Raw genomic sequence first — 144,179 nt, forward strand, 5'->3', positions numbered from 1 at the left:
AAAAGCTAAGTCCCTTTCAATTGCTTTATGGGAGACCATATAGGGTGCAGAAGGGAATGTCTGCCCAGGACGTATCACTAACCTCCTATATGATCGCTCTAAAAAACAACTTAAAGTAAATGAAAAATATGTGGCTGGAACTAGGGGTACAGGTCTCAATGCACCAGTACATGACGTACAACCTAGAGACTATGTATATGTTAAGTCTCTTACAGAGAAGGCCCTGGAACCACAATGGGAGGGACCGTATCAAGTGCTCCTTACTACCTTCACTGCAATCAAGATTGAGGAACAAAGTGCTTGGATCCACCACAGCCGGGTTAAGAAAGCTCCAGAAGCCACTTGGAGAATAACACCAAGTGATAGTGAACTGAAACTGAAACTTACCCGGACAAAGATAGACAGTGGCCCTTGTACCCTGGGACAACTTACAATAATTGCTCTCAGTGTCAAAAAAGCAATCAAAAAGAAAAATAGAAAAATAAGATCTTCCTCAGGGCATCATTATGACAGCAACTGCAATAGTGAGTTTCACCCCTGGAACTCTGTAAAATCAATTGTTACAAGCATTTTTTTGCCTCAGTTAAGTTCTGCAATTGCATTGAAACAGTTAAACAAATTAGGATGTTGGCTCAGTAAAGAAGTAAATGCCACCTCTGCCATAATTAGTGATTTGCTGACAGATGAGGAGGCAGTCAGACGTGTCACTTCACAAAATAGAGCTGCTATTGACTTTCTTTTACTAGCACATGGGCATGGTTGTGAAGATTTTGAAGGACTGTGTTGTATGAATTTGTCTGATCATTCAACTTCCATTCATAAACAGCTGCAAAACTTAAGAGATTTAGCTAACCAAATTACAACAGATGAACCATCTTGGTTAGACTGTTTGATGGTTGGAACTTTGCACCTTGGCTGAAGGAACTGTGTAAGTTAGGCTTGATTGTGTTAGTGGTGATAATTGTGATTATGGTAGTGGTACCCTGTGCACTTCAATGTGTGCAGAGAATGATGAATAAGACAGTTTCACGCATCTTTTTTGTTCATCAGAACAAAAGCCCTGTCTCCACAGATGAGTCAAATTCCTTTAGGAAATCGAATTGGAAGTTTGTTAAAACGATCTGTATGAGGTTCATCATATGTAAGGAGCTTAGTTTGATAACACCAAGAAGTCATATTACTATAAGCTGGGTGATAAGGAGTAACATTTAAATGTGGCCCATTTTTTCCTACAAAATGAAACAAATAACAAGTGTCCCTAGTTAATGAGCCTAAAATTTCTGATTCTTGAAAGTCAGATTTATCAACTTTAAAATTATCAATATAAGTTTGATGTCTCGGGCTGAGAGTTGGGGAAATGTGATGATCATCATATGGCCAATATTTCTCAAAAGTAACATTATCAAAACCTTCTGGGAAAGGAACTCCAACTAAACAAGTTGAAAAAGGTTTATCAGGGCTAGTGTTAGATAAGCAAATGATGTCAGAGCCTGCGGACTTGGCTAAAGAAACCCAAACATTTGGTTTTGGTTGAGTTACAGGTAAAGCTTCACTGCAAAGATAAAACCAAAAAGTTAAAAGTAGCATGCGCCTGCGCAAATAATAATACAATTCCATTATTTTCTTGATCCATTTCTGGCAGACAATTTTCTCTGGGTGATTCTGCGTAGTTCACGTTTGGGTGCCCGTCTCTTAGCTTCCACTCACAGGGTCACTGGCTGGTGCAGAAGCATCCACGGGCTTTGATGGGTGGTATGGTTTCACATTTTTTGCTGGAATCCACTTGAGTCCTGTATCTGTAGAAACACATGCAGACCCCTTGCCCCATGTAATAAGCTCAAATGGTCCCTCTATTTGTCCTGATTCTAGATTTTTAACTAAAACTCGGGAGTGTTCCTTCAGTTTTGCTTTTTTGTTGTTCTTGAAATGTCTGTAAATGGGGGGATCAGGCTCTTCTGCAGAGCTATTCAAAAAGTTATAAACATACAAAGCCTTATTCAACCTCCTCTGAGGTGTATCCTGCCCCCACCCCCCTTCTGGTTGATCTAAAATGCGTTTTAGAGTTTGACGTGTTCTTTACACCATTCCCTGACCTGTGGGAAAGTAGGGAATGCCAAATGTATGGTGAACACCCCAATCATTTAAAAATGTGGCCAATTCTTGTGAAGCATATGAAGGACCATTGTCAGTTTTAATTTCTTGAGGGACACCCAGTGAGTAAAATGCTTGTGAAAAATGCTGGCAAATTGGCTTAGCTGTTTCTCCTGTATGTACAGATGCAAAAACTGCTTTTGAAAATGTATCAATAGAGACAGATATTTTTAAATTTCCCAAAAGAAGGGTACTTTGTGGCATCTGTTTGACACTTCTGTAAACTTTCCAACCCCCTTGGGTTGGTTGCTCCTGTAGAAGGGATAGGTTGAACTAGCTGGCAAGCCCGTATAATGGCTTGTGCTTGCTCTAGGGAGATGTGAAAATCTCGTCTGAGTGCCTGTGCATTTTGGTGAAAAAAGGCATGACTCAATTTAGCTTGTTCAACAATGTTAGGCAAGGTAGCTGCAGGAAGCACCAAAGTGCAATCTTTGCTGTCTCCTGCAGCTCCCTCATCACATGCTGCTGATGCCAATGCATCAGCTAGTGCATTCCCTTTTGCCATAAATCCTGGGAGACCAGAGTGAGCTCTAATGTGAGCAACAAAGTAAGGATTAGTTCTGTGTAACAAAATTTGATAAAGACAGGTAAGCCAAAGACCCAATTTGTCATTGCTAACATCTTTTAAAACAGACTCTTCAGTTCTCTTAACAACATTAGCAACATATGCAGAATCAGTGACTAAGGTAAAAGGTTCTGGGAAGAGCTGAAATGCTCTTACAGTTGCAGCCAATTCAACAATCTGAGGAGAACCTTTGACCTTTTGAACATCTTGTTCCCAGTGATGCCGAATTTTGCCCCAAAAGGCGATAATAAGCTGCCCAGAGACTAGATTTGAGGTCTATAGGCAGGAGGTATTTATTGACAACGCGTTGGAGAAATCACCAAGTGGATTTCTAAATCAGGTACAGCAAAAGCAGGTTTTTATACAATTTTGAACAAGGATTACATCATTTATTATATGCATATTAATAAGCAGGCAGGAGTATAGGTGGGGTTTTCCAGGAACTCTTGGTCTTCCTTAGTTAAATTTTAAGCTTCTCCTAATTTGGGCATTTTCCTGTCATCCTTGGCATGTTTTTCCATGACTTGGCAGAAATCACTGTTGCACTTGGCTTGATTCTGACGGCTTGGCAGGTCACCTTAACTTTTTGGCTTCTACTTTCGCTTCTTCAAATATTCTTCCAAAGTTTCTTTTGTGAGTGTATTTTAGATTATTTATTAACTTATCTAATCAAAGTTTTCCCAAACAATGTATTTTAGGTTATTTATTAACTTCTGTGTTTCCCTTGATAGAGTGTCTTTTAATTCTTTTATTCCTCAGATCTTTTAATTCTTTTCTTTCTCGGAAACTACTGTTCATTGTAATGAATGGCTTCATTCCCCCCTTTTCTTATAACTTACGAATTCTTTCGTCAAATTCTAATCCTATAGGGCGCTGGTACGCTCGTACCATAGCCCAAAACATTTGGGTCCTTTTCATTATGATTCTTAGTAGTTGAAGACCTGTGTAGCTGTTGAGTAGTATACAGCATTGAGCAGTATAATAGGAACAAGCTTTATTTTTCTTTCTGCCTTCTCTGTTTTTCCTTTCTTTGTTGTCTTTTCCCTGGTTTGTTAGAATGTCTATTATAAGGCTGTGTCAATTTTTGAATGCACTGGTCTAATTCCAAATCTGCATCTTTGCTTACAGGTATAGCGTGAAGTAAGTTTAAAGGCAAATCAGCTTTACAGCGAGCTGCTATAGTGCGTGAGGATGTAGTAATTTCAAGCTCTCTAAGTACTTGCTGTAATTTCCACCTCATATATGCTATGGCCACTTGTTCTGTACTCTCATAAAGTTGTAATCCTGACCTTCCTGGTAGACCAGTACTGTGCTCAAGAGCTCTATACCAGGAAGAATATCGAATCCATCTTCCAAAACAAGGTCTACACCATAAAAATCCTATTGATCTTTGTGAGTACCAGTAAATCTGATTACAATCAGCACAATGCAGAGCTATCCAAGCATAGCACTTATCAACATCCCTTTTACAAACATAACAAGGAAGTGAATGTAAGTAAGGGCCAGTATAAAAGTCTGGTTCTTCAATCCAATATAACCAATTCAATGGTGGTGACTGTAAAGCCTCTTCGGCTTTCTTACTATATGCGGCTACCAATTCAAGCTCCTTCTTTAAGGCAACATGTATCTTACTTCGTAATCGTTGTTCTTGTTCTTCAACACCTATAGCATGCCACGAAGCAGGGTCCCATGGAGCAACAGCGTCCCACAAGGCAGGGTCCCTTAGACGTGAAATTGTCCTAATCATAGGGAACTAATTAACAATTACTAATAACCTTATTTAGATGAAGTCGTTCCTTTTCTTGCCTTCTTTTTCTGATCTATTTTCAGTTTTGCTGCTCCTAACTTTACTGGTCCCGTCACTTGCAAACTCAATTTTTGCAATTTTCCAATACAATGATCTAATGCCTTTTCAGGATTTCCCCTGAAGGGCCCTACAATTGAACGCTGTGTTAAAGGTACTAATTTTCTACACCTTACAGAAACTATACGCGATTTACTTTGAACCTTAATTCTATTCACAACACATTGTACTTTCCAACGACAATAAGCAAGAATTTTCTGTTCGGGAGACTCATAAAGATTTAAAGCTGCATATGCATTTTGCCCCGTCTGTCTCCTTAATTCATTTTCCCAGCTTCTACCCCACGTGTGCTCGTGCTCACAAGTATGACACCATAAATCCCATAATAATGATTGTTCTATCCAAAAAGTGTTATCACAACCTCCACAATGTTAAGCTATCCAAGCAGCACAATGTGGATCATAACAATCAAGGCAAGGTGCCTTTGCCGGACTTGTTAAACGAAAAGTTGATAATGAGTCAATAAAATCATTCAAATCCTGGGCCGTTTGATAGTGACGTATCAGAGCTCTGTCTAACCCTCTCGAGTGTCCCTTCAGCTGTAGCGGCAGTGGTCGTAGGACTAGGGGCAGTTTCTTCTTCAGTCGCTCCCTGTCCTCTTCCGTAGGGTGCCAAGGCTGCATCAAAAACGGGTTTCGCCCACAAGGCCACCCACTGGCCTGTGGACGGTAAGGTGTGTGTAATTGCCATTTGATTTGTAATGCTTTGCTTATTGCTCTCACCACTTTTGCACAGAAATGTGCGCCCCTATCCGAAGATATGCTCTTCGGTACTCCAAACCGTGGAATAATTTCATTCAACAATACTTTAGTCACCTCTCTTTCCTTATTTGTCCTGCAAGGGAATGCTTCAGGCCACCCAGAAAATGTATCAGTTAATACCAACAAGTACCGAAACCCCCCTTTTCTTGGGAGTTCAGAAAAATTAATTTGCCATACCTCGCCTGGAAATTTACCTCGATTTATTGCTCCCTGGTGTATCTTAGTCCCTGTATTTGGGTTGTTCTTCAAGCATCGCTCACACTGGGATGTGACACGTTTTATGGTGATAAATAATTTCGGTCCTGCTATCCTGGCTTGCAAATATTGGTAAAGCGGATCTAGACCCCAATGGGCCTTTTCATGCTCCGTCTTTACAATCTGCCACATTAGGTTCCCTGGTATTACCAACTGTCCTGTCTCTAATTGTCCCCATCCACTGTCTAACACTTTAGCTTTATTCCTTTGAATCCATCTATGATCTTGATTCCTGATAGTTTGGTTGGAGGTTTACATCCAGCTCTCCTGGTATCAGAGCTGTTATATTTACCTTTCCGGTCCTTGCAGCAGCTAATTTAGCTTCTGCATCTGCCTTTCTATTCTCAACTTCTGGAATAGTGTTACCTTTTAGATGTCCTTTACAATGCATTATGGCCACTTGTGCTGGGAGTTGGACTGCTTCTAGCAATCGTAGAATCTCCTCTGCATATTTGACTGTTTTCCTTTGAGTAGTCAACAGTCCTCTTTCTTTCCAGATGGCTCCATGAGCGTGAACAACGGAGAAGGCATACTTAGAGTCTATCCAAATATTTATTCGCATGTTCTCTGCCAATTCTAGGGCTCGAGTCAGAGCTATCAATTCTGTCTTCTGGGCTGAGGTCCCTGCAGGCAAAGGGTTTGACTCGATTACCTTTTCTGTGGTAGTTACTGCATAACCAGCCATTCTTATTCCTTGTTTTACGAAGCTGCTACCATCCGAGAACCAATCGTCTGCATCTTCGAATGGCTCTTCTTTGAGATCCGGGCGACTGGAGTAAACGGCTTCGATCGTTTCCAGGCAATCGTGCTCGATGGATTCTGCTGAGGTTTTCCCTTCTAGGAATGAAGCTGGGTTCACAACGTTAGTTACCTGAATAGTAACATCATCTGACTCAGCCAAAATAGCTTGATACTTTAGGAATCTGGAAGGTGACAGCCAGTGATTCCCTTTCTGCTCTAACACAGCAGACACAGTGTGCCACTAACACAGTCATTTTCTGGCCTAGCGTGAGCTTTCTGGCCTCTTCAATGTTGATTATCACTGCGGCCACTACACTCAGGCAGCCAGGCCATCCTTTACTCACTTCATCCAATTGTTTGGAGAAGTAGGCCACAGCCCTTTTATGTGGTCCTAACTGTTGTTCTAGGACTCCTAGGGCCATTCCTTGTCGCTCATGAGAAAACAGCCAGAATGGTTTTGTCACGTCTGGAAGACCCAAGGCTGGTGCTCTCATGAGTTCCTGTTTCAGTCTCTTATAGGCTCCCTTTGCCTCGGGAGTCCAAACTAGAACACCCTTACTTTCCTTCAGTAAGTCATAGAGTGGTTTGGCGAGTATTCCATATTGATAGATCCATAGCCGACACCAACCAGTCATCCCTAGGAAGGCGCGCAAATCTCTCACCATCTCTGGTTTAGGCATTTGGCAGATGGCTTCTTTCCTGGCTGCTCCCAGGGATCGCTGTCCTCTGGAAACTTCATATCCCAGATACACCACTTCTTCTTGCACCAGCTGTGCTTTCTGTTGAGAAACTCGATATCCACTTAAACCCAGAAAGTTTAACAGGGAAATAGTCCATTCAATGCACTCTTCTTCTGTTTCTGTTGCTATTAGGAGGTCGTCTACATATTGCAAAAGAGTACCATCTCCCAGCGGCCTTTCCCACTGTTCTAATTCTTTGGCTAACTGCAGATTCCCATTCAAACGCAAAGAACTTTTAGCTCTCCGGAGCTAAAGGAAGGCAGAAGAATGCGTCTTTTAAATCTAACACTGTGAACCATGTCAAATTACCTTTTAATTTAGTTAAGCGTGTGTAAGGGTTAGCAACTACCGGATGTAGCGTCTTGGTTATCTCATTTACTGCCCTCAGGTCTCGGACTAATCTATAAGCTCCATTAGGTTTCTTTACTGGCAGAATTGGGGTGTTAAAATCTGATTCACATTCTATCAATAAACCTAATTCTAAAAACCTTTTGATTATGGGCTCAATTCCCTTTCTATCTTCTAACCTCAGTGGGTATTGTTTCCTAACTACCGGCCTCGCTCCAGGTATAAGTTCAATAATGATAGGTGTTGCTTGTTTTGATCTCCCAGGTATATCGGTAGCCCATACTAATGGATATGTTTCACTCAGGATACACTCAATATTGTGGCCTTCAGGCTTCGATTCTATACAACTGATTGTTAGGCTTAAGGCTGTAATCAGTTGCTCTTCACTTACTTGAAATTCCAATTTGTCTTTGTTGAATTTTATTCTGGCTCTCAGGTTCTCCAGTAAGTCTCTTCCTAATAGAGGCTTTGGTGAATTTGGCAAATACAGAAACTGGTGAATTCCCATTTGTTTCCCAATTTTGTATTTAATGGGTTTCAAAAAGTAAGCTTTTTCTGGTTGGCCTGTTGCTCCCACAACTTGTACAAATTCATCACTCTTAGGTACCAATTCCTGATTTAAAACCGAAAATGTTGCTCCTGTATCAATCAAAAAATCCAATTCCTTTTTACCTTCCCCTAGCTCCATTTTAACCAGTGGGTCTGCTAGGGTACGGCCCACCGGTCCCCCTCATTCACTGCCCTGATGTGCGATAGTAGTAGTGTCCATTGATCTTTCTCTTAATTGAGGGCACTCGTGTTTCCAGTGTCCCGTTTGGAAGCAATAGGCACACTGGTTTGGCCCTATTCTAACTGGGTGGGGTTGGAACCTCCCTCCCCCTCTCACTGGGTAGCCTCTACCTCTACCCCTGGTGTTAGGTCCCAAATGGTTTGTATTTTGAGCTCCTACTGCTACAGCCACTATTCGAGCTAGCCTCTTATCTTCCTTTTCCTTTTCCTCGATTTCCCTATTATTATACACCTTCCATGCCTCATTCAGCAATGCCTCCCGGTTTATATTTGCTGGATGTTCGAGCTTTTGTAATTTCTTCCTGATGTCTGGATTACTCTGTCCCATCATTAATCCTAACAGGTGTTGTTTCCCTTCTTCCGTTGCTGGGTCCAGGGGTGTGTACTGTCTCATGGCTGCTCTAAGTTTATCCAAAAACTCTGATGGGGTCTCATCCTTTCCCTGCCTGATGTCATATAGCATCGACCAATTGATAGCCTTAGGGATCGCATTATGCAAGCCCATCGCTATCAGTTTTCTATACTGCACCAGCCGCCGATAGTGCTCTTCGTTGCCCGGGTCCCATTCTGGTTTACTGCTGGGGAAATTATCTTCTAGTCTCCCTGATAATACTTGAGCATGTCGTTTTCCTGTTTCCAATACGAGTTCCCTTTCGGTATCTGTCAATTCTGAAAGCATCACCTCTATATCTTCCCAATCAATATCTAAATTCTTCGCCATTAATTCAAACCTCTTCGCTACTCCCTCTGGGTTCCTCCTGAAGTTCCTTGCCTCATTTCTCCAATTGTTCAGATCACTCGTGGAGAACGGCACCTTTACCCTAGTCCTTTCCCCTACCATTGGCATAAATTGTCGGAGAGGAGCTATCGTATGGTTACCTTCCTCTCTTTGCTTTGCTTCCCTCCGTGCCACAGATCTGGTATAATACGAGTGACTGATTGCCTCCCCGGGATCTTCTTCCTGTGCCTCAGTGTCTTCCCTATTCTTTCTCTTCTCTTTTCTCTTTCCCTTTCCCTGTTCTTCATCTTCACTTTCAATTTCTGTCAACTCTTTTCCTACTACTCCCCTAGCATGGTTTACACAGTCCAACCGCCTCTCGCTCTGCATCTGTCGCCTTTCTTCCCGCATCTGCCGGCGCCTGTCCTGTTCCGGGCTACTGTCCTCCTCATCTTCCGTTCCCCTTCCGTCTCTCTTATCCTCTATCTGGATTACTATATTCAGCTTCTGTGAGTTGTTCTCTGCCTCTCTTTCGCATGCCTCATTGTCATTCCTCTCACTATATTTCAACTCAGAGACATCGCCTCCCAGTGAGCTACTTTTGTCTTTAGTCCTCTGTGTGCTAGTTTCCATTCTACAAGTACCTGATTTCCTTAAACTTCCATTCTTAGGTGTGCTACTATCCCTACATGGACTTAGTTCGGGCAGGCTGCGTGTCTCCCCTCGGCTCTCAGCTCCATGTGGACTGGCTTCTTCCCTCTCAACTTCTAGTCTAGGTGGGCTGTCAGCATCCCTGTAGTTCCCCGACCCCTGTGGACTATCTGGTCCCTGCGGGCTGCTTTCCCTCTTTTCAATCCCCGATTTTGATGGGCTACCTTCTCCCCAACTGTTGTCTAGCTTCTGAGGGCTGTGCCCAAACTTAGATTTCCACCATCGTTCCAGTTCCTTTAATGGGCTAGGATCCCCTTGTTCCTCTTTTGGCCTGGGAAAGGGGCCCTTCCCGTCCTGGGGCGAATGGATGGTATTCCCACAGGCTTATTTCACTCTCCTTTCCACTATCCCTTCTTGTTAACTTAAGACATTGTTCCCCAATGCTACATGCATCACAGCAACGTTCTTTAGGCTTTGAACCTTTCTTATCTTTTTCTAGAGCTAGTACTAGGGGGTCCTGAGGTGCTACATAAAGAACATGTCAGCATACATCACTTCATCCCATTTATTAAGTCAACGGAGGAAAAGCATCAGTTGTAAAATAGTGTTATAATTAGTTGTTCCCTCCGGTGGCCATTTCTCATTGTCATCTAACTTATACAATGGCCACCACTGTGTGCAATATTTAAGGAGTGTCTTTTTACTTATGTTTCCCCCCGGAATCCCTCCCAAGTCCTTCCAGTGCTTTAGGATACATCCTAAGGGGGTTTTCATATTTACGTCCTTACTCTGTTGACCTCCCATTGCTATTTCCTGTGTCTGTGTTTTCTGTTTAACCGGAACAGTCTCTTTCTCGCAAATACTGTATGCCAATTGATTTTAACGCTTCATACACACAATTTCCAATCGCTTTGTCCGTTTCCGACCTGGCTTCTCGCGAAGAACAGGAAATGCGGAGTGGGACTCCCTCTCGCTTCGCAGCGATGCTGCGTCTCATTCACTCTCACCCACACACCTTTATGAAATAGTTCCTACCTTATGGTCTATATCAGAACAGATTGTTTACCAGGTAGGGTCACGAGAGGTCGCCTACAGACCGTGAGATACCGGTTTGCCAGATTCATGCAATCGCAAAGCACCGTAACAATTGCAGGGGGTGACAAATTTCTTCCCGGGATTGAGACGTGTGTCTATTACATGAAGAGTGACAAGACGCCTCCTGTAAGATTTTGCAACAGACACATAGAGCAGACACAAAAATACCACGAACTGACCGACCTCTCTTCCGGTCTCAGAGAACAATTTCAGTTCTTGACCCTTAATTCACAGTATTATAACATTAAACACAATGTTAAAACGGTTTCCCACATAATAAGAACAAACCAAAGATACCAAGATAAACGAAAAACAAATATTCTTTCCAAAGATACCAAGATAAACGAAAAACAAATACTCCTTTCAGCAGGACTCTAACCTGCGTTACTATTACCGTACCTCTAACACAACTGGGATTCTTTACCAGGGCGTCCCCCGGCTTCCCTTCGAGCGGTCACGTCTGACCCTCGTTTCCCAATAAAGCGCTTTACCATAAAACCCTTAAGCAAAGATAAATACCTCTTAATTTGGAGCAGGAGATGCAGAAAGTTCTTGTCCACCGTTGCGCGTTGGCTGGGGGATGGGGATCCCTTCTGACAGAATTCCGTCAAGGGCCCCGAAGAGATCCCGGTCCCCCGAGCCAAGGCTCGGGAGGACCCTTTCCGTCCTGCCGCGGTCGCCAAGAAATGATGCCGAATTTTGCCCCAAAAGGCGATAATAAGCTGCCCAGAGACTAGATTTGAGGTCTATAGGCAGGAGGTATTTATTGACAACGCGTTGGAGAAATCACCAAGTGGATTTCTAAATCAGGTACAGCAAAAGCAGGTTTTTATACAATTTTGAACAAGGATTACATCATTTATTATATGCATATTAATAAGCAGGCAGGAGTATAGGCGGGGTTTTCCAGGAACTCTTGGTCTTCCTTAGTTAAATTTTAAGCTTCTCCTAATTTGGGCATTTTCCTGTCATCCTTGGCATGTTTTTCCATGACTTGGCAGAAATCACTGTTGCACTTGGCTTGATTCTGACGGCTTGGCAGGTCACCTTAACTTTTTGGCTTCTACTTTCGCTTCTTCAAATATTCTTCCAAAGTTTCTTTTGTGAGTGTATTTTAGATTATTTATTAACTTATCTAATCAAAGTTTTCCCAAACAATGTATTTTAGGTTATTTATTAACTTCTGTGTTTCCCTTGATAGAGTGTCTTTTAATTCTTTTATTCCTCAGATCTTTTAATTCTTTTCTTTCTCGGAAACTACTGTTCATTGTAATGAATGGCTTCACCAGGATTTAGTGTTTTTATTTTGCCATGTAACTACCGCCTTGTGTGTTTGTCCTGACCCATCAGTGAAAAGTGTAACTGCATCTAAAGGCTCTTCATTGATACGGGGTTTCTCTTTGTAGCATAATTTAGCTTTGATCAGTTCGTGTGCTGGATGATAAATAGAGCAAACACCTGGAAAATCTAACAAGGTATACAGTAAATCTTCTGACTTTTGCATGGCCCAATCAAAATAGGATTTAATCATAGGTAAATAGATGATTTTAAATTTGCAACCTGCTATAGAAAGAAGACTTGCTCTGCCCTTAATGACAATTTGAGAAATCATCTCTAAAGGTGTGAAGATTGTCTTTGGTGACCTGTAAGAAAGAAAAACCCATTCAATTATTAACAAAGGATCATTTTGAGAAGAGTCCCACTGGAAGATGAGGCCATACAGTCTCAGCGTTTCTCTTAGAACTGCAAGGAAAAAAGGTTTATCTGGGACATAACGATGTGCTTGTCTATTTTGTAGAGCATCAGTGATTTTTTCTAAAGCCTTGCTAGCTTCAGGAGTAAGAGATTTCGGGGATTTAATGTCGTTGTTTCCTTTTAACAAATCAAAAAGTGGAGCGAGTTCATCAGCAGTGATTCCTAGAACAGGCCTAATCCAATTAATTTCACCTAAAAGCTGTTGCAAGTCCCACAGAGTGTGCACACTGGTTCTGAGTTGTATCTCCTGAGGCTTGATAGATTGTTCTGTCAGCTTCCAGCCTAAATATTTCCAGGAAGCAGTCTCCTGTATTTTTGACTCAGAAATAACCAATCCAGCTTTCTTTATTTCAGTGACAACACTGTCATGAGTTTTTTTCCATTTGTTTTTGTGTTGGTGCTGCAACGAACAGATCATCCATGTAATGAAGAATAATCGATTGTGGAAACTGCTCTCGGACTGGAGACAAAGCGCGGGCTACAAAGTATTGACAAATACTGGGTGAGTTAATCATTCCCTGAGGAAGTACAAGCCAATGATACCTCTGAAGCGGTTCCTGAAGGCTTGTACTTGTAACAGAAAAGGCAAAATGAGGAGCATCATCTGTGTGGAGAGGAATATTGAAAAAACAGTCTTTTAGATCAATAATAACAAGTGGTCAGTCTCTTGGAATCATGGAAAGGTTAGGTAGACCAGGTTGGAGTGGGTCCATTTTTTCAATTACAGCATTAATTTTTCTAAGATCAAATAGCAACGGCCAGGTGTTAGATGTTTTCTTGCGGATCACAAACACGGGTGAATTCCAGGGACTGGTAGTGGGTTTAATGTGGCCTTTTTGTAACTGCTCAGCCACTAGATTTTGAGGGCACACAGTTTTTCATCTTGTAGGGACCACTGGTCCACCCAGACAGGGGTGTTAGTTTTCCAAGTCAGCTTCAGTGTGATGAGTGCCTCAGTGACCCCTATTAAAAACCCACTTCAAGTTTTGCCCCCCACTGAGAAAGCAAATCCCTTCCCCACACCATGATGGGTTTCTGCACTACATAGGGATAAATCAATGCTTTTTTCCCTTCTGGTCCTTTAACACTAACCATAGAATGACTTTGCAAACACAGAGTGGCACCTCCAATGCCTGTGAGAGCGCCTGAGGGAGTTATTAACTTCCAATCTCTTGGCCACAGAGAATGAGTTATTACAGTAACATCGGCTCCAGTATCAACCATGCCTGAGATATCAACCTGAGCTCCACCCTTTGATAATTCACAAGTCAGCAGTGGCAGTTGATGATTAATTTTTTGAACCCAAAAGACATCCGGATTTTTAGGAGCAACCGAGAAACAGTGTGATGGCAGTTGATCTGCAGTCCCCAAAGGCAGTGCTATAGCAATAGCTATAGGGGTTCTAGGAGGCATATGCAGTGGGGGACCATAGGCTTTAGCTAAAACCAATAACTCTTCATTGCAATCAACAGACATTACACAAGGCAAGACAAGCAGTCCAAGAATGCTGTTCTTCTCTTTACCAACAACTAGAAAGTCTTGTCTTTTTTGTGAGGTTGCAGTAACTCCTGTTGAAACATAATCATATCCATTATCTTTTAAAAAGGTTGTTGGTTTGAAGGTTGCCAAAATGCACCAGGACCTGGCGGGTAGTAGGTCTGGGTCTCTCCCTGGAATTTGGCTGGCAATGAAGAGTAGTGATTCAGAGTCAGGGTACTCATAAATTCCCCCCCCACCCCCCGGATGAGTCCTCGGGTACTTGTGGTGCCACTTGTGTCATCACGCAGTGATGCTGCATGTTCATTTTGGAGTTTTTTGGAATTGGGTTTCCTTCAGCATCATATTTAGAGCAGCACTGTCTAGCATAATGCCTTCCTCTTCTACATTTAGGACAAAGGTCCGGTGCCTGTGCATCTCTTTTCACCTCTGGGCAATTTCTTATTATGTGGTCAGGTTTTTTACAAAAATAGCATGGTCCTGAAGCCACCACAGTTTGCATAACAGCCACAGTCTTCTTTGGTTGTGGAGAGTTTAAATGAAGAGCAGCCAAGATTTCAGTAAGTTTTTGGTTGCGTTGTCGCAGACATTTTTCCACAGAAATCCTTTCTTTCAGATTTCTGCATTTTCTGGGAAGCTGAGGGCCCCAGAAAGAGAACGTAAACAATTATTATCAGATGCTGTGGAATGCAACAGGGGCACCTTGATTGGCTCATGTTTGTATGTTTATAGTTAAAGGCCAATCACAGCTGCAAGCTGGGGACAGAGTCCCTGGACACAACTTTGTTATAGATTCTTTGTTTTCTATTCTTAGCTTGAGCAGCATCTGCAAACTTCTCTCTTTATTCTATTTAGTATAGTAATAATGTATTATATATCATATATCAATAAATCCAGCCTTCTGATCAAGAAACAAGATTCACCATCTTTCTCTCACCACCAGCGACCCACACAGGGTGCTGTAATATTGCGTGCTTCTGCTTGCACTTCCTGAGCAGCCACCTGAGCCATCTGAGCTGTAAGAGCTTTTTCAATTTGTTCTCCCAGAGTTTTTCCGAGCTTATTTGCCTGTATAGTAGCCACCTGCTGGGGACTCCCAATTTTATTACAGGCATCTATCATTTCAGGTATTGTAGGTTTATCTTTTCCAAAGGCTTTGATAGCTCATTTGCACTCTTCAATGGCATTATTTTCAATAATATCACGCACCATAATTGGATGAGCAATATCATCACTGCACTGCCTTTCGGCTGCCTGTAGTACCCGATCAACAAATGTGGTAAATGGCTCAGATGGCTGTTGTTTAATAAGATTATAGGCTTTTTCAAAATTTCCAGCAGGCTGAATTTGAAAAAAGGCTCTGTGAGCCATTTTTTAAATATCATCAAATACCACTCTGGGTAAAGTCAATTGATCTTCGTTCCTGTCATCGGGATGTTGTCCTGTAAGCTTGGATATAGTAAGGGTAGAAAGATCTGCATCAGTGTTATGCCTGTAAGTTGACAATACTTCTGCAAGCATTCTTTTCCATTTGAGCTCCCATAGAATATACTGTGAATCTGTGAGAATCATGCTAGCAAAATTTTGACAGTCATTTGGTGTAAGAGTATGCCCTGCCAGGGTGCTTTTCAGCAATTGTTTAAAGTACAGGGAGCATATCCCACTCTCACGGCTCTTCTGATTTCTTTTATTTTGTGAGGGGGGATGGGAGCTTGCATTCTAGGGTTGCCAGGCTGCTGTCCAAAGATTACAGGCATAGCTAAAAGATCAAGACTCTCCTCTTTGCAGATCTGGTGCCTTATCTCTTGCCAGTCTGTCAATTGAAAATTATCTGACCCCCTCGAGGAATTTTAATTTTCTGAGCTAGGAAGCAGTGCTGGAGGATGTCTGGGGCTTGGCTTCTCTTTCAGGGTCGAAAGATCTCCATTCCCGGGGCAAGCCCTGGGGTTATTTGGAAACCATTCTAGTTGGTTTTCGGGGTTTCCTAGCTTTGCAGTAATGGTATTCCCCTTTCTCTCCAAGATATTGTTAGTTTCGCCTGCCTCTCCTACTGCCGCGGCAGTTGCTGTAATCTTCTCCCCCTCCCCCCCTTTTCTCGTGGTGTGAGAGGCTGGCCAGGACTGCTTGGAGGGATGCAGCTGCGAGGGTTCAGGTGGAATGGGGACGGGGGAAGGGCATGGCTGCCGGGGATTCAGGGCAAAGATTTCCACAAGGACTAGGCAAGCGGGGAGAAGTTCCACTGCTGTTTTCTCATGCCGAGAAATAGCATTGTACCATTTAATCCCTACAGAGTCCCAAAAGTCTCTGGTATAGACGGCTTCAGAGTCAGCATTTGGGATATGAGTTATAGTCCATTTTAAAAGCTCTTTGAGCTCTTGCTTAGGCAAGGTTTTTGGACTTGATGCAATTTAAGATGTTAAATGCTGATACACATCTCCCTGCAGAACAGACTTATTCTGCCCCATTATTCCCGGTGCTCACCTGCTGTCCAGCTATGCAGCAGGTGCTGTACGTAGAGGCTCTGATCCAGATACTGTCCAGTAGCAACTCCTGTCCAGGACACGGTCACCCTCCTTCCAGGTGCCTGATCCTTGCGGCTGCTTCCTACTGAGTTCACTGGGAGGTCTCTTACTGCCAGTAAGTCCGAGTTTGCCAACTAAAATGTGGACGCCACTGTAAGAGCCTAAATGAGAGATGCAAGACTCCAGACAATTCTTCAAAATGCAGTTTATTCCATCCAAGAAGTTACAGTAGTCCAGGGTAGTGAGCGACAGAGCCTGTGCCTACAGATGTAAGCTCCAGCTGCAGGCAGGCCTGGAGACCCTTTGGTTTTGGTTACATTGCATTATATACTTTTCTTTGCTTAGCATCTTAATACAGTAGAACCAATCTACACCTTAACTTTTATCTACAGCCTATCATCCTATCATAACTACTATAGTTACCATATTCATGTTACTGTTCTCCAATCACTAAAATTTAGTACATTACAGTTCAAGCTAGAAGTTGTTTTCAGTTTTCTTGCAGTGGAAAATTCTGAGACCTTTTTTCTACTTGCCACATTTGCTGACATGTTTACCTGTGCTATCTTTCTGCTTGGTAAAAACATCTTCTTGTTTGAGGTGGGTTTATACTTTGCTCTAAGTCATAAAAATCCCTTCTAACTAACATACACTTTGCCTTCTTGGTTATCCAAAGAGACTGGCTCAGCAATACTTTTCTTCTATATCAAAACTTGCTTCCATCACTATCCCTTCATCAGACTCTATATTTAAAAAGCTTTCTGCCAAGCATACATATCTGTGAGACTTTCTTGTCAAACTTTAATCCTTCCAAACACTCAAGGGATAGGGTTTAACCCTGACAGGTTGCTTTCCCTCTTTTAGCCTGATCTGAATAGGGGGAGCATTTTTTGCTCTCCCTGGTACATCAGAGGCCCATACCTCAGGGAATACCTGATTCATTATCTCTTCATCAATTTCAGTTTGCCTCGTGACTTCGCTAGTAGTTAATATCAAACTCAATATTTCTACATACTTTTGATCATTTACCTCCAGAGTCATGTCCCCATTTTTAAATGCAATAGTTGCCTGAAATTTTCCCAGGATATCTCTGCCCAAAAGTGGCTATGGGGAGTTGGGCATATATAGAAATTTGTGGATCCCCCACTGCTTTCCCAGTTTGTATTTTAGCGGCCTAAAGAAAAATGCCTTTTCAGTTTGGTCAGTCGCTCCCGTAACCATAGCATAATCATCCCCTATGGGCATTAAGGCTGTATTTAGAACCGAGTGTCTTGCCCCTGTGTCAACTAGAAATTTTACTTCTTTTTCCATTTCCCCCAGCTTCAGATTTACAACTAGAGGGCCTGCTGGGGTAGTCTACTCCTGTCCCCCCTAATCTTCTTGCACATGGGCAACAACCCCTCTTCTTTGACTCCCTTGAGCATTCTGTTTCCATTCTGGACAGTCCTCCTTCCAATGGCCTTGTTTCTTACAGTTTGCACATTGATTTCTGCCTAATCGAGGAGGGCCTTGCCTGGGCGGTCCTTGCCCGCTTTAATGTTTTTTTTTCCGTTCCTCCTGCACTGTTGCTATTAAGTTTTTCATCCCTCGTTCATACCCCTCTTCTCTGTTGCTAAACACTCTCCAAGCCTCCCCCAATAAAGTTTCTAAGTTCCATGCATCTTCTTCTCGAATTCTTTGGAGTTTGCGCCTAATATCCCCCGTGGACTGTCCTAAAAATAGATTAACTAGTTGTTGTATCCCCACATCAGATGCAGGGTCCAGTGATGTATAGTGTTGCATTGTGTTCCTCAGGAGGTCTAGGAACTCTGTTGGGGTTTCCGAGGTTCTCTGTTTAATAGCATATAAAGCTGACCAATTTATAATTTTAGGCATTGCTCTTTCCACTGCCAGTATAATTCAATCCTGATAATTCTTTAGCCTCTCTCTTTCTGCTGGTTGGTTTGGGTTCCAGCCTGGATCCTGAAGTGGAAAATGTTCCTTTAGATCCACTTGTTGTTGTCTAAAGTGGTCTGCTACCAGGTCCCCTGCTGTTTTGAAAACCAACTGTTTTTCTGTTTCAGTGAATGCGTCTAATAACAATTGAATATCATCCCAGTCTGGATTGTGCTGCTTCATAATGCATCGTAGATGTTTAGTAGTGTTTACTGGGTCATTTTGGTAATCTCCCGCAACCCTTTTCCAAGCTTCCAAATCAAGGGTGGAGACGGGCACCTTAAGCAATATCTTTCCTCCGCCTGGTATCACTGTCTCCTGTAAAGGGGCCTGCAGTATTTGTCCTCTGGTTCGGGATGCAATTGGGCTGCCTGGAGGGGTTGGAACTGGTTTCTTCTCCAAAGGAGGAGAAGGAGAAGGAGTAGGAGAAGGAGTAGGAGTAATAGGATGAATGGGTGGAATAGGTGGAGTAGTAGGAATAGGTGGGATAGGTGGAGTAGGTGGTGTAGGTGGAGTAGATGGTGCTGATGTCCCTCCCAAGTCTCTAACCCTTCCCCCCTGCCCTCCCAAGTGAGGGCTAAAAAGGTTGCCCAGATCTTGTTCTTGTTCCTCTAGTGCTGCCTGATAAACTTTATCTGTCCTGGTGCATCTCTGTCTTATGCTACAGGCTGAGCAGCACAGTTTAAATTCTCCCATTTTTCTTCTGTTTCCTCTTTCAAGAGCCAGAACGAGGGGGTCAGAGGGGGCCCTGATGCCACAGTCCCTTTGCCAATCAAGGTTATTTCAGAGGGAGAAGAACATACCACAATAAGAAACTTCCTCCCATTTCCCTTCCTTCGGTCTAAACAACATTAGCTGTAACAGGGTAGTACATTTCAATGTACCTGTAGGAGGCCATCTTGACCCTTCTTCTAGGTGATATAAGGGCCACCAATGGGAGCAATATTTAATTACGCTTTCTTTATTTTCCGTGCCTTCTTTGCCTGCTATTTCTTTCCAATGTGCTAAGACGCACCCCAATCGGCTGTCCTTTGGTACTTCCTTACTCTGCCTTGTTCTCATTATGTCTTTTAGGGCAAGCTTAGCTTATTCAGTTCTGAATGTTTAAATATGAGTCAAAAATCAAAACCTTTTTTTTCAAGTTAAAAAAAAATTAATCAAATACCCAAACTTAAATATTAATTAAAAATTTAAAATTTATTCAAATACCAAATAAATATTTATAAAAATTTAATATTTAGCCACATAACAAAATTAAGATTTTAATAGCTAAATTAACAACCAAGAATGCTTTAATTAAGTACTTTTAATAATATTAAAATATCAGTAATTAATTTATTATTTAATAGATCACAATCAACCATTAACTTTTATTCGGTTGTTGTTTACCCAGTCCCACACAAATTTATGAACTCCAGAGGGTTCAATCCAAACCACTGGGGAGGAAAGAAAAGGAAAATTCTTTAGTTCTTCCTTTTGCTACAAAGGCTGTGCCACTCCTTTATCCTTTCCCAATCTTCCTCTAAAATGCCACAGGTTTCAGGCACTAGGTGGTGTGACGGTGTTCACAGGGGTCTCAGGTTGAGGGAAGAGACAAAGATTTGACTCCATGTTTCAGAAGGCTTGATTTATTATTTCATGATATATATTACATTAAAACTATACTAAAAGAATAGAAGAAAGGATTTCCTCTGAAGGCTAGCTAAGAACAGAAAAGAAAGAATGCTAACAAAGGTTTGTGTCTCGGGCTCTGTCCAAGCCAGCTGGGCTGTGATTGGCCATTAATTACAAAAATCCAACATGGGCCAAATCAAAGATCCACCTGTTGCATTCCACAGCAGCAGATAATCAACGTTTACATTCTGTTCCTGAGGCCTCTCAGCTTCTCAGGAGGAAAAATCCTAAGGAAAGGATTTTCCATAAAAGATGCCTGTGACAAGGTGGCTTTTTCCACAGATTGAATTCACTATTTCTCACCTTGCTTGTTCAACCCCTGGGTTATAGTATTTTGGTAATCAGGGGTGCATGCACGACACGTGGATCTCTGTCTATATGAAATACAATACCACCTCCTCTGACACTTTAAACATCGGAGGATAACCCAAGCTGTCTGCCAGTCGGGCTCCCAGCAAAAAGCTGTCAATCTGCACACAAAACAGGGAATCACCCTTTTCAGACCCCACCTCAAGGGGCTTCTACGTGTCAGTTCAACTGGCGGTTGTTCCCAGTCAAAGGCTAGATAGCAACTTATTGAACTCCCAAGAACACTCTGTCTCCCCCTCCATCCTCCTGTTCTATGACTACCCAGTCCCCTGCTGGATGAAGAGACTGACTTGGCTCAAGCTGAAACCACCTGTGTAGAGCCTGTCTGGGAGGCTGGGCTCTCTTGGCCTGGGCTTGAACTTCCGCAACCACCGTGGGCAAATCACCTCTCGCTTGTAGCAAAAATCAAGCAGGAAACCCCTTAATGCAAAGGATCTCCCAGTGACAGTTTTTAACACTGAAGGGCAGTGTTATCGCACAACAAACACTGAACTCTTAGCCCAGCCAGGCTTGCTGGCTACCTTTAGCTGGTTCCTGCCCCTTACCAACTAGCAATACGGCACTTGCAAATCCCAACTTGTACCACGGTCCGGCTAGCTGCGCTATCTGCTAGCAGTGTTCAAAGCAATGTCTCAAACAGCGGCTTGTGCCCGCACCCACTTAACCGCTCTATCAGCTAGGTACGCCTAGAGCAGTTTTGCAAGCCCCGGCTTAAGCCCTCTGCGCCCCGCTGCCGCCTGGCGCTGCCGCCCATGGCACAGGGCCGCACTCTAGCTGTTTGCTAGTGCCGCTTCCTAGCAACACCACACCGCGCAGCAAGCCCCTGTTTTTTAGCGGGGACTTGCACGGCACCTCAATTGCCTTTCACCTTTTAGAAGCAATCTCTGAGCAGTAATCAGCATGCTTCACCATTTCACTCACACCCGCACACACACGCAAGCATGCACGTCCGGACATAACAAGTGAGAAAGTTCACTACAAGAATGTCAACATCAGAAGGCTTAGAAAATCTTAAAAAACCTTGGTGACATCTCACCCTTTTCCGTTTAAAAAAGAATAAGAGAAAAGAAAATGAACAATGCGAAAAAGAAAACATGAACAATGTTCAGTGTGCATTTGCAGAGGAATCATCGGCGTGATCGCTCTCATCATCTGCATCCAAGTCATCACTCAATGATTCACCCACTTGATGCCTTTCAGGTTGGTCACGGTTTCCATCTTGCTCATCGGCTGGATTCTGCCTCTGCGGTCGCAGGTCAGGACGAGCACATTTCAAAGGTACCCAGCGTGCCCCAGTATCTGTGGATACACAAGCATACCCGCGCCCCAAAGCGATAAGGTCATAGGGACCTTCGCACTGTTTGGTGACTAAATTCCGCACCCGAACCTTTGCTCGAGGCTGATGTGCCTAGTCCACAGCCTGCAATGAGAGATGGTGATTCAAAATGATAGGATTATTTGAGTTCTGCGGCACAGTGAGATGACTGATTGTGCACAAAGCTTTTGCCAACCAACTGTGTGGGGTTTCACCCTACATTCCCCCTTTATGTTTTTGAAGAACCCGCTTCAGAGTACCATGAGTGTGTTCTACAACAGCTTGACCAGTCGGAGAATGAGGGATACCAAACTTGTGTGATACACCCCACAACTGCAGGAACTGCCGCACCTTTTGCAATGCGTAAGCAGGACCATTGTCGGTTTTCACAGCAGAAGGTATGCCCAGAACAGCAAAGGCCTGCCTCCAGTGGGCGAGGACATCACGGGCCTTCTCCCCAGTGTGAACCAAAGCCCACATTGCAGAGGACAACGTGTCCATGACATGCACATACTTGAGCCGGGAAAACTCAGCAATCTGGGTGACATCAGTCTGCCAAAGCTCCCAGGCCCTAAGGCCTCTGGGGTTTACCCCTGCCAGCAAAGGCAGAGCAAGTGCATGGCAGTCATCACATGACTCAACAATGTCACGAGCCTCAGTTGGCGTCAGCTGAAACTGCTTCTGCAGGGTATGTGCATTCTGGTGGAAAAACCCATGCGATGCCTCGGCCTGCGTGAGTGTATCAGGGTGAGGTGCTACCCACGCTGGGTTAGCCAAATTGTCAGCCCTCATATTACCTTCCACTATAAAGCCCAGCAAATTGGTTTGACTCCTTACATGCAGAACACAGAATGGATGAACCCGGGCCTGAATGGCACATCACAAGGTCTTCAGTAAATGAAAAAAGGCAGGATTACTGACCTCCTTCAAAATCCAATGACCCAACCGCTGTGCGATATCAGCCACATAGGCAGAATCTGTGACCAAGTTGAAAGGTTCCTGGGAAAATTTCTCAAATGCCATGACAGCAGCCCTCAGTTCAACCAATTGGGCTGACCCATCCTCATGGCCTTCCAGAACCTGCCCCTCAGATCTGTCCCTCCAAGTAACAATGGCCTTTCCTGTTTTCCCTGAACCATCAGTGAAGACAGTGGGTCTTTGCACGGGTGCCTGGCTTTTTTTGGGCCGCAAAGAGATTTGTGTGAATTTTGCCATATGCAGTAGCCTATGACTGGGCAGATGATAAATGATCTGCTCTGAAAAATTTTCCAGAGCACTCTGTAGGGACACACTGCTTGCAAAGCTCCAGTCCAAATCCTCCTGTTGCACTGGGAGTATGATCTTCACAGGATCTGCACCCATCAATTGCAAACACCGTTGCCGGCATTTGATTATCAAGCGAGCAATCAGCTCAAATAATGCAGTTGCCATCTTCTGCGGCTGATGGGGCAGGAAAATCTATTCCAAAACATGCAAGGAATCAGACCATTTGTCACTCCATTGGCCAATGATGTCCGTGGGATGCAAATATGGAGTGGTGATGAACACAGTGACATCAACGGAGGGATCAATGCGATAAACCTGACAAGCCGAAACAGCTTGCTGAACCACGTCCAATGCCTTATGCGCCTCAGCGGTCAGCGTGCGAGGTGACTTTAGATCAGAGTCTCCTTTCAAAAAATTATACAGAGGAGACAGCTGTGCGTCGGTTAGTCCCAAGTACGGACGTAACCAAGTGATGACACCTACCAATTTCTGAGCATCATTCAGTGTCTTCACAGAATGCACAAATTGCACCTCCTGGTGATGGATCGTCTGTTCCAGAATTTTGACCCTCAAGTACTTCCAAGGTGGCTTTTGTTGAACCTTTTCTGGAGCCACCTGCAGTCCATGAGCATGCAAAGCATCGAGCAACTGAGGCTGAATCCTCAGCAGCTCATCCTCAGTGGACGCGGCCACCAAAATGTCGTCCATATAATGATACAGACACACATCAGGAAACTGCTTGCAAACTCCAGACAAGGCACAGGCCACATACCACTGGCATATGGCAGGAGAATTGCGCATGCCCTGAGGCAACATCCTCCATTGATATCTCTGTGTGGGCTCAGCCTCGTTAATCGCTGGCACTGAGAAGGCAAATTTCGGTCTGTCATCGGGATGCAAAGGAATCGTAAAGAAACAATCCTTCAGATTGACAATGAGGACCGCCAGTCTGCGGGAAGCATGGTAGGGGATGACATGCCCCCCTGCAATGTTCCCATGCTTTCCATCATGGCATTGACCTTTCGGAGGTCTTGCAACAACCTCCATTTCCCAAATTTCTTTTTGATGCAGAAGAAAGGAGTGTTCCGGGGACTGGTAGAAGGCTCCAGATGACCCTGGTCCAACTGTCCCTTCACCAGATTCCGAAGGGTGACCAATTTATCTTTAGGGAGGGGCCACTATTTCTCCCAGACAGGTTTTTCCACCAGCCACCGTATAGGAAGCATAGGACACTCTGCGCCCTTCACTGCAGTGGCCCCCATCAAAAATCCGTCCCAATGCGCACCCCCCAGACAGACAGAACATCCCTCCCCCAGAGGTTGGCAGGAGTAGAAGTAACATGAGGCCTAACCCAGGCCATCTGTCCCTCCGGGTTCGCAACCAGCACAGGCCGCTGGCTCACGTAGCATTGTGCCGTCCCTCCCAGGCCCATGACAGATGTCCCCACCAGATCCAAGGGCCATTCTGGGAGCCAGGAGGCAAGGGAGAGAACCGTGATGTCAGCACCACTGTCGAGAAGCCCGCGGAGGTGGATTTCCGATGGCATCGCACCAGGAACGGACAGGGTACACAGCATCTCGGGACAGTCCTTGGTCAGGACAGCAGTCCAGTGAACTTGAGGCGGCCCAGTGGATCCAAAGCCACCAGCTCCACGTGACTGGTCAGCTGCCCTGCAAACAGAGGACTTAAAAGGCACAAGTTGAGCAAATCACATCCCTTTCTGGATCGTGACAGGGGTGGTGGGTGTGGAGACCATGGCACAAATCTGGCCTGTGAAATCTGCGTCAATGAGCCAGAGGGGCACAATGATGCCCTGAAGGGTGGCACTAGACCTCCTCATAAGGAGATGCCCCCACCCAAGGGACCAAAGGCATCCAGGGGAACCTTGTGTATTTCACAACATTCTAAGACAACTGTTGCTGCGGTGCAGACATCCACACCTGCTGATCCGCGGGTGCTGGCTGCAAGGTGGCAAAGGAGACCTCCATTGGCTCCTGGGTCTGGAGAGAAGCTTGTGTCTGGGCGCGTCCCTCCTGCACGCTTCACTTCACGTTTCCCGAGCCTGGTAAAGCCTGGCCATTAGCATGAACAGTTGCCTTGCAAACATTGGACATGTGATTCGGCCTACCACATTGACCACACAAGAACATGGGGAATTTGACCTTCTGCGCCTTCTTCCCCCGCTTCTTGCCAGCCTGCGCAGTCCCCTGCTGTGGCTGCCTGCCCTGCGGTGCCACCCAAACTGGCTGCACAGCGGCAGCCAACTTCCGACCCCAGGGAACAATGTCCACACAGGCCTCTGCCATCTGGGAGACAGTAGGAAAACCAGGCAGAGCCACTATGACCCTCCTACAAGCGGCATTGCAATTACATCTCACAAGGTTTGCAATCATAACTGTCCTTGCCAGAGGATCAGCCACCTACCTCTCCACGGACGCAATCAGCCTTGCTGCAAATGCCATGAAAGGCTCATCATCCCCCTGGACAATGGTTGAAAACGGCTGTTTTGGAGCAACCATTTCCAGGGTCTGAACAATCGCTGCCATGCCCAGCGTGTGGCACTGGTCAAACACAAGTGGATCAAATCCAATCTGCCCCTGAACATTTTCATAAATCCCTGTTCCCAACAGCATGTCAGTGACAACCCCATGCCTGGGGTCCTGAGGCGCCAGCGCAGCATTCTGCACCACCGTGTGGGCCGCCAAACGAGCCCACTTGGTCTCAAAAACATCAAACTGCACAGGGGCAAAAAGAGAGCGTGCCACATGACGGAGATCGCCAGGTGTCAGCATGTCCATAGCAATCCTCTGGAGTCTGCATAACCTCAGCAGCCCCCAAACCATGCTGAACAACTGCTTCACAAACCTCCCTCTCCAGCTTATATGAATGGGGTTCGTGGGTGTTATGAGCAACACCCCTGAGCACAGGGAAAGCCTGGGAACCCCCTTACAGAGCCACCGCACCTGCTGTGTCCCTGTCCTTGGGCCCCACAGGGACAAGAGGGGATGATTGACTGGGAGCCAGGTCAACACCACTCGTCCCTGCGCCCCCTGCAGCACCGGCAGAGCCAGAGCAGCCCACTCCACAACCCTCCAGATGCCACGAGGAGACAGGCTCAGTCATCTCGTCGGTCTTGGTTTTGGCTTCCTGCCAGAAACGCTCAGGATTCCTTGGACGCACGGTCACCTGGCACCAGGGAAGCGTCCACAAATTTGACGAGGAAGCGCCATGGCCCCGGGCACCCACTGGCCTCCCCCCAGCCGTGTCAGTAGTCGCGCTAAAGGTAAATACCTCAGCGGCCTGTTGCGCTGCAGCCCCGGCAGGGGGCGCCTCCGCAGGCACAGGTGCCTGCACGGCCCGCAAATCTGGTGCGGGCTGGGACGAGACCGGCGCGGGGCCCCCGCCCCCTACACGGGGGAGGGGAGGGACACCGAGAGAGCCACGTCACTGCGGGGCGGCACAAGGGAGCTGGGCAGACCCCCTATGAGCATCCGTCCTGAGCTGCAAGACTCCACAGCGGGCACCGCCCCCACCGAGCAGAGAGGGGCAGGCTGCCCACCCACCGGAGCGGGGCTGGACAGAATACTGACTGATGCCCCGCCCCCGGCTGCTTCCACCTACTGCGCATGCCCAGCAGGCTGCGCATGCCCAGAGACGGGCAAAGTGCCCCCCCCCGCTGAGGACCCCGACTCGGAGGCGGGCGAACCTGCCCCCGCCGCTCTCTGGGGGAACGTCGTGGAAACACCGCAATTCGGACAAGGAGTCGTCACCGAATCAGACTCAAGCCGAGGCGGAGGCTGACCCTCAAAGGCTGGGAAGGCACAAAGAGAGGGCAACACGTCCCCCACCCCGCGGCCCGGGACCAGTTGGCCAGGAGCCCAATCCACCCCAGGGGAACAATCGCCACCCCCCACCACACCGTCTTGGGGCGGGAGGGAGGACTCCACATCGCACAGAAAGTCAAATTCCCCCTCGTCCATGTCCAAGACAGAAGGGCTCCCCTGGGAACTCCAAGGGGTACAAGAAACAGACCCCTGCCAAAGCTCCTCACATCTTTTCCACTGCACCAGCAGCGATTCCATGTCTACAGTGCAATCATCAAAGAGGGCCTCCATGAGGCGGACCTCCACGAGAGACCACTCCTCCCTGGAGTACGCCTTCTCAGGGACCGAAAAGAGGCCTCGCTCCCGGGCCCACAGAAACAATCTCTCAAAATCACTCCAGGAAACAGAAACCTGTTTCCACTCCAGGACCCCCCTCCAGAGGTCCAAAATGAAGGAACCCTCCTCGAAACCCGCAGAGGTTTCCATCACCACAAGAACAGCAGGCAAAGCACCAAAAAGAGAGGGACAATACAACCTCACCGGTAATCCGGACTCTGTGCCTCAGCCTAGGCTGCAGTATACTTCGGCGTCACCAGATGTCACTATAGGAGACGAAAGAACACAAGCTCACACCTCTGTTCTCAAAGTTAATAAAAAAGGGAAGTTTATTTTCTGACTCCAACATTTATAGTTTTCCAAAAGTGACAGCGGATTGGAGGGTGACAATGCCACCTCTCCAATGACACTAGTCAAACCAACAGTCCATCAACTTTCTCATCCTCCATAAAGGAATGCAAAACAATGAGTTATTTACAGAAAGTGTGTGAGAAAGTTCAGTACAAGAATGTCAACATCAGAAAGCTTAGAAAATCTTAAAAAAACAGGGTGACACTACTGTGCTAAGATGCACCCTAATGGGCTGGTCATTTGGTACTTCCTTACTCTGTCTTGCTCCCATTATGTCTTTTAGAGCAAACTTCGCTTATTCAGTTCTGAGTGTTCAAATTTGAGGTGCGGATCAAAAAACTCCCCTTTTTGTGTTTAAAAAATATAATAATTAATCAAATATTCAAATTAAAATAATAATAAAAATTTATAGCTAATCAAATAACCAAAAGATTTAATAGTCAATCAAATAACCAAATCAAAATATTAATAGCCAAATTAATAACCAATAATACTTTAATTATTTAATTTTATTATTATATTTTAATGTAATAATTAATAGATCATAATTAATAATTAACTTTTATTTGTTTGCCCAGTCCCACACAAATTTATGAACTTCTAAGGGTTCAATCCAAACCACTGGGGAGGAAAGAAAAGAAAAAAATTCTTTAGTTCTTCTTTTTGATACTAGGCTGTGCCACTCCTTTATTCTTTCCCAATCTTCTTCAAAAACGTCCCAGGTTTCAGGGACTAGGTGGCTTTTTCCACAGATTGAATTCACTATTTCTCACCTTGCTTGTTCAACCCCTGGGTTATAGTATCTCGGTAATCAGGGGTGCATGCACGATACGTGGATCTTCATCTATATGAAATACAATACCACCTCCTCTGACACTTTAAACATCGGAGGATAACCCAAGCTGTCTGCCAGTCTGGCTTCCAGCCAAAGGTTGTCAATCTGCACATGAAAGAGGGAATCACACTTTCCAGACCCCACCTCAAGGGGCTCCCAAGTGCCCGTTCAACTGGTGGTTGTTCCCAGTCAAAGGCTAGATAGCAACTTATTGAACTTTGGTGTATCCTTCTCAAGAACACTGTATCTCCCTCCATCCTCCTGTTCTATGACTACCCAGTCCCCTGCTGGATGAAGAGACTGACTTGGTTCAAGCTGAAACCACCTGTGTAGAGCCTGTCTGGGAGGCTGGGCTCTCTTGGCCTGGGCTTGAAGTTCCACAACCACCGTGGGCAAATCACCTCTCGCTTGTAGCAAAAATCAAGCAGGAAACCCCTTAATGCAAAGGATCTCCCAGTGACAGTTTTTAACACTGAAGGGCAGTGTTATCGCACAACAAACACTGAACTCTTAGCCCAGCCAGGCTTGCTGGCTACCTTTAGCTGGTTCCTGCCCCTTACCAACCAGCAATGCGGTGCTTGCAGATCTCAACTTCTACTATGCTTCTGCTAGCTGTGCTATCCGCTAGTGGTGTTCAAAGCAATCTCGCAAACCATGGCTTGTGCCTGCTCCCACCAGTCTCTTTAAGCCCTGGTTTAAGGCCCCCCCACACTGCATTGACGCCGCTGCCCAGGACTGCAATCTGGGGCCGCCTGGGGCCGTGCTCGCCTGCTCACTAGCATTGCTGCCGCGCCTCCGCTTTCCAGCATCGCCGCACCATGTCTGTACTTCTTAGCAACGCCGCTCCGCATCTACGTTTCTTAGCAATGCAGCTGCTGTGCCTGTGCCTCCCAGCAGCACCGCTGCCGCACTTCTACTGCCTTCCTCTTTAAAGCAGCGATCTCTGAGCAGTGATCAGCGCACTTCACTTTTTTACTCACACTCACATCCACACATGCACACAAGCATGCACGTCCAGATGTAACAGACACACCAAAACAAAATCAGGATTTCTCCCTCCCTGAGCTGCGCTATCAGCTGGAGACCCCTCCTCACCACCAGTCTCACCCCCGGCAGGCAGTTTCCTTACAAGCCCCCTGGGCAAAACTGCGTGCGAAGGCGTCTCAATGCGACTGACCAGATGCCAACCTTAAAAAAGGAATATAATACATACCACTTCCGTCCGCAGTCGCAATGGACTGTGGTCTTCTCCCCACAGTGTACAGCCGAGGTACAGAGTCCCCCTTGAGGAAGACCTCGCAGCGCCTGAGTGCATCTGCCCCCAACTGGATCAGCAAGTGAGCAGAGTTGTCCCTTCATGGTCGCCAAATGAAGCGATATACTGAATAAATAGACTCCACAACCTGATGTAGTTATGAAGTGGGTATGTATGTCAGCGCCCAGCACAAGTGAGACATCTCTTGTGAAAACTTGTGCGCCGAGCCTCGGTCTGACCCACATCTTTATTTCCAAAGGTGTTCCATATGCAATACATTACACAACCTTTCCATGCATATTCAACCCCAGGCCCCACCTGGCCTCGCCTCGCATGCTAAATAGGTCCACGTCCTTCTGGGCATGCGTTTTTTGCTGTGGTGGTCGCACGGGGGTCTTTTGGTGGTCTTTGAAGTTGAAGATTGTGGTCTTCCTTATGATTGAACTTTTGAACTTTTCTCCTTTGCGAGTGGACTTTTGGTCCTTTGGTGCTTATCTGAGTACGTCTTGTCAGTCTTGATGAGCTTGGAGACAGAGGACCCCCTTTAACTGGCTTCCTTGCATCACTTGGTCTCCTCCGGTATTGTTCTTCATGCAAGAAGCTTCAGAAATTTGCATTTTCCTATGCCCTTTGTACGATGGCAGAGGTTTCTTAAGTAAAAGGTTAAAATTCAACACATAATTCTACAAGCTAAAATTTAAATGCTTAATTAATCTTGTTAACTCAAGTGAGCTCCAAAAATCTCTATTTCAATACTAAATATCTGTACTGAAAAATTCACAATAAAAGACATTGTTAAAAAGGCAAGCAACCGATAATGTAAATGGTTTGACTAATGTGAAGTGTCTCTCAGGGCATTTGATCTGTGTCAAGTGTCTGCTTTTAATAGCTGGTCTTTGCCTTCCAATGTTTGAAAATGCCTGGGGCACTTCTGCAAGGGACCATTGTGGGGATGCCGAGCATCCCAACTACTATACAAAATTTGAATGCATAAAAATTCCCCACTGTGTCAACACATCCCTTCCCCACAAAACTAGGGGGACTGACAGCACAAAAGCTTTGATCTTGGCAATTTGCCCCTCAGGTCCTGTAATTTGCACCAAGTATTAGCTTTGCAGGCTTTGACTACAGCCACCCATGCCTGAGAGCACCTGAGGCACAGCCGTTAATGGCCAATCTCTGGGCCATTGGCTTTTTGAAGTAACAGTCACGTCTGCACCAGGAGGATTGAAGCACTGTGAAGGTCCGCCCGAAATGAACGGGTGACGAATGATTTTTGGGTGCAAAAATAACCAACAAAGGCACAGGGGTTTTGCAGTAACAAATCAACAAGGTGCAATTTTATTGATTACTACCACAGCTAAGTATGCGTTTGGTTAAGGGATCCGGGGAAGAGAAGGGTAAGACAAGGAAAAAAGGGAGGAAAGAAGGTCAGGGAATGGGGTATAGCTACCAAAACGTGATGTCTTCGGGGTCCCGCCGCCGAAACTCGGTGGTACACGTCTTGGGGAGTACTCGAAGGACAGTCGGACCGAACCCCAATATATATACTGTTCTTGGTTGGGGGAAGGGTAGCTGAAATTAGGTTTCTATGGAGGGGAGAAGTCCATTGTTTTCATGGCCGAATGCTCACAGGTACGTTGGGTTTTTCTCCCTCCCTGAGTTGGGACGGAGTACAGTCCCAGTCTTGCCAGGGGGGTGCCATGGGGGTGCCATGGGGGTGTCAATAGGGTGCCAGAGGGGTTCTTGGGTCCTTGATGAGGGGATTCGCATCTCTGTAGGTCCATCACGGTGGTTGAAGACAGGCAAGAGGGGTCTTCTCATGGAGTGGGGGGGGAGCCACCCCAGGGCTCAGTCCAGCCAAGTCAGGAATTTGGAAGAAAGTCCAGTTCAATTGTCCAGAAAAGGGCAGCATGCCCCCCTCGAGTACAGCATGGCGTGTTCTTCAAACATCACTTGTGAACACACTAGATAAGCAGGAGACTTTCTTTCCCAACCGGCTCAGCAGCTTTAACCCTTCGGTAGTTCTCATGACAATTGTGAGGCAAAAAATGAAGGATTTTCGGATGGACTTCTACAAGCACTGAAAGGGTTAACATCCTGCCTAGGGCCTACCTGAATGTGGTGGTTTGACTGGAAATGGGATTTCTGGGATGCTGTAGTCAAACCAGTGGGTGCTCAGATTTTAATATTGGCACCTGATGTGGCCATTGGGACATTTGGATCCGCCTCTGAGAACATGAGTAAAAGCAGGGCTCCCCCCTGGAAGGTTCTCTTTGGATTTCCAGCGGGAGAGAGTTCGATTCCTCTCCGGCCCAGCTGCTGGCTGGGCGGGGGGAGGGAAAAGCCACGTGGCCTGAGAGAGGTGAGCCTGACCCTGAGGGGCCCAAGGGTGGAAGCATCGAAAAACTACTGAGAGGTGTTCTTCTCCCCCCCCTCTGGGAGACAGAGAGAGAAACAGAGCCGTGCCTGGGAGTTACCTTGAAACTGCATAAACATGTGCTGCAGCAGGCAGCACGGCTGAGAAGGAGGAAAGGGAGGGGAGGAGCCAGTGATGTGTCCAGCCGCTTGTGGGAGCTTTTAACCCCTTTGTGGACAATTAAAACTTTACAGAACGTTAACCCTTCCTAGAAGAGTGATGAAGGTCTGGGCAGAGAGAGAGATGTTGGAAGAATTGAGAAGATGGTGGCATTTTTTGCTGGACTCTTTTTTGTATAGCCATGGACTGTTTCCTTGTGATACAGAGACTGCTTCCAGGGGGGACAATGCCTCAGAACCAGGAGGGTTCAGTGTGGGTACCCCTCGGCCCCAGGGGGTGCAAAAAACATGGGGGGGGGGGGACAGATGTCCCAAAGTTGAGACTGTGCCTTTTTGGAAGGAGACAAGGCATCCTTAAAAGTAACCCTAGAAGCAGCCCTGGTCCGTTCCCAGTGGTGAGAGCACTGGGCATGGAAGGAAGATGTCACGATGGCAAATGATCTCCGGGCGGTGCTACGTGTGACAAGAAGCCCGTGGCACAAAGGACTCCTTGTCCTCTTGATGAACTGAGGATTGAGTATTCTAAAGGGTGGTGCCGGACCAAGAGTTGGTGATTTGGGAGATGTATTGTATTGGAATTTGGTGGGGGGCGGAGGAAAATGCTTTTGTGTAAGGTTTTCATTTTCCTTGTGTGTTTTTTTCTTTCCTTGTAGTTTAGTTATTTTCTTGTAGTTTAGTTAATAAAGCTTTCTTTATTTCTAAGTAGGAGCCTGCTTTGCTTATTCCTGGTCACATCTCACAGCAGACACCAGGGAGAGGGTATTCTCATGTGGGCACTGGCATTGTGCCAGTGTCAAACCATGACACTGACCTGCCGGTAACTTGTGGCAGGAGCTGCGGCTGGGGCTGTGTCAGGATCGGCCTCATGGTTGGTCTTTGGTTTTCTCTGTGTTCAATTTCAGCTGCAAGCCCACTCTGTATGGGTTGCAGGCTGCAAGGGTCTCTGGTCTCAGCCTCGCTGGGGGGAAGAGACCTGACGGCCAGATCTTAACAGTCGCGGCCAGTCCTGCTCTGGCCAGGGCTCTGCAGCCTCCCCCATCTTCCTGCCTGGCAGCTGCTGGAGCCTGGCCCAGCCAGAACGGGGCAGATAGGAGGGGGGGAGTGAAACATGAAGTCAGAAACTAGAGGATATATATTAATCACAGAAATTACAAAGTATTGATTAAGAATAGGCACATTAATGATGGACGTTGCTTAATATTTGCTGCATCCTTGGTTGTGTGAGAAAGGAAAGGACTGCGTGCAAAACAGCAAGAAAGAATGCGAGGATTCCTGATAAGGCGAAGGATGTTTATCAAGAACAGAATACAGTATGCAAGGATACTGAGATAAGGAGGCTCCTTGGGGCCCTGAAACCAGATGAATCTGGACACCTGGCTTGGACAGTGGCCAAAAGATCAGTAAGCATGCACAAGGCAGCAAGGTCAGAAAGTTAACCCTAAGGAAGACAACTTTACTTTATCCCATATGACCGCTGAGACCCCCCGAGATGACCACCAGAGACAACTGCTCAGACGAAAAGGACTGATAGGATGATTAGTACATGAAGCAGAGAGGGAAGAGATCCAGGAAATGATCTATTGTGAAACCTGTATGCATATGTAAGATTCTAGGGGATAAAAGAAAGCATGAGTGAAGAGGGGGCACACATGACTCGTGGAGATATCCTGCATGCGTCCAGCCGAATAAAATCATACCTAGTTTAAAACTCATTTTCTCTTTGAGTTTTAGAGTCTCTCTACATGTCAGGGGGGGCTGGCGGGCTGCCTGGGGAGAGGGGAAAGGGGCTCAGTCAGTGGCCAGGCCTCCCAGCTCAGCCTGGCCAAGACAGGGGCTGGGGCCTGCCACCTCCTCACTGACTGGAAAAGATAAAATTCCCAGGTTTTTCCATCTTTAACACGTGTCTTTCACAGAGACATGTCCAGTTTCTCAGTGGTTCAACAGACTGTTAATTACACAAAAAGCTTTGTATCATTTCCCCAAATTCCTCCCATGTCAAACTACAACAGTTGGGATAACATGCAATAAACATATGATGAAGACCTCTACCAAACTATCAGCACCTATCATCTGGACCAAACTGTTAAAAATAGGTTAGAAACTGTTGTAAAATAGTTTATAATTGTTAAGCATGTACTGTTAGTTTAGTTGTTATATTGTAAAAGGGGTTAAATGGGTAGTTATGAGAAATATGGTACTCAACATACCATAATACACCTAAGTAAAGTGCACCACTCCCCAAAGCAAAATGAGCCAACCTGGACAGAACTGTAATGGGCCAATCAAGCGCCTGAAACCTTCATGTAAATGAAGGATCCAAACAGAAACCAATCCAAAGGGACAAAAAACAGGATAAAAAGGGGCATCTGACCCAGTGAATCTGCTGCTCCATCTGGAATATCAGGGACATTGCTGCTGAAGAAGACACAGTTCCAGCACTGCAGCATCCTCAACAGGAACGCTCCTGCTCGGCCTGCAAGCCCCCATGCTGTCGGAACTCAGTACATCCCTCTGGGTGTCCAGAGTTGCCAAGGACCCCGTCAGGGGCCTCGGAGACCCTGGCATGCTGCCCAGAACACCTGGGGATTTGATTTTGACCCTTGGAACAAGTTGCCAGCTTTGTATGAGGACGTGAAAGTCGCAGAGGTTTGAATAGTGTAATAACAAAATGATCAGAGAGTGAAAATGTAGATTTTAGGATTTTTGGTATGGGGGTTATGGGAACAAGATGAAGGAATCAGGGCGTGTCTAGCCTTTCTTTCTTCTTCTTCTTGTTCTCAACTTTCTGCTGTGATGTTGGCACTTTGGGATTGGTTTAGAGTAGAAGTCCACTGTCTAACATAGGTGATAGGTATTGGGAATTAAGTGTAAATATGATATACATAGTTTGTAGTATAAAAGGACAACACCGCCTTCAGGGGCAGTCAGAGTGTCTGTGACTGCCTTGCTGAGCAGATCTCAGCTGGGCAGAAAGAAAATTTTATAGATAAGAATTAATAAACAACCTCAAGACTGAAAAGTGAAGAGTCCAGACGCGTTCTTCAGTCATGCGGGCCGAAGCAGAGACATTCTACACATCTCAGGGCAGCAATTATCAACAGCAACCCGAGATTTGGCATCTGTTGGCTGGGCATGTTCCAGGAGGGCACCGATAAGCCTCTTGGGAAGCAGCCAGAACAGCCCGAGAAGCAGCAGCCATTTTCAAGTCCATCGCACTCTCAAGATCATCCAGAGAGCTTCTGCCAAAGAGACTTGTAGCAGACCAGTCCGGAGCGGACCCAGAAAGCGCTCCTGGATCCACTCTCCTGTGAACTGCTGGCCGGTGACAAGGACCTTCGGACGGGCCTGACGACTTGGATTTGGTAAGAAGGTCAAAATTAAGAACATGGGGGGAACATGTTACCAGGAACAGTTAAGGATTTTGTCAGCCTTACAAGGCATGGCAGAGGCACATCCGATGGAAATTTCAAAGAAAGAACTTAGAGATCTTTTGTTATGGGTACGCTGTAATTATCCGTACTCAGAGACACATCTTTTGTTTGAAGTGGGATTCTGGCAAGAAATCAACAGACATCTTTATCATTCATCCACAAGAAAAGATGAAACGGCCATGAAACTTTTATCACCTGCATGAGTGATGCTGGAAGCAACCTCAGCAAAATCTGTGAAGGTTGCCAAACAGCAGGTTGTTAGAACTCCCACAGGGGCAGAGGGAGGGGAGCAAAGCCAGAGGCAGAGGGCGGCTCTAGTTCCAATTGTCCCAGGGGAAACAGAAATAGCTCCCATAGAAGGGGAGCAGGAGGGAACTTCATCACCTCTGATTCCCCCATCACCCCAAAAGTCCACGGGACCTCCAAAGCGTCCGAAAACCCCAGATACTTCAGGGTCAGGCTCAGACTCAGACACCCTCTCACTCCCAGGAGAGCTCAGGGTTGAAATTTCCCCAAGCGAATTTGAGGAAAGATGTCTGCGACAGGGAAGAGACCTATTAGCACAACGGGGCACGAAGCTGGAGGTGGATTTTTAGTGGAGGTCACTGCGGCACTCACCACACTGAAGTTAACCTGGGAGACAGATGATCCAGTTTGTGTGGATCAGTGGCCCCTTGAGCGAAAAAAGTTGAGTGCGTTGAAAAACCTGGTCCAAGAACAACTGCAAAAGGGACACATCAAGCCAACAAACAGTCCATGGAACTCTCCAGTGTTCGTCATCCGAAAGAAAGCATCAGGCACATGGAGACAGTTGCACAACCTCAGGAAGATCAACTAAGTCCTTGAAGACATGGGACCACTTCAACTGGGACTTCCTTCCGTCTCAATGATTCCCAGAGATTGGCCACTTGTGGTCATTGACCTCAAGGACTGTTTCTTCAGCATTCCGCTTCATCCAGATGATGCTCCAAGACTTGCCTTCTCCGTTCCAAGCATCAACAAGGAAACACCTCTGCAGCGGTACCATTGGGTGGTTCTTCCATGAGGACTCAAAAACTGGCCAACTATCTGCCAATGGTGTCGCAGACATCTTTTCATGACAAATCCTTTCCTTAGGATTTTTCCTCCTGAGAAGCTGAGAGGCCTCAGGAACAAAATGTAAACAATGGTTATCTGCTGCTGTGGAATGCAACAGGTGGATCTTTGATTGGCCCATGTTGGTTTGTTTGTAATTAATGGACAGTCACAGTCAGCTGGCTTAGACTCTCTGTCTGAGACAGAAGCTTTGTTATCATTCCTTTCTGTTCTTAGCTAGCCTTCTGATGAAACCTTTTCTTCTATTCTTTCAGTATAGTTTTAATATAACATATATCATAAAATAATAAATCAAGCCTTCTGAAACATGGAATCAGATCCTTCGTCTCTTCCCTCATCCAAGAACCCCTGTTTACACCATCACAAATGGTACATGGCGCAAGCCTTGTCACCAGTGCGGAAGACATTTCCGAAGGCAAAAATCATTTATTACATGGATGATTTGCTCATTGCTGGCGAGGCAACCACCCAAGTAGAAAAAGAGACCCACCCACACCTGCAGTAGGGTCTTATACCCGAGAGGATGAGGGCGGGGAAAGAGGACCATGGCCAATGGGATACCATTGGGGAGGGGCGAGAGGAGGGGCCACCTGTGGGACAGACCACCAGGGGATATGAAAAGGGATGCATGGGGGAGAGACCATGTGATGAGAGAGAGGGAATAATCTACATGATATACCATACTCAGTACAAACTTCCCATCACCCAGTGCAAACAACAACTAAATAAACTATTTAGTGCAATACAACACCTCCACCTTTTCTTTTAACTAAAATTAGAGGGAAATGCGTCGGACTATTTCTGCTGCAGATTATGAATTTGTTCACCACTCATGGTTTGCAGGCCTGCCAATTTGCTTTAGTTCCACAAACTCTGAGTGGTTGACTTCAGCAGTACTGGAGAGTAAACCGTTAATAGCCTTTAAAAGTATGCGACGTAGAATCCCAAATGCTAACATGACTAGGAAAATAACAACAAAAAACAACAAAATTGTCCTAATTATAGAAGTCCACCATCCTGAGAGTCCCCAGTCCTTGAACAGTCCACTGAACCAGTCCTCGGATTCCTGCTTGCCTTGTCCGATCAGGCTTTTCACTTATCGGAGAGCCGCATGGACGTTGGGTGCTTTTGATGTCAGGTTCATGCAGCACAGTGCTTCAAATTCCTGGCACTCGTGTCCATGCAGCAGCAGGAGGAAATCTATGGCCATACGATTTTGGAGTGTGGCCTGCCTGGTAATTTCCTTGTCCTCTAGGAGGGAGCTGACGGCCGTGGATGTCAAGTTTGCCTGTTTGACTACCCAGCACTCCAGGTGGCCCAATTCACCTAGTGCTTTGGCTGCTGCAACCCATGGAAGGAACAGGGCTACAGCAACTCTTTTTGACTTGGCCCAATGACAGATTTCTGCATCACAAATTGGGTCCAAATTGTCTACGCTTCTCTTATGAATTTTGCTGACCGAATTGTTCTTTTGAGTCCATTCACCAATCATGGTTTGGTTGGGTGCCAACAGGGACAGCCGCCCAATGGTACATGGCCCTCCTACAAGCCGAGAAGAGATTCCTGCCCATGCCCAGTCCCCACAAATTAAAAACAAACCTTTAGGGAGGCTTTTGGGATGTGAATGGTACGGATTGTCTGCTGCAACATGGCTTAAAACCTTACACCACCTTTTGGCAGTGAATTCCTCTCAATACTGTTTAATGTGGTTAAAAGGTTTGGTGTTGGAAAGTGGGATAAAGAAGAAGTGCATGCAGTATGGTGCAGGGGAGGAGCCCAACAGCTCTAACTCTTGAGACTCCTGAGCAGCTCTGGGTAACTTTGGAAGCCACTCCTCTATGGGGTTTTTGATCATTACAGCTCGCTGGTGACGGATATTGTGTGGTTGTGTGTGATTTGGTTTGGGACTTGGGTGAGGTATAGGCGTATCTAATTTGTCTGTGAACTCTCCAGCTTGCAATGGAATCCCTACCAGGCAGGTAGACATTGGGTCTTTCGCTGCTGCTGGGGACAGGCATATATTTTCCTGTTGGAGCATCTGTGCCAGGGTCACCCAGAGGTTTTGGCGTAGCTGTGTAACGATCCATGCAGCTGTCAGACTGCTCAGCGCGAACAGGATGACAACTCGGACAGGGCTCATCGTGAGGTTAAGTGGGAGGTAGATTTTCTTTTCTACAAAAGAAAACAAACTTTTTTTTAAAAATACGTACAAGTTCATGGGCCTGCCAGAATGCAGCTAACCCTTTTAGGAAGATTCTTCCTCCTTTTGCCCATGGCATCTTCCCTTGGAGGCAACAGCTGCTTGCTTCTTATCCCTGTCTGCTGGAGTTGGATTTTTGAGGATGAAAGGTTTTACCCACTTTTGGGGTATCCATCGAGGGCCTGAGGGGATGGATACACTGGCATAACCACGCCCCCAGGTGACAAGCTCATAAGGACCCTTGGTTTTCCAAGTTTCTGGGTCCTTAATGAGAACTGGTGGACGCTGTGACATCTTAAATCGCTTGTTATTGTTGAAATGACGTATTACTGGAGGATTCATGTTTTCAAATGAACAATTCAGAAAATTAATGGTAAACAAGGCTTTGCAGAGCTTTTGTTGTGGAGTCATCCACGCTGCAGAGTTGCCCTGCCTAGCCAGGACTTCTTTGAGTGTATGATAGGCACGCTCGATCACAGCTTGACCTGTGGGGGAGTGGGGAATGCCTGTCTTATGCTCCACTCCCCACTGCTGGACAAACTCTAGGAACTCCTTGGAGGCATACGCTGGGCCATTGTTGGTCTTAACCTCCCTAGGGACCCCCAATACTGAAAAGGCTTGCAGCAAGTGTTGTTCAGCATGTGCAGCCCTTTCTCCTGCGTGGGCAGAGGCATAAACCGCACCTAAGTATGTGTCTATGCTGACGTGTACGTATTTCATGCGACCAAGACTGGGAATATGTGTGATGTCTGTCTGCCACACCTCGCAGCTCCCAAGGCCTCCGGGGTTAACCCCAACACCCAGGGATGGCACTGCCTGAAGCTGGCAATTGGGACAGGTGGCCACAATGGCTTGAGCCTGACTGTATGTTAACTGGAACTGATGGATCAGACCTGGAACATTTTGATGGTATTGCTGGTGACTTAGCTTTGCCTGTTGAAAGATGTCTGGAAGGCATGCCATTTCTGCTGGGGTGACAAGGAACTCTGCTTTGCGATTACCTTCTGCAATCTTGCCTGGCAAATCGGTGTGTGACCTCACGTGCATCACATAGAAAGGGTGCTCCCACTGCGAAACCAAATGAATTAGTTTTGAGAGCAACCTGTGGAGATGTCCATCCTCGATGTCTTTGGGAACTGCCTGCTCCGCCCTGGACACTACTCCCACCACATAGGCTGAATTGGTGACCAAATTAATTGGCTCTGAAAACTTCTCAAAGACTCTTACGACTGTGGCTAGTTCAGCAATCTGGGGCGACTCCTCCACAAACTCAACATCAGCTGCCCAATGCTGAGTCTGGGGATTTCTCCAACTCATCACCAACTTGTGGGATGCTCTGGATGCATCAGTGAACACTGTAAGCACCTTGAGTGGCCTACGACTCATTTTCTCAGGAGCAATGAGGTGGAATTCCTCACTGAAAAGCTTGTGTGACGGGGCTTGGACTGATACCTGTCCACTGTAGCTGTCCAGGGATAGCTGGAGACTGGCATTGCTCTGGAGCAAGTCATCGAACCTTTGTTTGGTCAACCTCTCGGGAGAGCTCTTTCCCTCCTTAGCAAGGTGGACTGGAAGGTGAATACACTGAAAGTCACAACTGGCCAGCTCACGCAATCTTAACTTGGCCTTCCAGATCAGCTGAGCTATCAGCTCCTGTGGCTGTGTGATGGTTTTGGATCACTGATAGGGGAGGGAAACCCACTCTATGATTAGAAGTGGATCTTTTTGTACTTCAAACCACTGGAATATCAACGCGTGTATGTGTGGTAACTTGCCCAAAACAATGAATTCGAAAGGCAGCTCGGGCTTATAACGATGAGCCTGCCTCTTGGCCAAAGCCTCCTGCACTTTTTGGAGGGCGGTTGTTTCCTCTGGGGTCAGTTCCCTGGGAGAGGCTAGCTCTCTCCCTTCAGTAAATTGAGAAGGGGAGCTAGGTCCCTGTTGGTGAGACACGGCTGTACTGGTTTAGGGCAAATTTGTTAAAGAATCTGAAAAGGAGGGCCCCTCCAGAAAGCAAAACCCACACGGCCCCTCCCCTCGACTGGTTTGGGAAAAAATTCCTTGGAGAGAGGTGGAAAGAACCTGTTTATTACAGGCACAGCGCCCCCCAGCACACAAAATGAACAATACCTGATGACACCGCTCTGAGAAAGGTGACAAAATCAGAAAGTCTCTTTCGGGGGTGGTTGCTCTGTTCTCAGTCCCTCTGGCGCTGGGGCAGATGCTGCAGCCGAACAGTGTTCCCGGGTCCCAGTCCGGAGCAGGTTCGAGATGGTCACAGAAACAGGAGAGGAGAAACAGTCCAGGAAGGAATGTGGACTGTTTAGCTAGAACTAGCTAATAAGCAGAGGCCAAAGCAGAGCAGAAGCAAGAGCAGAAAAAAGAGAGCAAGCAAAGCAGCAAGCTGAAAGCAAGAAGTGAAAAAACAGCCCTATGTACTGCTCGTCTCTGTGTCCCTGATAAGAGAAACCCAAACAAAACTTCCACTCTTCAGAGCCGGTCTTAAAGGCACAGAACAGATGAATGGGGATACAAGCATCATAACGTCACCCCAGGACAACGGCCAAGGCCTGACCCAGTTCAAAGACCCACACAAGGAATGGAGATCTGCTAGGGTTTTGGGATCACTCTTAATTTCCAATTTTTGCGGAACAATGGTCTGCGCAGTGATTTGCAAGCCCAGGTAATTCCAAGGTGGCATTCTCTGAACCTTGTCTTCCTGCAGTTGGAATCCAGCAGAGGTTAAAACTTTAACCATTAGATCAAGTGTGTCTTGGAGTATTATGTCATCGGGGGCACACACAAGCACATCATCCATGTAGTGTAGGATGATTGCCTCTTTTTTCTGGGCGCGCACTGGGGACAGCAATGAAGCCACGTACCACTGGCAGATGGATGGACTGCATTTCATCCCCTGTGGCAGTACTTTCATTGAGGCTTTCCAATGGGTGGTAGGAACCGAGAAGGCAAACCATGGTGCATCCTCCGGGTGTAGGGGAATATGGAAGAAACAGTCCTTGATGTCTAGGACAGCCAATTGCCAATTTTGGGGGAGCATCATTGGGGAGGGCATCCCTGGCTGGAGAGACCCCATGTCCACAATTCTCTTGTTTATTTCTCTTAAATCATGGAGGACCTGCCACTTATCCTTCCCTGGCTTATTTATTACGAAGACAGGGGAATTCCAGCAGCTAGTTGTCTCTTCAATATGTCCTTTAGCCAATTGTTCTTCCACAAGCTACTCGAGCGCCTCTATCTTTTCATTACTGAGTGGCCACTGTTTTACCCAGACTGGATCATTTTTCAGCCATGTTAACTTGTGGACGAGGCGCTCAACAGTGGCGGCTTCTAGAAATCCTGGGGTGTCTTAGGAATGACCAATTTGACCCCCCCACTGTGACATGGTGTCTCTACCCCACAAGGGAGCTTTGTAATTAGTAACAAATGGACGGACACTGGCCAATTTTCCATCTGGTCCCTCAATTAGCACGATACCCTTTGATATCTTTGCCAATGTGAATCCTCCTACACCTTGGATTTGACCAGCCACAGGCTGAAAATCCCAATGCGACGGCCACAACCTTTCAGGTATGATTGTCACATCTTCCCCTGTGTCAAGTAACCCTTCCACTTGGAGATGTTCTGTTCCACGCATTAGGTTGCATCCCATAATGGGTTTGTCCTCGCCAACCACTTCTGCCCAGTATACACCTGGTGCCTTGTCGTCTATTGAAATTTCTGCTGGAACAGGAATGGCCTGGGCAAGGCTTCTCCCCTTGGCAAAATAGAAGGGTGGCTGTGGACAGCGCGCCAGGAGAATGAGGTTAGGTATGTCCCCTTTCATGGTCATGGGAGCCACCTCAATCTCCATGGGTGTGTGTGCAGTGTCCCCAATAACAAAGTACTCACTGTCCAATCTTGTGCAAACTTTTGTGAAGTTCTGCAAGTCATCTGGCAGGTCCACTCCAATGACCGTCCACTGGGTAGACCTGAAAGCAAAAGCTTTGGTGGTCACAAGCTTGAAACGCTTGTGAGACTACCAGATTTTATCCTGTAAATGGTTATTTTGTGTTCCCGCATGCCTCTTCCCTTCCTCCCCCTTTTTAGTTTTGAGGGAGGTTTTCCCCTCAGGGAAGCCCGCTGCATTTATTTTGTGGCGCGGGGCGGGTTTGCACTGGCATCGGCGTTTTTTTGGTGTGAAGGGTATCTTTTGTTGCTGGCTTTGGGGGCAGCCCTGGGCAAAGTGCACTGGTTTATTGCATATGAAGCAAATGACATGTTGAAGTTGTTCTGGTTACATCTGTTGCCTCCTGACTCCTGGAGATACAGCTGCCACTGTGTCACAGACATCTTTTGTGAAAAATCCTTTCTTTAGGATTTTTCTCCCTTCTGAGAAGCTGTGGCCTCAGCAACAAAATGCAAACAATGGTTATCTGCTGCTGTGGAATGCAACAGGTGGATCCGTGATTGGTCTCCTGTGGATGTTTGGATTTACTGACCACTCACGGCAGAGCTGGGTCTCGCTCTCTGCTGAGACACAGACCTTTGTTATTCATTCCTTTTCTATTCTTAGCTTAGCTAGTCTTCTGAGAACTTTCCTTCTATTTCTTTTTAGTATAGTCATAATGTAATATATATCATAAAATAATAAATCAAGCCTTCTGAACATGAGGTCAACGTTCTCGTGTCTCTCTTCACCCTGAAAACCCTTGTGACCACTGTCACACCACCGTCTCTGGGTTTGTCGGCCTTGACCACGTCTCCCGTGTGGCAAACAGTTCCATCTTCCTAGCACAGGCTTCCATCATCTCTGCCAGTGTAGGTGGAGGGTTGAGAGGCAGTCGCAGGAGCACCCTGATGCACACTTCATTGGCATTCCTCTGTGCCATCTCTTTCACTATCTCCATTTGTGTCTTGGGGTCCCATACTTGTCTCTCAACCTGGGCACGGAGTCGGTCAACAAACTGCAAGAAATTTTCTGAAGGAGACTGTTTAATGTCAAGGAAACTACCACTAGCTTCAGCAGTTGGTAGCTGATCAAAAGCCTTCTCTGCAGCCTTTGAAATCTTATCTAGAATGAATTTTGACAACACCCGAGCTTGGTCCTCAGGCTTAGCCCACTCCCCCTTGCCGCACAGATGTTCATAAGTAATGGTATTATTTTCTAAATCTTTGGTACCCTGAGGGGTTTGTTTAAGTTCCTCCACAAGATCCCTGAGAGATCTCTTCCAGGAGCTTTCCCATAGATCGAACTCTGACTGGGTAAGCAGGCACTGGAAAAGATCTACGATGTCAGCAGGAACAAATTCAAGGGATGCTAATGTAGCTCTCATCATGCTTCTAAAAGTTTCGCTATTTCTCCCAAATTCTAATTGACTTTTACATAACTCATGCTTTGAGTTATATGAGAAAGGCTGGTAGGTTCTAGGACCAGTCCTACCACCCATGTATTGAACAAGGGCTACCTAGGGGATGACTTCTTCCTCTCGGTTTTGGACCCCAGGGTTTCCCCCTTCAGCCCCACCCCCGTGGGACCTGGCAGGGGGACCACCCCGTCCTTCAGACCCAGTTCCTTGGGAACGGGCAAGAGGACCACCCCCTCCCCCAGCCCCACTGCCTTGGGAAGCAGGAGGGGAAACACCCTTCACCCCACCCCCATGGAGACTGGGAGGGGGTACACCCCCTGCCTCTGCCCCCCCCACCCCAGCACCTTGGTAACTGGGAGAGGGGACATCCCCTCCCCCTGCCCCACTCCCGTGGGAACCGGGCAGGGGCCTAGCCCCCCAGCCCTCAGCCCCACCCTCTTGGGACCCAGGCAAGGGGACGTGGGGAACAGGCAGGGGGGAGGGGCAACCGTGGGAACCATGGGTGGGGGGGGGGGTCACAGAATGACGTAGCAGGGGGTGGGGACACGAAGAAAGGGGGAGGAGCGTCCAAGGGAAGGAAGGGGTTGTGAGACTGGAAGGGGTTGGGGGAGGGGACAGGTGGGCGAAAGGGATTGTGGGGAGAAGAAGGGTAAGTGGAGGGCTGAAACACGTGGATGCCACCATTTTGGGTTCCAGCAATGCAGTCAGCAGTATCCTGAATGCCAACCATGTGGTCGCAGCCACTTTGGGAATAGGGGGGTTCAGGACACAGAATCGGGGTAACAGGAACTAGGTTAGAGGAGTGCAGGGAAGGTGATCCGTCATCCTGCACACAACTGCCAAAGCCAGGGTACTGGGAGAGAGGTGGGAGGCCAGGGAAGCAGTGGCAGTGCCAGGTACCCTGTATTTGCCGGGAAGCTTCGCCCCTTTCTCTCAGTTCAGGGGCAGAGGGTTTGGGAGGGGGGGTAGGGGAAGCTGCAGGAGGGGAGATTTGCTCTGACTGTCCTTTCAAATCCCTCTTTAGGACTTCTTTCCGAATCACCAGGAACACAGGAAAAAATTGAGACACTGTCCCATCTCCTTGTTTCACTTTTGCTGTTAACTAGGCTCCAATTTTGTCCCAGGCAGAGACAGAATTAACATTCTGCTGGGTAAACTGAGGGAAATGAAAAGATATCCAGTGAACAAACCGTTTCAAAACTGCTTTGGAAACCGTAACGTTTCCACTACTTAGAGTTTCTAAAATTAGGATATAAATGCTTCTCTGTGCCGCAGAAAACTTAGCACCCATATTTGCTTTCTGCAGCACTTAAATCTACCTTTTTTACAGCCAGCACAAACAAAAACTGAACGCACTGAGTCCACAGCCAATCCTGGAAAGAATCTGGGCAGCCTCCCTCCCCCCTCTCCAGGGGAGACGAAACTGCTTGCGTACAAACCACGCGGCTTTTTTTAAAATGGCGGGCAGCAGCTCCCGGTGCTCCCAGATCACATGGGCACTGGGCGGGTGCTCGGAGCCGCTCGCCGGGTCCCGCCGCTGCCTAGGCACGACCTCTCCTGGCAAAAACACAAGTTGCAGACACTCTGCCACCGCCCGCGCGCTGTTCCGGGTTTGCAGCGAAACCCGCCTGCACCGCCGCAAAATCACACCGCGCGCAACAGTGCCACCGCTCCTGGGAGCTGTGCGCCGCGGGAACACGCAACAGTGCCGAGCCTTGCGCCGAGGGAAGCCGACTGATGAAACCACGCAACCCCCAGAGCCATGCACAGGCGCCGCCGGAGCCGCTCCGCCTGCATGGACTGCACGGGAAGCGCAACCCTCCTCAGGACCAGATTTTTCCTTGCACCGGGAGCTAACCCCCACCCTCTGAGGGCCGCCCCCCCGGGGTCGGACTAACAGTCTCGGGGAATACTCACCCCGCTTGGGGACTTGACTGGCTGGGACAGCTGTAAAGAAGACCTCTTCTGGAATGGGTCTGCCGGGTGCGCGGCGGGGTCCCGACCCCACCCTCTAGCCTCCTTGCCAACAAAAACGCGGCGAAGAAGTCAGAGGAAGGTGAAAGACCCAAAAGCTAACGTAATCCACTCATGGAATTACCAGCTCCTTCGTGACCATCGTGGGGGACGAACACGTGGGGCGTCACCTGCAGTAATCCGTGGGTCTCTGAGGTTTGTACGGGTCCAATCCGGTCAGTTCGAACCCTTGCCCACATGGACTTGCATGGACTGAAAGTAAGAGACGAGAAGTGCTCTTCTTCCACATGGGGACGAGTGTCCAGTTTATTGGCTTGGCGTAGGACACTGTTGGCGAGGCAACCACCCAGGTAGAAAAAGAGACCCACCCACACCTGCAGTAGGGTCTTATACCCGAGGGGATGGGGGCGGGGAAAGAGGACCACGGCCAATGGGATACCATTGGGGAGGGGCGAGAGGAGGGGCCGCCTGTGGGACAGACCACCAGGGGATATGAAAAGGGATGCATGGGGGAGAGACCATGTGATGAGAAAGGGGGAATAATCTACATGACATGCCATACTCAGTTGTTGCCTTCTGATATAAGGCAAGGCGACCTGGTTCTGAGGAACAGCACGGCGACCCACTCTCCAGGGTCGCTCGGGCCAATGAGCACGCAAACACCAATGTGGTGGACGGTCAAAAGGCGTTTATTAACTCTTCCCGTGGGGTTTTATAGTCTAGGGGGTTCTCTATGTCACAGGGGGTCTGCCTCTACTATCTATGGTTAGTAAGGAGTGGAAAGTTACCAGGGGTGGAAAGTTACTGGCTGTGGAATGGAAAGTTACTGACTCTACTGTTAGGGGGCTACTTTCTAGGGTAATCTCTTATCTTAGGGGAACAGGGGGTCCTGCCTTTCTGTTACATCGCGTAATCTTCCGAACGCCTGTCCCTATCTACCACACTCAGTACAAACTTCCCATCACCCAGTGCAAACAACAACTAAATAAACTATTTAGTGCAATACAACAATGATTAACCCCATCATTGTAGTAAAAAAAATTACTAGCCTTCCTAGAATAGTATATTAGCATATGTAGTCCACAATAAAATTGGATCCTGACCACCACCGCTCAGTCTCCCTGCCTCTCTCCATCACCAATAGGGATTAAGTCTTCCATCAGTAAATTTACAGATGACACCAATCTGGGAAGGAGTGTCGATCTGTTGGAAGGTAGGAGAGCTCTGCAAAGGGACCTGCACAGGCTGGATAGAAGGTCTGACTCTAATAATATGAGATTTAACAAGTCCAAGTTCCCGGTCCTACATTTTGGCCATAACAACCCCCTGTAGAGCTACAGGCTGGGGAGAGTGGCTAGATAGTGGCCAGGCAGAAAGGGAACTGGGGTGCTGGTCAACAACAGGTTGAACATGAGCCAGCAGTGTGCTCATGTGGCCAAGAAGGCCAATGGCATCCTGGCCTGTATCAGGAATAATGTGGCCCTGCACGCCAGGGATCAACTCCTTCACGGCTGGCAGGACCTGCAGCTGCTGACTCAAGACTCCCCCCCACATTGTGGATGAGGGCGGAGTCATCTCCACAACACTGACCACTTTGTCAGCTTCCTTGTCGTCAGCCATGGAGCCTGCACGTTTGTGCCAGCCACGCCCATCGGCAACTCCGTCTGGCGAGTGTCTGTTCCAGCCAATGTCATGCCCTCTGTCCCACTTCCCCCTCCTTTTCCATGACACCTGCACAGACAACAGTGACCGCGAAGGCTGCTTCAGCACCATCTCACCAACTGGTAAATCACACAGCAAGGGCTGTGTCTTCTGTTGTGGAGAACCTGCCTCCTCCCCCTTCTGGTGTGATGGCTGACTTGGTTGACTTTATGTCTTTTGCACCTTTGCCACTGCATCCTGCGGCGGCTGCAGTAGTGCCACTGGCTGCGGCTGTGCTGCCCACCACCACGTCTCCAGCCACACCATCCCCGGCTGGGCCCCTGGCCATGGCACGGCCGATGGCCAGACCCCTCGCACCTGGGCTTGCAACCAGCCCTTCAGCCTTGCAGTCTGCAGTCAGCCTCTCAACTCCGGAGTGTTTGGCCAACTCACCACTCCCTGTCACCCACAGGCTGCCCTCCCCATCCCTGGATGGGGACAGTGACAGCAATGAATGCCAACAGCCAGTCCCCTGGCAGGGACATGCCCTAGTGGCAGAACGCTGACACCAACAGGCGGAATCAATGTCTGTGCATAACCTCTAGACTTTGCCTCCCTGTCAGATGATTGTGCGCCCCAAGAATCCTCGCAGCTTTTGGGACGCAGTTAAGATGTGAGATTCAGAAGCTGGGGATCTGTTGGACAGGGCAGGAAGGCCACGGTGTACACGGTGTATAGCTGAAACCACACTTGCTCCAGGAGAAGGGGCCACAGATGTTGGTCAGACAGCTTATCTGGCATCTATGGGGGGGACACAGGCAGTTTGGGAAGACCATGTTCTGACACAAGGCCAGGTGCAAGACCTTCCCATGTATAAACCTGTCCCAAATTCAGCACATGCCAACAGACATGATGTGATTGCCTGGCGGGTGATCCAGGATTTACAAGAGAAGGTTGCAAAATATGGCCTTGGCTCCGTACAAGTTATGCAGACTCTAAGAGTGATAAACTCAGACCTGCTTGCTCCATTTGATATTAAACATATTGCTCAGGCACTGTTCCAGCTTGTGCAATATGAGGGTTTTTTGGACAGCTGAAGGCAGGCTGCTGAAAAGGTTGCAGCAAGCAACAAGCTTCTGCCTCGGGGGGAACCTAGGTATGGCATGGGGGTGGATGCTCTCCTCGTAAAGCAGGCCTTTTCTAATGCATATTTTCAGGCTACCTAGGACTCTGCTGTTCTTGAGCAGTGTTAAAGTATAGGATTTAATGCGTTGTTGAAAACTATTGAGATGGCATCCCTCAGGCCACAGTTTACAACGATAATTCAGGGATCAGGTGAGCCTTTTTTGCCATTTGTCAAGAAGCTTGCAGCTGCCCTGGAGAAACAGGTTGAGTATGATGCCTTAAGGCAGATTTTATGCAAGCAGTTAGCTCGGGTCAACTCAAACAGTGAGTGCCGGAAGATTGTAGATGCTCTTCCGGGCTCCCCAATGCTAACAGACATGATCAACGCATGTGTCAAGATAGTTGCTGTACACTACAGGATGTCTGCTCTGGTGGTTGGTTGCTTTACAGCCAGGCCATATACCCTTAAGGGACATGTTGCATTGTACTAAGTAGTTTCTTGAGTTATAATTTTGCACTGGGTGATTAGAATTTTGCACTAAGTAGTTTTTATATTACACAAAGTGGTTTGTATCACATGGTTTGTTCCATTCTCCCCTCTCTCCTAAAGTCCATGGTGGTGATCTCTCCCCGGGTCACTTCCCTTGCCCCTCCCATCACATTGGCTGTAACCTCTCTCCTCCGCCCCCCTTTCCTCGGGTTTAAAATCTCCCACCACAATACAGACGATCTCTTTCTTTTCCCGGACATCCCTGGAGTGGTTCCACAATAAAACTGTGGGACTTTCTGGTCCTAAGAAGAAAGACCATCTTTTGCCTTTTGCTTTTGTCCTTATCGGTTAGAGCAGGGGGTCCAGAGCTAGCCGAACCAGACCCCAAAAGGCCTCAATATGCCAGGGGCAGACAACAGAAGAGGAACAAAAATAAGGGCAAGAGAAAGCAAGGAACACGCAAACTGACAGGGCTGGGTGCCATCTTCTTGTGCGCTAGATGCCTAAGGGCAGGTCTTTATGCACACCAATGCAAGGCTAAATTTCATGCCAATGGCCAGCCTTTGGTAGGCCCGGGAAACGGGACAATGAGCGCACAGGGGAATTGCGCCCTGACACAAGTGATTCCTCATAGCATGGCACCAGCTCAGGTCTGCCCAGCCAGCTTGGAGGCATCATCCACGGCTCCGCCAGCATGGATGTATGTACCACCGATGAAGTCATCTTAGAATCCTGGCATGAACATAAGGTTCCTTTGGACGTGTTCAGACCTTTGGGAAAAGGACTGGGCACGCTGCTTGTGGGAAAATCTAGTGTCACCCACCAAGGAATATTTGTTCACCCAGGAGTCATTGGCTCTGACTTTTCAGGTCAGATTTGTGCCACAGTTTTCACGCCCTCTGCCCCGTCACTATTCCAGCAGGGACTCGGATTGCTCAACTTGTGCCTTTTCAGTCATGTGTCCCCAGGACTGACCAGCAGACTTGTGGGAGTGGTGGCTTCAGATTGACGGGACTGCCACAGGCCCTCTGGTCTGCAGACATTTCTGCTCAACGACCCCAGATGGTGTGTACACTGACCCTACCAGGTGTCTGCCCACTGATGATTGAGCTTCAAGGTTTGATCAACACAGGGGCGGATGTGACAGTCATCTCCCTTTCTGTGTGGCCTCCCATGTGACCTTTGGCCCCCGTGAGGTCAGCTGTTGTAAGGGTGGGAGGCGCAGCACGTACCTTGGTGAGCCAATGGTTCATGCTGATCAGTAACGCAAATGGGCACACAGCTGCAGTTCAACCCTATATCATTCCATCTCTGATCAATCTCTGGGGGCAGGATGTATTGGCTGCCTGGGGACTGTGAATTGGGAAGGATTTTTAATTGAGGCCATTTCATTGAAGGGCGAAAGATACCCTATGCTGCCTTTACAGTGGCTGGTGGACAAACCCATTTGGGTTCATCAGTGTCCCCTGACAGAAGAAATTGGTCGCCCTTCATCAACAGGGATATTGAGCCTTCTGCTAGTACCTGGAATACTCCCGTCTTTGTGATAAAGTTTGGGAAATGGAGGCTGCTACAGGACCTCTGGAAAATTGATGTGGTGATGGAAAGCATGGGGGCGTTGCAACCTGGTCTGCCCTCACCCACCATGATCCCTGCAGGATGGGACATCTTGAAGGATTGTTTTTTCACAATTCCTTTGCATCCTGATGACAAACCAACGTTTGCCTTCAAGGTGCCTGTAATGTGTGTTAAAAAAAAAAAAAAGGGGGGGAATGTCTGGAGAAACCAAATCAACCACCTCACAGCGTCACAGAATTCAGAGAATCCTGTCATTTTAAATCATTTTTCCTCTCATTGCATTCTTCAGGTGAGACGCACCTGCCTCGAGTGAAGGTCAGATACAGGACCTAATCGTTAATGAGTGGGAGGGCCCGTACCACCTTATCACTTGGGGTATGCATGCGTTTCCACAGATATTGGAGTACGATGGGTACCTGCAAGGTGTGTTCTCCCTGATTTGCAACATCAAAGACAGAATGTGTCCAACAGGCAACCTCCAAATGATGTTTAAGATAATGACCATCAATCAGATGGCCCCCCCACAAGTGGGGAGTGAAAATCCCATCCTTTCTTTGCTTCTGAAAAAGGACTGTTGACAGGTTAAGACTGTCAGTTCTTGGAACAAATTAATGATAAGTTGTTGTTGTATTATTAAACATAGTATTGAGATTGTATTAGAATAAGTAAATGATTTTAGGATTGATAGTGCATTTCTTGTAAGAGGAAATCACAATATCTGATCTCTCTGACCATTTTAAATTGGTGTCCGATTGAGGAACCTCTGGAGCTGTGTTTGTTCTCCTTTCTGCAAGGGGCCCCACAGAGGATTACAAATACTGCCTCCTTCTTAAAACAAAAAGGGAAACATGTGGGTGTGACAGCCTGGTCAGAGAGCGAGAAAACAAGATAAATTTTCTCACAGCGGACTTGTGAGACTTTTAGGGAGTTGTAGGGAAACTATAACAGCTTGTTATGATAAACAACCTGCAGGTGGTGTTTTCCTACTCTTTGTTTTCCTGTTCTTCTCAAGGATTGTTTAGAAGACAGGTGCTTTTGCTAATTAACCAATCAGGTGAAATGTACCGGAACAGTCTATAAAAGAGAGCGTTTTTTGTATTAAAGCTGATGCTGTGCAAACCAGCCTTCTTGGAGTCTGTGCCACTTTCTTACTCAACAGTGACAGCATTGCATAAGGTTTTTGCCTTCTATTTACTTCCCAAAATAATACATATGCATAACCTCAGTACCTCCCATTCCCGCTTTGTATTAAAACGAAGTTATAAGCCTTTAACGAGTGCGCAATTCTTCTCTTGGATTGAGTCGGTGTTTTCAAATTGGGTCAGTGGTCCCAGGGATGAAGTCAGAAATGTCTGTCAGGTCTCTGTGACCCTCTGGCATGATTCAAGGCCTCCTGCTTCATGATGGATTACCATAGAGTCCAGGTGCTGGGCACTGTTCTACTGGTTTCAATATATTCCTATAATGGTTCACTTGCTCTGTTTCTTTCTACATATGAGCTCATAATATAACAATTAGCTTTAGCTTAAGCATCTAATAATCATTAACCTATCATTGGTGTATCTAGCTTCAATATGAATTGGTTCTAAACCTCAGCTAAAATCTTAACCCTTTAAAACCATGATTCATTTCCCACTCCTTCTTTAATATTAGTAAATTCTTTTACTAATATATAGATTCTTCTTCATCTAGCAAAGCTGCGCAGTAGGTGCCTCTTAAAACTGTACTACATGTTCTTGATATTGAAGTTAAAGATGCTACTCGCAGCAACAGTCTGTAGTTCCAAATATGTACTATAATGGATAAAATCAAATTTATACCAACTAAGATAAGCAAAACAATAATTGGACGAATGAAGGTATTGAGCTAGCCAGTTGCCGTTGGAGACCACTCAAAAAGCACATCCCACCAATGATGGGATGGGCCTTCTTCCAATCTTTTAAATACTCTCCATATAGTCTCTGTGTCATGGTGTATTGTAATCAAAGTTTTCTTTCCTTCATCTTTAATTTCTTTAAGAATTCTCTTTAATTCATGATGTTTCAATGATTGGGTAACCAAATCTAAGTTCATCCCTATAGGCACAGGCAATATTTCTTGGACACTAATCAAATTCACTTTTATATGTTGGTATGATACAACAGGTGCCTGACAGGAAAAATCACATCCTTCGATTTTGACAAAGTTACAAACGCAGAAGTTAAATTGAGTTTCATTCACAATGATCTCATCTACTATTATCGTGGGGCATGCTGTTCTGAGGCAGACACAACCTTGTCCTATATACATAGCAAGGTTGTCTGATTAATGGGATGCATTTCAAAGTGACAAATACTTTGCTCTGTATCTAGAGTCTAAACTCAGAGCAGTTGGTTAAGCATTTGTCACAGATTTTAAGATTCTTGATGAGATTCATTAAATCCATCCTGGACAAACACATATTCACATCCTCAAACATTTCTTCTTTCTCACACAGTTGCATTTGTAATTTTTAGCATTTGACTCAGAGACTTACAGGAGTCAAAATCATAGGCTTTCCCTTGGCACTTATATATACTAGTCACATTATATGAAAGTGGTGCTGTATTAGCTGTGGCTATAGCAATAATCATAAATGCCACAGCTGTCTTAGCTATACCTACTCGATTATTCATTACAACTACAAGCCTTTCTATTCTTTGGGGGATTATTACACTATGCTTATCATTTCACCCACACTCTATTTTCCTGAGAAAGTTTTAATTTCAGTTTGTTGTCACCCAGTATAACTTTCCAAAGTCCCTTGGGAGCCTTCTTCACTTGGGAATGATGGATCCAGGCACTTTGTTCCTTAATCTTGATTGCAGTAAAGGTAGTGAGGAGCACTTGGAATGGTCCTTCCCACTGCAGTTCCAGCGTCTTCTCTGCAAAAGACTTGACATATACATAATCGCCAGGCTGTACATCATGCACTGGTCCATCTAATTCTCTGCTCCGAGCCCTAGCCACATGTTTCTCAATTTCTCTAAGTTGTTTGTTTAGGGCCACCACATATCTGTGTAGGGTTTCTTCCCCTATTTGAGTGGGTGTTGTCCCTTCTTGAATTCTGTATGGCCTTCCATACAATATTTCAAAGGTACTCAGTTTTTCCTTTCCTCTTGGTTTGATCCAGATTCATAATAATGCTAATGGAAAAGCCTGAGGCCAGGGTAACTTCACCTCTTGTCCCAGTTTTAATTTTTGCTGCTTAATCAAGTGATTTATTTTCTCCACTTGACCCCTTGACTGAGGATTATATGGAGTATAAAGTTCCCAGTCTATGCCTAAATGGTGGCTAATTTGCCGCACAATTTTTGAAATAAAATGTGGCCCTCTTTCTGAAGACATTGGGGCTGGGACTCCAAAGTGTGGTATTATTTCTTGCAACAATGCTTTGGTTACCTCCCATGCTTTAGCAGTGCTCATAGGGAAAGCTTCTGGCCACCCTGAAAAGGTATCTGTTAACACAAATAGGTATCGGTACCCCCCTTTCTTGGGTAGTTCTGAAAAATCAAGTTGCCATTGCTGCCCAGGTCCAGATCCTTTTCCAATTTGCCCAAGTTTTGGTTTGGAAATATTTTTGGGATTAGTTTGGAGGCAAAGGGTACATGGACGAGTCACCTGAATCACTGCACTTTGCAAGTTTCTAGCTAGGATTCTGTATTTTAATTAATTATACAAGGCATCTATTATGTTTTCTCATGTTCATCTTTCACTAATGACCATAGCATGTAAGAGGGGATCACAAGCCTTCCTTTCCCTTTATCTGTAACAGCCCATCCTTCTTGATTATCACTTCCATTTTCTTTCTTAGTAAGGCTTTTTTCTTTTTTACTATACCTTGGCTTACCTTCAATAGAAATTTGTCCATCTGGGATTAAGGCTGCCTCAACTGTCTCAACAACCTCACCTTTAGCTACTTCTTCTGCCTTTCTGTCCGCCAGCTTATTTCCTTCCTCCAGTTCAGAGCTCACTTTTTGATGTGCCTTGATGTGCATGATGGCTACCTTTTCAGGTAGCTGGACTGTCTCCAACAGTTTTATTACGTCTTGTGCATGTTTAATGCTTTTTCCTTGTGAGTTAAACAGTCCTCTTTCTTTCCTGATGGCTCCATGTGCATGGACTGCCCCATATGCATACCTCGAGTCTGTGTAAATATTGATTTTCTTTCCTTTTGCCAGGTCTAAAGGCCGGGTTAAGGCAATCATTTCAGCCTTCTGTGCTGAGGTGTTGGTTGGTAATGATCCAGACTCTATTACCTCTCAACTTGTGGTAACCACATACCCAACACGCCTTTTTTCACTGATGAAGTAGCTGCTTCCATCAGTAAACCAGGTCTCAGTTTCCTCAAGAGGGGTGTCCCTCAGATCCGGGCGACTGGAGTAGGTAGCTTCAATAGTCTCCAGGCAATCGTGGATCACCGGTTCTCCCATACTACCACTGAGGAAAGAAGCTGGGTTCACAATGTTAGTTACCACAATTTCTACATCATCTTGTTCCACCATTATGGCTTGGTATTTCAGGAATCTCTGTGGGGAGAGCCAATGTGCCCCCTTTACTTCCAGCACTGCAGACACTGTGTGGGACACCAGCACAGTCATCTTCTGGCCCAGGGTGAACTTGCGTGCTTCCTGGATGTTCACTGTCACTGCCTCAACTGCTCTGAGGCATCCTGGCCATCCCTTAGCCACTGCATCCAGCTGCTTAGAGAGGTAGGCCACTGCCCTGCGGTACGGACTCAGATCTTGTGCTAGTATTCCCAGGGCAATTCCCTGCTTTTCATGAGAAAATAGAAACAATGGTTTACTCACATCTGGAAGTTCCAGGGCTGGAGCTGACATGAGGGCCTTCTTCAGTTGGCCGAAGGCTTGTGTTGCTTCTTTCGTCCATTGGAGATCTCTGTTTCCTTCCTTAATCAAGGCATATAGGGGTTTGACTAACAGTCTGTAATTATAAACCCACAGCCTCCACTACCCAGTCATACCTAAAAAGGTTGTCAGTTCTTTTACTGTCTGGAGCTTTGGGGACTGGCATGTTGCTTCTTTGCGATCCCATCCTAAAGTTCTTTGTCCGGCACTAACTTCATAGCCCAAATAAACAACTGTTTGATTCACCATTTGGGCTTTCTTCTGGGATACTCAATACCCCTGTAGGCCCAAGAAGTTTAAGAGGCTTGCCATCCACTCCATAGATGCCTCTTGGGTTTTGGTAGCTACCAGAAGGTCTTCCACGTACTGTAACAGCTATCCTTCTTCTGATGGAGCCTCCCAAGATTCTACATATTTTGCTAGTTGTTCTCCAAATATCGTGAGGGAGTTCTTGAACCCTTGAGGCAGAACTAACCATGTGAGCTGGGTTTTGCATCCAGTTTTGGGGTTTTCCCATTCAAATGCAAAAATTTTCTGGCTAGCCTCATGGAGAGGAAGGCAAAAGAAATCATCCTTCAAATGTAAAAGAGCAAGCCATGTTAGTTCAGATGTTAAACGAGTTAACAGAGTGTAGGGGTTGGCAATCAATGGGTATAAATCCTCAGTTATCTTATTAACAGCTCTTAAATCTTATACTATTTGGTATGATCCATCAGACTTTTTAACAGGTAAAGTAGGAGTATTGATCTCAGACTGACACTCTTTTAATAGCCCGATCTGTAAAAAGTGTTCGATTACTGGGCTAATCCCTTCCCTATCTTCCTTTCTCAGAGGGTACTGCTTGACCCTAACTGGTTGTTTTCCTTCTTTAAGCCTAATTTGCACTGGGGGTGCATTCTTTGCTCTCCCTGGTATGTTAGAAGCCCATACCCCAGGAAATACCTGATCCAGTATCTTCCTGTGAATCTCATCTTCACTTTCAATTTTAGCCTCATTGGTTATTAGCATCAGGCTTAACAATTCCACATATTGTTGGTCCTTAACCTCCAAGGTAATCTCTCTATTTTTGAATATTATTTTTACTTCTATTTGTTCCAATAAGTCTCTACCCAAAAGTGCTGATGAGGCATTGGGCATTTATAAGAACTTGTGAATTCCCCATTGTTTCCCAAGTTTATATTTCAATGGCTTACAAAAATAAGCTCTTTCAGATTGGCCAGTTGCCTCCTTTACCATGACATAATAATCTGTTATTTGTATTAAATCTTTATTTAACACCGAATATGTTGCCCCTGTGTCTATCAGAAGTTCCATTTCCTTTTCCTTGTTCCCGAGTTTCATTGTAACTAGGTGTCCTAGGATAAGATCCTCCAGTCCATATCAGTCTTCTTTAACATGGGCAACCACTGCCTCTCCTTTTTGATTTCCTCTTCTTTGTTCATCGCCTTTTCTTCGTTCCGGGCAGTGGTTCTTCCAGTGTCCAACTCTGTTGAAGAATGCACATTGATCTCTCCTTAGCTGAGGTAATCCCTGCCTTAGTGGCCCTTGTCCACATTTCCCTTATTCTTCTTCCCTTACTATTGCTAATAATTTTTTCATCCCTGCTTTGCACTTTTCTTCCCGGTTACTAAATACTCTCCATGCGTCTTCTAGCAAAGTCTCTAAATGTCATGCTGTTGGACCCTGTATCTTCTGAAGTTTGCATCTAATGTCCCCTGTAGATTGTCCTAAGAATAAACCCACTAAATGTTGTATCCCTTCATCAGATTCAGGATCTAAAGTTGTATAATGACGCATTGCATCCCACAAATGTTCTAGAAATTCAGAAGGTGCTTCAGAGGCACCTTGCTTAATTGTCTAAAGGGCTGACCAGTTTATTGTTTTAGGGATTGCCCTTTAAAACCCCCTTACTATGAAGTCCTGATAATCCTCTAGCCTTTCCTTATCACTAACATCATTAGCATTCCAATGTGGATCCCGAGGAGGAAAGACATCTCTTATATCACTCTGTTACTGTACAAGCATCTTCTGCTAAGCCCCCTGCTACCTTTAAAACCAATTGTTTTTCTGTTTCAGTTAAGGCATCCAATAAAAACTGGAGATCTGACCAATCAGGTCAATGCTGCTTAATCATAAACTTTAATTTCTTTACAACACCTATTAGGTCACTCTGATAACATTTAGCAAGCTTTTCCCAAACCTCTAAATCCGTTGTAGAAAAAGGAATTTTAACTAACATTGTCTTCCCTTCAGGACTTACTGCCTCCTTCAAAGGTGCTTGTATAATTTTCTTAGTTCATTTCAGAATCCAGGATGTTATAGGGCCCTCTGGAGGGGGATCTACTTGTTCGCTGTCACTGCTGGGTAGTTGGAAAAATTTAGGAGTAGTTGTAGTGGGGGATAGAATAGAAGCTGGAGTTAAACTTGAGATAGAAACTGGAGTGGATTCAGCTGAGCTTAAAACCGGAGCTGGAGTTGAAATAGAAATAGCTTTGTTTAAAGCTGGAGTTGGGGATGAAATAGTAGTGGATTTAATTGGAGTGGGAGATGGAATATAAGCTGGAGTTTGGACAGAGGTGTTAGGGGGTGGAGCAACAGCTGGAGTTGGAATTGAGGGTGAAGTCTTGGGAGATAGAATAAGAGTTGGAGCTGGAGTTGAGGTTCTTCCCATATTTGCTGCCCCTCTCTGCCCCCCTTACCTTCCAGGGTGTGATTCAAACAGATCCCCCAACTCTTGCTCCAGTGAGTCATCTGGGTATACCTTGTCTGGGTGTGTATAGCGTTGGTTTATGGAGCATGCACTACAACACCATTTCAGTCTTCCCTTACTAGCCTCATTATCTTTTTCCAGGGCCAACACAAAGAGGTCAGACAGAGCCCTGAGTCCACAATCCCTCTGCCACTCAGGGTGATTCCAGAGGGAGGAAAACATGTCAGCATACGTCACCTCTTCCCATTTTTGCTCCTGTCTCAAAAACAACATAAGCAGAAACAGAGTCTCATAATGTAGGGTTCCAGCTGGGGGCCACCTGACCCCCTCTTAATGCCTATAGATTGGCCATTACTGTATGGAAAATTTCACAAGGGGCCTTTTATTTTCTATCCCCCCATACCCTACTAGTTCCTTCCAGTGTGCTAAAATACACCCTAAAGGACTACTTTTAGGGATCTCTTTACTCTGGTTGCTTCCTATCGCTCCCCTTATCCTTAACAAAACCAGCACTCTGCTCAAATCCTTATTACCTCATCCTTTGCTTCTTGTCTTGCTTCCACCAAAACCTGACTTCACAGATTTGTACAGTCCTTTCCCAGTCTTCTTCTCACACAGCCCACCACTCAGGTACTAAATGCGACTTTCCACACACCAGCTTTAAAATCCTTTATTCTAAATCAGCTCTATCAGAGAGCTGTTGACACTGGGCACACTCTGTACCAGTTAGCAGAAGAACAGTAATAATGTCCTGCACAAATCTTGCACTGCAGTAATACCCATGCACAATGCCAACCTCGAGATGTACCAAAAGCTGCAGGAAAATTCCCACAAATGCAAGCTATTCCATTCCCCCTTCTCGACTCTCTAAATTCTCCACAGTTGGTTGCTCCCAATCCAAAGCCACTAGTCTCCCAGCAGACGTCTGGTATAAACCTTCTAAACATACTTTCTCATTTCCCCTGTCTATCCACCAGTTATTCACAAACTCCCACAAGTCAAGCCCAAACTACTGAAGCAAAGGAGTTCCGCCTATCCATCTGGCCACATTGGATTCTCAGACCAAAACCACTCCTATTATAATTACGAACACAATCCCCGTACCTAAAACGGCAAGAGACCCTTTATCAAAGGCTCCAAACAAACCAGTTTTACTACTTCACACTCCACTTGTGCTACACTTTGACACAAGCTATATTTCAAATTCTACAAACATAAATACCTGAACAACAAAGCCCTGCTCCTATAATTTTTCAGAGTCCAAACACTTTTAACATAAACACCGGGTGTTCCCCTGTAATCAAAACACGCACACACACAGTCACAGCGGGGAGGGGATTTTATTAAGGACTATGCACCTCACTTACTTTGTTTTTCCCCGGCCGTTTCAGTCTCCTGAAAAGGGAACCGCAGATCCAAACTCTCATTTGTGTTGTGCTAACAGCACATCTCAACAAATACCCTCACAATTGTTCTCACAGTCAGGATACATACGCAATAGCATAACAACTTCAGACCAGAATTTGCCCTTATGACTGGTAGCCCCAATTGCTATCAGACTTAGCCCTCTACGGCAAAACAAATGGCAAAATCCCCTTCTGACAGCAGTAAAAGCCTGAGCTTGGTAAAACAGTTCAACAAATCTTTCTGCTAACAACCAAATTTCAACTACAACTTCAGCTTGCAAACACACTACAGAGGCACAAGTTGCCCATGGGACATCTCCCACCACTTACCAAACGGCCTTTCCTGACCATGCGTACACCTTACAGATTGCTACGTAAAACTGTTTTAATTTTTAAACACACCGTTTTGTCCAGAGTTTTAGTAGTCAGGGGTCCTTGTCTGCTGCTGGCTGATCAGTCCAGGCAGTGGAGCCCACTCTTCCAGGAATACCCCAGGGGCACCCCAAGGGGGTCAATGTCTCAAGCTGGTCTCACAGCCCAGCAGAGTCTCCTCCTGGCTTGGCTCACCAATTGAATTGTTAAAACGGAAAATCACAGACAAAGGCTCTCCAACTAGTCAAAGTTAGAAAGTGGTATGTTTATTACGCTGGCAGGTGGCATGGGGGGGTTATTCCCGAAATGTGTGACAGTACCGTACAAGAATTTTTGCCTTCTATTTATTTCCAAAAATAGTACATATGCACAACACCAGCACCTCCCATCCCAGATTTGTATTAAAATGAGGTTATTAGTCCTTAACGTGTGCGCAATTCTTCTCTTGGATTGGGTTGGTGGTCTTTTATTGGGTCAGTGGTCTCAGGGATGAAGTCGGGAATGTCTTCATCAGGTCTCTGTGACCCTCTGGCATGATCCAAGGCCCCTGCTTCATGATGGATTGACACAGAGTCAAGATGCTGGACACTGTTCTTCTGGTTTAAATATGTTCCTATAATGGTTCACTTGCTCTGTTTCTTTCTACATATGAGCTCATAATATAACAATTAGCTTTAGCTTAAGCATCTGAGACAGAGTAGAGATCCATTCTGAATTAGGTGAAGTGTCTAGGAGAGGTGAAAAGTATGTGAGGACAAAGCTGAAGGAAAAACTCGCATGCCGAGACAGCAAAGAGACAGAAAAAGAAAAACAGAAAAGACCACGAGATCAATTTGCCCCGACCTAGGAATTCCTTTGATAAAGAAGAACTGGAGATAAATGTCACGCGGAATGAATATGTATGAACCTATTGTGAAACTGTATGCATATGCATTTGGAAGGGGGATAAAAGGAGACCTGAGGTCTTCAGGGGCACGCATGCCTTTTGAGGAGAAATTTCTCCGCATGCATCCGGCACCCTAAATAAACATACCGAGCTTTACAACTTTTATAAAGTTGTGAGGTTTCTTCTTTCTCCGCAAAACAGTTTGGCAAGCCAGCCAGGAGATCTCTGTCCCCGCAGGGGCAGGGGGGATAGATGGACCTCCAAGGCGCGCCCTAGGATTTTTTTTCCTGGTGGGGCTCCGCTCGTCTCAACTTGCCACCTGCGAGGACAGAAAACGACCTGCTGGCTGCGGAGGAAGATACGGTATGTACTGAGGGGCCCCCGGGGGAGGGAAAGGAGAGCTAGGGAGTAAACCACCCAGAGACGTCTGGGTACAGCTGATGGAGCAGCTGTATTAGAGACGGGGTTCATTGTTTTGATAGAGCGGACCGCTACTGACCCTGAGGGTGGGTCGGGTGAATCCATGTATGTGTGTATTGGGGGTTCATTGTTCTGATACAGCAGAACTGCTGAGCCCGCGTGTGTTTTGTTTGTTTGTTTGTGTGTGTGTGTGTGTGTGTGTGATGTCTGGACACTGTGTTGCTGTATGGTTAATGCAGTGCGGGGGGGTGAGTACTACCCGTGTTTGAAGCAACCGAGTGAGGCCTGAGGCACCGGCTGCAGCAGGCTGCGGGGGCAGGGAGAGAAGTGCCCTGCGGAGAAGCGAGTGGAGGAATGTCAGTGATGGTATTTATCGTGTTTAAATGTAGTGATTTGTGTAGATTTGGTACATTTTAACCGTGAGTATGAGCTCAGAGAGTTCCTTTGCCTTGGATGTTTGGACTTGATCTCTAGACTGTGTGCTGTTATTTTGATTGTGTCCAGGAAAAACTGATGTGAGTAAATGCCGAATTATGGTATGCTTTGTTGTGTTGAGAAAAGTGAGCACGTTGAGAAATATGCCCTTTCCCAGTGATTTTGTGTGGTGATTTTTTTCCGCTGCATTGTGGTAATTTGATTCTCAGATTGTATAGTAGTGTTTGTGGAGATTTTAAGATTTTGTTGCAACAAGAGTAGCATTTTACACAGGAGAACCATAGTACGGTGATTTATGCTTAACTACGATAAAGCGAGTTAAAGGAATTCCAAGAATTCTCCCCCTCACAGCAATTCAAGCCTTGGCTCTAGTGAATTTAAGATAAAGGGGGGGGGTGCGTGTGTCTGTGGGCATATCAGAGTTTCGGCTGTGACTAGCACAGCCTTTTTGCAAAGCAGTAAAACAAGTGTAAGTAGACACAGTGCTTAATTAGATTGTGCAAGAAGAGAACTAGAAAAGACTGATTTGTTTGTTTTGTAAAACAGAGTATATATAGAAGAGATGAATGAGATTAATTAGTTAATGCGACTTATGAGATTTATGAGACTTCAGCTGGTACTGCAATAAGTCTGGACTGGAAACAATCTGCTGTAGGGATTTAAAGTTCTCTGTAACAAACAGAAGAGCCTGCCTTTGTGGGCAATTTCGGGGAGCCTTTGGTGCATCAAGAGGCTAGCATGCTGTGTGAGGTGACAGTGGCTGTCCCCTGGGCACAGGGACAGCTCTGGCTGCCCTGTCTCCCCAGGGAACACGGGAATGGCCTGTGGGCAAAAGCTGGATGTGCAGGTATTATTGCAGTGCGGTGTTTATGAGAAACACTGGTATTGCTGTTTTGCTGTTCTAATAAGCATCAGGGCACATGCCCCGAGTGTAAATCAAAGGTTTCTGGTCAAGCGGATTCAGAACCTAAGGCCTTAGAGCTTGTGTGTGGGAATCACATCTGATACCTGCCACCTGGAGCTGTGTGTTTAGGAGGAAAACTGAGAAACTACTGTGAAGGTCTGTAAAAAGTTTGAGTGGAAGCAAGATGGGGCAAGGAGAAATAAATAATGAGAACTGACCAGAGCAAAGAGGTTCCTAAATTAGCCCCTTTTGGGAGGGGCTCACTGGGAGAAGGCTACCAGTAGGAGCAGCTCAGAAAATAAAAAGATTTATAATACTTCATTGCAGTTAGTACTGTTTTATAATAGGAAGATAAATGGGAAAGTGTTTTTGTATGCTGAAATGTCTTTTTGTTTTAAGAAATCACCCAGAATGGCAAAGAGACTGCGAGATCAGACTGCACTCTGGTCTTGGCCCTTGAAAAGGAGAACAAGGCAAAGAGAAAGCAAATCAAACGTTTTGTTCAGCATACAGCATAAGATAGCAACGTATGAAATCAGGCAAGGATTATCATGCTGAAATGCAAAGCAACCACAGTTCGCAAAAGGAGTACATATGATTTGTTAAGGTCCCAAGGTAAGGGAGGGAGGATAAAAATGACCTCCCCAAAAGGGAAGAATTTTAGTCAACACAAGGGCCATATATTCAGTTTTAAATAAAGCTTTAGTACCTGTGGAGAATGTTTATGTTGTAGTGTGGGGAACAACTGAACAACTGGCCAGTCTGAGAAGGCATACTTTTGCAAACCTTTAAAGTAACATGTGTACTATGTGTACCTAAAAGCTTTTGTACAATTCGCTCAATTTGCCAAACATTCTCAAATGAGAAAGGTTACTCTGGAGGCAAATGATATAAAGAGGTTAGGCTTAACATTAACAGACACTGAAATTAAAGACATTAGTAAGGAGATATTAGAATAAGTAAATAAGTGTTTTCAAGGGTATGGGCCTCTGCTGTACCAGGGAGAATGAAAGATGCCCCCCCATGGTAATCAAGCTTAAGGAAAGAACATAACCAGTGAGAGTTGAGTAGCACCCTCAAAAGGAAGATAAGGAAGGAATCAGCCCAATAATTGATAGTACTGGATTAAGGACTGTTAATAAGATAACACAGAATTTGTACCCTGTGGTAGCAAATCCATATACTTTACTAACTTGTCTAACACCTGAGCTAACCTGGTTCACTGTTTTAGGCCTAAGAGATGCCTTCTTTTGCCTCCCTATCCACAAAGCCAGCCAGAAAATTGTTGCATTCAAACTCAAGCTCACATAGTCCATGTGCCTGAAGGCTTCAAAATTCCCCACTCCGACTGGAGAACAGCTTGCAAAGACCCAGAGTCCCGGGACGCTCCACAAAAGGAAAGGAGGCTGTTGCAGTACGTGGATGATCTTCTAGTAGCCACTCGGACGATGGAAGCAAGAGAAGCCTGGACAGTAAGCCTTTTGAATTTCCTAGGACTCCAAGGACGCAGAGTCTCAGAGAAGAAGGCACAGGTAGTGAAACAGAAGGTAATCTACCTGGGGTAAGAAGTGAGTGCTGAGCAGCAGACTTTAAGGCAGGGAAGCCCTATGCCAGACCCTGAAACCCCAGACAATGAAAGAAGTCTGAACCTTCTTAGGCATGGCAGGGTAGTGCCAGCTGTGGGTTTATAATTATGGACTGTTCGCCAGACCCCTCTATGCTCTTATTGCCAATGGAAACTGAGATCTCCAGTGGACAAGAGATGCCACATGGGCCTTTCACCAGCTAGAGAGTGCCCTCATGTCGGCTCCAGCTTTGAAACTTCCAGATGTAAGTAAACCATTCTTTCTATTTTTCCACGCAAGGAATTGCCCTGGGAATATTGGCTCAAGACTTGGGTCCATACCAGAGGGTAGTTGCTTACTTCTCTAAGCAACTAGATGCAACAGCCAAAGGATGGCCAGGTTGCCTCAGAGCTGTAGCAGCAGTTGTGCTGAATATTCAAGAGGCACGCAAGTTTACCCTGGGACAAAAATGACTGTGCTAGTGTCCCACACAGTGTCCGCAGTACTGAAAGTAAAGGGTGGCCACTGGCTCTCACCGCAGAGGTTTCTGAAATACCAGGCCATCATGGTAGAGCAAGATGATGTAGAGATAGTGGTGACTAATATTGTCAACCCAGCTTCCTTTCTCAGCGGGAATCAAGGAGAAGCAGTACACCACGGTTGCTTAGAGACCATTGAAGCTACCTACTCCAGCCTCCCAGACTTAAAGGACACTCCTTTGGACGATGCAGAGACCTGTTTCACTGACAGGAGTAGCTACATTGCCAGTGGAAAGCAACATTGCAAAGTACACAGTGACTACCTGCAGAGAGGTAATAGAGTCTGGACCCTTACCAACAGGTACCTCTGCACAGAAGGCTGAGATAAATGCATTGACCCGTGCTCTGGAAAGGGCAAAAGGCATTCAGAGTTGAGCATGCACATGGAGCCATCTGGAAGGAGAGGGGACTGCTGACCTCACAGGGAAAGAAGAGACAATCCAGCTGCTGGAAGCAGTTCAGCTACCTGAAAAAGCATATTAAGGCACACCAGAGAGTGAGCTTAAAATTGGAGGAAAGAAATGAGCTGGCGGATGGAGAGGCAAAGAAAGCAGCAAAGGGTGAGGTACAGATTTTCCTCGAAGGTAAGCCATAATACAGTAATACTAATCAAAAGAGACATACAACTGCAAGGGGTGGGCTACCATTGAAAGAGAGCTAGTAATCCCTTCCCATTTTCGTGGTTACTAGTGAAGGAAGGGCACCAGAAAACACACTAGGGCCTAACTACTTAAATGCCTTTTATAGAGTGTGGCTCCTTTCTCAAAATGACCAAGGCTGCGAGTGATACAGAGTGCATTGAAATGAAGTGTTGACTTTGAAGCAGTAATTTCCACAGGCTTTCTAGAACACACATCTGATTGAAACAATCGTTGTATCGTTGTCAGGAATTTATATGCCACTATCACTCAGGTAAGCTGACAATGTGATCCTTGCCTCCAGACTAACCCCAAAATACCCCCTGGCCGAAACTCGGTCAGACTGGGAGAGGCCATGAGCCTGTACAGCAGTGGCAAATGAACTTTTCAGAACTTCCAAGGAAAGGAGGGTATCAGTATTTACTGGTATTAATAGATACATTTTCAGGGTGGCCAGAAACATTCCCCACCAGAACTGTCAAAGCTCAAGAGGTGACCAGATTATTTTTACAAGAAATAATACCACGCTTCAGAGTTCCAGCCACGATATCCTCAGATAAAGAATCACATTTCATTTCCAAAATAGTGCAACAGATTAGTAGCCATCTGGGCATAGATTAGGAACTTCACACCCCATACCGCCCCCAATCAAGCGGCCAGGTGGAGAGAATGAATCATTTGATTAAGCAGCAAATCATAAGACTGGGGCAAGAAGTTAATCTACCCTAGCCCAAGCTCTTCCACTAGCACTATTGCAAATTCGAACTAAACCTTGAGCTAAAGGAATGCTGAATCCTTTTGGAATGCCTTATAGAAGACCATATAGAATACAAGGGGAATGTCCAGAATGTCCATCTACATGGTGGCATTAAGCAAACAGCTCAGAGTAATTGAGAAACATGTGGCTGTAACTCGGAGCAGGGAGTTAGATAGCCTGGGGATGATGTATATGTTAAGTCTCTTACAGAGAAGACTTCGGAACCACAGTGGGAGACACCACTGCAAGTACTTCTCACCACCTTCACTGCAATCAAAATCAAGGAGCAGAATGCCTGGATCCATCACTCTCGGGTGAAGAAGGCCCAGAAGCCCCTTCAGGAGTGACACCAGGAGACAATGAACTGAGACTAAAACTTACTCGGGCAAAATGAGTATATTGCGGTCGGGAGTAGCTCATACTTTGGTGTACAGAATTGTTTTGTATGTAATTATAACTGAAGTTTTAGAACTAGAGAGTACCTCTATCCAAAGCAATGCTGAATGGCCTTGGTCCCTGGTATTTAATCAGTATACTGGATCCATGGGAAAACCTTCTGAGATAAAAGATTTAAACATATCTACTGTAGTAATCCACGAGAATCAGCTATGTGAGGAGCAAGAATGGCAGGAACAGGAACTGTGGACACTTCAAGGAATCAGAGGAGAAGAAATCAAAGTAGGGTTCCAGGTCATCAATAGGACGGCTTATGAGAGACCAGATGTAATTAGTGTCTGAACCTCCCCTGGTGTATATGAACACCAGGAAGTCTGTGATAACCTAAGTGAATCAGACTGTTGGTGTAATTTCACCTTGATACAGCCTGTAGAAGTGACCTGCCTTTGAGCTCGAGTTGCTGTCAGACTTTCATTTGAATTCAAAGTGGACACTGAACTTTTTACCACAGCAGGGCCTTATACACCCCATACTAGTTCAGACTCTACCCAAACTTGAACCTAACGTAGTAAAGAATGTGACTGAACAACAGCTATTATTCAATCCAGAATGGTCTCTCAAACGTGTGGAGTTGATAATGCAAATCCACATCTCAAAAATCCAACCAGCCTGCTCCTCCTTCCTATAAACTTCCTTTGAGGTCTGGACAACATGGTTACAAAAACAGGCATATCTCAGGAGCAGAACAAGAAAGGAAGGAGCCAGCTCTCCTGGTGCCTAAAACCAGGAACACCAAGAAATCAGTTTCCTTAGGTCATTTTCCAAGCTGGTTGGCTGAACACCCAGGCAATGGCTGGTAAAGGGTGCTGAACTGCAGGTGGTGAATTAACCCAAGCAAGGAAGGTGATTTTCTTTATTTATAGCTATCCCTTTTCCTACTGAGATTTGGATCAATGATTGTCCCAGTCTGAGGCAGTTGGATTCTGCTTAAAAGAGGTAGAGAGAGACCCCCCGCCTCAGAGCTCAGCAGCAGGCTGTAGGATTTTGAGCATCACTTTTGTGCTGAGTGTTTCAAGTAGCAGAAACCTGATCCCAGTTTCTTCTGAGGCACTGCAATGAATTTAGGCTCTTCTCTCAGATTTCCCCTTCATTATTTACTTGAGGTTTGGACCTGCCCTGAACACAGTCCACAGCTTGATCTTAGCTAGGGGCAAGGTGAGTGAAGTTTTGTAGACCAGGAGAGACATTCCTGCTTGCCACACATCTGGGAAATCAGGTGCTTTGGAGGGGGAAGGAGAGGTTAGATTCCCTGGGGTTTCTGCATTTCAGAACAAACATCTGCTTCAAGTATGACCTAAACCTCTGTCAGATACACTTGTGAAGTGTGTCTGAATTTGCAGTGTGAGCCCAGCACATCCCTCTGGCAGGGAGGGATGGTCATGGACAGAAAGCAGTTCCTGTTCCCCATAACAAACATCTAACTGGCATATTAGGGACAGGATTAGGAGTTTTAAATGGAGTTGATTCAGACCTAGGAATTCCTTTGATAAAGAAGAACTGGAGATAAATGTCATGTGGAATGAATATGTATGAACCTATTGTGAAACTGTATGCATATGCATTTGGAAGGGGGATAAAAGGAGACCTGAGGTCTTCAGGGGCACGCATGCCTTTTGAGGAGAATTTACTCCGCATGCGTCCGGCGCCATAAATAAACATACCGAGCTTTACAACTTTTATAAAGTTGTGAAGTTTCTTCTTTTCTCCGCAAAACACATCTAATAATCATTAACCTATCATTGTTGTATCTAACTTCAATATGAATTGGTTCTAACCCTCAGCTAAAATCTTAACCCTTTAAAATCATGATTCAGAAGGACTCTCCATTTATATCTTTCATTGGACTCAGCATAATTGAAAGAGGGCACAGTAAAACTAAATTTTTCCTTATCTTGTTCAGCCAATGGAATGGTAAAAAAGCAATATTTTAAATCAATGATAATTATCTCCCATCACTGTGGAATTATTGTAGGTGTTGAAAGACCTGGTTTTAAAGGTCCCATTGTGGCCATTACAGCATTTATCTCCTGTAGATCATGCAAAAGTCTCCATTTTCCTGATTTCTTTTTTATCACAAAAACATGGGTATTCCATGGGCTAAATGACTTCAATATGTCCAACTTGCAGCTGTTCTGCTACTTATGCTTGCAGGGCAGTAAGCTTTTCAATACGAAGGGGCCACTGGTCAATCGAGATAGGTTTATCTGTCAGCCATGCGAGGGTTATAACTGGATGCTTAAGGCCCCACATCACAGTGGCCCCTACTAAAAATCCGTAGTAATTCTAACACCCCATTGGGATAAACAATCTCATCCCCATAAATTATATGGGCCATTGGCAACATAAGGCCTGATGTTAGCTTGTTGGCCAACAGCATTTTTTATATTTATCACAATATCAGACAGACCACCTGTAGTCGAGCCACCCAGCCCAATGATTCCAAAATCTGCTTGAGTCAGAGGTCATGACTGAGGCCAAGAAAGTTCTGAAATTATAGTTACATCTGCTTCTGTGTTAATCAAACATTTTGTTGATGTGGTCTCTGGATGATGTCCCTTGGCTGTAATGGCGCATTCCTTTTCCGGGCGTTGATCTGTCACTTTTTGAGTCCAAAATACTTGAGGTGGTTCTGTAGATCCAAAACCTCCTGTGGCATGACTTCGCTTCACTGCACTTGGAATACAACTCCCAAAGGGTACAAGTTGTGCAATGCAAGTTCCTTTCTGAACAATAACAGGGGATTCACTAACTGATACCATAGTATGAATTTACCCCAAATAATCAGCATCAATAATCCCTAAAGGTACATGAATACCTTTAGTAGTTATTACTAGATCTCCCCACTAAAAAAGCACGCAGTGCCCATCCTATGGGACCATAGACAACAAGAGGTACTTTACGTATTTGCCTTGTAAAGATAATTACTGTGTCAGCTGTGGGTATATCAATCCCTGCAGTGCCATTTGTGGCCTCTGAGTATTGTTCACAAATGCATAGCTTTGCAGTGCCAGGAGCGCTTGTGGTTGTCATTGAGGTGTTTGTGTCCCCATACACTCCTTCGCATTCTTCTTCATGTTTCCCTGCAATTGCTGTCCATTTGCATGATATTTTGATCTGCATTGTTGTCCTGGATTGCAAGATAAGTGTGTATTCTATTTGCCATAGCTTAAAGGTGCGGCAGTTATCTTCTGTTAATTGGGCAGTTTTTGTTATCTCTTCCACAAACCAATCCTCCCTCCGGGAAATATCTTCTGTTAAATGGCCATTGGGTCCGACTGCATGACTGATAAAAATTGCATCATCTCATTGTGAGATGCTTCCCCCAGGAGGAGGAGTCATACATTCCTTCCTGGATATAATCTGAGAATTTGTGACACCAGGGCAGCCTTCTCCATTGGATTTCCAGAGGAGCAGCCCTTTCCCACTGGATGCCCAGAGGAAGACCAGGCCCATCTACACCACCAGTGGACCTTCAGAGGAAGACTACACCCTTCAACAGGATCACTGCTTCAACAGAACCCCATCTGTCACTCCAGGAGGACTGCAGCCACCATTTCAATTGGACTACTACCAACACCCTGACCAACAGGGTGTCAGGTCGTATTCTGACTCTGTCAGTGTTGTTTTGTATTACTGCAGTTTATTTATTTTTTATTTTCTTCCCTAATAAATAACTGTCATTCCTGCACCCATATCTTTGCCTGAGAGCCCCTGAATTTCAAAATTATAAGAATTCGGAGGGAGGGGGTTTACATTTTACATTTCAGGGGAGGGTCCTGCCTTCCTTAGCAGACACCTGTCTTTCCAAACCAAGACAATTGTTTTGCATAATATCCAAAATTACCACAACAATTGCAATTCACTTTATTGCCTGGATTTATCTTAGATTTTACTTTTGGTTCATAATTTTGTGGGCATTGTGCCTTTCAATGCCCTTGTTGTCCAAAATTAAAGCATTTTGGTGGAAGCTTTAGGATCACTGCCAAAGTGGCCATTTTGTGTTCAGCTGTCCCGACCTTGGAACAAGCAGTTAGAATGTCATCTAGTGAGGGATCCCCAGGCAAAGTTTCAATAATTTTTCTGCAATCTTCATTTGTGTTATCTTTTTCTAATTGCTTGCATAAAATTTGCTGTACATTTTCATCATCCACTTGCTTTACAATAGCTGCAGCAACGTTTTCCACAAATTGCAAAAAAGGTTCCTTTGTCCCTTGTTGTATAGTAACATATCTTTGGTTTGGAGCTGACATTTCCATTGTTTTAGTTAAAGCACTCATACCTAGTTGTTAAGCCTGTGCCAAAACTAGAGGGGGCCACCTTGCCTGTAAATCTGGGTTAGAAAAAAGTCCATTGCCTAACCAGGCGTCAACTCCTACAGCATGACAAGGGTCCTGCTGAATTAATTGCAAGTTATTCAAAGCTGTTCGTTCAGCTAATTGTATTCAGGTATTTTGAAATACACTATATTGTACTGGCTGAAACAAAATTGTAGCAAGATGCATGATATCATAAGGAGCAAGCACATCAGCATTAATAACATGAATTAATTGATTACTTCTGGAGAATTAATCCTATATTTAGCCACCTTTGCTTGGAGGTCTTGCACGACCTTCCATGGAAAAACTCGATTATTATAATTTTTTCCTGAATTATGAACCGCTTTGAAAATAGGAAAACCCATAGGCTCATTACAAGAAACATTCATATCAACACTCTGCATATCCAACATTTTTGGTGGATCTATTTTTTCTAATAAATCCCAATCTCTCACTTCAGCTACTTTCTTTTTAACATGCTCCCAAAATTGTAAAGGTTTTCGGGTGGTTACAGTCACTTGACAGGTGGGTAAAGTCAAAGGGGGTAGCAGGCTTAGATCTGTTACAGGGTTTGCAACAGACAGATACATGCACCAGTTCAGGTTTCCTTGTCACTGGCATTTCATCATCCTCACTATCACTGTCAGGTAAGGGAGGATACAGCATTGATGGTATCATTTGTTCATGCAGGTCAGAGGGGAGTGGAGGAGCAGATGGCTCAGTTTGCTCTTCTTTTAAAGTAATTTCAGCTAACTGCTGTGCAGGAGAGGGATACACTGGCTTAACATCGATTTTTCACTCTCTTTCTCCACCCCTTGCTCTCTCCCATCCTGTTCCATTCTCCACTCTTTCAAAGTCTCATAAAGCAGTCGCCAGGTGGTAGCCAACTCAGCAGCTGTCCTGTCCTACTTCGATAGCACATCCCACAGTCTCTCCCCAACTTCTTTCCACACTCTCACACTAAAAGCTGTACTTATATCGGTTTCAAAATCTTGAAACCTGGCCCACAATCGCACACTACAAAGAGCATAATCAGTAGTCTTAATATCTTTTCAACAAAGCCTTCCAAGTAGACAAAACAATCTGTTTTTCTCTTGATAAGTTATTCCCATAATGTCCCCAGCAGCTCACCTGTACTCCAGGTGTCAAAATCAGTCTGGTCTGGACCAGGCAGTGTCCCCCTGCTGCACTGAATGCTACACTGGGCCCCATCTCCGGCTGTACCTCGCCCCACAGCCCAATGCTAATCACATTTGGCACCACCAGATGTCGCTGTTGAGATGAGCACGACACACAGAACACTATACAATTTCAGAAGGCTTCTATGTTTATTATAACAGCATGCTGTCTTTTATAGATTCCAAACAAAGTTTATACTTATTCATTGGTTACAATAAGTCAACACAGTGTTCATTGGTACAGCTCAGTCTCCACCACTGTGTTTTGCGGAGAAGGTGAAAAGAACTCCACAACTTTGTGAAAGTTGTAAAGCCGGTATGTTTTATTGCAGCGCTGGACGCATGCGGAGATTTCTCTCCTAAAAAGGCATGCGTACCTCTGAGAACTTCAGATCTCTTTTTATCTTCTCTTCCAAATACATATGCATACAGTTTCACAATAGGCTCATACATATTCATTTTATAGATTTCGCGTGACATTTGCTGCTAGTTCTTCTTTATCAGAAAGAATTTCCGGGTCAGGTTGGCTTGCCCTTGCAGTAGTTTCTGTTTTTCTTTATCTGTCTCCCCCTGTCTCCTCCTTATCTCTGTCCTTCAGTTTTCCCTTTACATCCTTTCTAGACATTTCACCCAATTCAAAATAGATTTCTACTCTGGGAGATTTTACTCTGTCTCAACTGTTTTCAACTGACATCCAACTGCAGGTTTCTTTTGTTTATCTTTTTCTTCTTTTCGGTCTCCATGTCGATGACCTTGGCAGAATTCCTTTCAGGGGTAAACACAACTCTTATCAGCTGCTTCTTCAACTAACTCTTCCTAGCTCACAAACCAGCTGTCAGTGCCTTCTACACATGATTTTTTTTTCTGTGCTCTTTGGCCGTTCGTCAAAAGCACCCCAGCGCTGGAAATATTTTCCTTCTTTTATCCTATTATTATTAAACTTTAAAAAATTCTAAGGAGTGAACTTAGTTTTTCACAGGGTCATATCTTCCATTCCAAGAAGGTTCCCACCTTCTGTGGCAGACACCTGTCTTTTAAACCAGGACACCCACAAAGCCCTCTCCTCCAGGATCCTCCTTCAAAAAGCACCACACAGTAGCGGGACAGTAACAAGCCCAACAGAGTTCGCTGAAGCTAGCCCTGTGACAAGGACCTCTTCAGTCCAATGCATCACTGAAGCACAATAAATCATGTCTACTCATCTCTCCTGACATCATAGTTATTCTCCCAGTCTGGGGAATGCTGCCACCAACCTCACATTCCTCCTCTCAGGTACATTTGCAAAGCAAAGGGAGTACTGAGGAACATTTCTTGGCAACAAATAGCTGAGAAGCAGCTGCCAGATGCAAAGCTGGCTTTATTTTCCAAGTCAGGTTTGATACCTATGTGGGATTTCTATATTTAACAGCACTATGCCAGATAACGCACTAATGATGCTGGGTGAGCCCGGTGTTCTGCACTTTACCCCACTCATTCCATAACACATAGGAGTCCCAAACTGGAAGCCTGCATTTCCTGGGGACCAAACATCTTTCCCTCATCCTACAAGATAGGAGCTGCTTCCCAGGCATCATCCAGGAAAACCCAAGTGCCACTCCATCTTGGTTTGGAATGAGAGGAAATTCAGGAAAGTGATGCAAAGTTTTTTTGTGTAACTGACAGTTTGTTGAACTACTGAGAAGCCGGACACGCTTCTGTGAAACACACGTTAGAGACAAAAAAAACTTGAGAACTGTCTCTTTCCTTTCCAGTTGGTGAGGAGGTGGCAGGCCCTGCCCCCAGGTCCCCGTCTCAGCCAGACCAGGCTGGGCAGTTCTGCCCCAAGCCGTGCCCCTTTCCCCCTCTCTGGGTTGCCTGCTGCCCCCTCCCCCCATTGGCTCTGGTCTGGCCGGGACAGGGTCCAGCAGCTGCCGGGCAGAAAGGCAGGAAAGGCTATGGAGCCCTGGCCACAGCAGGACTGGCTGCGGCTGTGAAGATCTTTTCATCAAATCCCCTCCCCTCAGTGTGGCTGAGACCAGAGACCCCAGCAGCCTGTGCAGAAAACCAAAGACCAACCATGAGGCCAATACTGACACATCCCAGCTGTAGCTCCCTGCCACAAGTTACCAGCGGGTCAGGTAGGCCTCAAGCGTGATGTTAAACCTTTCAGTGCTTCAATCCTCCCTCAAGTGAGAGAAAAGAACATGACGCAAGCATGTAAAGGAACAGCATGAAGACATCAAAGTCAGTGAAGAAGAAGTTATGTCTCAGATGGGAGGGAAGAAGAGAGGCCTTGTTTTTAGAGCTGAAATCCTCTTGAAAGCTATGGAGAAAAGACTCTTTTTACTTATAATGCATGAAACTATGGGGAGATGAGTGTTCAAATTGATATCAAGCAAAAGCCTCCATGCTAAGATAATCAGATGTTGAAATAGTTGTGATCCCATGAGAAGTTTGAACAGAAGAAGAGAGAAGAGTAGTCCCGTGCTTCCAAGAGAAGATGATCTCTGTTCCCAGAGATGAAGATGATTTTAGAAATAGATAATGAGAATTTTTACCTTTGACCAGCTCATCTTTAAAACAATACCCCATAAGTCAACATAGCCCATCAACAAGCTGTGAGAAAGCTTGTAGAAATGGGAAGAATTTCACGATAGCAGGGTTCCCCAAGCAGCTGCTACTTGGGACGAAATTGAGAACCACGAGAGAACTGTTTTTTCCTCTTGTAGAGAAGTCTTCATAACTTTAACAAGAGAGACTTCTGTCCCTCAGTGAACTGAAGAAAGACTATTTTAGAGGTAGTTAACTAACTAGAAATCTTAGTTGTAGTTTCTTTACATTGTCAGTGGAAAATAAAAGGTTCTGGGGGGAGAAGTGTTCTGGAGGGTTTGTTTTGAGTCTTACTACTTTTTTTCCTTCTAGTTACTTTTAATAAAATTGTCTTTATATCCTTTTGAAGTTTTGAGCCTACTTTGCCTTTCTTCTAATCCTATCTCACCGCAAGAAGTGAGTATATTAGTGATTAGCCAGCACTGAACCCGCCACATTCTTTGGTGTGTTAGCCAGAGAAATCTCAAAATTGAGGAAATCTTAAATTGGCTAACCAAGCCTACTACACATTCACAGATGGGGATTTTCAGCCCCAAAAGACAATTTATTTAATGGTTGTCAGTACCTGAAATGAAGGCTCGCACACCAAGAGGAACTGAGCAGCCACAGCAACGATGCTCTGCAGCAGATATGTGGCTTTTCAGTATGTCTTCATTCCCAAAAGCCCAATTCATATTCAAAAGAATAAATTGTGGCTTTCCCCAAACTCTGGCTTCTTCTCTGCAGCTTGGCAGCTGGCAGCAGCATAGCAAGGGACTTGATCCTGTCACCAAATTGCCAAAAAACAGAAGTAAGACTCCTTAACATCAATTTAGTGTTTAGAAAGGCATCATTTATTCAGGCCTGAGGTGGCATGGGGTATAACTCCTAACCTTGCATGCACACATCGTATTATGAGTGTGTTGCTTATATACAGTAACTACATGCATGTTACAATTTGTTCATTACCGTAAAACTCTCCCAGGTTCACAGATTCAGTCCTTGTTTTGGCTGTGCCTGTATTCCTGAACCAGATGTCCCCCCTTATCTGCCCACTCTCCTTGCTGGGAAAGCAGATTTTTCATGCCGTGTTGTCACATTCATATTTTCTGAAAAATCCCTTCACCCAGGATTTTTCTCCTGGGAAGCTGAGAAGCCTCAGAGAAAAATGAAAACAATAATTATCTCATTTGCTTCTTCTCTGTTTTGCTCCTTTGGAATGTGTTTGGAGATTGTTTATCCAACAGGTGATTGTTTGATTGGTTTCTGCTGTGAGTTGTTTTGACTCAATGGCCAATTGGGGCCAAGCTGTGTCGAGACTCTGGAAAGAGTCACGAATTTTCATTATTATCTTTTTAGCCTTCTGTAAGTATTCTTTCTGTATTCTTTAGTATTGTTTAGTTTAGTATTCTTTTATATAATATAATATCATACAATAATAAATTAGCCTTCTGAAAACATGGAGTCAGATTCATCATTCCTTCCTTCATCGGGGCACCCCGCAAATACAATACCTTGTTTCTCTGCTAAAAGTTCACAGGCACCGTAGAAATTGAATTAAACTTTTTGGTTTTAATTCCCCCCTTTAAACTTCTCAAATTCTTTAAGGCAATTTGATAAGTTTCAACTTGATTTCTATCTGTAGTTGCATGCATTCTCGTAAGATCGCAATTGATCATTTTGTGAACAGCCAATAGCAAGACCGACAATTACTACAATAATTACTACAATTACAATTATGATGGTTTTCAGTATTTCATCCAACCATCCTCTCAGGGACCATTCCCCTATTCCTTGAAGAATTTTATTAAACCAATTCGTTTCGGAGGCTTTTTGGATAGCATTGCTATCTTCAGCAACTTGCTGCATTGTCAAATTGTTTTGGTGACCTTCTATTACATTTGGGATGTGCACACAACAGTGTTCTCTATTCAATTTTAAATACTCACAAAGCCCTTGTTCTTAGGCCAGCAATAGATCTAAGGCCAGTCAGTTTTGCAATGTCAGTTTAGGTATTTGTCTGTATTTTATCGCAGTGACTTGTGGGGGTCTTCAGGGTGAGAGAGATGGACGAGAATCCGAGTTCATGATCAGAAGGGTGGATTTATTAATATATGATATATAATGCATTATGACTATACTAAAAGGAATAGAGAGCGAAGTTGCAGAAGCTGCTAAGCTAAGAATAGAATAGGAATCCAAAAACAAGAGAGCTCTCTGTGAATCTGTTCCAGAGCTTGGTCCTGTGATTGGCCCTTAATTGTAAAGATGGAACATGAGCCAATCACAGGTGCACCTATTGCATTCCACAGCAGCAGATAATTATTGTGTTCATTTTTCTTCTGGGGCCTCAGCTTCCCAGAAAGGACAAATCCTAAAATAAAGGATTTTTTGAAAAAATGTCTGCGACAGAATTGTTCTTTTTCTAATTTGAAATCCCCTTTCTGAAACTTTGGATAGTTTCCTTACTTGCCAAGTTAGATTGTCAAACAAAATTCTGTTCTCTAGAGCCATGGCTTCCAGTAAAAGAAAATTCTGTGGGCCCCATTCAAACTGTGTAGAAGCTGAAGGCTCTGTCCCTTCCTCCTCAGCGTCTCATTTTACTTTACTCCAATACTGGGCTTTTATGGGGCTGCTTCTCCAAGATGGCCATAAGGTTAATAACCCTGAAGTAATGTGCCAGGTGATCAGTTTGAGCAGGAGTCAGGTGATCCAATGTCTGAAGTAGCCCAGAGAGTGTAAATTGGGGAATGAAATTCCAGAGATTTAACACAATTTATATGTTGGTTACTGCAATTTAGAACCAATTTGTCCATCTAGCTTATGGTGCTGGACTGACTTTCATTTTTTTGTTTTTCTCCACACTTCCAATGACTTACTTAAAATACATATACGTGTGTTTTTTAGTAACACATAAATCTAACAACCTGGCTGCTCCACCTCCTGAAACTGCTAAGGCAAAATCCAGAAAATATTGGTTGAGACTATGGGACCATGTTGAAAATTCCTTACCTTTTTCCTTCCCAAAAATAATTCTATTATCCCCCGGCCTCCAAGGTATTGTATCCTCAAGAAAACCATCTCCTCGTCACCTACCTCTCTCCTTCTCATCCAAATAGTGGGTGATATTTGCTATTTGCTATGGTCTGCTTATTAAAATTATTAGAAATGTCTCTGCCCAAATTCAGGTGCAAACAAGATAATCTACCAAAGTCATTAGTATGGATTTTATTTGATAGTAAATGAGAGAGAGAGAGAGAGAGAGAAAAGGAAGAGAAATAAATAGAAAAGAGGTGGGAGGACAGAAAGATTAAAGAAACTATCTCCACTCTCTGGGTCCTGATGACGTCCTGTTGATCCTCTTGAGATGGTCTTCTTGGTGGTGAAGATTATTTTTTTCCCCAAAAAACATAAAATCCAGTGGATTAATATACACTCAGGCCAGGTGGGAATGCCCAGGTACCTCCCTTTGGAGATGTTACAGTCCAATCTTCAAAGTTATTAGGAATGCCTCTGCCCAAATTAAAGTGAAAACAAGACCATTTGCCAAAGTCAATTGTATGGGTTTTATTTAATAGTAAATATGGGAGACACAGAGAAAGAGAGAGAGAGAAAGGAAGAGAAATAAATAGAAAGGAAATAGAGGGACAAAAAGAAAGAGAGACAGAATAAAGAAAATATAACCACTCCATGGATCCCAGCAGCATCCTGATAATCCTCTCCAGCTGGTCTTCTTGGTGGTGAAGGTCCCCCCAAAAGCATAGAATCCGATGGATTAATATATGCTCAGGCCAGGTGGGAATGGCCCAGTACCTCCCCTGAGGAAGGAGCCAGTCTCTTGCAGCAGACTCTGGACTGGTTGAATCATGTCACATCATACACAGTCCTGTGGTGCAAGGCCTCTGGGGAGCTCTCTGGGGGAGGGCTGATGGATTATGACACCCCCCAGCTGCCTCTCACATAAATGTCCCATGGATGTGGCCTTTCCAGGGTTGGGGGTTGCATAGCTGGTCCAATTTGTGTTAAGGGAGAATGAGTGTTCAGTGCCTCTGACCAGATGTTGTGCCACACACCCAAAATCTTGTCCTTCGCCCCCTAGTTTCAGGGAGAGTCTGTGTAAACCTGGCTTCTGTGGGCTATGGTCTCCCCTGTAGGAATGTGTCCCCTGTTGACAGAGTGACCAAATTACCCTTTGTCTCCTTAAATAGGAAAAAAAGCCCAGAAGTTTCTCTCCTCAATTTGGTAAAAAGACACATCGTAGGACTTGGGGCACTTTGCCTCAAACTTAAGGATAGCCAATTGGACAGAAGTCAAAAAGTCCTGCCTAAGCAATTTACTAGAAAAAGAAGAGAACAAAGGAGCTAATTGCTTTTGTGGGGCGTTTTACCAGGAGCAAGTGTCTCTTGCCCCTGGCTCGGCTTTTCTCTGTAAAGAGCTTTGTTATTTTGCCTTTTATTAAAACCTTTCTGTTTCCAACACTACCACAGAAGCGATCTTGCTGATTTTATACCATGTGAGGTAGCAGAGCTATCTCGGGTGTGATACATTTCTCCAAGAGCTCATAAGACCTGGCTCGAGGAGATAATTTGTATCATTCCCCCACCCCAAACCCAGCCAGGGATGATTTTCTGCTGTGTTCGGCTTTCTTGTGGATGCATTCCTTTCCCTCAGCCTTGTTTACTTCTCCCTAGACCTGAGATAATCGAACAATAGTGTCCCTTTTATCTTATCTAGGCGGCTTAACTCACAGTCCAAAGTTGCAGCCAGGCATCTTCAAGGAGGGGTGGGGTCCTGTGGTTGTAGCTTATTTTTACAGTTTTTGCTATAATGGGCAAAACTCCTTCATAACAATGTTTAAGGCATGAACCATTTCAGTCTCTGAAACCTTTGCTATCACATTAGTCAGATTATTGTATTGAATCCCCATTTGCACATCTATAGGGATAATTCCCCAAGGAATAGGTTCCCCTGCTGAACCAGGGATAGGGAGGCAGGCTGTAATGCTGGACAGATTGCACATCTTACCAAAACCTTGGATTACAGCCAATATCAAATTCTCTTCAAGACCTCCACCCAAAGATAAAAAGATTCTGAAATAAACAGGGCCAGGAGACTTCTTCTCCTTTTTAATGCCTTTATTAAAAGTGATCAGCTCAGGATTGGGCGGCTCAACGGGTCTGCAGCATCCGTCGTCTCTCCCAAGGCGACTCAGAGGAGGAGGATATGCACAGCTCTGTCCACTAGGGGCAGGGCTGGGGGAATCCAGTCCTCGTGGGAGCCTTTTGGGCGTGGTATTCCCCGCCAGGTGTTTCTCCTCCCACTCAGTCGGCCTGGTCTCACCGCCGGGGTCGTCTCTCATGGTCAGGGCGAGAGGGTCCGAAGGTGTTCCGCATCTCTGCAGGCTCAGCACTCGGCTCCTCACGTCCAGACATCATTCCAGTCTCTCAACTCTTAGGTGGCTCGTTGTTTTTTGGGTTTCTCCGTACAGCGGGGGACCCATGCTGCATTGTGGTCTTGGAGTCACTTTGCATAACCCCCCCCACCTTCTCAGGTCTCTTCTACTGTTCGGGAAGGTTCCCACTGTTCGGGAAGGTTCCCACCCTTCACTGTGTCAGAGAAGGGCCATTACCTCGCCCCAGCCAGGGCTTTTACTAATACAAAAACAACCATTAACGACAACGACCCGTAATTACCATAACACAGGCAGCAGCCCAGCAGTAGTGGTGACTTTTCTCACAGAAAAAAATCAACTGAATTTTTGTTCATAACAGTCCCCCCTCTTTTTCTTTGATCGAGCTTAAATTCTAAGCTCGCATCAACTCACAATTTTTGTTTTAAATCTACTATAAATCTCTTGTGCACTTTGGTAATCATGGTTACTTAACCTTGTTACTTTCTTTAGTTTCTTCAGGTTGGTCTGCACGGCAAGTACTATTCTACTAAAACAGATAAATAAGCATAGTAAAAAAAGCAATCTTCTAAGTACACACACAGTGAGAAAAACTACCTTTTCCCATACATCCTTTTTGAAAATCTCCAGGTTCTCCCACCCACTGGGATCAAGTGTAGGAGTTTGTTCTTCATTATTTACACATGCTAATCTTTTTATTTCGTTTGAAATGTTTCTAATAATTGAATTCTTTATTCTTAATACTGCCTGGAGGCGGATTACTTTATTTAACATAGAAATTGGGATTCGAATTTGGCTTTTACAATTTTGGATTTTTTTAATTTCTATTTCACTTTCCCGGTTCTGTTTATTTTCTCTCAAATCATTATATATAGGAACTCCCAAACTTGATCCAGTTTCTTTGGGTAATAAGAAGATTGGTTTTATCACTCTAGCAATGCAGCTGCCAGACAAGATCAAACCTAGGGGTTTAGAGCTCCCCTGAAATGTGTTCCAAAAGGGGTTCATCTCTTTTCCAGTACACTCATATAAATACTTGTAACAAACAATTTTTCTTACTATTTTCACCATTTCTTTGCTTTTTACTAGATCTGCTGAGCAGCACATTCAAAGCACAACCAGGCTTCCCCTATAGTACACTCTCCTAGGAGTGGCTGCCTAAAAGTGGCAGTATTGTATGCTCTCCAATACACTCTCTTATTTTTCTGATAAAGGACCAATTGGGAGAGGTTAACACAATCAGGGTCAGAACTGATGTGGACTCTAGACAAGGAGCTCACTTCCTCCTCATAGAGGGATTGGTAGCATTCACTGTGCTCCTCAGCTGGGCTCCCCTGAGCACCACCAGCAATCAGAGCCATCAGTACTACCCTTCCCAAGAGTCCGGTATGGGTCATCTTGCACAGCCTGCCCACCCGGCCTTGCCTCTTGGGGAATTTTACTGAGGAAAAGCTTCCAAGCTCTTTAGTCCCTTCTACCCGCTTCTCTGGTTAAACCTCTCTTGGTCTGTTCCCTACCAATTTTGGTTTCCCCTCCCAGAGGAGTACTCTGTAGAGGATTAACCTGGAGTCTTTAGAATTAAATTAAGGAACTTAACCAGAATTACTTATTTACAGTCTTAAACTTTTTCCCAACATAGTTTACACTTAACAGTTTTGAAACATTTTAAACAATATTAGAACTCTTGATACCAATTTTTTTTCTCACACAGTTCAGTCTTTTTGACTCTTCCTTCTGAGAGTCAACTTTAAATCACAGTATACTCAGGTGAATTAACTTGTGAAGCTGATGAATCTTTATCCAGTGCCCGGAGGTGAGAGTGGTGTGGACTCTGGCCCAATGCCAGAGGGAGAATGGGGTGCAGTCCGGTCCAATGCCAGAATGCCAGAGGGAAAAAAACTTGATGTTGAATCTTGGTCCAATGCCAGGGGGTGAGAGTGATGTGAGTCCAACCTTTTTCTTTTGGTCTGCACAGTCGAATTAGTAATGAAGAGTACCTGAAACGGGCTTTCAAACACAGGCATTAATGATCTGCTATTTAATGATTTTATCAAAACTCAGTTTCTCCTTCTCATGTTATTGCTTAACTTCTCTTTTTCCATAGCTTGAATGTTTCTCTCATCAACTTCTATATACTCTGTATTTTGCAAGGAGTTGTATTTCTGTTTGCTAACTTAACTCCCAAAGTACTTTTATTCTCTTATATCTGTGTATTTAATTCACTGGTTTTCTATTCTATTTTCAAGATCTTATTTATCTCTTGCTTCTGTTTCTTACTTTCACTTAGAGCCTAAATATTTCTTTCAACCTCTTACACTTAAATTTTTGGGGGTTTTTTTCTTACACTATTCTTCTACACAATACACTTCCCTCTAAGGAGATGTGGTAAAACTTATAATGCACAATCTACATTACTTCTGTTCTAATTTGTTTATATTCACTCTCACACATTCCTTCACACTCTCAAGACACAAACTGGATCATTATTGCTAGAAAATCACGGGTCCCTGTAGCCCCCCCTTCACCCTGGGGTTGGCCCACAGGTCTCAGTATCCCTGGGCCTCTTGGAAGGGCCCTGACTCTGGTTGCCTCCGGTGCACATTCACCTGTGAGGCTGTCTGCATGTCACTCACGCTCTTACAGCTACGGCTCCCTCACAAACCTGAGGAGCACTAGTCTGGTTTGCAGGTCACACACACACACTTCCACTGCCCCCTTCTCACCTGCCCGGGAAGTTGAGGCAGATTTTGCTTGTGACTCACTCTCACACACACAACAAGACAACAAAAAGGTACCTTTTACTTTCACATAATTTATTACAAGTAAAGTATTACTGGCCAGTTTTGGTGCTATTGGATATCCTTTCTACCTAGCTGTTTTTTACCAGAATTTCTTAGTACTTTGTTGAGACAGGACTTATCTGCTCCTGTATCTATTCAAAAATTCAAATTCTTCATTTAGGGGTCCCACCTCAAAGTTTACCAAGGGGCTCTTCTAAATGTTGCATTGGGTCCCCTATAGTGTAAAGCCCCTGACCTTCTAATCGTCACCTCTAAGGATCTTCCCTAAATTATCTTGTTCCCTGGCTATTGCCGCATCGAGACTGAGCTTTCTACAAAACCTCCTGACGTGTCCTGGCTCTCCACAGTAATAGCAATGTCGTTCTCTCAAAGGGCCTTGAGGTGTCTCCATCCCTCTTGCACCTGACAGTACTGACCTATCCTTGCCTCCTCCTGGTGGTGGACCCGCCCAGCCTGCACTTTCTCTAGCTACAGCAACCATGACCTTAGCCTTGGCCTTTGCTTTTTCTTCCTCCCTCCTTAAATACACCTTCAATGCCTCTCTTAATAACTCATTAATGTCCTTCTCTTGCCAATCTTCCATCTTTTCCAGTTTTCTCCTTATATCAGGCCAAGATTTGGTAACAAATTGGACTTTTAGTAGCATTTGACCTTCTGGGGTGTCTGAGTCTATTCTAGAGTACAACTGGAAGTTCCGCCTTAGGCTATTAAGCTAGGCAGCAGGAGCTTCATCCTTCTCTTGTGCACCCTCAAATGCCAATTGGGTGTTAGTTCCTTTGGGAACTGACTCTTTGATCCCCCAAATTATCAAAGACCTATATTCCCTCATGGCCTTCCTCCCCTCCTCCTGGTTAGGGTTCCAGCTGGGCTCCGTTAGTGGCAATTTCTGTTCACCTGTTGGCACCTGGGGTCCTGGACTGTTATCTTTCTCCCATATTCTTAAGCCAGCCGCCCTTATCATCTGGACCTCTTCTGGGGAAAGTAATATACTCAGGATGGAATTCATCTCTCCCCAAGTGTAGATATTTGGACCTAGAAATTGATCTACTTGGTTGGCTATGCCCACTGGGTCCTCCACTAAATGCCCCAACTCTTTCTTGAATCCTCTCACCTCAGAAGCAGTTAGGGGAGCATTCACAAAGCCAACACCTCCCACTACTCCTCCCATAGGAACCTCTCTGAGGGGAAACAGTCTCTCTGCCTTGGAGGTCTTGGATCTGGTGCTACAGTATGGCCCATCTTCAAATGCCAAACTACTTTGAGGAATATCTGGGTTACTCTGAACTTTCTGCCCATCAGCAGGTGTATTTGCTGATAGCTGTTTACTGGATGAGGAGACATTTGTGCCCCAACTAGGGGGAGGTAAAGGGGCAGCAATAGGAGGGGGAGAAGAGCCTGAGTGAATATTAAGCGGAGCTGGAGAAGGGGTGGAGAATGCAGCAGGTGGAGTAGGCGCTTGTGGTGATGCAGAAGGAACTGGAGGAGATACTGGGTTTATCATAGCGGAAGTTGAAGAGGTAGAAGGAGGAGTTTGAGCAGGTGGTAATGAGATGGCAGCCGGGGGAGGAACTGGACCTGCCCTTTGAGGTGCTTGAAGAAGAGGATTATAAGGTGGAGGGGCAGAAGGAGGCAAATAATCCAGGGGGTCCCATCTTTTACTAGTTCTATCATCCCCTCCTTCATTCCCTTCTTTCTTCCTCTGTACCTTAGAAATTCGCACCCCTTCATCCCCAACAGCGCTCTGTAACCAGCACGATACATACAGTAATTGCTCAGGATCAGTATCGCCTCGAGCTGTCAGATAATTATTTAATTGTTGGCACATCCACTTATCCTTTGTCCCACACCAAGGCCATCCTCCTTGCAACTCTAATTCTGGCCACACTTCCATACAATAATGGATCATTTTCACTTTATCTAATCCCTCTGTGGCCTCTATAGAATCCCATTTTACTAACAGTTCTCCTAAGGGACTATTGGGATGTATATACCTCAGTCTCTTGCCGGTCTTTTTACTACTACAACCTCCCATTTTTCAGGTCTCAATAAAAAAGTCTCAAAGGTGCCTCAACTGACCGGTAATTCCAAAAAAAACTTTGTTTGAGGAGCTTCAGCCTCCTCCACTGAACTTTAAATTTCTGCCTGATGCTCAGGACTTTATACGGAAACAACTGCCCAATCTCTTGATTGCCCAACTTCCCAACGTCAGGTCTTACATCTATCGGGACTTGAACACACGAAGCCTTGGCCGAAGAGTCCGGGTCGTGCCCGACTCCCTCAGTCAGGAAAAACAACTGCCTGATTTTTAGTTTGCCTAACTCGCCAATTTTTAGGCTTCACCGTATCAGGACTTAAAAGTAAACCACAGCCTCCTTCGCTGGGGTTTGTGCCTGACTCCCTTTGTCAGGACTTACTTTGCCTGCAGGGCTTGTGAAAACACCCGAATCCTTCTTGGGACTGACAAATCTTACTCGAATCCTTCTCGAGACTTACAAAAGTGCCTGACCTCCCTTTGTCAGGACTTACTTTGGGTGCGTGCCACTCATACACAGTAATTCACTCCGCACGCCCGGAGTGGGGGGGCCCTTTATTCCCCCTTGGGAGACGACTTCACTCACGCTAATTTCACTCGCTTTCCCCTGTTTCCGGCCTGCCCCTTCGCAGGAGTCAGGAAACGCAGTACTGAGGGGTCCCTCTCGCTTCGAAGGTCCGGCTGCCGGCCCTCGTCTCACTCACACACACATGCGCACGTCTCCCACTCCCGCCACCGGGTTTCTCACCAGTCCGGTGCTCCGGTGCTCCTCTGCGTCGCTGTTCCTGAGCCGATCTCTCTGGTCTTGGTAGCCAGCTGTCCTGTGAAGATCCAAGATGGCCAGTCCTGAGTCCTCTTGGGGCGTGGCTATCCCGGACGAGCCCCCAGCTGAAATAAACAGGGCCAGGAGACTTCTCCTTTTTAATGCCTTTATTAAAAGTGATCAGCTCAGGATTGGGCGGCTCAACGGGTCTGCAGCATCCGTCGTCTCTCCCAAGGCGACTCAGAGGAGGAGGATATGCACAGCTCTGTCCACTAGGGGCAGGGCTGGGGGAATCCAGTCCTTGTGGGAGCCTTTTGGGCGTGGTATTCCCCGCCAGGTGTTTCTCCTCCCACTCAGTTGGCCTGGTCTCACCTCCGGGGTCGTCTCTCATGGTCAGGGCGAGAGGGTCCGAAGGTGTTCCGCATCTCTGCAGGCTCAGCACTCGGCTCCTCACGTCCAGACATCATTCCAGTCTCTCAACTCTTAGGTGGCTCGTTGTTTTTTGGGTTTCTCCGTACAGCGGGGGACCCATGCTGCATTGTGGTCTTGGAGTCACTTTGCATAACCCCCCCCACCTTCTCAGGTCTCTTCTACTGTTCGAGAAGGTTCCCACCCTTCACTGTGTCAGAGAAGGGCCATTACCTCGCCCCAGCCAGGGCTTTTACTAATACAAAAACAACCATTAACGACAACGACCCGTAATTACCATAACACAGACAGCAGCCCAGCAGTAGTGGTAACTTTTTTCTCACAGAAAAAAATCAACTGAATTTTTGTTCATAACAGATTCTCCTAAACATTAGTCTGTATATTTCAATTTTTGCCTACAGATATCTTTGACATTTTCAGCTGCAAAGGTCTTGTTTTTTCTCTGTTCATTCAAGAGCCTTCTTAATTCAGGTGCAACGAATCCCGCAGTTAAGTCCTTTTACCTTCACTGCCATGTTATGAACAAAAATTCGGTTAATATTTTTTTTGTGAGAAAAAGTTACAAAAAGGCAGCCAGATCACTGGCCCTGCCCAAGTTCTGCGTGTTTTGTTATTGTAATCACGGGTCGTTGTGGCTAATTGCTCCTTTTGTATCAGCAGAGCCTTGCCCGAGGCTAAGTTGTACCTTTCTCATAGTGAAGACACCTGAGAAGGTGGGGGGGGGGTTATGCAAAGTGACTCCAAGACCACAATGCAGCATGGGTCCCCCGCTGTACTGAGAAGACCCCTAAAACAACGAGCCAAATAAGAGTTGAGAGACTGGAGTGATGTCTGGATGTGAGGAGCGGAGTGCTAGGCCTGCAGAGATGCTGGAAACCTTCATCGTTCCTCACCCTGTCTTCGAGACCCCCCGGGCCAGGTCTGGGAGGGAGCGAGACTCGGACCGAACTAACATCTGGCAGGGACACCACGCCCTAAAGGCTCCCACGAGGACTGGATCCCCCAGCTCTGCCCCTAGTGGACAGAGCTGTGCATATCCTCCTCCTCTGAGTCGCCCGGGGAGACGACGGGACGCTGCAGACCCGTTGAGCCGCCCAATCCTGAGCTGATCACTTTTAATAAAGGCATTAAAAAGGAGAAGAAGCCTCCTGGCCCTGTTTATTTCAGCCATTCTTGTAGTCAAGAGAACTAGTTAAGGTCCTTTCCACTGCTCCTGAAGGGGCTCAGATTGTCAGGTCTGGATGTATATGTGATCCTCATGCTGAAATAAATGAACTGTAGTGTCTAGGGTAAGAGGTTCTGAAAGGATGAAAAACCTTTTTAATTCATTCAAGGATTTCCCCAATGAAGCTAAATATTGTTTTATTTCTTGATTCCCAATTTGTTCCTCAGATCCAGGGAAAGTTGCAATAGAATATATTCTCCTAAACATCATCAACTCATACAGGCTCACCTTCGGGTTAGTTGGGGTTGTACTCTAATTTGTAACAAAGCTAATGTTAATACCTGTGGAGATTTCAAGGAAGTTTCCTGACACATTTTGCTAATTTGTCTCTTTACAGTTTGATTCATTTACTCAACCCTTCTGCTAGATTGCAGTCTCCAAGGAGTATGTAGATCCCAACCAATATCTAGCTGCTTACTAAATTGCTTTAACAATTCAGATGTAAAATGGGGTCCCCTATCAGATGACATCCCTATAGGCACCCCTAAACCTGGGTATGATCTCTTTGAGGAGTACCTTGGTGGCTTCCCTAGCCTTGTTAGTGCAGCAGGGAAAAGCTTCTGGCCATCTGGAAAAGGTAACTACCAATACCAGGAAATAACTATATCATTGTTGGCATGGTAGCTCAGAAAAATGAATTTGCCAGTAATCTCCAGAAGTGTTTCCTCTTTTAGTGATCCCTGGAGGTGATGCCTTAGAGACCTAGAAATAAAACAACACACTTTTGAGACAATATTATTATAGGAGGTAATACAAAGGCTGGTCTTTATTTGAGGACTCCAAGGGCAGATATGGAAAAAATACCCACCCACGGGATGAATACAGTTTTATGTTTAGCAAATTAGCACAATTGACAAAAATTCCCAACAAGAGACATAAGTGGTAAGCTATTTCCCCCCTTCCTTAGATAGGAACTAAACTTGGTTTATGAAAATGTGTCTCAAAGAGCTGGTTTCATTTTCAGCCTTGGCTCCCAGGAAGAACCAAGATAGGATAGGGGCTTTGGACCCCCTGGGGTTTGGAGCCTGTTTTGACATTGGCCAAACGCCAGGCACCCACAAAAGCCATTTGTTTATTCTCTCCTGCTACAGTTGAGCAGAGAAGGAAAAATATTAATGAAGGGCTCATGAGTTAAAGATTGGGAGAAAAAAACACTCTAAGGGCAAAACAGGTTCAAATTTAAAGGTATAAAGTAAATTTATTATTAACAGAGTCAGAGGAGGATAATGAGAAGTAAAATAAGCTTTTAAAACACTTTTTTCCCCCAGCCCCTCCCTCCTTCCCACTGAGCTCAGGGGGACAGGGTGTGGAGGTTTTGGTCAGTTTATCACTCAAGACCTTTTTCTGTTCACTCATGGAGAGAAGTCATCTTTGTTTTCTCCTGTGTCGTGAGGTCCCTTCCCACAGACAAACAGTCATCCCAAAACTGTTGTGGAGTGGGTCACTCATGCATGTGGTGGTTTTTTTAAGGATAGGCTGCTCTAGTTTGGAAGTAAGGGCTCTCACTCTCTTTCTCTGGAAGCAGGGTTCCTCTCTTTATTCGGATCTCTCACTAGACCACAGTTTTCTCTAACATCCACTTGCTCTGGTGTGAGCACTTTTCCCACAGGCTGTGAGCATCCCCCATGGACTTCATGCATTACAAGGAGACAGTATGTTTTACTATAGCCCTCACCATGGCTTGCAGGGGAATCTTGGCTCCGACGCTTGAAGCACCTCCTCCCCCTCTTTCTTTTCCACTGACCTTGCTGTTGCCATGTTGTTTTCCCTCACGTGTCCTTGATGCCTTGAGAGGCTACCTGGAACAGAGGCTAGACAGTGTTAAAGGAATAAAGTACTTATTTATTAAAAGGCTTTCACAGGATACACCTTGGGCAGTACAAGAGCCTGGCTGTGGCTCCACCCAAGATGGACTCCTGGTCACAAGTTTTCACACTTTTATAAGTTTTGGTCTATTTACATATTGGGGTTCATTGTCCAATTACAGCTTCAGGTTATGAAGTCCCATCCTCCCAGATTGCTCTCTTCAATTTGCTGTTGTTTATACTTCTTGGGCTCGAAGCTGCAATGGTGTCCTTGGTTCTCGGGCTGGAAAAGGATTGCTTTGTCTAACTCAACTGTGAAGACAACTTGCTAACTGTCATGGTTTGACACTGGCACAATGCCAGTGCCCCCATGAAAATATATTCTCACTGGTATCTGCTGTGAGATGTGACCAGGAATAGAGCAAAGCAGGCTCCAACTTAGGAATAATGAAGAAAAACTTTATTAACCTACAACTATATATAAAAAGAAACACACACAGAACTCAGAATGAAGACCTTCCAAAAACATTCCTCCTCCCCCTACCAAATTTCCAATACATCACAGTAGTACAAAACCTTGGATTCTCAATTCAGTTACCACCCCTCAGATCACCAACTCTCAGTCCATCACCACCCTTCAGATAATCAATTCTCAGTTCATCAAGAAGAGAGGAACCCCTCTTGTACCATAGGCTTCCCCTGGAAACACAGTTGAAACCTCTTGTGTTTCCATGTCACACGTGGCGCCACCTGGAGAACATTTGCCATTGTGATATCTTCCTTCCATGTACAGTGCTCTCACTACTGTGCATGGACTTGAGCTGCTCCTAGGGTTCCCCTTTTAAGGATGCTTTGCCCAGTTCCAAAAAAGCACAGTCTCTCACTTTTAGGACACCTGTCCCCCCCAAAATTCATCTGCTGGGGCCGAGGGGCCTCGCAAACAGTGGTGTTCTTCTTCCCTGAAGACGGAGGGCACCACCACCCTCCTCATCCGTTGTCTCTGTTCACACACTCCTTCACATAACATCACTGCACTCTCTTGTCTCCAAGCCATTGACTCCCCCTAAATGCAGTCTCTGTGTCACAGGAAAAAAATGGTTCTGTCCATGGCTATTCAAGAGAAGTCCAGCCAAAGGCCACTCCATCATCTCCTCCCACCTAGGATTCTTCTCAACTTCTCTTGGACATCTTTCACTTGTACAAACTTGCATCACACTGGCCCATTTCCTCCTATTTCATCTCTATCTCTCTTCTCATTCAGCTCCAGGAGGATCAGTATTCGTACGGTTTCCATCATCCAAGAAAAGGGTTAACATCTCAGACTCTGCCTGCCCAGAACTCCCACAATGGCCCTGCTGGGCACCTTCTCTCTGCACCCCCTCCTTCTCCTTCTTGGTCGGCCGTGCTATCAAATTTCAAGGTGGCACAAGCACAGGCTCTCTCTCTCTCCTGGGGGGGGAGGGGGGAGGGGCTGCCTGATGCCTCTCAGTGCTCCTCCACCCTTCCATGCTGCAAAGGCCTTCACCTCCCTTCCCTGTCCATGGCCCCATCCTACCTCACCCTGCCGCATAGCTTCCCCTCCCCCATCCAGCCCACAGCTGGGTGGGCGAGGTCTGACCTCTTTCAGGGACAGAACCAAGAGAGCTTCCCCCTGGGAGTTCTCTGCTTTTAACCCCCTGTGTTCTCAGAGGTGTATCCATGTCTTCAGTGGCCACACCAGGTGCCAGTTTTCAAATCTCTGCACCTATTGGTTTGACCACAGCATCCCAAAAAACTCACTTCCTTTTCAAACCAGGACACGAACATTTTATAGGAAGTTCAGAGTTATATACTAATGAAGTACAGAATCTGGAAAATATGAAAGCTAAACTTAAGGTATCATCCTCACTTCTTCCTCTTCTCTGACTAGAAGAAAAACTGCTGCTTGTAGGTACCATTGTCAACAAGTTCCATTAATTCAAAGATTCTTGCAAGATCCTGCAGCACCAAGTAGTTGATCTCGTCTAGGTTCCACGTTGGGGAATCGCTCATTATGCTTCTGCCACTGGCCAGGCCATCCCTCTGCCATCGTGCAGGCAGTGGCAGCTGCCATGGTGCTAGCACTGTTTAATGATTCTCTTCATGTGAGGCACTGGGAAAGCCGCCGCCCCTTGCCCCTTCAGTGCAGTTGGCTAGGGGCATCCAGGCAGGCAAGGCTCACCACGGGCCACACCGAGATGGCAGCAGCCATGGAGACGCATTGCCATGAGCTGCTCTGGCATGGTGGCGGCTGCAGCAGCCACCCCAGGGTAAAACTGCACATGCGCTGTTTTGCTTTTCTTCTTAAATATGTCATCATAAACGTGTTACCAATCTTCTCTAATTGGGCCAGCAGCATGTCCATCTTCAGAGCCATCAGAGATTGGGTCTTTCGGACATGGTGTGAGCTTCTAGGAGCTTCTCACAGAAGTTACCCCTGTGACTCATCACCATAGACTTGATTCCACAGTGTGTTTGCTGGTGTTTCTCTATTAGAGTTTGTAACATCAGCTGTGGTGGGACTATGACCTGATTGTTGGGAGTTACTAGCCATCCACCCTCTTTATTCTGGGCTTTTAGGTAAGTAGCTAAATTTAAATCTGCTTGACTATATGCAGGGCTAACTTCTGAAAGTGAAATCACGTTCTCAGGTATGTTGCGGTGTGCTGTAATGTCCCATTTTAGGCTTCCGGGTTCCTTCCCCAGGTGTGCCTATACCTCTCTCCCTTCCCCCTTGCCCCCATGCTGAGTGAGTCCTGTCAATCAGGCTTAACATTCCAGCGAGGCGTCGTGTGGTTGGTCAAGTTCAAAAGATGCCCCTATGCCCAGGGGTCGTTGGCCTGTCTAGGTGTCATCCCCCCCTGAGACCCTGCCCCTCTCACCTGGTTGGGTGGCTCACCTGTACCTCCCCTCCCCCTGTCCCTGAGCTTAAAAGGTTAATGAGACCATGCGGCTTTGTTCTGCTGGAGCAGCTGCTCCCGTCCAGACCTCTGTAACCATGGAATAAACTTCTGGACATCAAACCCTCCAGCGGAATCCTCTCCTTTTTCTCTTCACCATCGCCAGAAGCTCTTTCTCCTGAGGTAAACGAGTTCCTGACAAGCCTGGACTTGTTCAGTGCCCTGCTGCAACCACCAGCAAGCCACAGGTATCTCTGGGGTGATTTACACCACAGTTGCTGCCTTTGGCCCAGCAGCGAGGGTCAGACTGGCCCAGGCACAATATAACTGATAATATTGGGATTCTTATTCCAATACAGGTATTAACAGTAAGATGCCTTTTGAGCAACCTCTTGTGCATCTTTATCTGCAAGTTTATTTCCTAAATGAATTTGAGAATCCCCACAGTGGTATGTTTTGCAATGTAGTACAGCCACTTCTTTGGGCAGTTGGATAGCATCGAGGAGGGAGTGTATTTTTTGTTTGTATTTAATCAGAGATCCCTGCCCTGCCTCTTTCCAAATAACTCCATGGGCATGAACAATGCTAAAAGCATGTTTCGAGTCAGCCCATATTGTAAGGAACTGAAAATAAGAAAAATGACTCAAAAATTGCTTTGTCATTGTGTCTGCTTATTATAATCTCTTTGAACACTTGACCACTACATGTGGGATGGACCATGATCAGTCACCTTGAGATCCATAAAAAGGAGGGCAAAAACTGTGAAATCAGGAGAAGGGAGAAAGAGGGACAAAAACCTCTGGCCTTCACCTCCCCTCTTCCTCACTGTGGCCTGCTAAACCTTTTACAGCTTCAAAAACAACCTGAAGCCTCCGGGAGCTGAGATGCCACTAGCCTGGGTGTCATGGTTACAGGAGAAAGAGTGTCAACATGGGTGTAACCAAACTATGTATTCCACACCCATCTACGTTATTCCTGATGAACTGTTAATAGTGGGTCATATGCAACAGCTGTCCAGTGCATACCCCACCTATGAGCTGGGTGTAGAGTTTTTTTTGTTTTCATGTGATAACTACACCCAGCCTAAGAGGGATCCTGACTGCCAATAGGCCATCAAGGACTCCCAAAAATATCCTATGACTCATAGGATTACATCATTCCATTGTGAAACTCCCCACCCTGAGGGAGGTACAGAATATTCCTGCCTGTATATAACCTGGGACTTGGGAGACCACCACCACTGGACATCTGGAGGGGGACCAGACCTTCCACAATACCACTGCTTTTGACAAGACCTCAACCATCACTTCAAAAGCACTGCAACAACTGCTTAATTGGACTGCTACCACCCCCCTCACCAGCAGGGTATCAGACTGTACTCTGACTTTGTGGTTTTAAGCCAGTTTTTCTGCATTGTTTATTGTAATATTTCTATTAAATTGTAACTCTGTGAAGGAATCTGAAAGATAGAAATCTTCACAGACACAAGAGGGTTTGATTTGTAGCCTTAGAAGAAGCCTAGATTGATGTTAGAGTGTCATCCTGGTTTTTTAAGATTTTCTAAGCCTTCTGATGTTGACATTCTTGTAGTGAACTTTCTCACACACTTTCTGTAAATAACTCATTGTTTTGCGCTCCTTTATGGAGGAGGAGAGAGTTGATGGACTGTTGATTTGACCAGTGTCATTGGAGAGGTGGCACTGTCACCCTCCAATCCGCTGTCACTTTTGGAAAACTATAAATGTTGGAGTCAGAAAATAAACTTCCCTTTTTTCTTCACCTTGAGAACAGTGGTGTGAGCTTGTGTTCTTTCATGTCCTATAGCGACATTAGAGCAAGGTACACTGACATTGAATAGAGAGGTCGTAAACTTATGCTTCTATAGTTATAAGTAAGAATATCCTTTAAGTAAGAAACTGTATTATATAAGATGATTAATGGTTTTATAGTGTAGTAATGCAGTAATATAATTGTATAGAGTAAGCTAAAAGTTTGGATGTTATAATGGAGGTATATGTGTGTATGTCTAGTGGCAGCACATTGGACAGAAGTGTCTGCATTGCAGTAGAAGAAAGTAGAGTTGATGGGTCAGAGCGGCAAAATAAACTCTGTGGCATCAGCCTATTGGGTCAGAAAGGTCAGAAAGTTATATGTTGCCTTGCAACGAAGGACCTGGGTCCATCTTAGACTATGGCCAACTGCTTGCTGTCTTATGAATCTCATGGCCTTTGAGACTGATGTTATCTAAGCAATAAATCATTCTTAGTCTGATCGTGGTCCCGTCCCTTTGATTAATGCAATGACAGCCACAACTCTGACTTGAAATCTCTCACAAGGTATTTGTGTGGAGTTAATTTCTCCCACTGGTTTACTTTCAAACCAGCACACTAGAGAAAACAGAAAACTACTGTGATACATGTGTGAGTTGTGAAACCCCCACCCTCCCATTCCTGCATCTTCTGGTGTGGGCAACAGGAGTGGATGGGAGTCAGCTGAAGGAATCATGCTGCATCTGCATTCCAGAAAACAAGTAGGACTGCATTCCAGTTAAGCTGTTAACCTCCAACACCGGAAAACAGATAAGCTACTTCAAGAAGCAGAGAAAAATAAAAGACAAAAACTACTTTGCCCCCTAAATCTGTCTTGGTTTACAAGACAGGTGTCTGCTAGGGAAGACAGAAAACAACCCCTCCCTTGGAATGGAGAATGTAAACACTTTCCCACGGAATTATGAGAATCGCGAAATCAAGGGGCTCTCGGGCAACTATATGGGAATAGGAATAACAGTTTTTTACTAGTATGTATAATAAAGCAAACAAACAATGGACTATGGCATTAACAATGAACAGGACCCAGAACCCAGTGACAGCCTTTCAGCTGCGGCACTTTCCCCTTTGGTGTAGTTACGGTCACAGCCAGCAGGGGCTCTGGCAGGCTGCCAGTGGGCAGGGCAGGTGCGGTGATCCCCACGTGGCCGCAGGGGGTGCTCCGGCACAGGCTCGGGGAGCACGTGGTAATGGTGGCTTTGTCCGAAGAGTGGAAGGGATGGAAGAGAGGCATTGCTTCACAAACCCCTGGGGCAGCTGGCTCCGGTACCCATAGCAAGACTCACGGAAAGCAGCAAGCTGGGCTGGCAAGATGTCTTGGCAGGCAGGGGGTGAGGGGCTCCCAGCAGGGCAGGGAGACCCGAGCTCAGGATCCCAGGCACCCGAGAAGATGGGTGTTGTATTGCACTAAATAGTTATTTCATTAGTTGCACTGGGTGTTTGGTAATTTGCACTGTTCACATTATTTGTATCCTATCATCACATGGTCTTCCCCTTTCCCCCCTAAGTGTCAGTGTTGGTGGTCTCTTCCTGGTTTGCCCCTCCCCTCGCCCCTCCTCACTTGTATCCCATTGGCTGTTGCCTCCTTCCTCCACCCCCCTTCCCCTCAGCTCAAAATCCCCCCCAGGAGAAGGCCACCCTCTCTTTTTCCACCTGGGGAGTCACCTGGATGACCTGGTGCCTCCTATCGAGGAAATAAAATAGGACTTTGTCCCCACATGGAGGAGAACGCCTCTCATCTTTTGCCTTTTGTCCTATGTAAGATCATGTGGGCTAGGGTCCATAGCTAGCTGGATTGGACCCCAACAGCCTGCCAGGCACGATTTCTTACAGATGGGGATAGATCTCTCTTTTAGTGAGGTGGGTGTTAATAAGGTCTCAGTTCAGTGGCTGTTCTCAAGAGCAGAGGCTCACCCTATGGCAGAAGAAACAGCTCTGGTCCGGGCTCGAGCAGCAGCAGTGGAAAACTCCCTTTCCCCAAGAGCAGCTGCTTCGGTCCGAAGAAGAAGAAGAAGAAAAAAACTGAGAGGGCCAGCAGCTGCGCCCAGCTCCTTCCCCCCCAGGGAAAACTCCCAAGAAAACAGAGTTCCCTGTTTGTCCCAAGCACCGAGCAATCAGCTCTCATCAGCAACTCAATGGGAAGAAATTACCTAGGTGATAAGAAATGAACAGAAAAGAAGACTAAACCCCCAACATCATCTCAGAGGAAAAGTAGCAGTGTGGTGATAAACCATCCCATACATTAATCTGAGCTTTTCCCAACTTTCATTTCTTTCTCTTTGCCTCTTATAAAGTTAATAAAATGAAAATATCTTTTTTTTTGGTATTGTGAAAAATGGGTATTTTATGATTGGCTTTTCGCAAATATTCAAATGAATATTATATGTGTTATGTTAGAAAGTTATGCTGTATTAATTTTCTTAAGTAGTGCGTTAAATATAGGTTTAGGGTATAACATAATGTTAAAATAGAAACTATGCAATGTAGGATATTTTTTTTAAAAAGAGGAATGAGGTATTCACACCAAGATGGCAGCCACAGGACACCTAAATCTTTCAGAGAAAAATAATTTATTGCACTCTTTTCAGAAGAAACTAACTTCTTCCTGCCTTGCTCAGCCCTGAAGATGCCGTTAGGATTAAGATGAAGAAGTTGACACTGACCAAACAGACTCCTGTGTTTGAATGGAAGTTATGCATCATGTCTGAAATGTTTGAATATGCAACAAGCTACTGCTTTTAAGGGTGAATCCTCTGTTAACAGCGTGTGCTTTTTCAGGCTTATTTTGCCCAGAAAAAGGTACCTGGACCACTGTCCGTAACTCTTTGTTTTTATTGTCTCGTATTGTCCTAAATCCTAATTGTCCAAATTTTTATTACTCTAATTTTATTACTATTTTTATAACCATTTTATTATTATTAAACTTTTAAAATTTTAAAAACAAGTGATTGGTGTTTTTCGCAATATCAACATATAACTCTGTTTGAGTTCTGATCTAATTTCAGGGAATATTTGAACCTGAAGTTCTTTTCGCAGTTTACAAAGACCTCTCTTTACTCCACCGTAGTTAAGCGGATTGTGACACATATGTGACACTCTTTTTCCTGCTGCTAATTCCATGGCATTTTGAAGCTCTCTGAGCTCTGCCCTTTGTGCTGAGGTGTCTGCGGGTAGCAATGCAGCTTCTATTAGCATGATCATAGTGACTATGGCATAGCTGGCTCTTTGTTTTCCATCTTGCATTAAGCTACTTCTGTCTATAAAGAACTCTATCTCTGGATCTTCAGTGGGTGCATCATGTAGGTGTTGGTCAGCTTGCATAAACTTGATCAATCATCTGTAAGCAATCATGAGTTAACTGCTCTTCTTGCATCAGGGTATTCAGAAACTGGGCCGGACTTACTGCTGTGGTTACTTTCAACTCTACATCTTCTTGTTCCATTAGAACAGTCTGAAATTTCAGCATACAGCTCAGGGAAAGCCAATGCCTCCCCTTTTTGGCGCAATACAGTGGTTACAGTGTGTGGAGTGTACACTATTATCTTTTTTCCCAATGTAAATTTCCTGGCCTCTTGGATGAGAACAGTTCTTGCTACAGCTCGCAGACACCCAGGCTATCCAGGCTGTCCCTGGCTAACACTGTCAAGTTGTTTTGGAAAGTGCCCCACAGGACTCTCAAAGTCTCCTACCTTCTGAGCTAGAACTCCAAGAGCAAGGTACTGTTGGTCGTGCACAAAAAGTTCAAAGAGTTTTGTTAAATCTGGAAGCCCTATGGCAGGGGCAGACATCAGGACTATAAGTCCATAATTCAAGACCCACAATCTACACTATCCCTCACAAGAATGCTCTTAAATTTCCAGCAGTCGCAGCTTGGGAAACCTGGCAGATGGTCTCTTTTCTGTCCATTCCCAATTTCTGCTCTCCTGGAATTATTTCAAACCCTAGGTAGGTAAGCTGCTGCTTCATGATTTGAGCTTTTTCCCGAGATACTTTGTAGCCTCCTTGGCCTGGGACATCTAGAAGGCTGATAGTCGATTCCATGCACTTTTCATTGGCTTCAGTTGCTAGTAAGAGGTCATCAACACACTGCAGGACCAGCTCTTCGGGATTGTCCCTCTTCCAATTCTCTAATTATTTTGCCAATTGATTCCCAAAATTGTTGGACTTTGAAAAAAATCCTTGTGGTGATACAGCACAGGTAAGCTGAGTCTTCCAGCCAGCTAGGGCATTTTCCCATTCAAAGGCAAAAATGTTCTGACTGTGATTGTTGAGAAGTATGTGTCAGAGACTGAAATGTTATACTTTATGGCTTAAACATCTTCATTAGAGACTTTTGCCTATTATAGTAAAACTGTATAACAAAAACTGCATGGAAGACCACCACACCCTGCATGAGCCTCCTGACTGAGGGCCTGGACTGCAAGTTGATAGAGATAAGATAAAGTGACTCAGGTTTGGGCTGGGGGAGAAGAATATAGTCACAGGAGGATCAAGTCTAGCACTTCAGGGTGGAGACCACAGCCCCAGGCTTACCTTCTGTCAGGTTTGAACAGACCCCTACACCAAAGGGGGGAGGAGGAAGAGAGGTTTTGGGTGTGTGGTAAAAAAAGCCTCTGGTCTGAGGCAGTTAATTGCCCATCTTCCGCTGTGAAGACCACCTCAGCTGTGGCCCCCCCACCCTGGGAAAGCCACATCTACGGAACATCCATGTAAAGGACAGCAGAAGGGGTGTCATGGTCCATCAAAACTCCCCCTGCTCCAAAGGGATCACCAGACCCTGCACCAGAGCACTGCATGTGATGCAAAATGATGCATCAGATCCACAGTGTTGCAAGGGACAGTGTCAAACCTGTCCTCCCGAGGGGAGGCACCCGGGCATTCTCACCTGGCACAAATGTATAATAATTCACTGGATTCTATACTTTTAGGAGTGGGAGACCCTCATCACCAAGAACACCAGATGGAGGGAAACAATGAGACGATGTTGTGATCCACAGAAGTGTGATATATTTCTACCTAATCCATGTCACTCTCCCAGTCCACTCTTCCTTCCTTCCTTCCTTCCTTCCTTCCTTCCTTCCTTCCTTCCTTCCTTCCTTCCTTCCTTCCTTCCTTCCTTTCCTTTCCTTTCCTTTCCTTTCCTATAAAAATAAATATATCACTATCTTTTGGTATCAACATCTAACATCATTTAGTTTTAATCAAGTTTTAGGGTATATTTCAAACATTTCTGAGTTCAATCTGTTTTATTCACAGACCGTTTCCTTTGCTCTTCTGTATTTAAACCAGTTCATAACAGTATGCAAAAGAAGGCATCCTTCAAATCTATCATTGCAAAGCATTGGTAATATTCTGTAAGGGCTGTTAACAAGGTATAAGGATTTGCTGCAACAGGGAGAATATTCTGAATTCTTTGATCAATTGCTTGTAGTTCCTGTACTAACCTGTACTTGTTCATCCCAGGCTTTTTAACTAGCAAAAAGGGAGTGTTATATTCTGATTCACATTATATCAATGTCTTAGGTTGGAAATGGGTGTGTATATTCTATTCCTATCTGATGGAACAGTTCTCTTTTGATAATAGGGCAGTTTTCTTTATCTCTTCCACAACCCATCCTCCCTCTGGGGAGATATCTTCTGTTAATGGGCTCTTGAGTCCCACTGCATGACTGATAAAACAACATCATCCCATTGTGAGAAGCTCCACCCAGAGGGAGGAGCCAAGCATTCCTACTGGGATATAATCTGAGAATTTGGAAGACCACAGCAGCCTTTTCCACTGGATGTCCAGAGGAGCAGCCCTTTCCCACTGGATTCCAAGGAACACCAGGTCCATCTACACCACCACTGGATCTTCAGAGAAAGACTACACCCTTCAACAGGATCACTGCTTCAACAGAACAACATCTGTCACTCCAGGAGGACTGCAGCCACCATTTTAATCGGCCTGCTGCCAACACCCTGACCAACAGGGTGTCAAGTTGTATTCTGACTCTGACAGTGTTGTTTTGTATTACTGCATTGTTTAATTTTTTTATTTATTTTATTTTTTTTCCTAATAAATAACTGATATTCCTGCTCCCATATCTTTGCCTGAGATCTCCCTTAATTTCAAAATTATAAGAATTCGGAGGGAAGGGGTTTACATTTTCCAGTTCAGGGGAGACTCCTGCCTTCTTTAGCAGACACCTGTCTTTTCAAACCTAGACAATCAACAATCCAAATTCCCTGAAATTTTCTATTAGACTCTCGATTCCTCTTCTAGCACGAAGTTTTAAAGGATATTGTTTCTGCCTTACCAGTTTTGATCCAGGTTTTAGGGTAATGCTTACAGGCTGAGCTCGTCCAGAATGACCTGGAGTTCCTCTGGCCCAAACCAAAGGTGTTATTGCATTTTCTACGGCTTCCGGTATTCCTTTAGAATTGTCTGGTTCTGGTATTCCTGGCAATATAAAAGTTCTGCTCTTGATGACTTTAGTCTCAGGTACTAATAATTGTATTTCTCCATCTTAAAATATAATCTGAGCCTCCAATGTTGGAAAAGAAATGAAATTTAGCAAAATGTGTAATTATAGTTTAGTTATGAGTTGTGTGTGAATTGGTTTGTTAAAAGCAGTTTTGCAGTTTTGTAGTCGTTGATAGTGTGTGTGTTGGGTTTGTGTGTAACCTAGCAGGTAGTCTTAGGAATTTAGTAAATAGTTAAACTAGTGCAGGAGAGTAAGAATGCTAACCTGTCTGAAGGCAGCATACAATGCTCTTAGAATAAGATAAGCAGAAGATTTATGATCTTGCCTGTGAACTAAGGAATGTATCACAAGGGAACTGTTTCTTGGAGACTTTGTTGTGAATCGCATGTATAAGAGGGAAGCACCCATATGTGAAATCGGGGGGCTTGGGTTTTTGGGACGTGAGTCCCCCAGTTCCCCCGGGCCCGTAATAAAGCACCCACAAAACTTATCCGAGTTTTGTGTCATTTATCAATCAGGCAACACCAATTTCCTTAACAGGTCTCTTCCCAAAAGAAGAATTGGACACTCTGACAAATACAAAAATTGGTGTGTTATCCATCGTTTGCCAAACTTAAAATAAATGGGATTAAAGAATAGTCTTTTTTCTGTTTTCCCTAATGCATCAATAACATTTACCATTTCTTGCCTTAATTTTCCTTGGTTTGTATTTAATGCTAAATAAGTAGCTCCAGTATCTATTAAAAAGTCAATTTTCAGTTTGCCCACTGTTTTACAATTGTTATAGATGGGTAATGCGTTGGTTGGCTCTCACAATTAAGGGGTAAATATTATGTATACGTTAAGAGAAGTTTTGTAGATATGTCACCGACATCTTTTCATGAAAATCCTTTCTTTGGGATTCTTCCTTCTGGTTGGCTGGGGCCCCAGAGGAGGAGTGTAGACAATGATTGTCTGCTGCTGTGGAGTGCAGCAGGTGTGCCTGTGATTGGCCCATGTTGGACGTGTGCAATTGGGGGCCAGTCGGGGGTCGAGCTCTCTCTGAGACAGAATCAGAGAGAGCTCCTCTCTTGATTCATTCATTTTCTATTCTTAGCTTAGCAAGCTTCTGAGAATTCTTCTCTCTATTCTTTTTAGTATAGTCTTAATGTAATATATGTCATAAAATAATAAATCAAGCCTTCTGAACACGAGGTCAAGATTCTCGCCTCTCTCTTCACCCCTGAAAAACCCTTGCAAGCCCGGTAACAGTAGATATATAGTTATGTTACTGTAATATGTCCTCCCATAGTCCTCTTTCCCTCCCCCTTGTATTGTTGTCACGGTATGGCCTTGGTAGTTGGGGCATTTGAGGAGGGTCAGCTTGTTACTATGGTAACATGCAACATCCAATCAAGATGTAAGAAATTGATCTCCACCACTGGACGGCAAAGAAGGAGTTGACAGACAAGACTTTGGGAGGGGCTAGAGGTATAAAAGGCAGAGCATCCATTTAGTAGACTATCACATGGCGGTTTAGTTCCATGCTCCCAGTGTCGCTGTTGAGTAAGAAACGACAGATTCACCAGAAGGCTGGTTTGCACAGCACAGCAGTTTTACTTCAGATTCTCCTTTTTATACATTGTTCCAATACAGATAGACCTGATTGGTCAGTTAATCAATACATTTCACCTGATTGGCTAATTAACAAAACACTTTTCTTTTAAAAAATCTTTGAGAAAAACAAGAAAACAGAGAGTAGGAAAACACCACCTGCAGGTGGTTTAGAATAATAAGCTATCACTGTTTATCTTCAACTCCCTAAAGTCTCACAAGCCGATTCTGGGAAAACTTATCTAGTTTTCTCGCTCTCTGACCAGGCTGTCACATTCACGCTCCCAGCACTGTAATTATTCCTTATTCAGTCTTCTGTTGTATTTTTGTTAAGGTTTAATAAACCTTTGAAATTTTAAAAGTGAGCCTTGTTTCTCACACAATCAAATTGCATCCCTTTCTGGGCTGTTATTAGCACTGCCTCCCTAACAGACATACAGTGTCCACACAGACAATAGACACACATACACAGAGACACAGTACACAGAGAGACACACAGCACAGACACAATGAACCCAGAACCTACACTGGACCATCCTGGACCCAAGTCTCTTTCCATCCTTTTTCCAGTGGTTCAATATATATTTCAATGGAGAATTTGGAATATAATCTCCCACTTTAGTTTTAGAAGAAACTGCCCCCATATTCAGTATTATAAGTATACAAGCAAATACAATTGCCTCAGAGATGTGCAGTGGTTTCCAGGATGTAATGGGGAAAAGAGAAGGGGGACTGCCAAGCCTGCAATCACTGAAACTGACACAAGAGGGCACTTCGAGTCTACAAACATGACTTCAACCACACATGCAAAAAAAAGGCAACTCTCAATAACACTCCAAAACTCCAGCACTCAATCACTCTTCAACACTCTCTCAGCAAAGGAATATTACACCACAGGTGTCCCTGTGTTAATATGCCAGAAAATTCAAATCAACACACACCACTCTCATACACAAACACCCCCTATCAGAATTCAAGAATGCAAAGAATGCAAAACAGTTGAAAAAATACCATAAAAGCAGCTCCAGCCAAGGCCAGGGCCAGGCTCCAGTATTTTAAACTGAGCCTTGTTTTTTTTCCTTCTTTCTTCCTTCTTCCTTCCAGTCGAGCCAAGGTGGTAGCAGCCGCACACCGCTGAACTGCATGACTGGGGAAAGGACGCATAGTGCTCATGGTGGCATGAAATGACAATTTTTCTCTCTCTCTTTTTCTCTCTTTCACGAAACTACAAGCTCAGACAGATATAAAACTGCTTTAAGTTTCCTGATCCTGATGCCTTGAGAGGCTACCTGGAACAGAGGCTAGACAGTGTTAAAGGAATAAAGTAGGTATTTATTAAAAGGCCTTCAAAAGACACACCTTGGGCAATAGAAGAGCTCGGCCGTGGCTGCACCCAAGATGGACGGCGTGTCACAAGTTTTCACACTTTTATAAGTTTTGGTCCATTTACATATTGGGGTTCATTGTCCAATTACAGCTTCAGGTTATGAAGTCCCATCCTCCCAGATTGCTCTCTTCAATTTGCTGTTGTTTATACTTCTTGGGCCTGAAGCTGCAATGGCATCCTTGGTTCTCAGGCTGGAAAAGGATTGCTTTGTCTAACTCAACTGTGAAGAGAACTTGCTAGCACTTTATATGAAGTTCAGAGTCACACACTAAGGCAGTAAAGAATTTGAAAAATATGAAAGCTAAAATTTAAGGTAACAATCCAGAGGGGACTTGAACTTCCTAATTCTTCCCTTCCCAGGGACATGAATCCCCAGCATTTCTTGAGGACTCAAACCCCAGACGGGGGAACTCTAACCCCTTTATTTTATAAGATTTATGTTGTTAAAATGACACCTTTACTTACCCCAGGGATCTTGACTTGAGCCTCTTGATGGTCCATAGTGGAAGGTCTCTCCCAAGAATTCCTTGGTGCTGGCTGGAGGCCGGTCTACCACAGATCCACTAAGGATCAAAGGTCGATCTCCTGGCTGGCTTGGCAATAACTGTAACCAAATCTCAAAACCACCCAAATAAGACTTCTTACACCAATTTAGTGTTAAGAAGGGCATAATTTATTACAGGCCGGAGGTGACAAGGGGGATGACTCCTAACCTTGTGTGCACACATGATTTTACAAGTGTGTTGCTTATATACAGTAACTACGTGATATTAGAATTTGTCCATGTGAAAAATGATACTTTCAAAGAATTTTAAAGGTTTATTAAGACCTTAACAAACATACAACAGAAGACTGAATAAAGAAAATATTACAGCACCAGGAGCAAAGGATTTTTCCCACCATGTACTCATCCACACAATGGAGGTTTTGCCTTTGAACTGTTTAGCCCCTTCCAAAGTTCTGTCCATCGACTTCTTCTTCACTGTCCAGGGGTAGAGTTTACTTCCTTAAATCTTGATTGGAGGTCAGCTGTTGCCATAGTAACAAGCCGACCCTCCCAAGTGTCCCAAACCCAGGCCATCTCCTGATAACAACGCAAGGGGGGTAAAACATAGCTATAAATCTATAAAACTTCTCTTAATATAGATACATGATATTTGCCTTTTAATGGTGAGAGTCAATGTTATAAATGATCAATCGAAAAGCCAAATTATCAAAATGCAAAAGATTTTATTTTTCACAACCAAAATACGGTCCTCAAAAATCCACAGCCAAAGACAGTGTCGAGCCCGGGATTGGCGCTGGGTGAACCTAGATCCGACCTCTATTGCATCGGATCCCCCTCTGTTCACGAATGCTGTTTCCAGTGAGGCTATTTTATACAGTTTTTTATGCCTGAGGTAGAGGCACCCCGATTTTTTTTGTAACCTTGCGTATGCATGAAAGTTTCTTTCACTGTGCAGGGCTGGACAATCGCTGTTTCCTGAGTAGTGGCAGGCGCTGATCGTGTCAGGGGAAGTCGCGTATTCAGATGTATCTTTCTGGGAGTTCATCAAGTGATGATCACCCTTGGGTGTCTCCTGATTACTCCGGAGGACAACAATCATTGTGCTGGCCACGTCTATTCCTGGGTAAATGGGGGTATTGTTCTTCTGCTGCCTTCAGGAATTTTGACAATCCGAAGTAGACATCTGTCTCTGGGCTGCTTGAGGTCAGAGACATGTTTCGATTTTACAACCTTATAAAATACATTCTCTCTTTAAGTATGAATTATTTCGTAACATTTATTACAGTCAACCATAGCATTACTCATCTATCACACCCATTACCATAAAACCCTTCCCAAGTTCCCAGATTCAGTCTTTGTTTTGGCAGTGCCTGCATTCCTGAGCCAGATGCCTCTCCTTATCTTCCCACCCTCCTTGCTGGGAAAGAAGATTCAGTGTGCCTTGATTCTCTGCTAAAATTTCACAGACATGGTAGAAATTGAATTAACCCTTTTGGTATCACTCCTAGTCCCAAATTAGTTTGACATCTGTTGGAGACTGAAATGTTAAAATTTATGGCTTAAACAGCTTCATGAAGGACTTTTGTCTATTATAGCAAAACTGTATAAAAACAGAAGCTGAAGACCACCACACCCTGAATGGGGCCCTGCACTGCACACTGATGCAGATAAGATAAAGTGACTCAAGTCTGGGCTGGGAAAAGAATGAATTTACAGAGGAATCAAGCTTATCACCTTCAGGGTGGAGACCACAGCCCTGGGGCTATCAGCTTTGCTCTGAAAGACAGGTGTCTGCTAAGGAAGGCAGGAGCCTCCCTTGGAATGGTAAATATGACCCCCTTCTCTCTGAATTCTTAAAATTTTGAAATTAAGGGGCTATCAAGCAAAGATATGAGACAAGGAATACCAGTTCTTTACTAATATGTATAATAAGGCAGATGAACAACAAACAGTGGTAGCAAAAATAAACAAAAGAAAGAATAAGCCAGAAAAACCCAATAAGCAGGCTCTTCCCTCTCTTTGAGCAATTTCCCATTTGGTGTAGTTATGATCACAGCCGGAAGGGCCACTGACAGGACCTCAGTGGGTAAGGCAGGTGTGATGATTCCCCCGCGGCTGCAGGGGGCACTCCGGTGCAAACTTGAAGACAATGAGGTCAATAACGTATGGGCTGAATGGTGACAATGGGCTGCAACAGGAACTTTGGAGCAGCAGCTGGAACGGCAGGGCGGGCTCTCCCAGGGTAGCATGAAAGAGGTGGCAGAAACTCCACAGCTGTAGCTGGAACTGCGAGGAGGCAGGGCTGTGTTATAAATGATCAATCGTGACCCAAATTATAAAAAAAATGTGAAAAGATTTATTTATCTTTCTGCACGACCAAAATAGGGACTTCGAAACCACCGCAGCCAAAGAGACAGCGTCATGCCCGGGAACGGCGCTGGGTGAACCTGGATCCGACCTCTATCGCATCGGAACCCTCCCTGTTCATGCAAGTCGCTTCTAGCAACGAGGTTTTATACAGTTTATTGTGCCTGAGGCGAAGGAGTCCCAATTTAATTTGTAACTCTTCACATTCATCGCTGTTTCTTTCAGTGTGCAGAGCTGGACAAAGATCATCTCCAGGTGGATAGTCAGCATTGATGGGTTCCAGAGAAGACATATATTCAAATATATTCAACTCTGGCATCACTGGCTATCTTGATTGATGTAATCTGCCGGACGATGATCGCTCTTAGGCGGTTTCCAACGACTCAAGATACCGGTGATCATTGTCCTGGAAGTGTCTATTCTTAAACTAAAGTGTCGATCGTTATCTTAGCCATGTCCAGGAATCCTTAGAATCTGAATAGGCATCTGCTCTTAGGCCGTATGTGGTCAGAGACACATTCGGATTTTACAATCTTCATAAAATACATTTCTTTAATAGCATGAATTATTTCTAACATATGTTACAATCCCTCCCCTTTAATATCACCACATTACCTCATGCTCCCTCTATATCCCAATTTGCTAAAATCTATTTATTTTCTACTTCTACCTGCCACCTTTAAGGGTCTTTCACAAAGAGAACAAAACTTTATTAGATCCTCATTCCATGCTCTCCTTGTGGAATACCCTGATAATCAGTATTGTTCACATTCGTTCTGACTCATTTTTCAAATTTTGCCAATACTTCGGGAGCATTGCTTGCATACATTCTCTCTCCCAAGCTCATGATTTTGGATGTGTTGTTTCTGGAAACCAACTCCAGGTCCACGGGTACTATTGCTATCTGCATCCCCTGTACCACAGAATGAATCAGTCTAATAAAACAAGGAATTAGACATGGAAGAAATAGGATTCCTGCTGCTGAACAAAGCACAAAGAATATTATTTTGTTCCACCAGGCCCCATCAAATAATCTGTCCCACCAAGATTATTGTAAAATCTAATTCCATTTTTGAAGTAGGACATGGGCCACCTTCTTAATTTCGGCTGCCAATCCTCTTATGGTGTCCCCATAATTGTCAATTTCAATACAACATTCCCATTCGTTGAACTTTCCACACACTCCCCCTTCTTCAGCCAGCAAATAGTCTGAAGCTATCCAATTTTGGTACACAAAAGCCCATACCTGGGTGTGCTGCCGACTTAGTAAATCCAGGGCCTCTGAGGTGTGATTTGATACAATTTCTACCACTGCCTGCAGCCTGATCAGCTGGTTCAGGAGATAAATCGGATTCCTATATCCGTAGCTTCCATCTTGCATCCACATGGCCGGCCCATAATAATCAATTATTCTCACAGCCAGCCACTCTTCCTGCCCCCAAGTTTGCCTACCACTTATGACAGGTATCTTTTTCAGACTTCTTGTCTCCTTCCTCAGGGTCTTGTACAAAGGAGCACCTAGCAAGTTACTTTTTGTTCAGGGGAGAGAGAAGAAGACGGTCCGGATCATGCCCAAAGTGCATGATCCCTTCCATCTCGGGGGCAACTCACTGTATGCTTTTTTTCCTGCAGATCCAATAGATTCCATCCGGGGCTTTCCATCTAATGTTCGTTTTCCCTGGGTCTCCCCAGTATTCTCTCAGGCCCTCCAAGAATTGGTAAGGGTTGGCTCGAGGACTTTTGACCCAGCAAAGTCCTGTCTTTTTGTTCCATTCACAATTTGTCTCATTTTTCCGGCTCCAATACCCCGTAGGGGTTTCTGACTGCCAGACCTTGCCCTTATTGTTAGAATTTACCGTCAGGGTAGTTATACACGGAGTGTATCCCACCATTTTGGTATATTCCTTTCCTTCCGGACTGATGCAAATGGTTCTGATCACCCTTTGGTCCAAAATCCACCCCTCAGGCCTCTGTGCCAATTTTGAGACCCTCGGATTGTCCCATTTCAGAAGCTGTTCTGGAGCCAAACCTTCCCCTTTCCATGGCCACTTTTCTGCTGACTTCAGCTCCCCGCAAATCCAGCAATTTGACAATCCCAGTTCAGTTGCAATTTCTTGTATTAAATCAATAAATAAGTTTCGATCCGGGGAAGGTAGTTCCCCGTCAGTGTATTGTTTTTCAATCAGTTCATACTGCTCTCCGAGGGTTTTCAATCTTTCTTGCTCCATTATTTTCTTCCTCAATTCTGACTCCCTCCTTTTTAATTCCTGAGTAATTTCCCTCATCTTACCCTCAGGATTCGCACCATCTTTGTTTTTCGCAAAGCAGACAACCCTATCATATTGCAGACACACTCTCTCATCGTTCACCTGTGCTAAATCCAATATTATTGGTTCCCTGCTTAGGGTAAATTTGCTGTCAAATTTGACATTTCTTCCCACCCAGTACATTTTCCCATTCATCACACACATCCCCAGTCTCGCATTGTCATAACACAATAGATTTGCCTGGTGATATGCCACAAAAATCGTTTCCGTTTTTCCCCCGACCCACATTGTTCGATTACACTGATTGCAAACAGGGATTGACATTATTTCCGCATTCCTTCTCCATATCTGATGTTAGTGCTTGCCTGACTACCCTTTCCGTGTCCCTGCCTCTGGATCGATACACCAGATCCCTTTGTCCAATTTACATAATTTGACCCTTGTGCCGTTCACCCAACAGTACTTGCCAGTCTCCCTGATGCACTCCTCTGGGGCTTGGTATGCTGAGGTTTCACTGTCCCTTTGTTCAATCGGAACCACCTGAGTGCATTTATTGTACTCGTCCGCGGAGCTTTCGTTTCAGCCTCTCATCAGGACCTCAGTGTGCAGACTCTGCGTCCCGCACATGGCTAGACTCAGGCCAATCAAGATTCCCACCAGGCGTACTCCTCTGCCTTTGCCTCCGCCCCCTGGGGTACCACCAGCAGAGAGGAAGACCATCTTCGCTGCAGCAGGAATATTCTTCAGGGAATACATTCTCTGACCTTGCCGCATATCTCCTTTTAAAGGCACCCCACCGTGAAACCTTGACAGCATCTGAGCTGCACAGTACTTTGATTGATTTCTGGCATTCCACATCCAGAACCTCTGCCTTAGACCTGAGCTTTCCACAAACCCCGTTCTGAAAAATATGAAAGCACTCATGCGAGCCCAATTCAATGATTCCTAAATTTGTGGCTAGGGTTAGAATACGGTCAGTCAGCTCAAGCTCCTCTTCCAGACACTGTGTGCACAATCCCTTCGGCCTCTGCCCCCTGCTGCAGTGTACAACAAAAGTTCCCTGACAATATTCATACTTGAAATGTACAAACAGATAGCATACACAGTCAGACAGTACACAATCTATCCGTTCGCCATTGGTCATTTACGAGGAAGTTGGAGTTTGATTTTCAAGGCGCCTGGGGAAGAAGTGACCCTCCACTTGGGTGCTTCCTCCTGGTGTTTGACTTTCTTCATCCTAGATGTGTCTGTCCAGCCTTTCTCCGCAGTCCGAATGGCCGTGTCTTTTGTCAGGAGAACAAGAAAGGGGCCTTCCCAGTGAGGGGAGAGGGGTACATCTTTCTACACTTTCACAAGCACTCTGTCACCCAGTTGAATTTTGTGGATAGCAAATCCCAGAGAAGCGCTCTGAGATACTATTCCTTGTTTCCTAAGTTCCTGTAAATTTTTGTTGATCGCAACCAAATATGGTTGAATCTGGCTGTCCTCAAGCCTGGGATGTCCCACCAGCACCCCATGCTTATATGGCATTCCATATAGCATCTCAAATGGTGAGACCCCCATCTCCGAATGAGGCATTGTCCTGATATTAAGCAAGGCTAAAGGTAGGCATTTCAGCCAAGACATCCGAGTTTCTAAAATTAATTTAGATAACTGCTTTCAAAGTCTGATTCATCCTTTCCACCTGTCCTGAGCTCTGGGGATGCCACGGAGTGTGGTATTCTCACCGAATGCCTAGTGCCTCCGCCATCTGCTTAATAATTTTAATAAAATGAGTTCCTTGGTCCGAATCAATGTAATTCACCACCCCATATCAGGGCACAATTTCCTCCAGCAGTTTCCTGAACACTGTCTGAGCCATTGCCCGTGGACTGGGGAAAGCTTCCACCCAGTGGGTCAATTTGTCCACGATCACAAGCACAAATTTGAACCTCCCCATCTTGGGCAATTCAGTGAAATTGACTTGAATCCTTTCAAATGGTCGGTACGCAATGGGACGACTCCCCAGGATGGCCTGTCTTGCCTTAGTCTTGTTAATTTTCTGGTAAATCAGGTATCCTTGCACCTCTTGTTTGGTCAATTCGTAAATTCCCCTGCACCCAAAAAATTTCAAAAATTGTTCTGCTAGGGCCTGAGCCCCCCAAATTTTTTGCTGGTGCAGTTTCCTCAAAATCCTTCTACTAAAACCTTTAGATACTAGTTCTCTCCCATCTGGTAGTTTGCACTTACCTTGCTCCAGTTATCCCCCAATCGTCTCAAAACTTCCTATTTCCTTTTGGGAGGGTTGAGGAGGGTCCTCTGGGACCTTGATCCCTTCAATCTCCGGGATGCTTACTGTCATCAGTGCCGCGGTCTTGGCTTCCTGGTCTGCCAAATTGTTTCCCTGGGTTCAGAACTGCATCCTTGCCTGGAGTCCCTTCACGTGGACAACCGAAATTTCCTCCGGCCCCCTTATTGCTTCCAAAATTTGCTGGATCAGTTCTTCGTGCATCAGTCCCTTTCCCCATGTGTTGATCAACCCCCTTTCTTCCCAGATCTTCCCAAAGGTGTGAACCACTCCAAAGGCATACCTAGATTCTGTAAAAATTGTTCCCTTCTTTCCCTTCAGTCCTTTCAAGGCTCTCAGAACTGCGTACAGTTCGCAAGCCTGTGCTGACCAACCCGTGTTCAGGGGACCTGCTTCAATCACTTTTCCTGTCCGCCCGTCCACGACTGCATACCCTGACTTTCTTTTCCTGTCAATCACCCTGCTTGATCCATCTACAAACCATTTTTCTCCTTCATCTTATTCCTCTTCCTCCAAATCCTCCCTGATCTTTGTCTGCAACTCAACCACTTCCATACAATCGTGAATGAGTTCCTCTGAAGCTTCTCCAAACAAAAACTGCACAGGGCTTTGTGCGGTTGTTGTCCGCAATTCCAAATCCTGTGAGTGAATCAAAATGGCCTCATACTTCAGCAATCTAGCATCTGTGAACCACTTATCTGCTTTCTGTTGTAGTATGCCCCACACATTGTGTGGTGCAAATACTACCAAAGGTGCTCCAAAGGTTACTTTCTTAGCTTCCTCCACCAACAATGCTACAGCAACAATCGCTTGCAAGCAGGTAGGCCAGCCCCTGCTGACCGGGTCCAAAAGCCTTGACAAGTAACCTACTGGTTTCCTGACCCCTGCCCAGTCCTGTGTCAGCACCCCATGTGTTGTGTGATTGCTCACGTCCACTAACAACTGGAACGGTCATTTCACATCCAGGACACTCAGCACTGGTACCGCCATGAGTGCTTCCTTGACTCCCCTGAATTTGTCCTTGTATTTTTCTGTCCATTTGACTCTGTCCGTGGTGAGTTTCTCGTATAGAAACTTCACCTTCTTGCTGTACCCTTCAATCCACTGCTGGCAATATCCCAACAATCCTAAAAGTTGTCTGACTTCCCTCTTTGTTTGCGAGGGTGGTAAGGCAATAATCCCTGCAACCCTCTCTGGATTCAGTTTCTTTTTCCCCTTGGTTAACCAATGCCCCAAGTACCTGACCTTGGGCTCTGTAAATTGCAACTTCGACTTTGACACCTTCAACCCCTTTTCCCCTAAAAAGTTCAAAAGTTCAATGGTGCTCACCCTCACAACCTCCTCCCTTAGACCTGCAACCAACAATACATCTACATATTGTAGCAATTTTCTCCCCTCCGCTGGTACAAAGTGACTCAGCACATGTTCGAATGCTTGCCCGAAAAGTTTCGGGGAATCAACGAAGCCCTGAGGCATTGATGTCCATCTGAGCTGCTTCTTTCTGTTCGTCTCCGGGTCTTCCCACTGAAACGCAAAATAATCTCTGCTGTCCTCAGCTAAAGGACAGGTCCAGAAAGCATCCTTCAAATCAATCACACTGTACCACATGTCCTCGGGAGAGATGTTATTCAGCAAGGTGTAAGGATTCGAGACTGTGGGGAACAAAGTTTTAGCTCTCTGATTCACAACCCTTAAATCTTGCACTAGCCTATAGCTACTGTCTGTCTTTTTCACAGCCTAAATTGGGGTGTTGTGCAGGGACATGCATGGCTCCATTGTTCCTTTCTTTATCAATTCATCAGTCACTGGTTTCAGTCCCTTCCTCCCTTCCATGGAGATGGGGTACTGTTTGACCCGAATGGGGTCCCCCGGTCTTTCAATTTTAACATGGATCGACTCTATGTCCAGCCTCCTGGCCTCCCCTTGGAAATACCAAACTTTTGTATCTATTTTCTCCTCATCCTAGATGGTGAGTTTATACATTCTCACCCTGAGCCAGGAATTTTCCACTGTCAAACCGATTTCTAGGGCTACCATCAAGTCCCGCCCTAGCAAATTAAAGTCTGCATCCTTTATTAATAGCGTATTTCCTATACATCTTTTTTTTTCTGTCTCTATCTCGACATCTTTTATGATCGGAACCATGAAGGGTTCCCCTTTTGCCCCGATTACCACCATTGTGTCATCGCTCAGAGAGTACCCTTGCGGTAACTGTTGCACTGCGGTTCGTTCCACCCCAGAATCCACTAAAAACCAAATTTCTTGCCTGTGGGGTCCTATTTTTCATTTTATCAAGGGCTCCCTCAGTGTTCTGGACCCCAAACTGGAAAGCCCCTGACACCCCTAATCTTCCTGAAACATCGCTTAGTCCTTGACTTTGTTGGGACAATTCCTTCGGATGTGTCCCTTTTGCTTGCAGTAGTAGCACTCAAAGTCCTTCTGGTTGTTCGAACCTTTTTCTTGGGAAGGGTTTTGTTTCTTTGCCAGCACCGCTTTCACCAATTCTCTGACTTGTTCCTGTTTCTGTGCTCCCCTCCCTGCAGCTACCAATACCTTTGCTTGAATCTTCTGCTTTTCTTCATCTCTCCTCATGTAGACCTTCTGGGCTTCCCAGAGCAAATCCTGCAGTTCCTTGTCCTGCCATCCATCTATCTTTTCTAACTTTTTCCATATGTCTTCCCACAATTTTGCCACAAACTGAGTTTTCAACAAACCCCCCCCCAACCGGAGAATCAGAATCTGTCCCAGAATACATTCTCAGGCTCTTTCGGAGTCTCTCCAGCCACTCCGTGGGGGTTTCGTCCTTTCCCTGGCATTCCCTGAGTAAATTACTCATGTTCTGCCCCTTCTCTGATACCTTGGATTATCATGTTTCTCAGATTTATCATTTTCTGCCTCCCTTCCTCCGTCTGGGCACTCCAGGACGGTCTTTGGTTTGGCCACCTCTGGTCCCCGCTTTCCCCATTGGGGTTTCTCGGTTCCCAATCTTTGATCGTGGCTTGTCTGATCATCTCCCTCTCCTCATTGTTGAACAGCGGCCTCAGGATCGCATTGAGATCCTCATAAGTGTAGGTGCTGGTCCCTAGAAATTCGTCTAGTCTTTCCGCCACTCCCAAAGGATCGTTCATCAATTTCCCCATCTCTTTCTTGAACACCCTCACATCTCCTGTATCAATCGGCACGTGTACGAAGCTGATAACTCCCAGAGCCATCGGCACCTCCCGTAAAGGAGAGATGCTGGGCTTCTCCTCCTCATCATCACTGTCTCAAGTGGTCGCCCTCCTTGTCCGCTGCCTTGTTTGATGGGCCAGAGGAGAGCTGACTTTCTTGGGGAAAATTGCCTGGTTTTCCTCTGTCCTGGGGAGGGTTGGCGACAGCGGCTGCTCACATGGTAGCAGAGGCACCGCAGCCGGTTCTGATGGGAGTGGCTGCACCGAGACCTGTCCCTGCGGGATCGCCACCTCAGGAGGCAACGCGGGCACCAGTGGTACCTGGGCTGGTCTGGGCTGGGGTGGAGGGACAAGGTAGGGGGGTGGAAGGTTGTCCAGTGGTTCCCAATCCTTGCCTCGGTTTGCCACACGTCTGAGAGCTCGTATCAGGTATAAACTCGTACAAGTGTATCTCCACATTTCGGCATACTCAATTTCCTCAAAATCCTGTGGGTGGTGATCGAATACGTGGTCGTACAGGGACTGGCATGTCCATGCCTCAAAAGTGCCGAACGCTGGCCAAACCACATATTTTGCCATCTCTTTCCCTCCCCACTTTTCCATGCAAAAATGTATCATCTTTTCCTTGGACCTCCCTGCTCTCCTGGGGCTGTCGTCCCAATGGTCTAACATCCATCCCAACGGACTTTCCCTTGGAATTTCTGGCAGAACCTTCCCAGGACCCTGGGGAGTTTTTTCCTGGGGCCTTTTCTGGAACCTGCTTTTTCCCAACCCCATTTTTCCAAAAATCCCGCCTGCGAATTTTCTCTCCTCTTCTGCTTCAGCTGGGACACTCGATGTGAGTCCCGAATATCTGTCCGATGTTGATTTCCTGAGCTTGCGAAATGCCTCCAGTCTTACTCAGCCACGCGGAGAACCGTTCAGTGGATTTTTCGACTGTTCTCCGGTTTTCTTACCTGTTTCTCTGGATCAGAAGGCAGACAGGCTCCTAGAATCTTCCAGGACCATCTTTTTTCCCCTTTCTGACCCAACTGTGACTGATTCCCCCTCGAACTCCCTACGAGTGCCGGGTCCCACACATGTTAAGAAAAAGCGTCTGCTTCCCCCTTGACCAACCACGTCCCTCGTGGGATAGTGGAAATGCAATTGTGGGGTCCACACTAGCTTCATGATAGAATCACGTCTCACAAACACGCTCGATCACACCCCACTCAACCATGCAAAACTCACGGTTCCTTCCCCGCGTGGATTCTTCATGCACATCGATTTCCGAGTGGAAAAAGCACCTCGGTCTCTGGGATCTCCTCCGGATTGTACAGAGTTTCCGAGAGCTGGGCCTGTTTTATCCCTCTTTGGCTGGAGCTCTGGTTTCAGTTCGGTGATTTTTGATTGGTTTTGCAAACTCCCAAGCCCGTTAGACTGCTGAAATCAGCGGGGCGCCTTCTGGCTGGGAAGGGATCCCCGAATCCCAAATTCAAATCACGTCAGGTTGTCACCAGAATTGTTATAAATGATCAGTCGTGTGCCAAATTACCAAAAAATGTGAAAAGATTTATTTGTCTTTCTGTACGACCAAAATACGGTCTTCGAAACCACCGCAGCCAAAGAGACAGCGTCATGCCCGGGAACGGCGCTGGGTGAACCTGCATCCGACCTCTATCGCATCGGAACCCTCCCTGTTCATGCAAGTCGCTTCTAGCAACGAGGTTTTATATAGTTTATTGTGCCCGAGGCGAAGGAGTCCCAATTTAATTTGTAACTCTTCACATTCATCGTTGTTTCTTTCAGTGTGCAGAGCTGGACAAAGATCATCTCCAGGTGGATAGTCAGCATTGATGGGCTTTGGGGAAGCCATGTCTTCAAATGTCTAACTCTGGCATCACTGGCTATCTTGATTGATGTAATCTGCCGGACGATGATCACTCTTAGGGGGTTTCTGACAACTCAAGATACCGGTGATCATTGTCCTGGAAGCGTCTATTCTTAAGCCAAGGTAAAGTTCGTAAACGGCGGGGGCGGAGCAGCAGCAGCACCAGCACAGCTCCGAGCAGGGCAGGGGAAGGCTCCCTAGGGGGAGAAGAGCGCTCGGGATCATTGGGTTTACCCCTGGGGCACCAGAGCAGATTGTGGAAGTCCCTTTTTTGGGTGAGATATGATGTTAAAAAGGTCCCAGTGCAACGGATGCTCTTACGAGCAGAGCTCCACTCATGGTACAAGAAAACAACAGAAGACAGAACCCTGCAGTGGTGACAAATTCTCCCCAGTGCAACCACAGCCTCTCTTCTCTCCGAATGCTGAGAGAGCGAGAGAGCAAGAGAGCTAGGGGCTGCACCCAATCCCATTTTCTCAGTCCAAATCTCACCTTATCTCTGCCCTCCATGAGAAACCCCAGATAAAGAGAGAGTAGCCAACTGGAGCCCTCCACTGAGCTGAGGCCACTTCTTTTGTCTCTCTTAAGTATCCAGTCATTATGGTCTCCTAGCAACATGTATTGGGGAATATTCTTTAAGAGAAAAAAAAATCAAAATAAAAAGGCGGAGCCCTAAAAGCCCAAGAGACGCTCACACCAAAGGGTGAGGGGAGGAGAGGTTTTGGGTGTGTGGAGAAAAAGCCTCTGGTCCAAAGGCAGTGAATGCCCATCCTCCACTGTGCAAACTGGCCCAGCTGCAAGGGTTCCTTCACACTGGGAAAATCCACAATCCCATGAGGGAAAGCAGAAGGGGTGTCATGGCCCATCAAAGGCGTTATAAATGACAATATAGTATTGGCTTTCTCATTTATATATGTGAAAAACGCCAATCACTTGTTTTTAGAATTTTAAAAGTTTAATAGTAATAAAATGGTTATAAAAATAGTAAAATAACTAGAGTAAATAAAAATTTGGACAATTAGGATTTAGGACAATACGAGACAATAAAAGCAAAGAGTTACGGACAGTCCAGGTACCTCTTCCTGGGCAAAATAAGCCCGAAAAAGGACACATGTTAACAGAGGATTAACCCTTAAAAGCAATAGCCTGTTGCATATTCATACATCTCATACATGATGCATATATTCCATTCAAACAAAGGATTCTGTCTGGTCAGTGTTAACTTCTTCCTCTTAATCCTAACAGCATCTTCAGGGCTGAGCAAGGCGGAAATAAGTTAGTTTCTTCTTTAAGGGAGCCATAAATTCTCTTTCTCTGAAAGATTTAGGTGTCCTGTGGCTGCTATCTCAATGCGAGTACCTCATTTCTCTCTTTAAAAAAAGTATCTTACATAGCATAGTTTCTATTTTAACATTATGTTAAAACCTAAAACTATATTTAACACACTGCTTAAGAAAATTAATACAGCATAACTTTCTAACATAACACATAATATTCATTTGAATATTTGTGAAAAGTCAATCATAAAATACATATTTTTCACAATCCCCTCTCTTATTCTTTGTAAATCATTTGGCTTGAGCAATATTTCTTGTCCACTTTCATCTTCTGGACTATGCTGGCAAAATAAAACAGAAGATTACACAAGGAAGAAATATCAAAACAGTTGTAACACCTAAAAGGAAAAATCTTAATTTCTTCTATCATCCTATCTCTAATACATCACCCCATCGGCTAGGTTTTAACATTGTTTTCTAATTTTGGACTGGTACCTGGGTTATATTTTTTTTTTTCTGATATCTTTTGCTTTTTCCAGAATGACATCCCCATTGTCATTTATTTTCAGCAATCTGATATATTAAACTTTCCACAAATACCCCCTAGTTTAGCCAATAAATAGTCCAAAGCCAACCTATTCTGATACACGACAGTTTTTGTTTGGCTTTGCTGACTTGATATTAATTCCAGTGCCTGAGCAGCTTGATTTATCATCATCTTTATGACTGCTTGGAGTCTCATAATATGATTCAACATATAATTTGGGGACAAACAGAGTTAGATTTCTGTGCTGGTTCTACTATTTTGTTCACTACTTGTTTTTTTCTGAATCCTGAACTGTATCTTACGATTAAATGTAAAACAAATCCATCTCTCTCCTTTTGGACATTCAATTCCCCGTCTATTACCACTTTTTCCTAAGTTTCTTGCAATCGAATAATTTTCTCCGTTTTGCCTACAGGTACTTAATTTGGATGGGTTATAACAGTGGCTGTTGACATAGGTGTGCGTAATAAAAGAGGAACTTTGGTTTCTTTCCATGTGATGCTTTCTGTAGCATTTGTGACACAATCTTGTCGGTATCCCAAAAGGGAAAAGACAACAAATGAGTGACAGAAACAGGAATAACAGAGGTCCAGTATGGCTTATACTCCCACCTCCCATGCCTGTGAGGTTGCAACCCACAGCAGGTGTATTTGATCTTCTTGGTGGCAAATATAGAGGCCAATCTGGTCTTGCCCTCTATTTCCTTTTAACTTTCTCTTAGCTAATTTCCAGGCAAATCAGGGTTTTTTTGACACCCCTTAACTGTGGTTTCCCACCGTTCCTCAGGTATCTCCCATTCAACAGGCACTAATAATTCCCATCCACAAAACAAAGTTTCTACTTTTACACTTCTTGCAACAAGGGCATAAATTTTGTGAACTACAATACTAATTATTCCCACAATTCAAGCATTTACTTATAACCTAGATAGCATGTCCAGTATTGGGATGAATCAAATAAAGTTTACAGTATGGTACTGATGGAAATGGCAATTCCCTCTCTCCCATGTACAATTCACAGGCTAAGGTCAGAATATAAGAACTCTTTGACCAAAACAGTCCTGATCCTTCTGGCTGAAGTATTCCTCCCCAAGAAGATATTTTATTCAGGAAGTGCTTGAAACCAGTGATGTAAGCTTTGCCTTATTTCCCAATTAGGTGTTATTCTTTGTACATTTCTCGGATCATTCGGGTTTTCCCAAACCATTACCACCCAGTCCCCATTTGAAAGTCAATTTGGTATCACCCGGTTTAGATGTGATAGTCCATTCTTCAGGTTCCTTCACAAGTCCTTTGATTCTGCTGGCATGAATTCACCCTCTTTCCATGGTTCAGATTGCTGTTTCAGTAGTACCTGGAAAGGACTTCTTAATAGCACAGTGATAAAAGAAAGACAATACTGTGTTAACTTTTACCGTTAGCTTTTTTTTCCTAACTTTCTGGGTTTAGCAAAATGCGTTTTCCACAACCGCCTCTTCTTGTATCCAGCTATGCTAATAGCTGCAGAGGCAAATTCTTCTTTCTGTGAACTACAATTAGTTCAACAAGAAAGGCCAGGCTGATTTTAATGCAAGATTAATTACATCTATTGCTTTTTACTTTTTGGGCAACATTTAACTGTTTTAGCCTTACAGGCCCATTCCTCAGAACAAAAGACTCCTCTTTTTAACAGAAAAAATCTTGCTTTTAAAAAAATAAACAATTTTGGTTTGGAGAGGTAGCTATCTCTTCCTTGATCTTATCTCTAGTGCTGGCCCCCTCCCCCCTCTTTTTCACAGCTTTGCTGTCAATGCTGTCCCTCGTCCTTCCTCCACTGCTGCCACTTCACTGCAGGCCCCTGGCCAGGGCAAATCCTGCCCTAGAAGGAGTGGGAGAGAACTTACAGACAGGCATGGGGACCCTGGGGGCAGGCCTTGGGTCCCTTTTGCCCTCCTCCCCCTCCTTTTCTCTCTGTCTCTCTCTCTCCCTCGACCCACTTGCCAGGGCCGACACTGCCTGGACTCGGGACCCCGCTGCTCATACAGGAGTGGTCAAACACCTCCCAGCCTTGACAACCTCAAACTTGGTGTCCCCAGGTGCTTCTGACATTCTTTTTTTTTTTTTTTCCTTTGTCAACATATCCTCTTTTCCCTTCAAGGACAGCCCATTCTGCTAAACCTTTTCTGTACCCCGGTTCGGCACTGAATAACCTCTTAACAACCATGTGTTAAGACACTTCCCTGCCCTTCATTCGGAAACTGCATTCACATTCCTGTTCTCCTCCAGCACCAATACATCATGGCTCAACATTCCAACATCCCAGAGTCTGCTAACCACTCCTCCCCTTTCTTCAACTTCTCTCCTCTTCTTACTTTTCTTTTCCCTATCTTTTTCTCTTTTCTTTGATTCAACACACCTTGGATTGTACGAGGTGTGCACACAACTAGTTTACTTCCAAAAGTAAGCTTACAACTTTCTTTTACTAGGATTGCAGTAGCTGTTATATCTTGACTGCATACTGGCCAGCTGTGGCTTACTGGGTCTAACATCTTTGATAAATCAGGTACTAGTCTCTTTACTCCTCCCCACTCTTGAATTAAAATTTTATGAGCTACTCCATTTTCTACATTTATGTACAAATCAAAAGAGTTTTTCTAATGAGGGTAAGCTTAAAGCTGGTACTTAGGTCAATTTTAACTTCAACTCTTCTAATCTAACATCATTTTCCTTTGTTAATTTTCCATATAAAAATTTTATTGCTTGTGCGTACCCATCAATCCATAATCTGCAATGTCCCAATAATCCGAGTAGTTTTCAATGTTCCCTCTTTGATACCCTTAATCCTCCCTTTTTTTTTTCCCCAAGAAAATTCAGAAGTTATATAATAGCCTTTTTAACCTCAACTTTAGTTTCTCCAGATAATAAAAGATAGTTTCCATTGGCCTTCTTTACTGGGAGAATAAGAGTAATATGAGGAGACACATAAGGTTCGAATGTCTCATCTTTTATAAGTCCTTTTATTACTGGCTTCAAAGTTTCCCGTCCTTCTAAAGATATGGGGTACTGACGTGATATGAACAAAAATTCGGTTAATTTTTTTTTTTGTGAGAAAAAGTTACAAAAAGGCAGCCAGATTGTGGGATCTCAGCCTCTCAGAACTGGGGGGCAGAGTGAACAAGACCACCCCTGGGGGGCTCGGGAGTCCTGGAATGTTGCCAGAAATGTCTGGTGGCTGGACTTTGATCCCACATGGGAGATGACATCAGTATGAGGATAGAAGGATTTCACCGGGGTGAACGGTGAAGGGATAAGTTAATTGGAGTGTGAGATACAGGGTTTAAGATTTCTGTACAGGGGGGTCTAGAGAAGTAAGATGGAGGAATTGGGGCGTGCCCTTCTCCTTCTTCTTCTTCCTCTGGGCCTCCATCTTCTGTGGTGATGTTGGCACTCTGGGATTGGGCATTACTAAAAGAACACTGGTTAATAAGAGTAGAGGGTATTGGAGAAAAATGATAAATATTGTATACGTAACTCCAAGTATAAAGATAGGTGACCGCCCCAGGGGCTCTCAGTGTGTGCCCATGGCTGACTGCTGAGCAGAACTCTGTCAGGCCAAGAGAAAATCTTTTAGATAAGCATGTAATAAACACCGAGACCGAGAAAACATCTGAAGTCCCTTCTCGTCCTTTGGAGCGCAGGCGGCCCAAGGCCATCTTCGGGCTTTTCCAGACCATCTAAACAGCCCAAAATCCGTCAACTGGCGTCCGCTGCGCAGGCTATCTCCCACCAAACCTTTCGGGGGGGGAAAAGCCCTGAAGAGCTGAAGAGCCAAGAGGACAGCACTGATAACTCCTGAGGAGAGAAGCCTGAAGAAAGAAAGAAGAAAAAGAAAAAACCGGCCAGGAGAATCTGCAAAAATCAGCAGTCACTGAGAATTCCATCTCTCAGCTTCTGCCGAAGACAGTTCGTAGCAGAGCGGCCTGGACTGGGACCAGAAAGGCGCCTCTGGATCCATCCCTTGTGATCTGCTGGACGGAGACTGAGGGCTTTCAGACCACTCTGACGACAGATTCGGTAAGAAGGCCAAAATAAGATCATGGGGGCCACACTCTCCCAGGAACAACGGGAAATCTTGTCCACCTTACAAGGTGTGGCTGAGTTATATACAGAAGGGATCCCAAAGAAAGAATTAAAGCAGCTATTACTATGGGCAAGACTCAATTACCCACTAGCAGAGACATGCCTGTTGTTCGAAGTGGGGTTTTGGCAAGAAATAAATAGGCATTTATATATTCTAGAAACGAAAAAAGATGAGACAGCGTTAAAGCTACTCTCACCAGCAAGAATCATGTTACAAGGTATCTCAGTGCAGTCTAAAAGACTGGAAAAGCAGCGAAAAGCTGCGGTACCCTCAGAAGAGGGGGCGAGGCAGAGCTCCGGGAAAAAATTAGCTCTGGCTTTAAAAAGCCAGGGGGAAAGGGCTCTCGAAAAAAGAGAGCAGGAAAAAATATTAAACCCCCCGATCAAAAAATGCAACAAACCCCAAGAGCGTCCTGAAACTCCAGAGAGTGTAGAGGAGTCAGGAGCGGAAGGGGGGGAGCAGGAAGATAAGGGATCGGGGGGGGCGCTTGTTCGCGGCGGGCAAAGCGGCGACACGGCGGCAGCGGCAAACGCGGGCAGCGCGGGTGAAGATGAGGAGACGCGCGCGGGGGCGGCGAACGCGGGCGGCGGACTGGGGGAAAACGTGCAGCCCCAGAGGGCCACCGTGGCGAGACGCAGGAGGCGCGCAGTTGTTACATCAGACCCGGTACGGAGGTCAGCTCGAATTGCTGGGAGAGCCGGAGTGCCGGCGGGAGCAGTGAACACAGCGTCAGAGGAGGAGGAGGTTGACTCAGGGACAGACCGAGGGCGGAATGCCTCGGAGGTGGAACGGGGGGGAGAGGATGACGTCAGCTTGGGAGACACAAGGAGTGGCTCGGAGAGCACGCATGTGAAGAAAGTAGGGCGCGGGCGGCGCCGAGCCCGGTCCCCTGTGACGTCTCGGGTGAGGAGGGACCGTGTTAGGGATTCTACGTCCCGGGGCTCCACACCCTCTCCAGACCCGGTGTCTTTGGTTGAAACCCTCGGAGTCCCAGTCCCTTCCCTTCACGGGAGACGCCGGGCCGGAAGAGGAAATGGGGCAGTCGAGCTCACTCCGTCATCCGAGCCAGGGAGACCGGTGACAGCGCCACCTAGTGGCAGGAGGGCAGAAGTGCACGACATGCCAGGTCGGTTCGGCGGAGCCACAGCGCCATCTCGTGGCGAGACTGCAACAATGCAGCAATTTTTTCCAACAATATATAAAAAGAAAAGCACTTCAAAGAAGACAATGTTAACACGACAAAGGGATTATCCATCCACTTCGGAATTTCATGAAGATGATGAAAGCTCATCCTCGGAACCTGATCCACTGATCGTGAGACATTTTCTAAACAACACACAGGCAAAGCTAAGGGAAAATCCTTTAGTTTTGATCAGAAACCCAGAGACAGGACAAATAGAAGGTCCTTTCAAACTAATCACTTGGGGCAAGGGTTTTGCTTGTATTTCCACAGATCGAGGTCTGAAGTGGGTGTCGGCACGGCACGTGAAGCCATTCCGGACAGCGAGAACACGAGAACGCTGATCCGAGAAACAAAGAGACGAGTACTCAGACAGAAGTCGAGACTCAGACTGCGAAGAACGACCCGGAAGAGAAATAAAAAAAAACTAAGGACTCTGGGGGGTTTTCACACAAAAGCGAAGTAATGGGTTTCATGATGCTTATGTGCATCGTTCTTTCATTCATTGCAGTAAGCAGTGGGGGAGATTTACCTGTTAGTCAACCAAGGCAAAATGTATGGGAGGCTTTAGCTCGGGCAGCAAATTTAGATAGTATCTGCCTGACACATTCAAGACCAGGTAAACCGTTTTCAGCATGCATGGTTGGATTGCCGGTGGACGAATGGCCAGTTCCAGGGCACTCTGCAATTAACATTTCGCAGGTCATTAAAAATCCCATAAAAGAGTGGTGTGCTTGGACACACCTGCTTCCTGTGGCTTCTACAGAACCTCAGGAATTGGAGATTTTTGGGTCCATGACAATGAGACTCTGCATGCAGTTTGAAGTTCCAAAAGTCACAAAGGCGAAAACTATCGATTTAACTCCCACTCATGAATTTTATAAGAATGCGTCAGCTTGGTGTAAATATACAAAGAGAACCACCAAAGGATCGATCCAAGTCCTGGTGCAACTGCCGCGGGGTCTGTTCTTAATTTGCGGGGACAGAATTTGGCGCGGCATTCCTGCTAATGCCACGGGAGGTCCATGCAGCATTGGGGAAATTTCAATGCTATCGCCTGATTTGAACATGTTAAGAGAGGAAAGGCACAGAGAAAAAAGATCAATACAACAATATGCGGCAAATTGTAATGATGAAATGTTTTCTTGGGACAAGAAAACGAGTATTGCTACAGCAATCTTCTCACCTCAGACAGCATCAGGGGTGGCCTTGACTCAGATCGACCGCATGGGTTGTTGGTTGAGCAAACATGCGCGGTCTGTGTCTGTCACATTGGATGCCATGTTAAAAGACATCAGTAGTGTGAGACAGGCGACTCTTCAAAACAGAGCGGCAATCGATTATCTATTGCTCACTCATGGACATGGGTGTGAAGAGTTCGAAGGGATGTGCTGCATGAATCTCTCAGATCATTCAAAGTCAATTCATGAAAATATCAAAAATATAAAGGACAGCATAAATAAGCTTGGCGAGATCACAGGATCATGGATCGATCAACTGGCAGAATTCTTTGACATCTCTCCCATTTGGAGAGGAATCTTAAAGATAGGGTTTTATGTTTTAATAGTTCTCCTAGTCCTCATACTTGTTGTCCCATGCATATTTGCATGTTTAAAACGTGCGATGAATCGGATGGCTAAAAAGATCTTTTTGGTGCAAACAGAAGGGGGAGATGTGGGATCTCAGCCTCTCAGAACTGGGGGGCAGAGTGAACAAGACCACCCCTGGGGGGCTCGGGAGTCCTGGAATGTTGCCAGAAATGTCTGGTGGCTGGACTTTTATCCCACATGGGAGATGACATCAGTATGAGGATAGGAGGATTTCACCGGGGTGAACGGTGAAGGGATAAGTTAATTGGAGTGTGAGATACAGGGTTTAAGATTTCTGTACAGGGGGGTCTAGAGAAGTAAGATGGAGGAATTGGGGCGTGCCCTTCTCCTTCTTCTTCTTCCTCTGGGCCTCCATCTTCTGTGGTGATGTTGGCACTCTGGGATTGGGCATTACTAAAAGAACACTGGTTAATAAGGGTAGAGGGTATTGGAGAAAAATGATAAATATTGTATACGTAACTCCAAGTAAAGATAGGTGACCGCCCCAGGGGCTCTCAGTGTGTGCCCATGGCTGACTGCTGAGCAGAACTCTGTCAGGCCAAGAGAAAATCTTTTAGATAAGCATTTAATAAACACCGAGACCAAGAAAACATCTGAAGTCCCTTCTCGTCCTTTGGAGCGCAGGCGGCCCAAGGCCATCTTCGGGCTTTTCCAGACCATCTAAACAGCCCAAAATCCGTCACCAGATCACTGGCCCTGCCCAAGTTCTGCGTGTTTTGTTATTGTAATCACTGGTCGTTGTGGCTAATTGCTCCTTTTGTATTAGCAGAGCCTTGCCCGAGGCAAAGTTGTACCTTTCCCAGAATAGTGAAGACACCTGAGAAGGTGCGAGGGGTTATGCAAAGTGACTCCAAGACCAGAATGCTGTGTGGGTCCCCCGCTGTACTGAGAAGACCCCAAAAACAACGAGCCAAATAAGAGTTGAGAGACTGGAGTGATGTCTGGATGTGAGGAGCAGAGTGCTAGGCCTGCAGAGATGCTGGAAACCTTCATTGTTCCTCATCCTGTCTTCGAGAGCTCCCGGGCCAGGTCTGGGAGGAAGCGAGACTCGGACCGAACCAACAACTGGAAGGGATCAGCAGGCCCTAAAGGCTTCCACGAGGATCTGATCCCCAGCTCTGCCCCTGGTGGACAAAGCTGCGCATATCCTCCTCCTCTGAGTTGCCTTGGGAGACGACGGGAGACTGCAGCCCTACCGAGCTGCCCAATCCTGAGCTGACCACTTTTACTAAAGGCATTAAAAAGGAGAAGAAGTCTCCTGGCCCTGTTTATTTCAGACGTACATGTATGGGACAATCCTCTCTCAATTGCAACCCTTATGGGGTCAATATTTAATTCTCCCCTATTTCCTTTCTTAGCCCAAACTTCCTTGTTAATTTTTCTTCATCCTCTTGGCCAAGTTTTAAAACTCCAGCTGTAATTTTCCCTTCTTCTGGTATAACTACTATTCCTAGTTTTACTTGTAAGTTTCTTCCTAATATGTTGCTACCTGACCCAGGGACTAATCATACATCCCCTATCTAAATTCTAGTTTCTCCCTAAATTACTACATCTTTAATGACAGGAACTGTGAAACTCTCTCCTTTTGCTCCTGTTACCTTTACAGCGTCTTTGGTCACACTATAACCTTTTGGAATATTTAACAGGCAGGTTCTTTCTGCCCCTGTGTCTACCACAAACTCTAATTTTTCTTCTTGGGGACTTACTTTTTAAGTTATCACAGACTCTAGACGGTATATGTTTTCTAAAATATAGAGCTTATTGTTATGAACAAAAATTCGGTTAATTTTTTTTGTGAGAAAAGGTTACAAAAAGGCAGCCAGATCACTGTCGCTGCCCAAGTTCTGTGTGTTTTGTTATTGTAATCACGGATCGTTTTGGCTAATTACTCCTTTTGTATTAGCAGAGCCTTGCCCGAGGCTAAGTTGTACTTTTCCCAGAATAGTGAAGACACCTGAGAGGGTGGGGGGGCTATGCAAAGTGACTCCAAGACCAGCATGCTGTGTAGGACCCCTACTCCAAACGTGCAAGAAGAACCCCAAAAACAACGAGCCACATAAGAGTTGAGAGACTGGAGTGATGTCTAGAAGTGAGGAGCCGAGTGCTGAGCCTGCAGAGATGCAGAACACCTTCGGAGTCCCTCTCGCCCTGAGCATGGGAGTCGTCCCGAAACCGGGAGCAGGCAGGAGGGAACAGAGGAAACCAACAACGAAGGGATCATCACACCCTAAAGGCAACCACGAGGACGTGATCCCCAGCTCTGCCCCTAGTGGACAAAGCTGCGCATGTCCTCCCCCTCTGAGTCGCCCTGAGAGAGAGAACGGGAGGCTGCAGCCCCGCCGAGCTGCCCAATCCTGCGCTGATCACTTTTAATAAAAGCATTAAAAAAGGAGAAGAAGTCTCCTGGCCCTGTTTATTTCACTTATGACTTCTCTATTCTTCTTCTATGCCCATCTCTTGGAAGATTTTTTAGATCTTTTACCTGATTAGTGCAATTTCTCTTTTAATGTCCTACGTCTGTCAACTATTCAGTTGGAGTTTCTTCTTTCTCTCTTAAAAGCCTTTTTTCTTTTTTTCTGCATTTCGCCTTTAATATGCTGCCTCATTTATTCCCTTGATTATGAAATTAAGATAATTATTCATGTGTTTCCTCCCCTCCTCATCCTTTCGACCCCAATCAGTAGGTGCCATTGGCATTTTCTAATCTCCTGGGGGGACCTGCTGGTTTTCCCTTAGTGTCAGAGAAAAGGGGGTAAGGGGAGAGATCCGCGCCGAGGCTTAGTCCTCCAAGGATCAGGCGGGGTCCGCTCCCAGAACCGCCAGAGGGGGATCTTCCAGTGGAGTTCGAGCCGAAGTGTGGATAGCCTGCACGTGGTTTAATGGCGCCTAATCCGGCAGCTCCTGGCAGAGACAAAGCAGGTAGGAGACCCCAGTGTTATGAACAAAAATTCGGTTAATATTTTTTTTGTGAGAAAAAGTTACAAAGAGGCAGCCAGATCACTGGCCCTTCCCAAGTTCTGCGCGTTTTGTTATTGTAATCACGGGTCGTTGTCGTTAATGGTTGTTTTTGTATTAGTAAAAGCCCTGGCTGGGGAGAGTTAATGGCCCTTCTCCTGGGTGGGGACCTTCCCGAGGCTAAGTTGTACCTTTCCCAGAATAGTGAAGACACCTGAGAGGGTGGGGGGGGGGGGGTTATGCAAAGTGACTCCCAAGACCAGAATGCTTTGTGGGACCCCCCACTCCAAACCCACGGAGAAACCCCAAAAACAACGAGCCACCTAAGAGCTGAGAGACTGGAATGATGTCTGGATGTGAGGAGCCGAATGCTGAGCCTGCAGAGACGCGGAACACCTTCGGACCCTCTCGCCCTGACCATGAGAGACGACCCCGGCGGTGAGACCAGGCCGACTGAGTTGGAGGGGCACCATCTGACGGGGACATCATGCCCTAAAGGCTCCCACGAGGACCGGATCCCCCAGCTTTGCCCCTTGTGGACAGAGCTGCGCATATCCTCCTCCTCTGAGTCGCCTTGGGAGAGACGACGGACGCTGCAGACCCGTCGAGCCGCCCAATCCTGAGCTGATCACTTTTAATAAAGGCATTAAAAAGGAGAAGAAGTCTCCTGGCCCTGTTTATTTCACCCAGCAGCAGTGGCGGCGCCCACCGCAGCCGGGGATGGGACGGCCGAGACAGATGGGATCCCCCCCTCAGTGCGGTCGGCGCGGTGACCACGGACCACGTGGCAGGACAGACACCCCCCTCGGCATGGCCGGGGCAGCGGCCACAGGCCACACGGCTGGGACCGGGGCAGACGAACTCACCAGCGGGGCCGGAGCTGTCATAGGGGCTGTATCGAGTGGTGTAGCCGAGAGCAGCGAGACCGGAGCCGGGGATGGGGGCTGGGGGGGACTGCAGCAGCGAACGGGTGGGGGAACAAGCAGGAACAGAGGAGGTAATCTCTTGTTTCCAGCCCTTTTATTTCACCCTTTTTTATTGCTTTGTCTCAGGGATTTTTGATATTTTAAAGATGTTATTTTCTTACGATCTCTCACCCAGCATACGGCATATTCTTTTTCTTCTGGATTAAATGGTTTTTTTACAAATAAATCCAGAGCCTGACAAATCCAAACTTTTACTTGGATACTTTGAAATGGTCTAAGAGCTAACTAACCACCTCCTAATGTTGTTTTTCCCATCACCTTTTTATTTATCCTTTGGCAAATTATACATCTTTCAGTTACTTGCTTTGCTACTCCAAAAATCCCAATGCACCCATAGTTCCTTAAAAAAAATGATCACACAAAGCCTGAGTACCCCAGTGGGTTTTCTGATGCATGTCTTCTAATATTTTCCTAGTAAGCATTTTATTAAGTAATTGTCTTCCATCAGGAAGTTTCTATTTCCTTGATTCATCTTGTTCACCTCCTATCTTGTTTAATTATTTTTTCTCTGCTTCCCTAAACTTTGGAATTGCCAATTTTTCCTCATTTAGAGTTAATATTAACTCTTTCAGCTCTATTTTCTGCTGCATCCTTAGCTTCCTGATCCGCCAAGTTATTTCCTGTTATTTCTGGGGTCTTTCCCTTTTGGTGTCCCTTAATATGTAGTATAGCTATCTCTTTTAGGTAATTTTAATGCCTCTAAAACCTCTAAAATAAGTGCCTCATATATTAATCCTTTTCGTCTTGAATTAAGTAATTCTCTTTCTTCCCAAATTTTTCCAGAGGTATGTGCTACTCCAAAGGCATACTTTGAATCAGTATATATAGTTCCTTTCTTTTGTGCTAACTATTCTAGTGATATTTTTTAAGTATGTAACTCACAAGTTTGAGCTTATTCGTTTAACGTTAATTTTCCTTTTTCCATAGTTTGCATGTTTTTTCCATCAACTACTGCATACCCTGTATTTTCTCCTTTTGCAAGGAGTTATATCTCTGTTAGCTAACATAACTCCCAAAGGGCTATTTTGAGGTATCTCTGATAGTATGCTTTTATTCCACCTTTTTTTCTTTCCTGTATCCAAGTTACTGGTTCTCTGTCCCATTTTTAAAGATCTTATCTATTCATCCCCTGACTCTTTCTCACTTTCACTAGCAAACTGAATACCACTTTTTTTCGACTACACACACTTAAAATAAAAAAAACCTTTTTCTCACACTACTTTTCAATACAATACACCTCCCTCCAAGGAGATATAGTGAAGCTTAAAATAAACAATCTACATATACTTTCATTCATCTACTTTCACACACTTTTATTTCTCATTCATTTCCACGCATTCTTTCACACCCTCAGGACTCGAAGTGGATCCATGTCACCAGAGAATCGCGGGTCCCTGTGGCCCCCTCCTCGCCTTGAGGTTGGACTCCGGGTTTCAGTATTGCTGGGCGTCCAGGAAGGGCCCTGACTCTGGTCACCTCTGGTGCCAGTTCACCTGTGAGGCTGTCTGTGTTACTCACACACTTTAGCCACTGCCCTTGCCACATGCTCGGGGCAACAATGGGTTTTTTGCAGGTCACATACACCTTTTTCCACAGCCACCCCCTTCCCACCCGGCCGGGAAGTAAAGGCTTTTTTTGTGTGTGACTCACTCTCACATACAACAAGACAACAATAAGTTACCTTTGACTTTCAAATCACCTATTACAATTTTAGGTGTTACTGGCCAATCCTGGTGCTCTTGGATATCCCTCAACCCAGCTGTGTTGTCCAACCCCAGATGCTCTTGGGCTTTTTTATCCCTCAATCCAGCCGTGTTGTCCAACCCTGGATGCCCTTGGGCACTCTTCTCCCTCAATCCAGCAGAATGTTTAGGGGCCCCTTCCTTTTGTCCTGTTTCCTAGTGGATTGGGCTAGGAAACTCCTCTGCTCCCTTCCTCTGAGGGGTCCAACCCCTCCCTGAGACCCAGTCCCAGTTAACCTGGGGGATTCTCTCACTCCTTTTATCACTCACTTCATCTCTTTACTGGCCATTTTTCTTGCGAAAAGACGGAAACGCAGCATGGGAGACACATCACTCACGTAGCAGGTCTGGGATAACCAGCCTGCCTCTCATTCACACACACATTCATCCCCCCATACCTGCCCCCCCGAAACGTACTTACCAATCCTTTTTTCCTTTTTGGGTTCTTCATGCACCCTACTGCTTTTAGGGGGCTAATTACTGTGGTTTTAGGCGGACTTTTTCCCTTTTCTTTGTTTTATTGCCTCCTTTTGTCCATCGATCATAACCTGCATCTGTCGGTCACAACAGGGGAAACAGAGTAAAGCTGCCTAATCAGGCAGGGCACGCCTTCCTCACCCTGACTCTACTAAGGCACCGGCAGCAAGGTGTTAGTAACCATCCTCTGCTACCACAATTGTGAAAAATGCCAATCACTTTTTTTTAGAATTTTAAAAGTTGAATAGTAATAAAAGGGTTATAAAAATAGTAATAGAATTAGAATAAGTAAAATTTGGACAATTAGGATTAGGACAATACGAGACAATAAAAACAAAGAGTTACGGACAGTCCAGGTACCTCTTTCTGGGCAAAATAAGCCTGAAAAAGGACACATGTTAACAAAGGATTAGCCCTTAAAAGCAATAGCCTGTTGCATATTCATACATCTCATACATGATGCATAACTTCCATTCAAAAAAGGATTCTGTCTGGTCAGTGTCAACTTCTTCCACTGAATCCTGATGGCGTCTTCAGGGCTGAATGAGGCAGGAAGAAGTTAGTTTCTTCTGATAAGAGAGCAATAAATTATTTTTCTCTGAAAGATTTAGGTGTCCTGTGGCTGCTATCTTGGTGTGAATACCTCATTCCTCTCTTAAATAAAGTATCTTACATAGCATAGTTTTTATTTTAACATTATGTTATACCCTAAACCTATATTTAACACGCTACATAAGAAAATTAATACAGCATAACTTTCTAACATAACACATAATATTCATTTGAATATTTGTGAAATGCCAATCATAAAATATGCATTTTTCACAATGTATTATCATTTGCATATTATTATTATTCACAAAGATTTTGACATGATACAGTTTATATTTCCTTTTAACTGAATTTTGGTATAGTATAATCTGTCAGTTTATGTATGCACTATATAGCTTGTTGTCCTGGTTTGAAAAGGAAGTGAGTTTTCTGGGAGTTTTGTGGTCAAACCAATAGGTGCTGAGATTTGAAAATTGGCACCTGATGTGGCCACTGAAGACATGGATATGCCTCTGAGAACACAGGGGGTTAAAAGCAGAGAACTCCCAGGGGGAAGCTCTCTTGGATTCTGTCCCTGAAAGAGGTTAGACCTCCCTCGACCAGCTGTGGGCTGGGCGGGGGAGGGGAAGCCATGTGGCAGGGTGAGGTAGGCCAGGGCCTTGGACAGAGAAGGGAGGTGAAGGCCCCTGCAGCATGGAAGGGTGGAGGAGCACTGAGAGGCATCAGGCAGCCCCTCCCCCCCCCCGACCCGGGAGAGAGAGAGAGCCTGTGCCTGTGCTTATGCCACCTTGAAATTTAATAGCTTGCCCTGGCCGAGAAGGAGAGGAGGGAGGGGGTGGTGAGAAGGTGCCCAGCAGGGCCATTGTGGGAGTTCTGGGTAGGCAGATCCCGAGATTTTAACCCTTTTCTTGGATGATGGAAACCTTACGAATACTGATCCTCCTGGAGCTGAATGAGAAGAGAGATAGAGATGAAATAGAAGGAAATGGGCCAGTGTGATGAAAGTCTGTGCAAGTGAAAGATGTCGGAAGAGTTGAGAAGAATCCTAGGTGGGAGGAGATGATGGAGTGGCCTTTGGCTGGACTTCTCTTGAATAGCCATAGACAGTACCATTTTTTTCCTGTGACACAGAGACTGCATTTATGGGGGACGCAATGGCTTGGAGCCAAGACAGTGCAGTGATGTTATGTGAAGGAGTGGCGTGAACAGAGACAAGGGTGGTTGGTGCCCTCGATCTTCAGTGAAGAAGAAGATCTCTGTTCTCGAGACCCCTCGGCCCCAGGGGGTGAATTTGGGAGGGACAGGTGTCCTGAAAATGAGAGACTGTGCTTTTTTGGAACTGGGCAAAGCATCCTTAAAAGGGGAACCCTAGGAGCAGCTCAAGTCCATGCACAGTGGTGAGAGCACTGTACATGGAAGGAAGATGTCACGATGGCAAATGTTCTCCAGGTGGCGCATCGTGTGACATGGAAACACAAGAGGTTTCAACTATGTTTCCAGGGGAAGCCTATGGTACAAGAGAGATTCCTCTCTTCTTGAGGAACTGAGAATTGATTATCTGAAGGGTGGTGATGGACTGAGAGTTGGTGATCTGAGGGGTGGTAACTTGATTGAGAATCTAAGGTTTTGTCTCACTGCTGTGTTAAAAATTTGGTAGGGGGAGGAGGAATGTTTTGGAAAATTTTCATTCTGAGTTCTGTGTGTGTTTCTTTTACATACTCTAAGTTAATAAATTTTTTTTCCTTTATTCCTAAGCTAGAGGCTGCTTTGCTCTATTTCTGGTCACATCTCACAGTAGACACCAAGGAGAATATATTTTCATGGGAGCACTGGCATTGCGCCAGCGTCAAACTATGTCACATATAAATAGTAGTGTGATAAATATTTTTTAGGCGGTAGTGAAATTGAGGTTTTGGGAGTTCACTTAAGTTTGCAATATGAATTAAGCATTTAAATTTTAGCTTGTTAAATTATGTGTTGAATTTTAATCTTTTACTTGAGAAACCTCTGCCATGGTACAAAGGGCATAGGAAAATCAAAATTTCTAAAGCTTCTTGTGATAAAGAACAATACTGGGGGAAGACCAGGGAATGCAAGGAACCCAGATAAAGGGTCTCTGTCTCCAAGCTGATCAAAATCGACAGACGCGCTCAGATAAGCACCAAGGGACCAAAGAGCATGCGCAAATAAGAAAAGTTCAAAAGTTCAACCATGAGGAAGACCACGGCCTTCAGCCTCAGAGAGTACCGAAAGACCCCTGTGAGACCACCCCCAAGAACAACGCATGCCCAGAAGGGCATTGATCTAATTACCATGTGTCAAGGTTTGACACTGGCACAAGGCCAAATGCCCCCATGAAAATACACCTTCTCTGGTGTCTGCTGTGAGATTTTGACCAGGAATAAACAAAGCAGGCTCTCACTTGAAAAAAAGAAAAGTTTATTAACTAAACTACAAAAACAATTACTAAACTACACACAAAAGAAAGAAAAAAAAAACACAAGGAAAATGAAAACCTCACAAAAACACTCCCCTCCTCCTCCCCCCTAAATTCCCAATACAATACATCTTCCACAATCACCAATTCTGGGTCCAGCACCACCCTTTAGAATGCTCAACTTTCAGTTCCTCAAGAGGAGAGGGAGTCCTTCCATGTGTCGTGGTGGCCTTTTCCGTCCTTGTTCCGGTGCTCTCACCACCGAGCAAGAATCAGGGCTGCTTCCAGGGTTGTCTTTTTAAGGATGCTTTGTCCAGTTCCAGAAAAGCACAGTCTTTCACCTTTGGGACATCTGTCCCCCCCATATTTTATATACCCCCTGGGGCCGAGGGGTTCCCACACTGAATCTTCTTTGGCTCTGGGACATTTCTCCCCCTGGACTCAGTCTCTGTATTACACGGAAACATAGCTCTGTCCACGGCTACACAAAAGAGTCCAGCATAAAATGCCACTCCATCTTCTCCATCTTTCCAACATCTCTCACTCTCTCTCTCTCTGGTGCAGACCTTCATCACTCGTCTAGGAAGGGTTAATGTTCTGTGAAGTTTTCATTGTCCAAAAAGGGTTAAAAACTCCTCCAAGCGGCTGGACTCCTGGCTGCACCTCCCCCCCCCCCATCTCCTCAGCCGGGCTGCCTGCTGCCAGCACATGTTTACTGAATTTCAAGGTAACGGCCACAAACACAGGCTGCACTCTCTCTCTGTCTGTCTGTCTCCAAGGGGGAGGAACAGGCTGCCCATTGCTTCCCGGCATTTCTTTACTTCTTCCTTTCACCCTTGGGGGGGGCCAGGCCTACCTCTCCCGGGCCAGGCCGCATGGCTCTTCCCCTCCCCACGCCCAGCCAGCCACTGGGCCGGGGGAGAGACCCAACTCCTTCCCGCCGGAAGTCCAAAAAGAGCCTGCCAGGGGGAGAGCCCTGCTTTTACTCTGTGTTCTCGGAGGTGGATCCAATGCCCAATGGTTGGGCCAGATGGCAATATTCAAATCTGAGCACTCATTGGCCCCATCCACAGCATCCCAGAAATCCTGTTTCCGGGTCAAACCATGACACCATGCAAGACGAAGACAGGCGGGGCCAGGGGTTGAATATGCATCAAAAGGTTGTGCAATGTAATGTATACGGAACACCTTTGTGAATAAAGATGTGGCTCAGACCAGAGCTCGGGGCACAAGTTTTCACGAGAGCTATCTCGCCTGTGCCGTGTGCTGATAATATATACCCACTTCATGACTGCATCAGGTTGTGGAGTCTATTTATTCTGCGTATCCCTTCAGTAGCATATTATTAAAATAGAGACTATATGATGTTAAAATGATTTTATTCGTGTAACCAACTCAGAGACTGTAGTAAGATAATTAGGTGGTTCCTCACATTTGTGGATTATCTTATCTGAATGATAACTGTGACAAAAACCAGAACCCAATTTACTGACTCCTCATTATCGGGGAGTGTAAAAACAACAGGATGGAACCACAAGAAGAAATAAAATATATTGTTTTAATCTACAGGATGGCATGAAGACAAGTCAAAGGTTAAAATCAAGCAAAAGGATTCCTGGTGTGAAGAAAGCATAATATATGATTGGCTCTTCGCAAATATTAAAATGAATACTATATGTGTTATGTTGGAAAGTTATGCTGTATTAATCTCTTTTAAGCAGTGTGGTAAATATAGTTTTTAGGCTATAGAATAATACTGAAACTATGTGATGTAAGATAATTTTTTGTGCTGGTTTGACCAGGAAGTGGGAATTCTGGGATGCTGCGGTCAAACTAATGGGTGCTCAGATTTTGATATTTGCACCTGATGTGGCCAGTGGTGTTGTGACACACCGCTGAGAACACACAGGGTTTAAAAACCAGACCTGCAGCCCTCAGAGGCTCTCTTTGGGACTTCCATCGGGAAAGGCTTCGGATCTCTCCCCCTGTCCCGGCTGCTGGCTGGACGGGGGGAGGGGAAAAGCCACGCGGCCATGAGGTAGGCCCAGCCCAAGGATGGAAGGATGGAAGAGACCAAGAGACATCACGCCCCCCCCCCCCCCCCACCAGGAGAGAGAGAGGGAGAGCCAGCGTCTGAATTCGATAGCAGTGCTGGCCCAGGAGGAGAAGAGGAAGGGAGTGCCTGGCCAGGGCAGCATGGGAGTTCCAGAGCTCTGGGACAGGCAGACTGAAATTTTTAACCCTTTTCTTGCATGATTGAGACCTTGCAAAATGCTGATCCTCCTGGAGCTGAATGAGAAGAGAGATAAGAGATAAGGGGGAATGGGCCACAAGGGAAGTGCAGAAGACTCTTGAGTGGGGGAGAGATGACGGAGTGGCCTTTTCGCTGGACTTTTCTTTTGTGGCCATAGACTGAACCATTTTTATTCCTGTGACACAGAGACTGCATTTAGGGGGAGGCAATGCCTCAGAACCAGGAGGGTTCAGTGTGGGTACTCCTCGGCCCCAGGGGGTGAAAATTTGGGGGGGACAGATGTCCCGAAGGAGAGACTGTGTCTTTTTTGGAGTGAGACAAGGCATCCTTGAAAGACAACCCTAGAAGCAGCTCTGGTCCATGCACAGTGGTGAGAGCACTGGGCATGGAAGGAAGATGTCACGATGGCAAAAGGACTTTCCAGGCGGTGCTGAGTGACATGGAAGCACACGAGGTTTCAACGTGTTTCCAGGGGAAGCCTATGGTGCAAGAAGGACTCCTCTTGATGAACTGAAGATTGAGTATTCTAAAGGGTGGTGCTGGACTGAGAGTTGGTGATTTGGGGGAATGTATTGCATTGGGAAATTTTGGTGGGGGGGAGGAGGAAGGTACTTTTGTAAGGTTTTCATTTTTTTTTTTTCCCTTATAGGTTTTTCTTCTTTTCTTGTAGTTTAGTTAATAAAGTTTTCTTTATTTCTAAGCTGGAGCCTGCTTTGCTTATTCCTGGTCACATCTCACAGCAGACACCAGGGAGAGGGTATTCTCATGGGGGCACTGGCTCTGTGCCAGGCCTAAACCATGACACTAGCTCACGGAATGGATAAGATAATCAAGGAATTCTTCACATAGCCATAACAGCAACAAGACACCAAAAAACAAGAGAAGAATTATTGCCTCCTTATCAAGAAAACCCAGACTTTGTGGCGACCGAGATGATTGATTTACAAGATGAGGGGGGAAGCAGACATTAAACAGAAGCACCCTTAGTTTGAAAGGAATATTTGAATCATGTATGAGATATATGCAGTAGGCTATTGCTTTTAAGGGTTAATCCTTTGATAGCAAAACGTGCTTTTGTGGCAGAGAGCAAAAGCACCCAGACGTCCGTAATTCTTTGCTTTTTATTGTCGTAACTTTAATTGTCCAAATTCTTATTGTCCTTATTTTTATTACTATTTTCATTCCTATTTTATTACTAATAAACTTCTAAAATTTTAACGCAAGTGAATGGCATTTTTCACACCTGGAACATCTAAACTCACAGGAATGTTTGAATAATGCATAATCTCTCATAATTATGCATGTTACTCATGTAATGTACTAATATCTTGATTTGTGGAAAAACTCCACAACTTGTAAAAGTTACAAAGTGGGTATGCATCTTTATTCAGTGCCGAATGCATGCAGGATCTCTCCTCAAAGTGCATGCACACTCCTTGAGAGTCCAGACCCCCCTTTGTTCCCTAACCTGTTGCATATGCATTGTTTTGCAATAGGCAATGCATATTCATCTATTAGCCCCACACTGCAATTAATTAGTCATTATCAGCCCTTCTGAGCCTGGGCAGAGAGCTCTCTCTTCATCTATCCACCTCCCCAGTATCTTGGCAGCCTCAGTTTTGCTCTGCTTCTAATTTCAAGGTCCAAGGGGCCCTTCTTATCTCCCTCCAGCTTGGAGGCTCACATTCCTTCTACCTTGTTTGGAAAACTGTTCTTATCAGAGCCTTGTATTCTTTTGTCCATCTCTGCAGGCCTTTGCGAGCACAGCAAGTTAAAGATGAAACAAAAAATGCACACTTCATCTAAATCCAAAAATTAATTTCTACTCTAAGTTAATTTTCTCACCCCCTATGTTGGAGTCCTGGATGCTGAGAATTTTAGACTTTCTGTGCTGACAGACTGACCCCCAGGAGAGCACTGCATTTGACCTGAGGCCATGGAAAAGGCTTCCAAAATGGATTGATAGCCCTGGGTTTACAGGTGTGTAGTTTGATTAGAAGTGTGTAATATCACAGGGTGGAAAACTTAAAGTTTAAGGTTTTAGAGTATTGCAATATATATGGGGTAAGATGGAGTTTTTAGCGCTGTGGCTGGTTGTTCTTTTTCACCTTCTTCTTCATGGGTTTAGGTAGTATTTTGTAATTGGACAGAAAAGTCCACACTGCAGACTTTGAGTGATTAGTTCTTGTGTTAGCGTTCAGGAACACACACAATTACGGATAGATTGTATGCAGGTGCTTTATTGAGGCACTTGGGAACTAGGGGTATTAGCAACCCAAATCTAGCTCCATTGTTCAAAGTGCACATATTTATACAGTTTCAGCTTTAGCACTAATCACTATAACAACCTTATCATTATTGCTTCATTAACCTTATCAATATTGCTTCATTAACCTTATCAATATTGCTTCATTAGAACCTAGCTCAAGCTTGTACGAGAACATATGAATCTTATCTATAAGTATCTTAAAGACCCCAAGCACTGATCCCCATTACTATAAACATTCTAGCTTACTAAACTATCCCAAATACCAAGCATTCTCTTTCAGCCTAGCTATACATGATTTTCAGAAACATTTAACCCTATACTAACAATTGGGTTAAAAGCGAAAATAATTTAGGTGTAATTTCTTAATTCGATAGTTTACCTTAAAAGACCTTGTAACGAAAGATAGTGAGTAATATTGTAGCTTGTTAGTAGAATGCTGTACAACTCATGACTTGTAATATAGATAAGAAATAATAAGCATCAAAGCCTGAACGCAAAATTCTGTCTCAAGTGCCTTCAATCCCAACCTTGACAGAGGCAGAGAAAGAAAAAAAAGCCGCAAACTGGCACCCCTACGTCTCATTCCCCCCTTTTCTAGAAAATCTGTAAATTCTTTTAGTTAGCACAAAACTCTACGATAGTATGTAATCCCTTAATGCTTTACTACATGCATTTAACAAGGAGGTTAACACTACTACTCACTGTAATATTCTCTAGATCTAAATAAGTACTACAAAAGATAACCTTAAACTCACCATGACTAATATTAATAAAACTACAATGGGGTGACATAGCATATTACAAATCCTAGTTGCAGTTGGCAACCATCCAAAGAGTACATTTTACTAGTGATGATCTGCATCTTGTTTTACTCTTTGCAGAACCCTGCTTATTTCTTTTGTATCATGATGGACAATAATTAGAGTTTTCTCTTTACTTTTCTGGATCTTCTTTAAAATTTCAATTAGGTCATTGTGTTTAATTAGTTGTCTTACCAACGTAAGGTTTATTCCAATAGAAGTAGGTGATAACTTTTGGTACATTGTGTAATTGGATTTGATCAGCTGGCGGGATGTCACTGGTGCCAAATATGAAAAATCACACCTGATGATCTTAACAAAATCACAAATATGAAAATTAGAATGATTTCTATTAAGTAAAGTTACATTTTCGTTATCAACTTCTACAAAAGCATAAGCAGTTCTTAAGCATACACAACCCTAACTAAGATATACAAGTACAGTTCTTTGACAAGTGACTGGATGAATCTCAAAGTAGTAAATACCTTGTTCAGTGTCAAGGCACACATCTTGAGCATCAATAGCATTACTTTCACAAATGAACCTCAGTTGTTCCCAGGTAACACAAGATTCTAAATTTACTGTTTGCCACTTCCTATGTTCTGAGGCATAGTATTGTGACCTTTCTGGGGTTTGGAGTGTCCCCAGCAAGGCTGCACAGGGTCCAGATAGCGCAGTCCTGTTCGAGACAGACTGTCCAAGCTCCCAAGCAGTTCTTAGCCGCAGGCAACCTTAGCAAGCTTAAGTGATATCAGCTCTTTAGTGATTATCACCTCATTGTATTTCAGCCCTTCAGCTTGCTCGGTGCCTAGGCAGGTAGATGCAGGGAGAGAGAGGAGAAGCGCTGTGTGAGGTTCCACAGGAGCGTCTTTATTGATTCTTCTGCGAAAGTTCACAGTGACAGCTCTTCTGCCCGAGCTGGGCAAAAGCAGCTCTTTATATAGGGTACAGGGGTTTCAGGAATTGTCCAATAGCAAGGGTTAAAGGAAAGTTACCTATAGTTTTACAGAGAGATAAGCAGGGGTCCAAAGACAGAAGAGGGGCTTCTAGCCCATTCACCATGATTCGGCATTTGCTATCTTAGGCTTCTGACCGCCAGGGAGACCTTGCAGGCTCTAGGCCTGCTACAGCATAGAGCACCCTTTTCCTATGGTTTAGTCTTAATGCATTGATGGGGTGGATAACATAAACAGTGGCATTACGTATAGTAAGCACAAAGGCAGTGGATACATTAGAAGCAGGGTCATAGGTAAAATTTACTATAGTCCATTAAGATTGAAATTTTTTTCTAAATCAATTTCACCGTCCCAAAAAGCCTTTCAAATCTCAACTGGAAAATCGCCTTCATCTCCTTCTCATATCATTAAAGCTGCTGTTGCTTGCATTCATAACTCTGCTTGTACACAGCTAAAAGCTAAATACACATTATCTTGAACCATACTAAGTGCATCTATTATTAATTTGTGGTCTTGGTCCCCAGTTTTTTGTTATTTCAGTAACATTTTTGAAATCTGCCACTGGCTAATTTTTAATGCTAATAGAGATTACTGTAAGGGCTGTTTTAGTTTTGTTAAATCACTTGTTGCAGTGGCCAGCTTGTTTATTAATACTTCTGAATCAATGCCCTTTAAAACTCTTAATTGTCGTGGTGAGGGAGAACTCGGATGCTCAATATGAGTGATCAGCAAGCTTCATTTATTGATGAGAGCATCAGACATTTATGCACAAGTAATAAGCTCATACATATTCTGTAAGCTAAGCAATCTATTGGTTATACTACAGATATCAGCTCCTCTCTTACTTCCTCATTCCTTATGACTTACATCTTCTTTTTCTCATGTCTCTCTCTCAACTACAGAATCTTGTTATTGTAATACAGCTGTGCTTCAAGGCGACAGTGTCCTTGCAGGTGCAGGGACTCAGATTAGCTGGGTCAGGTACTTTCCCAATTCTTAGTCAGCTACCCGGAGCATGTCTACGTGCCCTTTGTCATGTAGCCATTCCTCCACACTTAATCCCCTCTCTAACATTCCAGTTAAATCTCTTTCTGCCCGAGGTGGGCTTGTCTTTGTAACCATGTTGTCCAGCCCTCAGAGGATGTCCTCCAGAAAGAGGAGCAAGCTGGTTGAATTTTTGAAATGTTGATCTGCATTAGTAATTCAGCATGCTTGAGAGACCACTCTGGATTAAACAACAGTTATTGTTGGCCTGTATTTCCTACTACACATGGGCCTATTTAATAAATTTTTGTTTCACATTTCGGTGACATGGTTGGATCTCAGGTGCTTGTGGCTAATTTGGTTGTGGTTGTTGTGGTAGGTGTCACTGTTTAGTAAGAAACGAAAAAAAGACAATCAGAAGGCTGAGTGGTATAAAGCACTCATCTTTACTTCGGATCACTTCTTTTATAAACTGTTCCGATACAGGTGGACCTGATTGGTGATTCAATCAATACATTTCACCTGATTGGCTAATTAACAAACTTATGAGAATAACAAGAAAACAGATATTAGGAAAGCAACACCTGCAGGTTGTTTTTAATAATAAGCTATCATTGTTTATCTCCAGCTCCCTAAAGTCTCCCAGGCTGATTCTGGGAAAACTTATCTAGTTTTCTCACTCTCTGCCCAGGCTGTCATGTCCACAGGTAGGTATGTCGTTGTCCTGGGGTGACGTTATGATGCTTGTATCCCCATTTATCTGTTCTGTGCCTTTAAGACCGACTCTGAAGAGTGGAAGTTTTGTTTGGGTTTCCCTTATCAGAGACACAGAAATGAGCAGTACATAGGGCTGTTTTTCACTTCTAGCTTGCAGCTTGCTGCTTTGCTTGCTTGCTTTTCTGCTCTTGCTTCTGATCTCGCTTTTGCTTCTGCTTATTAGCTAGTTTAGCTAAACAGTCCAAATTCCTTCCCGGACTGTTTCTCCTCTCCTGTTCCTGTGACCATCTCGAACCTGCTCCGGACTGGGACCCGGGAACACCAAAGGTTTGGCTGCAGCAGCTGGCCCAGCGCCGGAGGGACTGAGAACAGAGCAACCACCCCCGAAAGAGACTTTCTGATTTTGTCACCTTTCTCAGAGTGGTGTCAGCTGGTATTGTTCATTTTGTGTGCGGGCGGTGCTGTGCCAGTCAAATAAACAGGTTCTTTCCACCTCTCTCCGAGGAATTTTTTCCCGAACCGGTTGGGGGGAGGGGCCGTGTGGGTTTTGCTTTCTGGAGGGGCCCTCCTTTGCAGATTCTTTAACAAATTTGCCCTAAACCAGGTCAGTCATCTATTCTAAATTTGAATGAGACTCTCATAGTGCTCCGGCCCTAAACGCACACTACTGTAATATTTCGCGTTAGTGTGAAATTAATCTAACACTTTAATTAGTTTGTATAATTATTAATTATTCCTTCTGCCATAGCAAGTGAATCATCAATTTCCCTTGCTTTCTCATGGATAGTCCTATTGATCATTCAGCATCTTCTTTTGATGGCTTCTCTTATAACTTCCTGAAGTGTCCATCTTACTTCCTTAACCTTTCATGTTGCTATTCATGCTTTTCATTCACCCAGTCCCCATGCATGACTACAGGTGATAGGATTCTTTATAACAGAATAGTTTCTCATATAGCCAGTGACCTGATTAAAGGCTTTGGACTGAGGTCATTCATCATTTTCTGTTATCTTAGAGGCACTTTCCTGGATTAAGATTGCAACTGTAAACAAAATTATTGTTTTGGCTTAACCTCTACAAGCTAAATTACTCAAAATTCCTGACTGCAATATACTCGTTTTGCTTGAGTAAATTAAAGTTTCAGTTCATTGTCACTCAGTCTCACTTTTCAGGAGACTTCTTCTTCTGGGGCTTTTTTCACTCGAGAGTGGTGGATCTAAGCACGCTGCTCTTTGATCTTAATTGCGGTGAAAGTAGCGAGAAGTACCTGGAATGGTCCTTCCCACTGGGGTTCCAAAGTCTTTTCTGTAAGAGATTAAACATATACATAATCTCCAGGCTGGATGTTAGGTACTGGCCCATCTAGCTTCCTGCTCCAAGTTCCAGCCACATGTTTTTCAATTTCCCTGAGCTGTTTACTTAAAGCTACCTACTTAAAGCCTCTATGGCATTCAGCAGTCTCAGATAGGAAATGTCTAGTCATGATGTCTAGACCTAAGAAGCTCCTCTTCCACCCTCAGACCCTTGCTTATCTCTCTGTAAGACTATAGGTCACTTTCATCTTGACCCTTACAATTGGACTGTTTCCTAAAACTCCTGTACCCTATATAAACTCCTACTTTTGCCTAGCTCGGCAGAAGAATCTGTCACTGGGAACTGTTGCAGAAGCTGCCAATAAAGGACATCTCTGTGGAACCTCACACAGCGCTTCTTCTCTCTCTCCCAGAATCTGCCAAAGGCACTTAGCAAGCTAAAGAGCTGAAATCACTAATGAGTTGATAATCACCTGTGGGATCTCAGCCTCTCAGGGCTGAGGTGCAGGGTGACCAAGACCACCCCTGGGGGGCTCGGGAGTCCTGGAATGTTGCCAGAAATGTCTGGTGGCTGGGCTTTGATCCCACATGGGAGACGACATCAGTATGAGGATAGGAGGATTTCACTGGGGTGAATGGTGAAAGGATAAGTTAATTGGAGTGTGAGATACAGGGTTTAAGATTTCTGTACAGGGGGGTCTAGAGAAGTAAGATGGAGGAATTGGGGCGTGCCCTTCTCCTTCTTCTTCTTCCTCTTGGCCTCCATCTTCTGTGGTGATGTTGGCACTTTGAG

The sequence above is a fragment of the Melozone crissalis genome, unplaced genomic scaffold, assembly GCF_028551555.1.
Source record: "Melozone crissalis strain CALT ecotype California unplaced genomic scaffold, PUWL_Pcris_2 ptg000035l_1, whole genome shotgun sequence".
In the NCBI taxonomy this organism is placed as follows: domain Eukaryota; kingdom Metazoa; phylum Chordata; class Aves; order Passeriformes; family Passerellidae; genus Melozone; species Melozone crissalis.